Source organism: Bubalus kerabau, chromosome 2 (genome assembly GCF_029407905.1).
Source record: "Bubalus kerabau isolate K-KA32 ecotype Philippines breed swamp buffalo chromosome 2, PCC_UOA_SB_1v2, whole genome shotgun sequence".
Lineage (NCBI taxonomy): Eukaryota > Metazoa > Chordata > Mammalia > Artiodactyla > Bovidae > Bubalus > Bubalus kerabau.
This window is the reverse complement of record NC_073625.1, coordinates 181046995-181191173: the sequence shown is the minus strand read 5'-3', so window position 1 is coordinate 181191173 and position 144179 is coordinate 181046995. Positions and strand designations below refer to the sequence as shown.

The window sequence follows — 144179 nt, the reverse complement described above, 5'->3', positions numbered from 1 at the left end:
GGGGAAGGATGGTGGCAAGTCCTGGGTTCAAATCTCTGATAGTTACTTGCTGAGCGACCTTGAGCATCATTTCACTTCTCTGATACCAAACTTCCTTGCTCTGAGAATGAGGATCTATTTTTTTTAATGGTGTGGTACAGACTAGATGAAATAATGTTCATGCCTAAGACAGCTATGGCACCATGGAAAGAAGTTAGAAGACTTGGGTTCAATTTCCTGATTTGCTATTTGTCTGAACTTGGGCAAAGTTGTAGCTTCCCTGACCTCAGCATATTGATCTCTAAAATGGGAATAATACTTCCTCTCAAAAACAATTGTTATGATGATGATTTTATTCATCCACTCATTGAGCAAATATTTATTAAACTATGAACTACTATGTGCCAAATTCCATTCTAGATGCTAGGAAAGAAGCTGTGATTAAGATCTACAGAACTTTTCAATGAATTTGTATTCTATTGGGAGACACAAATAATAAGCAAGTGAATAGATGCACACATAATCTAATATTCTGAAGTGAAAAGTACTATGAAAAATGAGTGTGAGAGAGAGATTGTAGGAAGGCAGTTGGTAAATTGCTGTTGTTTAGTCACTGAGTCATGTCCAACTCTTTGTGACCCCACGACTGTAGCCCATCAGGTCCCTCTGACCATGGGATTTCCCAGGCAAAAATACTGGAGTGGGTTGCCATTTCCTTCTCCAGGGGATCTTCCCAACCCAGAGATTGAACCCAGGTCTCCTGCATTAGCAGGCATATTCTTTACCACTGAGCCACCAGAGAAGCCCTATTTGATAAATTACGGATCACCTGATAATTGCCTGGCATTTAATAAGTGCTCAATAAATGCTAAATTCCCTCTTGTCTTCATTTCTGATTTCCACCTTCCATAGTCATTTCCACACCCACTGTTACTCTCAGGATGCCCACAATCCCACTTTGAGCATCCTCACCATTTCTATCAACCATCCTCCCAGCCACGTTATGTTTCTTCTCACACTCCACCCCTTGCAGCCCCTGGACCAGGCACTGGGCACTCAGTGACCGCAGGGCATCAGTGACATAGGAAGTCTGGTGCACAGCCGCAGAAAGGCAAGGAACCAGAGGCACAGGATGTAGCCCGGAGCATTCCCCTCTGTGCTGCACAGCTGCTTATGCCCTGGGGACTTGCCCTTTTAGGACTGGGAGATCTTTATGAACAAATTTTCAGTTTAGTAATGAAGAGATTCTCTGAAAATACCACAGTGATTATCAAGGATCAAGACTGTCTCTTCTAAATTTATTTGTAATAGTGAACTTTAACATCATTAATTAATTGATCTTATTCACTAAAGAGTGTAAAAAGCAATTCCAAAATATAGAGCAAAAACAAGGGAAAAAACTTAAAATAATTTTTTATGTGAAAAAGGCAAAGCATGTTTTTTTTTTTTTTTTATTTGTAAATACATACTCTGTCCCCTTTCACTCTCTGCCTTTGTTATGATTAGCTCCAGGTGTGAGGTGCTTGTCTATTCTGCGGGGAGTTCAAGGTCAGGAAGGTTCTTGATTAATTCTGTTCGGGGTTTCAGAGGGACAGTTCACCTTTTTTGGGAGACAAGAGTTTAAATTAATCTTCCTTCAGTGGCAAAGCCTCCCTTTCACCCTTCTCTTCCTCCTAGAGCCCCCATCTGAAGCCCCTTCTCTGAGGCAGGCACCTACATTTCATCTCTGAGCAAGGCTAGGTGCCAGCACTGGAGGCCACGTAGGAGTGAGGACCCAGAGATCCTCTCTCAGGGAGACATAGTCTTAGATGCAGCTCAGGCTTTCACCACTAATATGACTGGTATGACCAGGCCTCAGTTTCCCCACATATAAAATGACGGAACAAGCATATATCAGCCTCCCCCAACTGTTATCCACTAACAGCAGGCTCATGAGATGCTCTGGGGACAGCAGCACATTGGACCACAAGCTGTTGAGCCACTCCCGCCTGCAGGAGCCCCTGGGGAGGCCTGCAGCTGAAGGTCAGCTCTCACTGCAACCAGCCCAGCCACCCACACACTTGGCTGGGACCAGAGCCCTTTCCTGCCAGGTGCCTGCAGGCTGCTCTCTGGGAAAAGCCAGCAGTGGGTTTCTAGAGGCCTTTCCCAGTCAGAGCACAGGGCTGTGAGGCTCTGGGTTCCCTCCCTGACCTGTGGCCTGTGGTCATGTCCTGCCTCCTGGAGCTGCTTCGGCTGCAGTGGGCCTGATTCTCCGCAGGCTGGTGGTTATGGGCAGGACCCACTGGGTGCACAGCCGCAGCCGTGAGCAAACGGGGCTTCATTGCTGCAGCCCCAGACAGGCTGCCTCATCCTGCCCCTCCTCACACCCTCCCTCAGCTTTTCCCAGATTCCCTGGGGCAAGTGAGACTCATGGTGATGCTCAGGATAAACTGTGGAAGGGCAGGTCAGCTTTGCCGGGTGGGGCCCACATCAGGGTCACCAGCAGGCTTGGAGAAATGGAAGGGAGGCACAGCTGGCAGAGCAGCCGAGTTAGTTTGGTTCCCTTCCCATTCTTTTTGGCTCCAGAAAGAGGTGACAAATGAAACATCCTTGGTGAAGGAGAGGAAAGGCAGTGCACAAAGACCCTGGGATTGAGGCCGAGGTGGCCAAGGTCAGGCAGGGGGAGCTGGTGACTTCAGCCTGTGCGGGGTCGACCAGGAGTCCAGCTGGCACAGCCGCAGGAGCTGGTGGGAGGTCTGGCTGGAGTGTAAGCCTGAGTCATCCTGAGATGGCGGAATCCAGGGGAGTCACCCCTGTGAGTGATGATCACCTTGAGGAAGGATGTCACGGATGTATGTGTCTGGAAGGTGAGTCAGGGACCCACAGAACAGAGGTCTCAGCAGTCCTGGGAATGGCTTCCTCTGTTGCCTTGTTCTGATGTGTTTTCTCTCCTGAGTGACTTCAAAGGAATGAAAGCTTCACAAATGACGTTTCTACAGCAAAATGAGCGGGTGTGCATCAGCGCTCGGAAATTGTGCAATTAGAGGTTGATAACGCTCCTCTCCCTCCCTCTCTCCTTGCTTCCATCATATCTGTATGCATCTTTCAGATATTTACTAAACAACTACCACATGCAGGCATGTGACTGGGAACAGAGAGATGATCGAGACACGAATGGTCCCTGCTCTCACATCCCCTGTGCCTAGAGCAGGAGAAGGACACGAAACAATCCCAGATAATCACCAACAACCTGGACCTAGTCTGGGGGGCTCTGAATGCCTCTAACAGGGGCCTTGGCAGAACTGGAGGGCCGGGGAGGACAGCACGCTGAAGAGGAGACAGAAAGGGAGGAACGTTCCCGGGAAGTGCGCTCCAAGCAGAGGGGCAGAGGAAGTGGAGGCTTTGAGAAGCAGTGTGGTCAGTGGACCTGAGAGAGGGGAGTGACGGCAGGGGCAGGAATCAGGCCAGGCAGGGCCTGGGGCTGCGCTGAGGATGCTGGGATTTATCCTAAGAGCAATTCTCAGGCAGGGGAGGGCGGAGGATGGCTCTGCAGGGTGGCTGTGAGATCCTGCTGGTGGACTCTTCTGACCCCACCATCAGTCACACCCGTGGAAGGGTGCGAGCTTATAATCAGGGAGAGGCTCAGGACTGGGTGTTCTGCTCCAGGAGGCTGGCTTCCAGGTGTCATCCTGCCCAGACCCACGGTGGGTGACTGTGGGCAGATGCTTCAGTCCCCCTTACTGTAAAGTGGCTTGAGTATGACTTGGATCAGTGTGTTGAATTTCTACGGATAAATGATTGTAGGAGGCAGGGGGAAGCCTTGTGCTGTTTCAGTGGAGAGTCTAGGCCCAAACAGAGGATACTGACAGCCCTGCTCCAGCCAGCAAACTCTGGGGTCATAGAACATGCTGTCTCTTCCTCGTGAGGTGGTACCTTACTCCAGGAATTGGAGAAATCCCAAGGAAGAACCAAGTAGTTCCCAGATACTTTGATATAGGAAGGAGTCCAAGCTTTGGGGTCAGAAAGGACTTGGACTTGCTTTCTGGATCTGCCTCTAGCCGTGTGGCCTTGAGCAGATCACTTAATGTCTCTTAGCCACACGTCCTCATCTGTGACATGGAGACAGTTACAACAAGTTGCAATGCTTACCAGTTGTTTCAAGGCTTATAGATGGTGTTTGTAAGTAGTGGAGGTGGGGAATATTCTGAGAGAGGGGGCTTCTCACCTGCACTCCTAGAAAGGAGATGCTTCCTCTGTCATCAGAGCCCTGCAACAGTCCTTCATCCATCAGCCATCACTGCCAGGAAGTCCCGACCTGTCTCTCTCTGCATGGTAGCTGGAGCTCATCTCCCTTGATGTATCCTAAGTCGAGCCTGGCAGAATCTGGGCTCCATCCCCAGAGAGAGGCACCTAGACTGCCGGCCACCTACAGGACCACTCTCCTCCTTGCCCCCTCAGAGTTCATGGAGACAGGGAGTGCTGGTCCCACTGAATCCAGTGCAGGAAAGCTGCCTTGATTGAACCCTGTCAATGCAGGCACAGAAACTAACCCCTCATCCTTACCTTTGGGCCACACGCCAACACCTACGCCTGCAGCTCTAAGCCTTCCCAGGACCAGCACAGGAGAGACCCACCCTGAGATGAGCAGGGGGCCAGGATGAGAATATGGGGTTTCTGGGGCTGCAAACACATACAGACATATGCACCAACATGGACACACATAATTGTGTAACACATACAAAGTTGTGTCAGGGGACCCAGGACCTAGAGACCCCCCAGATAATTCAGTCCATGAACTGAACACATAATTGTGTAACACACACAAAGATGTGTCAGGGGACCCAGAACCTAGAGACCCCCCAAATAATTCAGTCCATGAAAATGTTACCTAACTTTTCCAGATCTCAGATCTCCTGTCTGTGAACAGGGATGGTAGTAAGAGGGTAATGTGGTTAAGGTCACACATAAGGTACATAGAACCTGGCAGGGCTCAGAGTGGATGCTCAAGTGTTCCTTAGCTGTGATTCATTACAGCTAGAAACCCTCCTAGGACACAGACAGACATGGGAACACCAGGACACCAGGTCTGTGGGATCAGATCACAGTTCAGTTCAGTTCAGTCGCTCAGTCATGTCCGACTCTTTGGGACCCCATGAATCGCAGCACGCCAGGCCTCCCTGTCCATCACCAACTCCCGGAGTTCACTCAGACTCACGTCCATCGAGTCAGTGATGCCATCCAGCCATCTCATCCTCTGTCGTCCCCTTCTCCTCCTGCCCTCAATCTTTCCCAGCATCAGGGTCTTTTCCAATGAGTCAAGTCTTCTCATGAGGTGGCCAAAGTATTGGAGTTTCAGCTTCAGCATCGGTCCTTCCAATGAACACCCAGGACTGATCTCCTTTAGGATGGACTGGTTGGATCTCCTTGCAGTCCAAGGGACTCTCAAGAGTCGTCTCCAACACCACAGTTCAAAAGCATCAATTCTTCGGTGCTCAGCTTTCTTCACAGACAAAATCTCACATCCATACATGACTACTGGAAAAACCATAGCCTTGACTAGACGGACCTTTGTTGACAAAGTAATGTCTCTGCTTTTTAATATGCTATCTAGGTTGGTCATAACTTTCCTTCCAAAGAATAAGTGTCTTTTAATTTCATGGCTGCAATCACCATCTGCAGTGATTTTGGAGCCCCCCAAAATAAAGTCAGCCACTGTTTCCTCATCTATTTCCCATGAAGTGATGGGACCAGTTGCCATGATCTTAGTTTTCTGAACTAAGTTTTCTGTTGAGCTTTAAGCCAAATTTTTCACTCTCCTTCTTCACTTTCATCAAGAGGCTTTTGAGTTCCTCTTCACTTTCTGCCATAAGGGTGGTGTCATCCGTATATCTGAAGTTATTGATATTTCTCCAGGCAATCTTGATTCCAGCTTGTGCTTCTTCCAGCTGATCACAGGTATACACATTTCCCAGGTCTGGCCACAGACACAGGTGCAGGGGCCCATCCGAGAGAAGCCCACTGGTGGCCAGTGTGGTGGGGCCCATCTGGTTTGGCTTCGGCCCAGTGAGGCCCACTCTGTCTCAGTCAGACTGCAGTAAGAAAATAGAATGAGAAAAGAATTTGCCTGGCAACTTCTAATGAGCAGAATTTTGAGACAGGGTGTGGAGGGAGACCAGGGAGAGAATGGCGTGAGGAGGGTCCGAGGGCTGGGCCTGAGACATCAAAGCTTCTTTCAAGAGGTCAGTTAGTCAGTTAGGTTGCTTTTAGCTCACAGCTGGGCCTGCTGTGTAGCCCCCACCCCACCCTCTGCCCCTTCAGTGGAAGGTGTATTGCCAGCAGCATCTGACATGACAGGTGTTTCGAGATAATCCAAGACAGCGGGTTGTGTCCCCATCTGAGTTACTGCAGGATAGGCCACTCTTCAAGATTGAGATGAGGAAATTAGAACCTGATGACCAGTACAAAGGGAAGGGGCCTGAGGCCACTTGAAGATGGGGATTGGAGTCATTTCTATGGCTGGAGGGCTATTTAGGTGACCAACTTTTGAATCATAAACACAGCAGAAATGTAAGCACATAGGTCCAACTCTTGCAAAAACAATATCCCCAGCTGCTAAGGGTGGAGGCGGGGTGTGGGGATTGTGAGGGTTTAATAAGAGGAAGCTCTGTGAAAGGTGACTGTGGAACAGAGGGGACACTGCATTGAGGTCAGTCAACCTGAAAGAGGGTTAGACATGAAGGGCTCCTCTAGGAACCTTCTCTCAGTTGACTAAAAGATTTACCATGATCCCACACTACTTACATTTAAAAGGAGTCTGTGAGTGAATAATTAGTCCCTATCATTTTTTTCTTTCAAGGATGAAGTCCTCCCCCCTCCCCCTCCCCCGTAATCTGTGATTAACGCGCACTGACTCTGGATGTCAGGGGGGGATTAAAGGATCGGTTAGGCACTTTTGAACAAAAGGTGGCCATCTGGCTGCTGCAGGTGCAAGGGCTGGGGTGGAAGGTGGCAGATGGTTTGGTTTTCTGAAGACAAATTAGGGAATACGGAAGATGACAGATGGGCAGGTGTTGTGAAAGAGTTTTGCCCAGGTGAAACAAAGATTTTTTTTTTCCATTTAAATTCGGGCTAAGCACAAGGATTTCATCACTCTTTACTAACTGCCTTTCAAACTTTGCCCACAAATGCAGGAGGAATCTCTCTATGGCAAATTAATTTGGGAAAGAACACAATAAAAAGAAGAGAAAGGAGAAACTAGGCAGGCCTAGCATCCCTTATCTGCAATTTCAAAATGTAAAACAGTTCTGAAAACTGTAAGTTTTTAAAAACTCATTTGGCAGCATGACCTGACCTGAATTGACCTGCAGCTCTTCATTGTCTTTATTCCATGTAGTGCGAACATTTGGTGCTGAAATACTGATGCATTTGACTACTGAGTCCTGCCAAGCTTCCACTGGGGTTTTACGTAATACAAGTAAAGTATGCTATATTAACTTTCTAAAATTCCCAAAGTTCTGGATTCTGAAACACATTTGGACCCAGGGGTTTGTGGATGGGTCCCAGCCACTTCCAGGGACAGCTGAGAATGAGTGCTGGGTGGTCTGCCTAGTGGTGGGTCTCAGCATGGGACGCCCAGGTGAAAGACAGTGGAGGAGAGGCTTCAAGAAAAGGCTGCATCTCTTTGTATGGGTGCACTTGTGAGGGAGTGGGGGACACTTGGGGAGGGGATGGGGACACTTGAGGAGGGGTTGGGGGACACTTATGAAGGTGTGGGGGACAGGGAGGTGTGGGGGACACTCGGGGAGGGGGTATGGGACACTTTGGAGAAGGCAATGGCACCCCACTCCAGTACTCTTTCCTGGAAAATCCCATGGACGGAGGAGCCTGGTAGGCTACAGTCCATGGAGTCTCGAAGAGTCGGATACGACTGAGAGACTTCACTTTCACTTTTCCCTTTCATGCATTGGAGAAGGAAATGGCAACCCACTCCAGTGTTCTTGCCTGGAGAATCCCAGGGATGGGGGAGCCTGGTGGGCTGCGGTCTATGGGGTTGCACAGAGTCAGACATGACTGAAGCGACTTAGCAGCAGCAGCAGCATGGGACACTTGGGGAGAGGGTGGGGACATGCGGAAGAGGTGGGGAACACTTGGGGAAGGGTGGGGGATACTTGGGAGGGGGTAGAGGGATACTCAGAGAAGGCAATGGCACCCCTCTCCAGTACTCTTGCTTGGAAAGTCCCATGGACGGAGGAGCCTGGTAGGCTGCAGTCCATGGGGTTGCAAAGAGTCAGACACGACTGCAGTGACTTAGCAGCAGGAGGGATACTTGGGAAGGGGGAGCAGGGATATACTTGGGGTGGGAAATGGGCATACATTTGGGTTGGGGGAACTGGGGGTTGGTGCATGCCCAGGCTGGTTCTGCTGACTCAAGGATGTGACATTAAGAAAGGAGAGAAGCCCTTAGGAAAGCTGTCTCCCTGTCTGAAGTGATAGTACACTTTGAAATAGTTCTAGCGAAGTATTTTGATGGCAGTTTTCTTTTTAACAGACTCTTGAACAAATGTCCACCTGCCAAGCCATTCCCACTCCTTTTACAACACCTTTCAGCAGTCTAGGGTGTGGTTTTGCTATTCCCTGACTTGCCTTTTTGTCTCCATCAGGTGGGTCCCAGTCCTGTGTCCCTGCAGTGTCCCTTCCAGGGCAGTGAGGAGGTGGGAGGGAGCAAGCGGAGCCAAGGGATCATAAATAGATTCCACCTTTCCCATTCTTCTCACTGAGGCATCCTGATCTGCCCCAACAATAGCAGAAGCTGCAGCCACGGCCACGGAAGTGTTGTGTTACCCAGGACCCAGCATCAGGTAAGAGCGGGTGGCTGCAAAGGAGGGCGGAGTCAGAGGGGTCCTGCTGGCTGGAAGCTCCAGAGCAACTGATGAGAAAGGCTAAACAAGTAAACAAGTGAACACCCAGAGAGCTTTCATAATAAAGGAGAAAGCTTACCCATTTCTTGGACAACTTTTAAAACACAGAGTGTAACTCAAAAAGGAATATCCTGTGTGGTGTTTCTGCAGAGAACCCTGAGTGACTTGCATCTTTAAGAGAGGTTCTGCCATTGATACAAAGGTAAATTCTTAATGATTTCTTGTTGACATGATCAGCAATGGAAGACCTGAATGAGGCTCCAGACCAGTAGTTCTTCGGGGGTCACTGTAAACATGCAGCATAAACACTCCTGTTACAAAGGATGCAGGGCAGCCTCTGGGAGGTCCCCTGCACAGGGCGCAGGAAGAGACGCTCTTGGGCAGGGCTTATCGCCAGGAGAGGATAAGGCTCTGGGTGGGAACCTGGAGTCCTCTTCACAGACTGAAGAACTTCCTAAAGGAGGAGGAATCAGGGAACCAGGACCAATGGAAGGAGTCTCCATAGTCACCTTCTGTCTGCCTCTGTTGAAGGAAGAGTCCTTTGATGGGGTGGGCTCTGGGGAGAAGAGATGGGCTTCTCATCATCGGAGGTGGTGAAGCAGAGGTTTGCAACTCCTGGACAGATGGGCTGCAGAGGAGATTCACGTGTCAGATCAGGGATTAAAATATACAAGTTATTGAAAGACAGAGGATTTCTGAATCCATGGGTGTTATCTCTGGAGCCACTGATTGGCTCCTCCTCAAATCTCAGATTGTGAGTTTCTGAAGCTAGTGGGTAGACATTGTGTCCCTCAAGCTGCTGGGGAGGAGAGGTTGAGGACCTCTGGGCTGCTGATCTTCCCTGAGGGACTTGGAACAACAAGTACCTGGATAACTAAAGACAAATACTGAGTAAGAGCTTCCTAGGAGGCAATGGCACCCCACTCCAGTACTCTTGCCTGGAAAATCTCATGGATGGAGGAGCCTGGTAGGGTGCAGTCCATCGGGTTGCTAAGAGTCAGACACGACTGAGCAACTTCACTTTCACTTTTCCCTTTCATGCATTGGAGAAGGAAATGGCAACCCACTCCAGTGTTCTTGCCTGGAGAATCCCAGGGATGGGGGAGCCTGGTGGGCCGCCGTCTATGGGGTCGCACAGAGTCGGACACGACTGAAGTGACTTAGTAGTAGTAGGAGTAGGAGTATTTCAGTCCAGGAAGGGAAGCTCATCTCACATTTGACAACAAGCAGACTTTCTAGGGAGTGGCTTCTTCCACATGTAAGCAGGGACCCCCAAACCCCACTGCACCCATTGGCCTGGCAAGGGGCTGCTTCTGGTTTGTGGGTGATTGAATACAAAAGATGGGTATCTGCTAATACTTAAAAGCAGGGGAAATGTGGAGCTATCTAATTTATGTCTAGTACCCACTGCCTGTCCCCACTCTAAGCACCATCCAATGGAACTCTTCGCAATAATGGAAATGTTTTCTGATCCAGTATGACAGCCACCACCACAGGTGGCCACTGAGCACTTGGAATGTGGCTAGTGTGAATGAGGAACTGAAATTTTAGTTTCTTTAATCTTCATAGATGTAATTTAAATGCTGCCTAAGTCATTCGGATGGTAAAGAATATGCCTGCAATGCAGCAGACCCAGGTGCAATCCCTGGGTCAGGAGGATTCCCTGGAGACGGAAACGGCTACCTACTCCAGTAGGCGGGCAACAGTCCATGGGGTTGCAAAGAGTTGGACATGACTAATCAACTAATACTTTCACTTTCATTGTCTATTATATCAGACAGCACATTGCTGGACTATCTTATCTGCGGGTTCTTTGTCCATAGATTCAACCAACCTCAGATCAAAAATATTCAGAAACAAAAATTCCAGAAAGTTCCCAAAAGCAGAACTTGAAATTGCAACTATTCATATACATTTACATTGTGTTAGGCATTAAGATAATTTAAAGTATATGGGAGGATGTGCATAGGTTACATGCAATTAGCATGCCATTTTATATAAGAGACTTGAGTATCCTTGGATTTTAGTATCCCAGGAGGTCCTTGAACCAGGATGGATAGCAAGGGACAATTATATTTATTCTCTGAGAGCAGAATTTCTGTTTTTAAAAAATCTTCCTATCTCCAACTCCTTGGATAATACCAGTAAGTAAGTATTCAATAAACAGATAGTAAATGAAAATGAGGACCTTCTGGGAATTTTCTGTAGAGGGCATGGTTAAAATCTGAAAGCCCAAGAACTGCATTTAGTAGATTAATGTAGAAAGAAAATCAATGGAGATTGTTGGCTGGTTTGTCTGCAGTTTTGTTCTCATCACTGGCTTTGGAAATTGCTGCCATTTAAACCCTACTTCAGTATGCTTTGACAAATGAATACAAATGTATCGGTTCAGTTCAGTTCATTCGCTCAGTCACATCTGACTCTTTGCGACTCCATGGACTGCAGCACGACAGGCTTCCCTGTCCATCATCAACTCCCGGAGTTTACTCAAACTCATGTCCATTGAGTCGGTGATGCCATCCAACTATCTTTTCCTTTGTTGTCTCCTCCTCCTGCCTTCATTCTTTCCCAGCATCAGGGTCTTTTCAAATGAGTCAGTTCTTCGCATCAGGTGGCCAAAGTATTGGAGTTTCAGCTTCAACATCAGTCCTTCCAATGAATATTCAGGACTGAGTTCCTTTAGGATGAACTGGTTGGATCTCCTTGCAGTCCAAGGAGTCTTCTCTGACACCACAGTTCTAAAGCATCAATTCTTTGGCACTCAGCTTTCTTTATAGTCCAACTCTCACATCCATACATGTATGACTACTGAAAAAACCATAGCTTTGACTAGATGAAACTTTGCTGGCAAGGTAATGTCTCTGCTTTTTAATATGCTTTCCAGGTTGGTCACAACTTTTCTTCCAAGGAGCAAACATCTTTTAATTTCATGGCTGCAATCATCATCTGCAGTGATTTTGGAGCCCCTCAAAATAAAGTCTGTCTCTGTTTCCATTGTTTCCCCATCTATTTGCCATGAAGTGATGGGACTGGATGCCATGATCTTAATTTTCTGAATGTTGAGCTTTAAGCCAACTTTTTCACTCTCCTCTTTCACTTTCATCAAGAGGCTCTTTAGTTCTTCTTCACTTTCTGCCATAAGGGTGGTGTCATCTGCATATCTGAGGTTATTGATATTTCTTATCTCTCCTTGGTGTTCTTTGGAACTCTGCATTCAGATGGGTATATCTTTCCTTTTCTCCTTTGCCTTTCACTTCTCTTCTTTTCACAGATATTTGTAAGGCCTCTTCAGACAACCATGTTGTACACAAATGTATAATCACCACCAAAATCAAGATATAGAGCATTTCATCCCCACAAAAGCCCTCTTGTACTCAGGGTTAGTTTCCTGGGTGTGTGACTTTTGTCTTTATATGGGGGCTCATGTTCAGAAGGGCCACACACTTGGTTTAATGCTCTGCTGCCCCTGCCTTGACATTCTTAATAATTTTTTAATAGGGGGCCCCATGTTTTCATTTTACACTGGGCTGCACAGATTATGTAGCCATTACTGTTAGTCCCCCTTCAAAACTGATCCCCTTCAACCACCCCAGCCTCAGGTAATCGCTGATCAGTTTTTGTTGCTCTGGGTCAAATTTGTCTTTTTTAGAGTTTTGCTACTGAACCAAATCTTGGGTTTGCTCATCTGGTGTGCAGCAAAGCCAAGGTACTGATACCAGATGTGGTAAAGGAAAGTACAGTGTGTATTGTGGGACCAAGCAGGGAGAATGGGCAGTTCATGCTCAAAAGACCAGAACTCCCCAGGGACTTTTAGGGAAGGATTTTTAAAGACAGTGTGATGGAGAGGGTCACAGGGTATGTGATCAGCTCATGCACAATTTTCTGATTGGTGGGTGGTGAGGTAATTGGGAAGGTCACAGAGGTCAGTGTTATCAGTTTTCAGGCTTCAACCAGCTCATGGGGGTTCAGTTCAGTTCAGTTTAGTTCAGATCGGTTGCTCAGTCGTGTCTGACTCTTTGTGATCCCATGGACTGCATGCAGCACACCAGGCTTACCTGTCCATCACCAACTCTGGAGCCTGCTCAAACTCATGTCCATAGAGTTGGTGGTGCCATCCAACCATCTCATCCTCTGTCATCCCCTTCTCCTCCTGTCTTCAATCTTTCACAGCATCAGGGTCTTTTCCAGTGAGTTAGTTCTTCACATCAGGTGGCCAAAGTGGGGGTTCATCTGGGGGTCATTATGCAGTTAGCTTCATCCACTTGGTGGTGGTTTTAGTATCTGCAGAACAACTCAAGGGTATGGCTCAGGATATTATCTACTGCTTGAGGAGGAAATAAATGTCCTTGATTTTGTTTTATGGCTAAATTATTGTTATTTTGTCTTACTCAAGTGTTTTCCTTTGTTTTTGTATCTTCTCACTTCTCTGATTAAATTTGCTTTTTGGAACTTGGAGAAGTCCTAGGAAGCTAAATTAGCTTTTCTCTAAATTAGAGCTGTGGGTCATGGAGTGTGTATCTGGGAAGGCCTCCCAGAATCCCACTCAGTTTCAGTTTCGTATAAATGGACTTATAGATTATGCACTTTGTGTCAGGCTTCTTTTACTCAAAGCTCTTGAGGTTTATCCTTTTTTGTGATTAGCAGTAGTTTGTTCCTTTTTTATTGTTGACTCTTGCGTCCTATTTTATGGATATGCCATAATGAGCCTATCCTTTCTCTTGTAGGATGTTTACAGTTTGCATATTATGAATAAAGCCTTTGTGTGGACATAGGTTTTAATTTCTTTTGAGCAAATATCTGGGCATGGGACTGCTGTTGTAGGATAAGTGTACCCCTTCATGGATCGCAGCCTTGTCATGACAAAGGGGCTTAAGTAACTCAGTAAAGCTATAAGCCATTCTGTGCAGGGCCACCCAAGACAGACGGGTCATAGTGGAGAGTTCTGACAAAATGTGGTCCACTGGAGGAGGGAATGGCAAACCTGATTCTGGGAAAGATTGAAGGCAAAAGGAGAAGAGGGCAGCAGAGGATAAGAGGGTTTGATAGCATCACCAACTCAGTGGATGTGAACTTGAGCAAACTCCAGGAGATAGAGGAGGTCAGGGAAGCCCAGCGTGCTGCAGTCCACAGGGTTGCAAAGAGTCAGATACAATTTAGGAACTCAACAACAACAACAACAAGGATAAGTGTATGACTAACTTTTCAAAAAGTGCCAAATTATTCCCCAAAGTGTTCGTACCATTTGGTAAGCTCACCAGAGATATGTGAGAGTTCTGGCTGCTCCACATTTTTGCTAGTACTTTGCCCATCTTTTTAATTTTAGCCATTCTAATGGGTAGGTTATACCTCTTATTACGGTTTTACTGGAGAAGGCAATGGCAGCCCACTCCAGTACTCTTGCCTGGAAAATCCCATGGGCGGAGGAGCCTGGTAGGCTGCAGTCCATGGGGTCGCTAAGAGTCGGACTCGACCAAGCAACTTCACTTTCACTTTTCACTTTCATGCACTGGAGAAGGCAATGGCAGCCCACTCCATTACTCTTGCCTGGAAAATCCCACGGACGGAGGAGCCTGGTAGGCTGCAGTCCATGGGGTCGCTAAGAGTCGGACTTGACCGAGCAACTTCACTTTCACTTTTCACTTTCATGCACTGGAGAAGGAAATGGCAGCCCACTCCAGTGTTCTTGCCTGGAGAATCCCAGGGACGGGGGAGCCTGGCGGGCTGCCGTCTGTGGGGCCGCACAGAGTCGGACACGACTGAAGTGACTTAGCAGTATGGTTTTACTTTGCATCTACTTGGTAATTAATGATGTTAAGCATCATTTCACCTGCTTTTGATAATTTGTACATCTCCTTTTGTGGTTTCTGTCCAAATCTTTTGTCCTTATTTGTTTTCTTATTATTGAGTTCTTTATATATTTTAGATCTACATTTTTTGTCAAATGTGTGTGTTTATCAGATATATTTTCTGCCACGTTGTGTATTACCTTGTTGTATTCTTAATAGTATCTTTAAAAAGTAGAAGTATTTTTAACTTTGATGGACTCCAATTTAGTAATCTTATCTTTTATGGTTTGTGCTTTTTGGTATCCTAAGAAATTTTGCCTACCCCAAGATTACACAAATTTGCTCTAAGTTTTCTCTTAGAAATTTTATGGTTTATTCTTTATTTCAGTGATGCTTTTTTTTTGAGTAAATTTTTGTGTATGGTATGAAATAAGAGTGAAAGCTCTTTTTCTTCTTCTTCTGAAGTGAAGTGAAGTGAACTCGGTTAGTCATGTCCGACTTTTTGCGACCCCGTGGACTGTAGCCGGCCAGGCTCCTCTGTCCATGGGATTCTCCAGGCAAGAATACTGGAGTGGGTTGCCATTTCCTTCTCCAGGGGATCTTCCCAACCCAGGGACCGAACCTGGTCTCCAGCATGGCAGGCAGATGCTTTATCCTCTGAGCCACCGGGGAATTCTTCTTCTACTTCTTTTAAAATATTCTATATTCAGTTGTTCCAGCACTGTTTTCCCAAAAACTTCTCTCTCATCATTAAATTACCTTTGCACTTGTGTCAGAAAAGCAATAGCCACACATGGGTCCATTTCTGGATTCCCTGTTTTGTGCCACTGATTGATATGCATCCTTAATACGATATGTTAATACCATATTGTCTTGATAATTATAGTATTTAGCAAGTATTGAAATCAGGTAGGTAAATACTCCAAATTTGTTGTTCATAAAAATATTTTTAACTTGTCTGGATCCTTTGTACTTCCTTATAAATTTTAGATTCAACCCATGAACATCACATTGAATCTGTATATCAGTTTGGGGAGATTCGATTTCTTAATCATATGGAGTCTTCCAATTCCTGTACTCTCTCTCCATTTATTTAGTTCTTCTTTAACTTGCTTTAGTGATGTTTTATAGTTTTGAATACATGTATGCACATTTTTTGTTAAATTTATTCTTAAACACATCATGCTTTTTCATGGTATTTTATAAATGGAATTATAACATTTATTTTCTAATTTGTATTGATACTATATAGAAATACTTTTGATTGAGTTTTGTATATTGACTTTGTATTCTGAGATCTAGAACTTATTAATTCTAGTAACATTTTTGTAGACTCATTAGATTTTTCTATGTATGCATGCATGCTTAGTCACTCAGTTGTGTCTGTCTCTTTTCAACCCTATAGACTGTAGCCAGGCTTCTCTGTCCATGGGATTTTCCATCAGGGATGCTATCTAGGACTGCAGTTTTCCTTATGGAAAGATTTATTTACAAATTAACTATTTTTTAGTAAGCATATGACTATTTAGACTATTTCTTTTTCTGTTTGGTAAATTGTATTTTTCAAATAATTTGCCTCTTTAAGTTGTGAGATTTATTGGCATAGGGTTGTTCTTAATATTTCCTTTCATCCTTTAATATCTATACCATCTGTAATGATGTGTCCTCTTTCAGTCCTGATATTAGCAATTTTTGTCTTCTCTCTTTTTGGTCAATCTAGTTTGTCAATTTTATTGATCTTTTAAAAAAAAAAAAACTAGAGGTTAAAAATTGATGTTCTTATTGTTTGTCCATTTTCATTGATTTTCACTCTTTTGACTTTGGGTTTAATTTGATCTTCATTTTTTAGCTTCTCAAAGTGGAAGCTTAGATAATTGATTTTAGACTTTTTCAAATATAAGCATATAAAGCTATTAATTTTTCTTCAACTACTGCTCCAGCTACACTGTGCTAATTTTGGTATGTTGTATATTCATTTTCATTCACTCTAAAATATTTTCATGGTTTCTTCTTTGACCCATAGTGTATTAAAAAGTTTATTTTTTAATTTCCAAATATTTGGGGAATTTTTCTCCTAGATATATTTGTTACTGATTTCTAATTTAATTCTGAGTGGGCAGAGACTACATACTTCAATATATTTATATTTATTGAGACTTGTTTTGTGGCCCAGAATATGGTCTATCCGAGTGAATATTTCATGTGCACTTGAAAAGAATGTGTGTTCTGTTGATTTTGGTGTGAGTGTTCTACAAATGTTATTACATCAAATTGGTTAATTACTGTTCATATCTTCTAAATACTAGCTGGTTTTCTGTCTACTTGTTCTATAAATTAATAGAGAAATGTTGAAATACCCAACTGTAATTAAAGATAAAGTCTAGTTCTCTCTTCAGTTTTGTTAGTTTTTGCTTCAAGCTGCTTGCAGTTTTATTTTTGGGTACATAAATATTTAGGGTTGTTATGTCTTCTTGGGAAATTGACTGTTTTATCATTGTGAAGTGTCCATTTTTATCTTTGATAATATTCTTTGAACTAAAGCCTACTTCATTTAATATTAATATAATATTGTTAGCTTTCTTATAGTTAGTATTTGCATTTTATATCTTTTTCTCTAAACTATCTTTTCGCCTTTGACTTTTATGTGTCTTTATGATTAAGGTAGGATTCTTACAGACAATATATAATTGGGACTTTTTAAAAAAAAAATCCAGTTGGTATTTCACTTTATCTCCACTTTTAATTTTTAGCTATATGTCTTTGTTTTATTTTTAATCATTACAACAGGATTTACAATGTATTGCTATGTCTTTAACTTATCACAGTTTACATTTAAATAATATTAATCACTTTGGGTATAAAATAGAACTTTACAACAATATATATATTTTAGACCTTAATCCTTTGTACTGTTGTTATCATATATTTCACTTCTTTTACAATATATTATTCTTTCTTTGAACAGCTAACTATCTTTTAAATAAAAGTTTTAATGTGGAAGAAGTATTTTATATTTACCCACTTATTTGCTATTTTGGGAACTTTCATTCATTTGTGTAGGTACAAATTTCCATCAGAGTCATTTTCCTTCCATCTAAAAAGGTTCTATTTATATTTATAAAAAAATTCTATTTCTATTTATAAAAATATTATTTTGCAAAGCAGGTCTGTGGACAATGAATTCCCTTAATTTTTGTTTGAAAATATCTTTATTTCACTTAAAGTTTTTTTTAAATTTATTTTGGCTATACTGTGTCTTCGTTGCTGCACACGGGCTTCCTTTAGTTGCAGAGAGCCGAGCCACCCCTCAGTTGCAGGGCACAGGCTTCCACTGCAGCATCATCTTTTGTTGCAAAGCACAGGTTCTGGAGTACAGGCTCAGTAGCTGAAGCGCACAGGCTTAGTGGCTCTGTCTCATGTGGGATCTTTCCCAACCAAGGATCAAATCCATGCCCCCTGTATTGGCAGGCGAATTCTCAACCACTGAATCACCAGGGAAGTCCTCCACTTTTAGTTTTGAAGTATATTTTCACATCTTATAGAATTCTGGATTGATTTTTTAATTTCAGCAGTTAAAAAATGCCATTTCATTGTCTTCTGGTTTACATTTTTCCTGAAGATAAATTTATGGGAATTCTCTCTCTCTTTTTTTTAATGTTGTATGTGATTTTTTTCCCCTGTCTGCCTTTAAGATTTACTCCTTATCTTTGGTTTTAGCAATATACCTTTGCATTGTTTTATTTGCGTATGCCTTTCTTGGAGGTTAGTTGAGCTAATTAGACCTATGATTTGAAAAAATGTATCAAATTCGGAAATGTTTCAGGTATTATTTATATATATGAAGAAACAGGTTCAACCACTTGACATGTTTTCATGGTTCACAGGCTCTGCTGATTTTTTTTCAGTTTTTTTTTTGTTTTGTTTTAATGTGTTAGTTTTAGAATTTCTATTCCATCTTAGGATTCACTTACATTTTCTTCTGCAGTGTTTTATCTGATGATAATTCCATCCACTAAACTTTTCATTTCAGATATTGTATTTTTTATCCCTAGAGTTTCTATTTGTTCTTTTTAAAATCTTGTATCTTTTTCATGATGCCTATTTATTTTAACATTTATAATATCCATTTTAATATAATTGTTTGCTTATTCCAAAATTTCTTTTCTAGAGATGCTTCTACTATTGATTTTTTTCTAGTTATGGGTCACATTTTCCTGCATCTTGTATGTCTAGTACATTTTTAGGGGATGCTAGGCATTGTTATGGGCTTCCCTGGTGGCTCAGCTGGTAAAGAAACCATCTGCAACGTGGGAGACTTGGGTTCGATCCCTGGGTTGGGAAGATTCCCCTGGAGAAAGGAGTGGCTACCCACTCCAGTATTGTTATAGGGCTTCCCAGGTGGCACTAGTGGTAAAGAACCAGCCTGTCAACGCAAGAGATACAAGAGATGCAGGTTTGAGTCCTGGGTTGGGAAGATTCCCTGGAGGAGGACATAGCAACCCACTCCAGTATTCTTGCCTGGAGAATCCTATGGACAGAGCAGCCTGGTGGGCTAAAATCCATAGCGTCGCAAAGTCGGACATTACTGAAGCAACTTAGCACAACACAGCACATAGACATTGTCATAGTTGCTTTTTGAGTGAATTTTTTTTTTTTCTCTTTAAAGATATTTAATTTTGTTTCAGTATCCACGTGGGGGATTTAGGATCAACTCAATTTTTTGAAGGTTTGCTTTTAAATTTGTTGAGGCAGGTCTAGAGTAGTCTTTACTTTAGGTCTGTTTTAGTTCTGCTACTAAGATAAAACCCTTCTAGGGTCTGTACTAAAGTGCCCTGGGTGTCCGGTGAAATCAACTCCCCGGCTGGATCTATACTATCTCGTATCTCTGTGTAAGCTCTGGGACTGTTCACCACTGATTCCCAGTACTTCTTTGCATAGCCTCTTGGTGTTTCACCCGAAGTATTCATAGCTTGGTTTTCAGCAATTGACTCAAGGAGCCACTCTGTAAATCCAGGAGCTCCTTCTTCACATAGTTCTTTCCTCTCTCAGCCCCATAAATTCCAGTCATTTCTGCCTCTCTGAACTCTGATCTCTGTTTGCTTGACTTGGCAAAACTGTAAAGCTATTCTGTACCACCATCTGGAAAAGCGGCTCCTGGCAGAAAGCCAGGGCAATCATAAGGCTCACTGAGTTTCCTCGCCCTCCTTGACCATTGTCCTGCACTGCCCATTTTCTGGTATTTGGAAACAGCAGTTTCATATACTTTGTCCAATTTTACAGTTTTTTTTAATAGTGGGAGGACAAGCCTGGTACCAGTTACTCTGTCATGCCTAGAAAAGAAAGATGGAGTTTTTTTAAAAGATCACATCCACAGCAGTGGTGACTCTAAACATTTTTTTTATAGAGTTACATACCAAGGGACTTTGGGAACTGGAAAGGACTTTGGAGAATCTGAGATATGGAGATTTGACCATCGAAGCAGAGGCCAGGATGCCAGGAGAAGGATCCCAGCAGAAAACCTGACAGTTTAGGCTAGAGCAATTATAATTCCTGGTGTGCAGGCTAAGGATATGATAGAAAAAAGATTTGAGTATTTTTTATCTGAATATTATTTGCTTCTTCTTGAAGCAGGGAACCCAATATGAGATGGACTGAAGCCTTTTCTTCTAAGAACTGGATCTCAACATTGGGTACATATTAGAATCATCAGGGGAGCATTTACAAATCCTGCTGCTCAGAAGCACTGAAAAAAACAATTCAGTCTCTAGGTGGGTCTAGTTATCTGCATTTTTTAAAGTGTCTTAGTTAATTCCAGTGTATTGCCAAGGTTGAGGCAACTGCCCTAAGATGCTCCACAGCCAGCATTAGGGCTGTAGATCTTTCTCCTCAAGGAGCTGTGTCAAATGCTCTCTCTGTATCACTGTATCAGATGTGCATTTCACCTACTTAACACCCCCTTCCTTTACTTTGCTGAACATCTTGTCCCTTCCCCTTCTCCCGCTCTCACACTTCTCTGCTCCAGGCCCAAATGAGTTCAGAGCTGGGCAGCTCCATTGGCGATTGTCCAAGGTCTTCTGCCCACATTCCCTGGCCACAATTCTCCTTTTGGAGTGATGAAAGAGCCCTGGAAGTCCCTTCCTATTTACTGAAGAAGTGTGGGCTCGTTTCCTGGGAACAAAGTCCACATACTTCTGTGATGAAAACAGCCCTAGGTCAGAGCTCCTGCTATTGTTGACTCCACGGTGACCTGGCTCATTCACTTCTCCATGCCCTTGTTTCTCCACCTGTAAAATTAGGGGATCATGCTGCCTGTCTTCCATCTCTGACAGTTTGGACACGTGCAGGCAGCCTCTGTTCCATTAGGAAGGCTCCAGAACTTCTCATGAGATGTGTGGTGTCCGGTGGGTGTGGTTCTGACCTCCCCTCCTGAACATGCCCGGCTCTAAGAAACAGGTTGAAATGGAAATCTTTGGCAGCTGAGAAACTGTCAGGTGGATTATTGGATGTGTGACAAAGTATGCAGTAAAACTGGATCAGAGCATGGTCTTTTCTGTTCCTTTTTTTAACTGAGAAAAATGATTACTTTGAAAGGGTCATATTGGAGACAGACTAAATATTTATTTTTAAAAGAACCACACAGTACTGCCACATGGTTCAGGGAAAGAGAGACCTGCTCTCTCATGGCTGAGCATGTGCAATGGAGATGCCTGGGGATTAGGTGGGCAAGGGTGGAGGGCCATATGGCACATGCCACAAGAGGTCCTCAGAGGATGTCTGGGAGCTGGGAGAAGCCAGCCAGCCATACAAGGGACTGGCCTTCTCTGAGGAGGTGCATGGAGCATCAGGGGAGGAGGGATTTCTGTTCCTGGGTGAGTTGGGTCTCCAGGCTGGCCCCGCAGTAAGGCTCTGGTGGGGCTCAGCCCAGCCACCAGCAGAGACACACCTTCACACGGACATTAGGCAGAAGAAGCAGCAGTTCTGGGGCTGTGGACGAGTGGGGAGACCATCTGGAAGCAAGTCTCCAGAGCGCCCCCCGGGATCAGATTTCAGACAGCCTGGATTCCCTGACCGGGAGGCTAGGGCTGACGTAGAACAAGAAGTTGTCTTTCCTTTACAAGCCGGGGTGTGAGGGATGCTCCTCACAACACTTAGGCTAAATACCCAGAGATCCTCTCAGAACAGGGCAAACAGCTGATTAGGAGACCAGAGAGTGTAGGACCCAGGGCCTTTTGGCGAGTTTACAGACCTGCGGCTGTGGTTGTCATCACAAATGATCTGTCACGGGAAAGTTTTCATGAACGGTGGCCCGATTCATGTGGACCTTTTTGTTGACTTCTGCTCGATGACCAGGGTACCACTGTCCAGGTCTGTTTCTCACATTTGCGGGGCCCAGGCCAAGAGTGTGAATGGAGGTTTACGTACTGAAACATTACAGATTCCACTGATGGCCAAATTTAATAGCAATGGGAATGATGTAATAAAATTGCAAAACGTTCCTTAGCTGCCATACATACACTACTGCCGTGAATGTGGCACTAATTAACGGAGAACATCTAGATGCAAACACTGGAACAGGAAGAGAGCAGGAAATTAAGTGCTCGGTACAACTGAGAAATTATATTCTGTTATACAAGGATCTATTGTGTTCATACTCTCAGGGGAAGGATCAGTTCAGTTCACTTCAGTCACTCAGTCGTGTCCGACTCTTTTTGACCCCAAGGACTGCAGCACACCAGGCTCCCCTGTCCATCACCAACTCCTGGAGCTTTCTCAAACTCATGTCCATGGAGTCAGTGATGCCATCCAACCATCTCATCCTCTGTCGTCCCCTTCTTATCCCGCCTTCATTCTTTCCCAGCATCAGTGTCTTTTCCAATGAGGTAGTTCTTCACATCAGGTGGCCAAAGTATTGGCACTTCAGCTTCAGCATCAGTTCTTCTAATGAACATTCCTGATTTCCTTTAGGACTTACTGGTTGGATTTCCTTGTAGTCCAAGGGACTCTCGAGTCTTCTCCAACACCACAGTTCAAAAGCATCAATTCTTCTATGCTCAGCTTTCCTTATGGTCCAGCTTTCACATCCATACATGACCACTGGAAAAACCATAGCTTTGACTAGACAGACCTTTGTTGGCAAAATGATGTCTCTGCATTTTAATATGTGGTCTAGATTGGTCACAACTTTTCTTCCAAGGAGCAAGCGTCTTTTAATTTCATGGCTGTAGTCAGCATCTGCAATGATTTTGGAGTCTAAGAAAATAAAGTGTCACTGTTTCCATTGTTTCCCCATCTATTTGCCATGAAGAGATGGACTGGATGTCATGATCTTAGTTTTTTGAATGTTGAGTTTTAAGCCAGTTTTTTCACTCTCCTCTTTCATTTTCATCAAGAGGCTCTTTAGTTCTTTTTTGCTTTCTGCCATAAGGGTGGTGTCATCTGCATATCTGAGGTTATTGATATTTTGATATATCTTGATTCCATCTTGTGCTTCATCTAGCCCGGCATTTTACGTGATGTACTCTGCAGGGGTACATCTGCAGGGTGACATAATAATAATAAGCAGGGTGACAATATACAGCCTTGATGTACTCCTTTCCCAATTTGGAACCAGTCTGTTGTTCTATGTCCGGTTCTAACTGTTGCTTTCTGACCTGCATACAGATTTCTCAGGAGGCAGGTAATGTGGTCAGGTATTCCTATCTCTTTAAGAAATTTTCACAGTTTGTTGTGATCCACACAGTCAAAGGCTTTAGTGTAGTCAATGAAGCAGAAGTAGATGTTTTTCAGGAATTCTCTTGCTTTTTCTATGATCCAATGGATGTTGGCAGTTTGATCTCTGGTTCCTCTGCCTTTTCTAATTCCAATTTGAACATCTGGAAGTTCTCAGTTCATGTACTGTTGAAGCCTGGCTAGGAGAATTTTCAGCATTACTTTGCTAGCGTGTGAGATGAGTGCAATTGTGCAGTAGTTTAAACATTCTTTGGCATTGCCTTTCTTTGGGATTGGAATGAAAAATGATCTTTTCCAGGGAAGGATCAGGCAGGTTAATTTGTCTTTCTTGATCTGAGCACCCCATCTCCACTTAAGTACACTGTATCTCTCTGAGGCTGCACGTTCACAACGATCAGTCACTTTATTTTGAGGATTGAGGACAAAAGGGTTTCTCGGGATCTCGGTGGTGCTCATCGTGAGGATGGATGTTTAGGTTTTGTGTTTGTAATATGTGGGGTGCTCAAACGCACGGGGCCCCCCCTTGCTGGATCAACGCTGTTTTATTTCATCTTATTTTCTCATTGGAGCTTAGCCACAGAGATTTTAGCCTGGTGTACTCACTATTTCACAATACAATATAATCCTTGGTATGTCCAAGGGCCTCTTAATGTTGGATGTAATATTCAGGATGAGTTTTTTTCAGAGAATTATTAAATTAGACTACATGTACTGCTAAGATATTCTATTCTATTTTGAGAAATATGATTTAGAATTTGTTTAATATAAATTTGGCTTAATTCTTGGATTTTTTTTTTATCAGAACAATTTTCAAGGGTTTTCTATGATATCAGTTACTAAGTTCCTGGAGCTTCCCAAGTGGTGTGGTGGTAAATAATCTGCCTGCCAACTCAGGAGATGCAGGAGGCATGGGTTCTAAGTCTGAGAAGGGAAGACCCCCTGTAAAAGGGAATGGCAACCCACTCCAGTATTCTTGTCTGGAAAACTGCATGGGCAAGGAAGCCTGGTGGGCTACAGTCCATGTGGTCCCAAAGAGTTGAACACAACTCAATGACTGAGCATGCACACACTAAGCTCCTGAGAATCAGAGGGTGAACCCCATTGGGTGTAGATGGATGTTTACAGAGGTAGATGTTTAGATTTGCCCTGAGGAGAATATAGGGAACCAAGGAAGAGGTGCTAAACTTGGGGACTGGGCTGCCTGCCTGTGAGGGTCGTGTCCTGCATCGCCATTACTGGTTAGTCCATCTTAGTACACTCCTGGCGATCAGCCACTTCCTGTTGCCCTGGCTATCCCTGGCTGGCTTTCCCATTCTTGTGACCACCCACAACTATCATTCAGCCATTTCAGCCGGCACTGTTGGAGCCTTGGCAATACTTCTGGTGTCTCCTTTAATCCCAGGAACTGTGTCCTCTGTGCCCACCACCCCCATCTTACTGCTATTGTCTGCCCTGGAGGACAAAGGCTCTGCTATGGAAAGACTTCCTTGGTATCCATGACGGCAGTGGAGACCGGAACTGTGGTGAGGCAGCTACAGGAGTGAGCCACGCTGCTCTCCCTTCAAGAGAGAACCTGTCCAGAGGAGCTCACAGGCTCCACTACCATGCCTCCAGGATCCGTTGCCGTGTTAGAGCCGAGGCCACACTCTCCTGGGCAGCGACAGGAGATGACCACATACAGCAGGGGTGTCAGGTCCTGACAGGACCCCTCTCACAGGCAATCCTTGCTCCAGGGCTCCCAGTTGGGCTGACCAAGATTTTCCGGGGGCTGTACTGCTGTGTGCTGTACTGACAGGGAAGCCTGGCGTGTTGCAGTCCATGGGGTCACAAAGAGTTGGACACAACTGGACAACTGAACTGAACTGTACTGCTCTGAGGTTCTTCCTATTTAATTCTATTTCCTTCCCACTCTCCTTTCATGGGATTAGAACGGTGTTGTGATCTAAAGGCTCTCCCTGCCTCCCATTGCTTCTTCCTCTCCGCCTTCTTCTCAGTCATTTCTTAAGGAAATCCCTCACTCTCCTAACTCCATCTTGGTTTCTGCCACCTGGAGGACCTGAACTGATGCAACTTGTGAGGAAGTCTGTGTGAGAAATACCACATGTGACTGTTCAGCTGTTGGCAGAGAGGGGAATATGGTTGAGGGCAGGGCAGGTCAACAACACCCTGCCCAGAGCCACTTGCCCCTGAGAGCATAGCTTGAGCAGCAAGTGAAGTGGGGAAAGCTGCTGGCTCTTGGTTTCTGTGCCTCCCGAGATCTCCCCTTTCCTAGGGTCCAGGGTGCTGCTCACCGTCTGCTGCTGACTGTTATTTGCTCCCATTCCTCCCCCAACTCCTTGCAGGGTTTGGTTTTGTTTTGTTTTTTTTTTAACAGTCGGAGTGTGACAGGGAAGAAACTGGCTGCAAGATCATCTTTTCATCTGGCAAACTTACTTCCATATGAAGTCCTATCTGTATTAATTACTGGTGCAAATATCTCTTAAATGTCCATCTTCCCCTCTACCGTGTCAGCACTATTAGCAAAGGGGCCCTGTCTGTCCTGTTCAGAGCTGATTTCTTAGAACCAAAAGTGGTCTCTGAAATGTAACAGTGACTCAATAATGACTGATGGATATAAATGGGTGAATGCAGGATGGACAATATTGCACTTTCAGCAGCTACAAAAGTGAATCAAGAAATAAAAGGCTTCCCAATGGTTTAGTATTCTAGCCAAAAATAATGCACCCCGTGGCCACCTTTCTAATGGACATGGTCCCTGTGGTATGTCTAGTTTCCCTCTCACACCATCATGGAGCAATCCTTCCCTCCGGAATATCTGCACCTGCCCTAGAGATGCCATTCCTATATTTCAGATATTGTTTTTTAAAAAAATTCCTTGTGGGAAGCCTGTTCCCCCACCTCCTGTGCCCAGACTTTCCTGAGAGGCTAAAGTCAGCTCTGTGTTGGCCAACGTGTTTAGGGTGCCCAGAAATTACTCCTAACTCAGGAAAGCCTGTGAGACTACATTCCAAAGAGTACTCCTCCCACCTTCTTTGATTTTAATAATTACAAGTCTCTTCCTCCCAAGGTCCTGGAAGAAGTTCCCTGTGGGGTAAAATCCTAGGAAGGTGATCCAAGTGGCTTTGTTGATGTACACCCATGCTTTACAGGCCATCCGCTGTCAACCGTCTCAGGCATTGGGCAACATTATCTGTCTCTACTGAGAGGAAAAACAATGGCTACACTTGAGAGTTGAACTCAAGACTCTGGGCTTTCACAGCAGAGGAGAGAGGGCTCTGTTCATGTTTCTCTTCACGGAGAACCAGAGGAGACCTGATGGGTGGAAAAGGCAGCACCTGTCCCTTGGGCTGGGTGTTGCTGAGCCATAGCTCCTTTAACAAATAAGGCCAGCTTGCTCCCGCAGACTATGTTAGATGTGCTCTCGTGGAGTATCTTAGATACGCTCACATCCGAGTGTGCTCTGGATAAAGTCTTCTGTTACCTTCCTCCCTGCTCACCTCAGGGCATGAAGCCAATTAAAGGGCAAGTTGCTGTACCAGGGATGAGTCCTTTCAACAAATGAGTCTCTTTTATCTGAATATCAGTCACTTCTCTGTCTTCCAGAAAACATTATATTGTAGAGAAGGAAATTTCTCCAAGATCAGGGTGGGAAAGAGTAGGCTCATTTAATCATTTACTCATTCAACAAATGTTCATGACATGGGTACCATGGGCTGGGAATTGTTCTAAGAGCTGTGGATGTTGCAGTGACCAAGCAGGGTTCCTGCTCCCACAGACCTTATGCTTTCATGGAGAGGTAAGACTGAAACAGGCAGAAAATAAGTGGGCAAGACAATTTCCAATAGTAATGAGTTCTTGGGAGACAATGAAATGGATGAAGTGAAGAAGAGAATGGTGCTGTTTGGGCACATGTTGAGGACAGACTTGCTAATTCAAGTTGGTAGTCAGGAAAGAACTCACTAAGGAGGTGCTATTTGAGCTAACATATACACATTCCCCAAAAGCCAGCCATTCAAAGACCTAAAGTAGGGCTGGGCACATGGGAAGAGCATGGATGAAGGCTCTAAAATGGGATTGAGCCAGATGTAACCTGAGGAATCAATATAAAGACCAAGTGACTCAGTGCAATGGACTTGGGGAAAAGGAAGAGGTCAGAGATGTGGATTATGGGGTGAAAAAAGCCAACCTGCCATGCTAAGGAAAACATTAACTGTTCCATGCTCATCTCAGTCTCCAGGTGCCAGTGGTATAGGGAGCTGACTTTGGTTACTACCACAGTTACATATATATGCAGGTGTATGCAGAATCCTTTGCTCCTACCAAGCTTCTGGCTGGTCTCTTCCATATTTCACTCTCATTTTGATCAAGTCAACAGAAGTGGCTTTGCAAACAAGCATTATAAACCAACTACAGCATTCCCATTTAAACAATTTGTGTTCTTTGAGAAGGAAGTGGTTAGTACTCTATGCTTTCTGGTGATGACTCTGACTTCCACCTTAACTCTCTTACTATGAAGCATCAGGTCACAGACCAAAGCTAATTCAAAGAACTTACACCAAAGCTTCTCACTGATCATGCCTAGACATTGCAGAGTTTTGAGCACCTTCCCTAGAGATTATATCTTCTACTTTATGTTGACTGCTAGGGTCAGAAGAGTCATTTAAATTCACCTTTCCCACCCAGTGAAGGGATCTCAGTGCCAACATCTTTGTCAGGAGGCTATCTATCCTTGACTGGATTGTTCCTCTGCTAAGGAGGTCACCTTCATCTGAAGGAGCTGGTTGTACAACTTTAAATATTAAGAAACTGAGTGGACACAGTAACATCCCTTGATATGGTATCTGAAGAGTTATTGTGTAGTCTTGGAATTTTCTCTTCTCTGGATTATATCACCAGTGCTTCAGCTACTCTCCTTGGTGAAATTTCCAGATCCATCTAAGTACTCAGATACACTTATATCAGTTAGGACATAAGTTTGTTACCCTTTTGGTAACAAATGACTGAAACTTCAAATCAAAAAGATTTAAACTCCAAAGATAAGTTATTGGCTCAAGTAACTGAAAGGTCTAGGAAATGCTTCAGGACTGTCAACGTCCAGGGCCTGGTTTCTCCCTGTCTAACTGACAGACAGTTCCTTTGTGTTTGGTTCATTCTAGCACCCGATGTCGGAGAAGGCAATGGCACCCCATTCCAGTACTCTTGCCTGGAGAATCCCAGGGACGGGGGATCCTGGTGGGCTGCCATCTATGGGGTCGCACAGAGTCAGACACGACTGAAGCGACTTAGCAGCAGCAGCACCTGATGTGATGGCCCTCAGAGCTCCAGACTCCAGAGTTTACCAGTGATACTCTGACTGGCTGGTCCTGATCACATTCTAGTGGGTATAGAAGGGGTAGGAATCCATGGCACCAGGAATAGATACATTGACCATGAAGGAGATGTGGTTCCCACAGAAAGGAAGTAAGGTACAGATACCTGGAGAAAGGAATAAATAGATGATTTAGACCACTGATTTAAAAGTAACCAATATGTTCACTTTATCTGCTTGGGATACAATTGAGGTTGTCTCTCTTTGCAATATTCCAGTTAAAGATCTCAAGGTCCCAATCTGAACTCACCTTCCCTTTCTTCCTGGGGTCTACCTTGCCAGATAAACCAAGAAGCATGCAAGTTGTTAACTTGTATTTACTTGTTTTATCCTGCCTCATGGTGGAGAAGAACTCATACTTATCCCAGAAGCCAAGAAGCAAGCATGACAGTGGATGTCTCTATTGTCCCTGGAGACCTCTGCTGCCACTGGGGTCCTCCTGAGAGAAGGATGTCACACCACTGGTCACAGGTGAAAATCAGTGGTCAGCTGGGACTGAGTCTTCTCTTCAGGCGAAGCTTCAGCAGAGGGTCTGCAGGTTAGGATGGAGGCTGACTTCCCACTTCTCCCCTTCCCAAATCCTCATGCTGAGGCTCATACTTTGGGGTCCTCAACAAAGAATGGCCCAAGCTTTAAGCATGCACATAAACAATTCTTGAGAGTTTTTGAGGATGGAGAAGGATTACTACTCCTGCATTTTGTTTAATGGTTCACTCACTGATGTTTCAAGTTTAATCAAATGATAAGCATTCTATTAATTTTAAATGTTCCATATTTCTCTACATATTCACACAGTACTTACACAGTTGTAAATCAAAACTCATTGTCTTACAAATTAAATTTTCCCAGTCATTTTCCCACTGATGGGAAAATAATTGTCTAAGTATTTATCATACTCTAAATCATATTCTAAAATTATAAATCCATTATATTAGACTTTCTTAATGCTTCAAATACCTTAAGAAATAAACAAACTTCAAATATCACAGTCATTATAAAACTGATTATTAGATTTCTATTAAAACCATTTACTAAAATGCTAGTACCTGAATTTATTTATTTTGCTAGTGTTTACCCTAATTCTTTATTCTAATATCTCACTGAAACTTTCTTCCTAGGATTTGCAATGATTGCAAAGGTTTAGGTTTTTTGTTTTTTTTTTTTTTAATAAAAACCATCTGTGTTTCTAGTTTTCTCAGTGTAGACTGCTTGTAACAAAAGATGCTTCTAGCAAATTCAGCTGCAAACTTGGTAAAGTCTCATTTACTTCACAGTGTTAATATAGGTTATGTCTGGGGAGTGTCAGTGAGAAGAAAAAGAGGAGAAACTTTAAATTTTACTGTATATATTTATGTATTGTTGGAGTTTTTAATCAAGCGTTTACTACCTTTGTAGTAATAAATATGATTTTACCCACTGGAGTTTATTTAACAGAGAACTGGCTAAAAGGAATGGACTATTGAGCTTTTATTCAATTAATAAATACAATTTTAAGTGCTCTGAATAGTAAAAACTAAAGCACCCATGGTAAACAATGTTAATTTTTTTTGTGCGGTTCCTTCTAGTCTTTTATTTCTCTGTAGTATCTATTCCATTTTGCTCAATTAGAACCATAATCTATATTTAATTTTCTCATCCTACTTTTAATTTTAGCTTACCATCATGTCACAAGCACTTTCTCACTTTAAATATTCTTGGGAAACAAAGGGCTTGTAACAGCTGCACGATTCCCTATCATGAAGACACACCATTATTCTCTGAGTCATCTTCCTTTTGTTGGCAAAGAATTGATTCAAATCTGGGAAGTACAGGAAAGATCACCCCATTGAGTTTCTTGTTTTCCAGATGGGAAAACTGCATTCCCTGAAGCTAGTAACTTGTCCAAGGATGGCCAGCTGGTCCAGGGCTCGGCTGGGACACGGCACTCCCAGGCCCAGGCCTCTGCTCTTGCTCTCACCACACGCTGCCTTCCTGGGCCTCTGCAAGGCACTTTCTGCAACCTAACTGCCGGGCACTGCCTACATTCTTTCTAAATGACATTTTGTCATTTGGGGCCCATTATTCCTGCCTGTCAAGCTCATTTTTTATCTTCTGTCATATAAACCATTAGCTAATGAGGGACACTGTGAGCCAACATTGGAAATTGTGGTTTTTCCCTCTATCGAGATGTGCTTCCTGAATCATCTCTGTGCCAACGAAGAGGAAATATTGTCATAACTTTTATCAGATAATTCTGACAGTCACCAGCAATTAGAGGGTAGGGTGCTAGTTACCATGTTTCTTGGGGGTCCCATGGGTTATGACCTTCTGTGATCAACATGCAAGTGCTGGGCTTTGCCCAAGGGCTAGTGCTCACAAGATGAAGAAGAGTAATAACTGGGTGAAGAGCAGAGGAAGAAGAGAGGAGGAGGGAACTAATATCCATGACCAACTCTGTGCCCATGCCCAGCTCCGGGCACCAGAGTGTGAACGACAGAGCATTACACGAGGGTATCCTGGAGAATAGGATTGGTGGTTTGTGGGGAAAGCAGGTGGACCAGAGGTGGCTCCTTGTACTCAAACAGTCTCATCTTGAGGCTGTATTTGTTCAGTTCTGTGGAGGAGCTCAGCATGACAGAGGAGATTGTTCTAGGGGGGTTTGGGCTTATTCTGCTTGTTCCTTCACATTTTATAAAATGCACTTTATCCAAACTTTACAAATGAGTCTTTGACATCAGTGTCTGTCATCTCTATAGTCACTTTTTGAGTCATCTAATACAGCTTTATTCTGAATTCCATGTTCTCTCCCACCTAAGTAAGAGATACAGTCCCTTTAAAAATCTGTCTTTGGAAACATTGTGGCTTGGATTTATCTTGCATTAACATTTTTTGTGTGTATTGCTTTTCAGAAAATGCTTAATTCATATGAATGTAATTGGCAGGCACCACAGAATGTGATGGTTTCTATTTATGACTGATGTTAATCCACTGACCATATGGTAGTTTAAATTTCTGGTACAAATTCCTTTTCCATGATGTTGTAGCTCATTCCTGGACTGCTATAATTATGTAATTTATCAATGTGAAAAATGGACTTTGAAATGTAATAGTCCAGAGCTAATAGGGAGAGCAGCAAAGGAATTTAGTATGCTTTGAGAAGAGCTGTTTCCATAGAAACTAATTCCTCTGAGCAAGGTCCCTGGTTCCCCTGGCTGCCCTGTGATTTGTGCATCCAGGTGATACAATCTGGATTCCAGGCTCAGCTCTGACATGAATCACCAAGTGATGGGCAAGTCCCTTAACCTCTTTGGGATTTAATGTGCTTATCTCTGACTTGAAGACGTCAGACAAGTGCAGTGTTTACTAGACTTTGGAGTATTAGCGACTGGTAATATATATTTTTAAAGCTTTTATTTTGGAAAAATTCTAGATGTTTCTAGATAGAGAAGTTGTAAAGCTAATAGAAAGAGATTCCATATACCTTTTACTCAGCTTCCCCTAATGTTAACGCATACCGCAGCACATTTGTGAAAACTAAGAAATTAACATAGACGCAATATAATGGACTAAGCTACAGACTTTACTTGGATTTTCCTAGTTTCTTTCACTAATATCCTTTCTCTGGTCCAGGATCCAATCCAGGATCCCACTTTGTATTTAGTTTTCAGGCTTCCTTAGTCTCCTGCAATCTGAGACCATTGCTCAGTCTTTGTTTATTATGTCTTGTCAGTTTTATTGAGTACTGGCCAGCTATATGTAAGACACCTCAATGTTTTCAGGAAGCAAAACAAAATTGGAGGACCAGTGTAGGGTTGGAAAAGTTACATAAATGAGGTCTCTGTGTTGCAAGTGACAGAAAACCAACCCTGAACCATCCTGTCAAACAAGGAATTTATTGGCTCAAGAAGCTAAACGGCCAAGGGCATATGTGGCTTCAGAATGGCATTTGTATCCATTTCTGCCTCTTGGCTTGATTCTTCTCTGAACAGTCAGATCATTCTCAGATGTGCACTTACCACATAGTTATAAGACAGCTGCCAGCAGTGCATATGGCTGTATCCATCCAGTGTGTGTGTGTGATACTCACCTCTGTTCCACCTTCCCAGCTATGCTCTTATTGGCTCTGATTCTGCCACCTGCTATCCTTGAACCAGGTGGGAAATATAGATGGTTTTCTGCTTCTGGAGTGAGGATATGTTGCCCAGAGTTGTGACCACCATCTTGTGACCATGACAGGTGAGGAAGACACAAGAACCTTAAAAATGGACAGGAACTTGAGTTCTGGATGGTGTCATTTGGCTGCAGAATTAACCAACCCTGGATCTGGCCTGGTTATATGAAATAATAAATCCCCTTGTTTTAGCTTCTGTTAGTTGAGTCTCGTATTACTTGCAACCAAAAGCATCCTAATTGACACATACATAGTGCTTGTTTCCTTGTTGGATATAGGATATTACCTTGTGTGATACAGGCTTGTTTTGGGGCTTACATTTGACAGCACGATACAAACTGGAGTTCAAAATATTCTGATTCATGGTTTTTTTTTAATCAAAGTTATTGTTGAAAAATCCAGTTTCACATCGATGTTTTGGCAAAAACAGAAGTGGTGCTCCTCAACTTCACACAACGTAGAAAGAACATCTAAGTGATAGCGCCAGTGTTCCTGGTTACTTCTGCCCGTGAAGGCCAGGAGCACATATTGGTAATAGGCCAGGGGGAGGGGACAGGAAAGGGTCTGCAGGGTGTCCTCAGTCAGAGCACATCCACTACTTAGGCTTCTGCTCATCCAATGGGTACGGTCTGGAGTTGGTCAGAAAGAGCCAACTTGCCTGGAGAACACATTCTCATGACAAATAACTGAGCACCCTGGGCTCAGATGATCTCGTCTAAGGCCCCTTCAAATCTAGTGCTGCATGCTATAATGGTGTGCAGGCCACCATGCCGACAGCAGGGGGGTCCTTTCAGTGTAAATATAGCTGAGATAATGAAAAGTTGGGCGATAAAGATTTTTTAATAAGATTTTTATGAAAGGATCAAAGGCTTTTTATAAAAGAATAAAAAAAGTGATTGTTTAAATCCTATTTAAACTCCCTTCTTAGAGTCACTGAGATTAAAAAACAACAACAGTGCAATTATCACTGAGAAAATAAACACTAGTCCATGGTTTCCCCAAAAGGAGTCATCTTCTCAAGGGCTAAAGGGATGACAATTTGGAAACGCATTGGCTTCTCCCATCTTTATGTCCTATACACTCACTTCCTTAATGATGTATATAAATAGGTTTTGCTTGCCCCTCTAGCTTTGAAAAATTAAAACAGTTTCTACCCCTTCCCTCCCTCCCACACACACTTTCTCACGAGCAGACACATACTTACATGAATACATTCAGACCTCTTGTGGATCCACATATTTTGGGCATGTACATGAAGCAATTTATGGGGGTTTAATCCATGAATCATAAACAGAAGTTTCTCATTAAGAATGGGCAGTGGCCTCTTTAAGCTTGCATAGTGCTTACAGTATTATGTACTCTCAACACTTTGTGGGAGGCTCAGAGATTCACAACAGACACTGCATTTTAATATTAAAAACTCAGATATGGTGTGAAACCCAAGAGGCAATAATCTGATACCATAGCCCCACTTTCTTCAGAGCCTGGCATAGAGTATGTGGTTAAAAATATTTGCTGAGGGACTTCCCTGGTGGTCCATTGGTTGGGACTTCGCCTTCCCCTTAAAGGGGTGTGGGTTCCATCTTTGGTGGGGGAACTAGGATCCTGCATGTCCTACAGCCAAAAACACAAACCATAAACAACAGAAGCAATGTTGTAGCAAATTCAATGATGACTTTGAAAATGGTCCACATCAAAAAAAAAAAAAACCTTCAAAAAAAGACTTGCTGAGAAAATGAATGACACGTTCCCCCATTTTTAACAACAAAATAAAGGAAATGGGGGTTTCAGGATTAAAAAGTATAGGGCAGAGCTTTTGGGAAAAACCAGTGACTTCAGGATAAATAGCAGCTATTCCTGAATTACAAACTAAAACAATTTTTAAGTTTCTGTATAAATTTCAACATGGCCGCAGACACTCTCAGGCAGATTTGTTATTTTTCTGTAAATGAAATTTCACCTTTAGTGTAACTGGCTCTGTTCTGGAGCCCTTTTTTCGGGGAAAGCTGATGCTCTCCACAGCCCACACAGACCTGCTATGGCCTGGGCACTCACACTGCTAAGCGGCCAACACTTTCCCTCTTGGGCTCAAATTAGTTTCACTGAAACCCTATCTTTATGTGGGTCAGGGCTTCCTTTTTCCTTAAAAACTTTTTTCCCCACTTCGAAAACAAACAAAAGAAAACATCCTCTTATTTCCAAAAATTCCTTGCAATTCTTTATTTCCTGTTGGCTTCTTCAGGAGCATTTTTTTACTAATGAAGTTTCAAGATGATTTCTTGAAACTGTTATAAAGTTATGTAACTCTGGTGATTTAAAGCTATCTTCTTTCCTAAAGAACTTAGCAAAGAATTGAGTCTCTTTTTTTCAGAACAGACACACCGTCTTAACTATCGATGGTCATAACAGTGAAACTAGGAAGGATTGTACCCATATTGATCTCAGTTGTAAAGAATGTAAAGCTAAGCATTTTTTCCACCTTCTCTGTAACCATCCTCTGCTCTGTAATGGTTCTATGACCTCCTATTTTAACCTTGCTGATTCATCTGTTTCATCAAAACCCATTTTGGACTCCAAGGTCAACTATGGGCTTGTTTCCAGAGGTTCTGGGGACATGCTGTCCAGAAGAGAACCTTGGACCTGGACCTAGGACGTGGGGTCCAGCCCAATTCTACATTGGTTTCCCCATGTGCAAAGCACCAAACCCCCAGTGACTGCCTAAAATTAATGGTACCTAGGCCTGCTTCTGTCCAGGTACTCTGCCAGGCATTCTATTTCTAAAGGGTTCAAGAGAAGAAAATTCTAGGGTCCATAGGTTGTTTTTTGTTTTGTTTTGTTTTTGTTTTTTTTTAAAGTATAGTTGATTTACAATGTTTCAGGTGTACAGCAAAATCATTCAGGTAAATATATATATGTATATATTTATATATACATCTTTTCCAGATTCTTTTCCATTGTAGGTTATTACAGGGACTATAGTCCCTGTGCTATACAGTAGGACCTTGTTGTTTATCTATTTCATGAGTTCTTTTTCTGCCTATTAACTCTAAAAATTTCTATCACATAGATCTTTTCCCATTCAATCAAGACCCACATCTTTAGCCACAAGGATAGCTGGCATATGTATGCTGATCCAAGCAATATAGCCTCTCTCCTTCTTGAATGTTGACTACCATAATTATTCATTCATTTCAGAATAAAGATTACGGGTGGGATAGTCTGGTGCGAAGAGGATGGGCCAGGGTTGGGCAGACCACCCTCGAATTTTGGCTTTCTGATTTTCCTTCGCCCACGTGTAAAGTGGGGACCTGGCCACCCTGGTCATTGTGGGTTATTGTGAGGCTGAATTGAGACGACGTGTTCTTGCCTGGAGAATCCCAGGAACAGGGGACCTGGTGGGCTGCCGTCTATGGGGTCGCACAGAGTCGGACACGACTGAAGCGACTTAGCAGCAGCAGCAACAGCAGAGTGGGGCGTCCTCGGGATCTGTGATTTTCCTGCTGCTGGGCAAGGACAGGGATCCGACTGTGCACCGACACCCCTCAGGAGCGGCTTTAGACCTGGTGGAATGCTTGGTGGAATGCGGCGGGCTATAAATAAGGAAGAGAATAAGGTGAAAATGGAGACTTCGAGAGTCTGGCTCCCTGTGATTCCGCTGCGGTACCGGCAGGGAGCGTTTATTCGGAGCACTGTGGCTATCCTCCAGTGCTTCCCTCCCCGCCCCCTCCCCATCCTCGGATTAAAAACAAACAGAAAAACTTTCCCGAATTTTCCCATTCCTCCGTGGCCTGGCTGCGAATGCTGAAATTCCAGCCCGTGTTTGTTGTCACCCGCGGGCCCGTTTCCACGGTTACCCAGATTCCAGATTCCTGCGCTGGCCCCGGGCCCGCCACAATGCATCCCTCAAAGTCTCCTTGGCAGAGGAGAGACATTCCTCCTCTCTGCCGCACGCCAGGGCCAAGAAAGGCGCTCTCCTCCTCCCCTCAGCTCTGCCTCACCCCCATCGTGTGTGATGTGCGTGTTCTAGGTGATTCTGCTCAGAGTCAGTTTTGAGGGGTAAGCACCATGTAATAGTTTCCTCCACTTCTCTTTTCCTCATTTAAACTAGGAATTACTTTCTTAGACCAAACATTACACCCTTGGCAAGCACTCCAGATGGTTCTCATTAAAATTCCAATTCCTTTTTTTATTTTTGCAATTCCTTTACCCCCATTCTCCTCACCCTTCTATCCCAAAAATAAACACCAGGTGGAGAACAGATGAAGGATCCTGTGGCAATGAAGGAGTCCCCAGGTCCTCTTCCTACCAGTGGCCACCTCTGCCCTTCCTGGGGTTGACTGGCATAAATAGGCACTGGGGTGGGATATATTTCAAGTTAAATACAGGGTCTCTAGGGCTTCTCTCGGAGAAGGCAATGGCACCCCACTCCAGTACTCTTGCCTGGAAAATCCCATGGATGGAGGAGCCTGGTAGGCTGCAGTCCATGGGGTCGCTGAGAGTCAGACACTACTGAGCGACTCCACTTTCACTTTTCACTTTCATGCATTGGAGAAGGAAATGGCAACCCACTCCAGTGTTCTTGCCTGGAGAATCCCAGGGACGGGGGAGCCTGGTAGGCTGCAGTCCGTGGGGTCACACAGAGTCGGACACTACTGAAGTGACTTAGCAGCAGCAGCAGGGCTTCTCTGGTAGCTCAGCTGGTAAAGAATCTGCCTGCAATGGAAGAGACCCCAGTTTGATTCCTGGGTGGGGAAGATGCCCTGGAGAAGGGATAGGCTACCCACTCCAGTATTCTTGGGCTTTCCTGGTGGCTCAGACAGTAAAGAATCTGCCTACAATGCAGGAGACCTGGGTTTGATTCCTGGGTTGAGAGGATCCCCTGGAGGAGGACATGGCAACCCACTCCAGTATTCTTGCCTGGAGAATCCCCATGGACAGAGGAGCCTGGCAGGCTACAGTCCACGGGGTCGCAGAGAGTCGGACAGGACTGAAGCGGCTAAACAGAACACTGCACGTGGACACTGCTCTCCAGGAAGGGGGACAGAGACTCAGCTAGGTCTCTGCTCCCCAGAAGGGACTGACCTGGATTCTGCCTGCAGGAAGACTGGGGAAGGGGCTTCTGACCTCTCCATTAGCACACACTGAGGTCTCTGCAGGCTACTCAGGACACAGGAGTGAGATGCACTGGTCCTAAGAAGCCAGAGGGAAGGATGGCCAATGCTTTTTGGCCCTAACTGCATCTGGGCGAGCCACAGGCTTTGCTCCCACATCTGGAAAAATTTGCTTGCACAGGAAAAGTGTGTGTGTGTTTTGGATGTGTTTTGGATGTGTTTTTATTTCCGACTTTATGAGACAAATTTTAAAATACAGAAAAGTTGAAAAAATAATACAATGAAAACCCATATCCCTCCACCTAGGTTCAACAAATTTTGACATATTTGCTTTCTCTCTCCTTGTCCTAGATAGATGGAGGGATGATAGATAGATCCATCTCTGCATCTAATGTCTAGGCATTTGGAAGTTGGGATCTTGCCCCTGTAGTATTTTATAAACTTTCAATTCATGTATTATAATAATGTAATATATATGAGTGCATTCTTATTGTAAAATATTCATATGTTCAAATAATACAGAAGATTAGAGAGTGAAAGCAAAACCCTGCACTGGTCCCTCCTCAGCCTTCAGGGTAGTTTGATTTGTGTTCTTCTTGACCTTTGTCTAAAGGAAATCAATCCTGAATATTCATTGGAAGGACTGATGCTGAAGCTGAAGCTCCAATACTTTGGCCACCTGATGCGAAGAACTGACTCATTGGAAAAGACCCTAATGCTGGGAATGATTGAAGGCAGGAGGATAAGGGGATGACAAAGGATGAGATGGTTGGATGGCATCACTGACTCAATGGACATGGGTTTGAGCAAGATCCGGGAGTTGGTGATGGACAGGGAAGCCTGAGGTGCTGTAGTCCATGGGGTTGCAAAGAGTCGGACACGACTGAGTGACTGAACTGAACTGACCTTTGTCTGATTTTTTGCAGACATGAGCATATTCAAATAGAAACTTACACTTCTGTTATATGTATTTTTAAACATAGATGAGATTATACTACACATGCTCTTTTGCAATCTGTTCTTCATTTGAAAATATGTCTAAGACTTTCTATATCAGTACTTGGAACTCTGTCTCATTCTTTAACTACTGTGGAGAAGGTCCAAAGTATAGTTGTACATTAATTTTCTTAACTATTTCCTCTTGATAGATGTTTCAGCTATTGTTATTTTTCCATTTCTCACAATGCTGCAATTAATATCCTTGGAAGATGTTTCCTTCAGGATAGGTGGTAGTATTTCTCTTTGGCAGATGCTTAGAGGTGGAATGCTGGGTTGAATGTGATGCATATTTTACATTTGGATAAACACTGCCTAACTGCTTTTCAAAAGGCTGCTCCAACAGCCACCAAGAGAGCACCCATTTCTTCTCACCCTTACCAATGATGAATTTTACCAATGTTTTTAAGTGTTCATGGGCTTCCCTTGTGGCTCAGCTGGTAAAAAATCTGCCTGCCATGTGGGAGACCAGAGTTCGATCCCTGGGTTGGGAAGATCCCCTGGAGAAGGGAAAGACCACCCACTCCAGTATTCTGGCCTGGAGAATTCCATGGATTGTATATAGTCCATGGGGGCAAAAAGAGGTGGACACGACTGAGTGACTTTCATTTTCACTTTAAGTGTTCACATTCTGATGAATGAGAAATTATTTCATTTTTGGTGTAATTTGCGTTTCTTTGATTATTTGTAAGGTTGATCATTGTATCAAAGTTCAACTATAGATATCAGAAACCACTCTACCAGTTTATGTAGAAAGATAGTGGGGTAGGGTAACTACTTAAATTAAAATAGGGAATTGGGTGCTTATAGTTTTGTCAGATTAGCTGGAAAAGCAGGTTCTAGTTTGGTCTTAGAGGACTGATTCCCGGAACTCCAGCTCAAAACAGATCTAGCAAAGGAGTCTCTCCTTCTGCCATGACCAGGAAACTTGGGGGTTGGGAAAGCTGTGTACAAACTGCTGACTCAGCAATCTGGAAACCAGGAAACCTCAGCCACGCCTGGTTTCCAGGACCACACTGCCTCAGCTGCCTAATAAATGCCCTGCACCCTGTCCACAACACCCATGAAGCTGGAGATTGCGTCTAGACACAGATCTCTACTATATTGATGAACGAAAAAAAAAAAATCAAACTAGTCATGAAAAATAAGAAACTCTGTGTATCCTTAACTCTGTTAAGGGAAGGAAAAAAAAAAAAAAGAAATCCTTAACTCTGTGTACCTGTAGAGTCAGTAGATCTCCTGGAGGGTGCATCTGCCCAGGGAAAGCCAGGTCACATGCAGAAGCTCAGCTCTAAAGAAACTGGAAAATTGTCGGCATGAACTTTTCAAGCTCCAGCATGTGGCAAGGCAAGCTACAGAGTGGTAAGCACAGAGCTGAGTGACTCAATCTGAAGAGCTTGCCATAATCGTATTTTCATGTTATGTACTTTTTTTTTTTTTTTTTCTGTGAATAGCCTGACTAGACCTATTGCCTATTTTTCTATTTGTGTTATTTTTTTATTAATTTATAGAAGCCTTATGGGTTATCTGGATAATGATCTTTGTTATATATGTTAAAACCAAGTTCCATTCTTTCAATGTTATACCTTTTGCATGTAGAAATCTTAAGCTCACCTATTTTTGTACTTTCTGGTTCCTGGGGTTTGTAGATTTAAAAAGGCCTCTCCTATTTTAAGTTTCCTAAAGTATTCAACTACATTTTCTCCCAACATCTTTAAAATATTTTATGCTGAATTCTTTAAGCCATCTTGAATATGTGGTGTGAGGTAGGGATCTAATCTAGGCTTTGTTTTCCTTGTTGAATGAATTTACTTTATTATACTTCAAAGTTGTAGAAGTTTAAAAAATATAGGAAGACTGCTTAGCATAGGCTGATGCAGACCCAAGGTAACGCTGAAAAAAAATTAACTTATCATTTCATATTCTGGTTCTCTTTAAGATAGAGATTTGGCATTTCTTAAAGTGGAGGTATGACAAGATCATTCCTCTAATCAGAGACCTTGATTGTGCCCCCTTTTCTTCAAGACCTAGTCCAAGACCTGTGGACTAGCCATCTGCCTGCTCAACACCCACCATGGTACTTTCCAATCTTATTTCCTTCTCCTTTGCCTGGAAGAAAGGTCACAACATTTGATTTGGCTGACGAAAGCAGAAAATGTGTATGTATCTGTCAGCACTTTCTTTATGACACTGTAAAAATCTATTTATGATGCTTCTCTCACTAACTGGTATTTCTCAGTGTGGTCACCATTAATATTTTAGAACAATTCTTTACTGTAGTATATTTAACAACTCTGGCCAACATACCACTAAATGCAGTAGTAACTTTTGACATCTCCCTTCCCCACCATCCCAGTTACTAACAACCAAAATAGCTTATGTTTCCAAACACACTAGCTCTGTCTCTTAATTGGAAGGAAGTGAGAGAGGAAAGGAAAAGCTGGGACTGAATCAGAAATGACAGGATATCATCACTAAGGGACTTTCCCATCTTCCTAACTCCCCTTCTAATCTCTAGATGTCCAAATCTAGCCTGTGTTTCAAAGGCTATCTTTCCTACAAAGCTTTTCTAAATTCTCTCAACTCCAGATCTATTTCTCTTCTGATTTCCTTCTTTCATGGCATTATCTTCATCTATTCATCCATCCACTCATCCATCCATTTATCCACCCATCCATCCACCTCTGTGTCCATCTATCCAGTAAGTATTTACAGTACCCCAGGCACACTGACCACTTTATTCTTAGATTATGACCCTTTGCCTCAGTGTCTTATCTGATCTAACATGTTGTAATCTCAGGTAAAATCCCACATCTGATCTACTTTTGCATCCCCCAGAGTGCTTCACACCAAGCTGGTGTTCTGCTGAATGTCAGTAGAGTGAGTTATCAAAAGCTGACACAAGTTTTAATGTACTTTCCAAATCTTTATTCAAAGGCAGCAGGAACACTTTTTAAAAAGCAATGCCATTCTGACTTTCACAATATCTATATTCTTATTTTCAAAAGTTACCCATAACCTCAGCACTATTCTTTTCTAGAAGGAGCTAGAGTTAAGAGGTGCCAATTTCTTTCTTGGCTGGTCTAACTTTGTCCCTAGAGGCAACAATTATCAAGAATTTGTTGTCTTTCCTTCCAGATTTATAAAAGTATGTTTACCTACATACATAATTTGTATATAGATTTGCCTACATGTATATTTTCTATGTTTAAATTAGCACATATGTTAAGAGCTATGAAATATGAATTTTAGAATAAATTTCAACTTATGAAGCAAATAAATTATGTTTAACACAAGTGTATACAGTTCTTTATAATTACAAAACGGTTTTGAATTTATTGTACACATTTTATTCACTAAGTCCATGACGTAGGCTCAGAGAGGTTGACAGGCAGGTTCCTGGTCACATAGCTGGTAAGTGGTGGTCTAGGACTTGAACCCAGATGTTTTGCCTTCTAATTCATTGCTGTTTCTACTATATAAAATAATCCCCAAGGATTATTTAGAAATGATTATTTATGTAAGAAAATTAATTATCCTTTGTTTGACTTCAGATGATCAGTGTAGAAAATTTTTGGAAATGCTTATTTGATTATAGTGAAAACATATAAGAGCTAATATTTATCAAGTGCTTCCCATGTGCCAGAAACAGTTCTAAGTGCTTCACTTGCATTGTCTCATTCAATCTTCCAGTAAGCCATCATGTAAGCAGTATTGTCAACTCAATTATCAATGTGGAAACTCAGGCTCAGAAAGGTAAATAACTTGTTTGGGGACGGGCACCTGATGTGCTGGAAGTGGAAGTGGAAGTGAAGTAGCTCAGTCGTGTCCGACTCTTTGCGACCCCATGGACTGTAGCCTACCAGGCTCCTCCCTCCGTGGGATTCTCCAGGCAAGAATACTGGAGTGGGTTGCCATTTCCTTGTGCTACACTGGCTTTTTTTTTTTTCTGTGCTGGGTTTTGAACCTAGGTCTTTCTGCCTCCAAAGTCTGTACTTTTAGCTGCTATACTTTGCAGCAGCCTATATATGTTTTGCATGTATGCATGCTAAATCACTTCAGTTGTGTCCGACTTTGTGACCCTGTGGAATGTAGCCTGCCAGGCTCCTTTGTCTACGGGATTCTCCAGGCGAAAATAATGGAGTGGATTGTATATATTTTACTTATATGTAATTTCACATAAGTAACTTTTATGTAAAATAAAACAAGATGTAAAGGTGATGTGAGTTCTATTAAAGGAATTTACAACATGAAAGAAGAAAGATAAGTCTAATGTATAGAGAAAGATATTTAGGTAAATAAGTGAAAGGGAGATAAGCAAGAAACAGAAACAGAGAAAGACTGATTCCTTGATTGATTTTAGAGAGAGTAGTTGGGTGGAAGAGGCAGGAAGCAGTCAATAGGAGGAGGGGGACCAGAGGCACAGCCCTTCCACTGCTGTCTCGAGTCCAGTCTACCTGGAATCCTCCAGCTTGGCCTGGGGTTCATTTCTCTTATACTCCTGGAGCCACTACTGCCTGTCCTCCCGGGCTAAGAACTTGGACTTGTGAGCACTGAATCTCCTAGAGGGCAGCCCTGGGTGAGCAGGAGCTGTGAGTGGAGCAGAAAGAGTATCTTTCAACACCCACAGACCCGTGAGAGTTGAGAGCCTGGGCTGGGAGGAGAGCAGCTGGAAAAGCAAAGCCAGGAAGATGGGCAAGTGTACAATATGTATCTTTCTCTTTGTGACTTATATGGAACCTAGAAAGATGGTACTGATGAAATTATTTGCAGGGCAGCAATGGAGACACTGGAGAAGGCAATGGCACCCCACTCCAGTACTCTTGCCTGGAAAATCCCATGGGCAGAGAAGCCTGGTAGGCTGCAGTCCATGGGGTCGCGAAGAGTTGGATACAACTGAGCGACTTCACTTTCACTTTTCACTTTCATGCATTGGAGAAGGAAATGGCAACCCACTCCAGTGTTCTTGCCTGGAGAATCCCAGGGACGGGGGAGCCTGGTGGGCTGCCGTCCATTGAGTTGCACAGAGTCGGACATGACTGAAGCGACTTAGCAGCAATGGAGACACAGACATAGAGAACAGAATTATGGACGTGGGTAGCAGAGAGGTAGGAGAGGGTGGAATGCATGGAAAGGGAGTAACAGGGAAACTTATATTACCATATGTAAAATAGATAGCCAATGGGAATTTGCTGTGTGACTCAGGGAACTGAAGTCTGACAATCTGAAGGGGAGGGATGGGGTGGGCGATGGGAGGGAATTTTAAAAGGGAGGGGATATATGTATACCTATGGTTGTTGATTCTTGTTGCTTTTTGGCAGAAACCAACAAAATTCTGTAAAGCAATTATCTTCAATTAAAAAAATAAAAGATGGGCCAGGAGAAAAGGGCCTCACAGGCAGGCCCATTCCCATCTGTCTGGGCTGCGCTGAGGGAGGCTGGGGTGGGAGGTCTTATTGGATGACAGATACAAGGGTGTTCCCACTGGCCATCTCCCTCTTCCTCAAGAAGTTTGGACAGTTAGACTGCCTGCCAGTTAAAGTGGATACCAATCTGTGAGCATGGCAAGGGGGCTGGAGGGAGGGCTTGAGACTGAGCTGACACATGAGGAGGTGGCACTGGGAGAGGCGCCTGGAGAGTGGTGGCAAGATCATGGCATGGGAGGAGGAAAACCCCCTTGTCCTTGGGTGGTGGCCACGATAAAGGGGAGCTGAGTCACAGGCTAGGCGTGGAATCACGGGGATGGGTTTACACATCAACCTCCCTCACTTCCTTTCCAGTCATTAGGCTGTTTTCAAATTCTCCACCCTCTGCCAGATCCTTGCCTCCCCCATCAAGTCTGGTTTGTGTGCCTTATGTGTCTTTGGGTGTATTCATGCACAGTTGGCTCTAGGAAAGAATAATATTAGCTAAAAACAGAGGAAACGGTGACTATTTTGACCTATAAAAATAGCTTTTTCATATGGCCCAGTACAGAAGGTAAACTAAAGAAAAACCGAGGTAGAACCCGTCCTGAAGGAATGCATGGCCTGAAGTTCCCAGCTCTGCAGCTGTGCCTCTCCTCTTAGTCAGAGGCCCTTTTCTGAGCCAGCTGCACTGCTGAACTCAGGGCCACAGGGTACACATCCGTGTAGCAGTTGGCTGAGCTCCAGATGAAATTTGGGCAAAAACATACCTAGGACTGGGTGAACACCTCTCTTGAGGTTTGCTTAGCCGTCCACAAAACCGCCTTGTGGCACTTCCAGCGTTTCTCTACATGCCCCTCACCCCAAGGGCTGCTTTCAGGCAACAAGAATGACATAGGAGCTCAGGAAACACTTTCAGTAACTGCATTGTACGATTTTGTGAGGAACCGGAATAACTTTCAGGACTCCATAGGAAGCCTGAAGGTTGGCCTCAGGTTTTCTCTTGCCTTTCCTGCCTGCTTGCCTATCACCCCTAATGCCAACGCTCATGGTGTCTTAAATGGTCACTCCCAAGGTGAGGGCACCGTCCATCATGGAACCCCATAGATGGGTGCCAAGAACCAGCTACATAATTTGGGGAACCTAGAACAAAATGAAAACGTGAGCCACTTGTTCAAAAATGATTAAAGTTTTTAAGATGGCCACAGTGGGGGCCTTCTGCATGTGGGGCCTGTGCGTCTGCACAGGTGGTGTGCCCACAACCAGTCCTGGTTGGTACAGGTGCAGAGGTCAAGGCCAGGAAGACCACAGATGGGTGTCTTCTCATGTGACCATGCAGTTGCCCTCACCTGCCAGTCCCTAACTGCCCACCCCCCGCCACTTTCCTGAGGAGCCCACAGATGGGGTGAAGCGTGGCAAGGGACTGGGGGATGAATTTAACTGGGGGGAAACAGGGTTGAATCAAGAAAGGAAACTTTGGGAAATAGTCTTTCTAGAGCCTAATGGTTCAATTCATGATGGTGAATAACATCTCCAAATAACACAAAGAGCTGGAGAACAGCATAGTAAGGAGTCTCCAGGCCTGACTGTGAGTATGAGCTTGAGTCTCAGGTGGGCAAAACCCTGATTCTGGCTCTCTTTCACTGTAACCCAAATTCTAAACTGCCCACAATTTCCACGTGCCTTCTTGGATCCTTACAAAATAGGAGTGAGGAGCCCACTAGGTGAGCTGCCCAGGCCGCCTGTGGCTGGCCGAAATTCCAGGGATTCACAGAAACCCATACCCAGCACACTGGAACCCAGATATGCAGAATCACTCCCAAGCAAAACACATTTATTCAGGACCTTGAGTTTAGAGTTTAAAGGTCCAGCAATTCGGACTTTCTTAAAGAAACTGAGTGCCCCCTGCTGGGTACCAGGTAGCATTACATGAAGCTGTCAAAGCACCAAAATCTAACGCATCTGAGGGGTCTGAACCAGTGAAGTTGCTTAGTTGTGTCCGACTCTTTGGGACCCCATGGACTGTAGCCCGTCAGGTTCCTCCATCCATGGAATATTCCAGGCAAGAGTACTGGAGTGGGTTGCCATTTCCTTCTCCAAGGGATTTGACCTTGTATACAAAACGGTGATAACAATATAAGTCATAATGGTAAAATTAAGAGTTACATGAATTATATATGGGTTTGGTAATACGCTGTATTTATAGATGTTTCATGACTCCTGTGCTTAGTCGCTCACTTGTGTCCAACCCTTTGCAACCCCATAAACTGTAGCCTGCCAGGCTCCTCTGTCCATGCGGGATTCTCCAGACAAGAATATTGGAGTGGGTCGTCATGCTCTCCTCCAGGGGATCCACCCAACCCAGGGATTGAACCCAGGTCTCCCACACTGCAGATGGATTCTTAACCAGCTGAGCCACCAGGGAAGCCCATGAATACTGAAGTGGGTAGCCTATCCCTTCTCCAGGGGATCTTCCCAACCCAGGGGTCAACCCGGGGTCTCCTGTTTCATGACTCCTAGGATCTTAATAAAAATTATTTTTTCAGTTCTTTCTCTCAATTATAAAAGAAGGCAAACATTTGGAAGTTCTAAATGATTGGATAGGATTTTCTTCCCAGTTCAGAACAGAGTGGTCAAACGTTTTTCAGGGGACATAACATGGTCCAGGGAGAGGATGTGGGTTTTAGGATCAGTAAACTTAGGTTGGAACCCATTTACTATTTAAGTGACTTTATCTTGGAAGAAGCTGTTCAATGTTAAGCCTCCACCTCTTGGTCATGTGTCTAGAACATGAATAAGTGCTCAGTTAACAGTATTATTTTTACTATATTATTAAGAATTGGGTTTAAGTTGGACTTCAAAGGATGGGTAACTCCTGGACTAGATCCTCCATTTCTAGAGGACAGAGGCTGCATCCGGAGCCCTGGGTCTGGCTCAGAGAATTGCCTCTTGGTCACAGGTTAGTGCTCACACTGGACACCCAAGTCTCTTTTGAACCACACAGCCACCACCTAGGGTGCTGGCTGCCTGACACACACCTCTCACTTGGCATGTGAAGCCAAGTCCCTCTACTGCCAGCCTCCGTCTTGCTGCTTCAAGCCATCACCATTCCTCACTCGAGCCAAGGCAAAACCTCTTCTGTCTTTCTGCTTCTGTTCTTAACAACTTAAACCCAGAGTGATCTATGTTAAAAAAAAGAAGATAAAATCTGGTCAGGCCCTCCCCCACCTCCTCCTGCCTCCCCACCCACCTTGCTTGTGATGCCAGTTTCACCTCTGGGCTTTACGCAGTTTGCTCTCGGCCATCAACCCTCACCCTTCAATTCTTCCCCTGGCTACTCCTACCCATCCGTCACGTGTTGGCTCACAAACTCAAGGAGGGTACAAGAAATACCACGTTTTCTAATTTTTTCAGAGCAAATTAAGTATTTTTGCCTCCATTCTGCTGTGCTGCAGCAGAAATTAGATCTCTGGTCACTGAGGCATCATTTCCTCTCTGAGGGTCTCACAAGCATTTACGATGCTCGAAAATGGGCAAGGACCTCCAGTCCATCTGCATGCCTGCTGCTATCCTCACTGCCAACTCTGAGGGGCCTTGAAGGAGGTGGTTCCAGTGCTTAGGGGTCTTTGCTCAGGCTGGGAGACTCAGGTTGACTTCAGATTTCCTTTGGAGGACCCCCAAACCTCAAGCCTCTGAAGATCACCATCTCACTGGGTACCACCAGCCACTGGGGCACAGACTTCCACTGCTCCTAAGAGGCTCCTCCTCTCCATCCCTTCCCTGCTCCTCAAACAAGGATTAGGGTTGGTTTTGAGCATGTGCTCTCTGCTACGAATAGGAAGCACTAAGGACCTGGCCACTTCACTGGAGAAGGGGAAAAATTCAGAAAAAAAATACGTGCTATAAAATCTACTTACCAAAAGGGTTTCACTGTGATCATCTAATCTAAATCAGGTTCCCAGTCATACTCTCTACTTTCTATCCCCTGCAATTGTCACTGTTGGGGCCCAGATCCCCTCTGCCTGGTCTGTCTGGGCACCCACTCCCTCACTGTTGACTGCCAAGAGCTACACTATTCCTTGGAAGGTCCTGTCCCCTAGCAATGCCTGGTTATGCCCTCCATGGTTAGTCCCTCAGTCATGTCGGACTCTTTGTGACCCCATGGACTGCAGCCTGACAGGCTCCTCTGACCATGAAATTCTCCAGCCAAGAATACTGGAGTGAGTTGCCATTCCCTTTTCCAGGGGATCTTCCCTACCCAGGGATCGAACCTGGGTCTCCTGCATCACAGGCAGATTCTTTACCATCTGAGCTGCCAGGGAGGCCCAAGAGGGCAGAGCCGATGACTGACCACCAGGTACTGGGCACAAAGGCCCAGGACCCTGCCTCAAGGTGGGGAGACTCTTGTGACGTCACGCTCTGTAGCTCCAAGGAATGAGGCAGAGGCCAGACTCCAGCTGAAGCCCTTCTTTGCTCAGGTTCTTCTCCAACCCTACCCTGCTTCCCTCACAGGCTTCTCCAGGAAGCTTAATCTCCATAAACTCCTTGCAGAAGAAACTGCTTCTGATTTTGCTTCTAGGAACCTAAGGGACATCCGTTTTCTTCCTAGTATGTGTCACAATTTAAAACCATAGATTCGTATGCCTACTGGTTTAATACTGTTCCCCCACTAAATGAAGGCAGAAGCCATGCTTTTGTTCACTGCCATCACCAGTACTTGGTGAGGGGCCTCCCACAGAGAGCAGCACACATGCGCTGAACTGGAAAGCACAGCAGCCAGGCACAGGAACCACAGAAGAGCTACGTGGACACAGCCCTTCAGCCCCTCTGCAGACACCTTCCTCCATGGGTATTTCAGCTCCTATGGTTAGGGAGGCACCCTACAAGGGCAGCCCAGCATCTCTTGTGCCCATCATCCAGCCAGGCCTAGGTGGGCAGATTCTAAAGCTGCAGCTGACAATTTGGCCCAGAATTGGTCACCTAATTCCTTACAGTGAGCCACTGTTCTGCCACCCTATCATGGGTCACAAATGTGTTGTGGGAGCAGTTCTCAGATGAGGGTCACAGCCAAGCAGATAAACCAACGGTCTAGTTTACAAGTCTTATACTGTGCAACTGGTCTACCAATACTCCTGGGAAAGGTGGGGCCCACAAGCAAGGCTGGATTTCCAGATGTTAGTATCTTGGGTATTATATACCACAAGTAAAGCTGTAGTAAAGCTCTCAGTTAACTAGACTGTGGAAGAACTGTGGAATTTTAGGTACTTTTTTGAAAAACTTTGTTTTCTCTTGGTATGTTTTTTCTGAACATTGTAATTTTCTTTTTTACTGAGCTGTCTTTGGTTATTGAGGGACTGGTGAATTGAGGCCTTTATTCTGAGATGAATGACTTCTAGGCAAGTCACTGATACCCAGGGACCCCATCAGCCTGGGTGTGTCTGGATGACAGATGAGTTGTTACAACCATGTTTCTGATCGAAACCCTAAAATCAGCTCATTTGTTTGTGGTATACTTCTTATTCCTAAAAGGTATGTAAATAAAATGACCCGTTAAAAATGATGAGAAGAGAGATTTCAATTATTCACTGTTTCCAGTTTTATGATGAGGGGTACAGATGTTAAAACCAGGGCCTCTCCCCGCAGAGTTTACAATCTGGGGAGAGAACAAGAGTGATACCACATAACAGAGGCAAATAATTCTGGGAAATAAATGTCCATCAATGTGTTATTCAAAATACAAGTTCTTACTCAAATGTGTAACCAAATACTGACTCCACGGTGCTTCAGTTATACCTTAAAGGGCTTTGGGAACATAAAGAATCCTGTTACTGGGTAAAACTATTGGTCCATCTCACCTTTCCTGAGGCACCGGAGAAAGTTGTAGGGAGAAGAGAAATTAATTGTCAAGATAGCTTTTAATTTGTAAATTTATCCGAAGTTTTGAAAATTTCATGGGGAATTTTAGGAATCCCAGTAGTCAGTGACCAGGCTATGTATCCACAACATCTACAGACTCCACACAAACCCACTCAGATGATTCTCAGAATGGGAGTTCATTCTCAGGTCTGACTTCGTCTTTCTTCACCTTTCCCTCTCATATCCCCCATCACCTGTGTCACAGGACACATGTAAGTAGCTGGGAGGTGATAAACTCTGACAGTAAAGCAAAATCAGAATTAAAGGCAAATGTTTAATGAATCATGTTCAAACACAAGCTAGTCAGTGAAGAACTTTAGGTTCAAAGGGCCAGATGTTCTACATCCCTAAGAAACCGCAATCAGCTTCTCAACCTGATTGAGTATTTTCACACTGTATCTTGCTGCCACAAAATTAGTTGCGCATTTTTGAGTGTTGATCTATCACTAAAAGATTTAAGTTAGGAGACAGAAAGAAAATGTTTTGTATCTGTATTTTTTAAAAAAAATCTGTTGAACAAGGAGCCAGGTGTCAGTTTCCTATGGGGGGAACGTTCTCGTGGAGGTATTGTAAGGCCAAGTCGGTCCACTTCATCTCTTGTTCTTTAACAGATTCTGTGGTGCCTCCGTTGTCCTGTTCAGGCTCAGGAAGCTCATTCTGAAAAGGTACAAAGGACATTCAGAACGATGGCTTCCTTTGCATTAACAAACCCCTTAAAACTCAAGAACACTTAGAAGGAAAACCTGTGAGTTCCTGAAACAGGTAGTATAGATATCCTACAGAAAGAGCGAGAATCAAAAAAGTGAGGAAAAAAAGTCACAAGTTTTGATCAAACGTGCCCCATCCGCCTCCAGCCAGAACAACGGCATCATGACTCTGGGGCTTGTATGGGAGGCACTGTGGCAGAAGGCTAAAGACACAGGATTCCTGGAGCCACCGGGATCCTAGCCCATGACTCCACCATTTCCTGGGGTACTCGGGCGAGGTATTCAGACCTTCGGAGGCTCTGATTCCTTTTCAGCAATGAGAGAAAACAGTAGTCATCGCCTCACAGGACTGCTGTGAGGGCCAAGTGAGGTAACGCAGGTCAGCACTGCATGGGGTGTCCAGGGCATGAACTACTTGCCATCTTCACCAGTGGCTAGGAACAATGAAAACAGCTAGCACTAAATCTTTTGGAGCGGGTGGAGGGGGGAGGCTGCTTTATAGAATGCCGCATCTGCTGGCATATTCCTTACGCACGAGAAAAGTATTCAAAACAATCCAATTCAAAACAATTCAAAGGTATCCAATGTGCCTCTGTTACATAATGGAGGTGAGTGGGGAGCACGGAAACATAAGACAATAGAAGAGACTTCCCTTTAGTGGTGGAGCAGGGCAGCAGAAAGCAACGCAGCTTACCCACAATTGTCTGAAAATGGTAAGCCATGGGCCACACTTAGTGTAGAATCTGGGGTAGTGTCCTTATGTATTTCCAGGTTTACTGAGATTTAATTTACATATAACACTGTGTAAGTTTAAGGTGTACAACATGATGATACACGTATATACAGTGAAATGATTATTGCAGTAAGGCTAGGTAACACGTCCATCACCTCGCATAGTTCACCAGTTTTTTGTGCTGTGGTGAGAATTTTTTGATAGTTTCCTTGTATTTAAATTTGTTACTATCAGAACTCTGCTTAGTACTAGAATTCTCTGGTACCAATATATTTCTTTTCATTTATCAACTTGCAGTATATGAATATAATAACTTTTTCCTTCAAAATGACGTTCAATATGAATAAAATGATTTAATTGTAAGATGTACAAGTATATCTGAATCACATACATTTTGTTCTACAAAGGTAAAACTCAGATTCAAACATACTTGTACAAATTGAAAGGAACTATCATTTACTGTAAAGCAATAATGCACTCAAAGAGAAAATTTGGTTTCAATAACTACTTCTAGCTGACAAAGCATAAACAAGTCCTTGGTTAATCAGTTATTTAATTTCATCTCATTCTAAAATAAGCATGTCTTTAATTTGGTCACTATTGTCTCTTGCAACAAATGCCAACATATAAAATTGCCTATGTGCCTGGAAAACAAACACAAAGTCTCAAAAAATGGCCACAATTCTTTGCAGCTACTCCTATGAAAAGTCAGAGTTTATTTCCCCAACCCTCGGTTGGGGTTGCTCATGTGACTTCTGGGTCTAGGCTCTAGGCTCCAGGAAGGCTTGCAGTTTCCTCTCACCCTGCTCTTAGAATCTGAAAATGACTATGTGAAGTCTGGGCTAAGCTGCTGGATAATGAGACTGTGGCCTAGTTAGCTCATCATTCCAGCTGACAGCCTGCTCATTGTGAGACATATCAAAGCCTTCAGAACTACTTAGCCACCAGCCAGTCTGCTGGCCCACTGCAAAACACCAAGTCCAGCAGGGATCAACCATGCTAGCAAAGACAAGAAGACTCAGCTGAGTGACAAAATCATGACATAAACAGCTATTGTTTTAAGCGACCATATTTTGGGGTATTTGTTAGGCAGCAGCAAAAGCTAACTGACACAAACATTGCCTTAGAATCGCAAACCCTGGGGAAAAGACATGGATTAGCAACAGGGCCAGGCTACAGCTTGGAAGTCAGCATTGAAATTTCCCTTTCCCTCAACCCTATCCACACAAATCATCCCCAAATCCTGCTGTCAGCATGTCCAGAATTCAGCGATTCCTCTGCACTTTCTTGCCTTTGTTTAGGCCCTCCTCCTTTGTCTAGGCACTGCATTAGCTTCCTAACTGGCCTCTCTGTTCTGTCACTGGCTCCTTTCTCCTTGGCAGACATTCTCTAATAATGCTGCTGAACTGATCTTCTAGTATTTTGAACACAGCAGATCTCTACTTTGAGGATCCTCACTCCTCAGGATGAGGGGTAAGCTTGGTATCAAATGCTCCTTTCAAAATAAGGTCCAAGACCAACTTTTCTTCTTACTTACAACAGTTATATTCTCCATCCACACTGAATACCTTACCATCTCCCAAAGCCATTCAAAACTTTTGCACATCTGTTCCCACTGCTTGCCCATCCTCACTAACCCTCTGTTCCTCTCCTACGACAAGCTTAAATGTGATTTTCCTCTTGAAGCCCTTTCTAATGCCCACCAGGCAAGCAGTCACTTTCTAGACTACATAGCTGTTCATGACCTCCACTCAGAACACTTACTATTACAATTATTTTTTGATATATGTTGCCTTTCTAGACTCAGAGGGGCAGGAAATGTCCTTATGTTTACCTAGTCTTAAGGCACACAATAGGTTTCAAAGAACTGCTTGTGGAACGAAAGAACCAACAGAAGTCCACAGGGCAGGATTTGGAGCCTCACAGACCTCAGTGTGAAGTCCAGCTTATTAGCTACCAACCTTTGGGCAAGATCCCCTCTTTGATCCTATTTTCTTCCTGTACAGTGGGGACATCATCAGCACCCCCAAAGGTTCTTTTAAGGATACAGATAAAATATGTCAGGTTTCAACTTCAGTCCATGGCACAAAACAGGTATTCAATGAAAGTGGAGCTATAATTCTTATTATGCTCTTTTGATTATTTTTCTAAACTTGAACTAAGCTGTCATTTATTACCTGTTATGTGTATTATTCCTTGAACACAGTACCTCTTATTCTTAAATGAAAACATATATGGCTGCAGCAGACCACCTGCTCGCAAGCTCTATTTAATCAACAACTCTTGGCAGGCTCTAAAGAAAAACAGTCCTGGTTCTTCTTGTTAGGCTTCTATGACATAAACAGAATTTTTAGTAAGCATTTATTCGAGTAAAACGTTTAGATCTTATGACATGAAGCTTAACAAACTCCCTGCAGAAGAATTTTCCAGAGATTAGGAAAGAAAAAAGCCTGATGATCTAAATGTAAAAGAAGAAAAGCCAGGTCTCTTCTGAATATTTTCCAGGGAACCTAGAATAGATATGTGCTCCAAAACTGTGAGTTTCTAAAAATGACAGGCCACAGGTAGAGAAATTAAGTGCATATACCACTGCTTCTTGTTCCTCCTCATGGTATGCGTTAAGTTCTTTACTACCTTTGGTGTGGTGGACAGAACATGGCTCAGAGGACCTCAGTTCTAGTTCTCATATGACCTCTAATTGAGCTGGTCACCTCAGCAATCTGAACCACATTTCTCTTCAAATACGAAGTTGAGCTTAATACTCTCCAGAGGTTTCCAGAGTCAGAGGACTCCATAGTTTTGATTTCTTTGACTTTAGTTTATTTGTCCATTGATAACCTATAGCTACTAGGGTCTACCAGATCAGACCTTTAACTCATCACCCTCAGCACACATTACAGCCTACCAGTGGTATTGCAACATCCTCATAAGGCAGCTTGTCTTCTCGCCAAGCATCGTCAATCAAATCCAAGATTCTTCCATCTCTCTGTACCTCACTGTCCATTCTCTTGAAGCTTTGATCTTGTCAGATGGGACCTGTAAACCAAAGAGGTTATTTCTTAAACATGAAGAATGAAAAGATGATGTAATCCAGCACTAGGGTTCTCTAGGCTTTCTAGTGTGGATGTTTTGGCATTGGATCATCCCGGGAAAGACTCATCTCACCTGGATTAGATTACAGTTTCTTTATAACATCACAGTACCTCCCAGCTGATCTTCCTAGTCACACATAGATTCCATCTTTTGGTCAAGTTTTCTCGGATCACTCAGAGTCAGCATGCATTCTGCCCTTGAATGGTTCCTTGTTTTTATGATTCACTAGGCAAGTTAAGTTGGCTTTATGACTGATCGTTCAAGCATTATTGTTTCCAATTGCTGTGCGTAAATTTCTTATTAATGATTCAGCATGTTTCTCCCCAATTTGGCCTCAAATTGTTTTTCACCTATTCTTTAGAATACATCTAACTTGTCACACTTTCCAGCTTTTGCACCTAAAAAGGTCTCTTTGCCCCATCACGAACACCTATTTTTCCTTCCAAACTCAAAGTTGGGTGTCAGCTCATCGGGGCTAATGTCTCATTTCCAGAGTTAGGCGCTAAGGTGCCTTCACTCTTCAGGGGCTGGAAGCGTGGAAAGTACAAGGCGGGCACTGACCAGGCCACAGCCACCGTCCCAGGCACTTGCCAGTCCCCATAATGAACTGTTACCACTTTCCTGAACAAAATCTTTCTTGACTGTCCCAAAGCTTGGAATGCTCTCTTCTTCCTTTTTTCCTCAGCTAACCCCCAGTCACTCTAAACAACTTAGCTCCCAGGTTGCCTCCTGCAGGAAGCTTTCTCTAAGCCCCAAGAAGAACGCGGTACCCGCCCCTCCGCAGGTTCCATATTTCCCTGGGCGCCGAAAATGGGCCCCATCAGGAGCTTGTTACATTGCCCGTTACAGGGTCTTCCCAGACATGCGGTGCGTACGTTTCTCCAGGATAGGGGCAGTTTTATTCACCTCTGTTTTAGAGCTCCGTAAGCTTGTAGTTAAAAGAGCAAACCTGGAATGCCTTTTCCCCCGCTAAATATGACCCTCTCGGGCCACCACCGTCCGTACAGGCGTGGGATCCCGCCCCACAGCCTCGGCTTCCGGCCCGAGGCGGGCTATACCAAATGCGGAAGCGGGGGACGTCCAGGACCGCCGTGTAAGTCCCTTTCTACCCTCCCGACGTGCGGTAAGGGAGGTAGTTATGAGGATGAGGTGAGGACAACGACCTCGGCCGATCTGACTCCTACACTACCTAAGCTAGGGCGCGGGAAACCTTTACCAGCACTGGCCCAGTGCGGCCAGAACCACGCCCCCAGCGGTCATGTGACAGACGCGCCCTGCTCGCCGATCCCCGGATGTCGGTCAGCCCATTTGGCGAGGCGGAGGGGGAGTCAGGAGGACGTTGCTTCAATCAAAAGTGAAGGAGCAGTAGGCGGAACGAACGTTCCGAAGACCGTGACTGGACGTCAGGTTGGCGGTGACGCGCGTGCGCGCCTCCATCCGGAGGTAACGGCGGGAAGACTCGGGGGCGCGCTCGTGGCAGGCCTGTAACCGCATGTGTGAAAGTCCAACAGGCAACGGGTGCCCGTGTCCGGAACCGGAGGCAGCCCTGGCTGCAGTGGGGCCGCAGACTGAGCGGCCGAATGGCCGGGGGCCGACTTCCTCAGCCACCCGCTGGCCTCCAGGCTCGCCTCCGCCGGCCCGGCTCCGCCCCGGCGCCCCGCCCCTCCTCGCCGCAAACGCTTCGCAGACACGCGAAGCAAGATATGGCTTCCCACGGCGCGCAGTCCGGGCCAGCCAGGTGGTCAGCCCTTCCCCTGAGGCCGGCCGGCGGGAGGGCGGCGGGGTGGGCGAGCTGCTCCCCTTCTCCCAGCGGAGTCGGCAGCGAGTCAGTCTGCCACTTCTAGGGAGGTATCCCCTGCCCAGCCCTCCCGCCTGGGCTGCTTCATCTGGCTAGCTTCCTAGCCTTGTTGCGACTTAGGTTACTGACGGCAGGTGATAGCGGTTCGTTTATGGGTGGGAATTTTAGCAAGTTTTGAAAATAATTGACTTAAAAACCTTAATGTTAGTTCCAGAGGTATGGTAATGTGGCAGAAATCATGAAGGACAGAATTTGGGGAACCCTGAACTTATTGCTCCATAGAAATCAGGGATGCGAAATAAATAGAAAAAAAGGGATGGGTCCATAGAACACTACAATCATGAACATATTTGAAAGTAGTAAACTTTAGGCTCATAATGTAGTTTTTACAACATCAGAGTAAAAGTGAGCTTGCTGTCAGCGACTCGTGTTCATTTACAGCGACTAGTTAAAAGCACACGTATTGCGCAGAGTAGTTTTCCTTAAGCGTTACAAACGGTTCCTTAAACCAGTGTTAACATTTTTTTTCTTCCTTTAATAAAACAGTACTGTAGGATTTGTGCCTTGTAGTTATACAGTTCCCCACATGCTTGCATTTAACTATTTTCTAGATACGAAGAGGAAACCATAAGGATCATTACACCTTACCTTCAAATATTTCTATACTGATCATAGCTGTAGCTTAATGATATAATAAAGGATATGTATTTTCTTATTTGAAATGTAGTATCATTAGGTTTTTATCTTGAGCTTCTTGCCTCTTGACTATATCGTCAGGGATCAGTATAGTAAGAACCACTGAAATTAAAATGGGCTAAATGTTTATAAACATTCAGTTACACTACTCTTTAAAATGGATGTATATTCAGGTTTTAACAATTATTGTAGTTGTTGTATGTATTAACTGTATTGATGCTACTTGTCTCGCGTTAAAATGTAGAACAACTTTGCTTGGCCCTTCCCATTGTCAATTAACGTAGTAGTGGTATTAGATGGTAACAGCATCAGTAGTCAACTTTATTAGAGCTTCCTACTTTTAAACGTATGTCAGCTTGTTTGAAATTCAGCTAAAACTGACACTGACCTGGGTTTCAGGAAATGAATTTTTGGTTTCTGTGTTACTTTAAATTTTTTTCTCTAAGAACTCAGATTGTGTTTTCAGCTTTACAAAACCACAGTTTTGTCATCACATCTATGAAAATTAGTAAAAATCCTATAGACCCTGATGCTGGGAAAGATTGAGGGCAGGAAGAGAAGGGGTCAATGGAAGAGGATGAGATGGTTGGATGGCATCACTGACTCATTGGATGTAAGTTTGAGCAAACTCCAGTAGATAGTGAAGGATAGGGAAGCCTAGAGTGCTGTAGTCCATGGGGTTGGAAAGAGTTGGACATGACTTAGCGACTGAACAACATTGTCAGTATGCAGTCCGGGTTCAGATTTTCCCACCTGTCCCATATATGTGTTTTTAAAATCAGCTTGTTTGGATTAAAATCCCATAGAGATCCATGTGTTGCATTGAGTTGATACACTTTTTCAATCTTTTTCTGTTTTTTTTTTTTTTTTAAGATTTTTTTGCTTTGTTTTGATGAAGATCATTTTTAAAGTCTTTTATTTAATTTATTACAACATTGCTTCTATTTTATGTTTTGTTTTTTTGGCCACTTGGCATGTGGGGTTTTAGCTTTCTGACCAGGAATGGAACCAGCAACCTCCTGCACTAGAAGGACCTCCAGGGAAGCCCCTCAATCTTTTTTAATGTTACAATTTTGTTGCCTCCCTTTTTTCCCTTAACGTTCTAGATTTAGTTGATTGCATCCAGATGCCATCTTTTAACTTGTACACCTATTCCCTTTATTTCCTTTAAAGGGAATAAACTGGTAGTGAAATCTAGACTTGCACAGCCCATATAGTAGGTGTCAACCACCTGTGGCTATTTAAATGAATTAAATAAAACTAAAAATTTCAGTTTTGTAGTTGCACTGGGCACATTTCAAGTGTCTAATCTGTCTATGGGGTCACACAGAGTTGGACACGACTGAAGCGACTTAGCAGCAGCAGCAGTAGCAGCAGCAGCAGCAATACACATATGCCAAATAGCTACTCTTCAAATGCTGCATATATAAAGTGTCTTCATAATTTCATAAAATTCTGTTGAACAGCACTGATCTAGAAGCTTGATCAGAGTCAACCTTGACTTTTTTGGGGGAGGGAGGCAGAAGAAGATTCCATTGTTGGTGCAGAATCCTTCAGTGAGGCACGTTATTTCTGAGTTTCTCTCTTTCTTAATGTTAAGATTGAGCAGCATGGGTTCAGGTATTGTCAGCCCAATCCATTCATCATGAAATTATCCATGAACCATTCACTTAATGGTGAGATCCTTTCATGGATTTAGGTTGCTTATATCCATTATTGCATTAGGGCCTGCAATATAGTGATTTTCTGATTCCATCATTCCTTAGTATTTATTAGCTGGAAATTTTTTATGAAGAACTTTTTAACTCACCAGCTGTTTGATAACCCCACCAGCTATTTGAAATACAGTTTGTACAAGAAAAGCAAGAAAAATGCTTAATTCTTTCCCTCTATTTTCAGAGCACAGTAATGAGTTGGTGGCCTAGCAACCTTCAAAGGTAACCATGAGGATTTTCTTTTTTTTTTAATCATCATGAACTTATAGATTTGAATATATTTAAAGTTTCTCAACCTATTGCAGTCTCTTTTTTTTTTTTTTGCGTACTCAAGTTGTTGGCAAGTGGCAGTCTGTTTAAGTTGGCTCCTGTCCACTTTGATATGACCAGTGGTAGTCTTTGAGAGTTTCTTTATTTTCTTTTAAAACATGTTCCTGGCTCACTTATACATTCTGGCCACCAAGCAGCCCTGGTTTGTTGAGGTGATTTGAGAGACAAGTCTGGGTGCTAGAGGTGCTCTTGCTACTAGGTTGGTCATTGGTTTTAGGATTTACAGTAGCCAAAGTTAGGAAATAGATACATTTTAAAAACAAGAAACATACAGAATTCACATTGATATTGCCAATTTAATTTCATAGCTTTTTAAAAACACTTGATTTTATATTTTTTATATCTTTTTCTCTTTTGCTTATTAACATAGTTACTTTTTTCCTGTATGTAATTCTTTCAAATTAAGAATACCAAATTTACTGTTAACTGTTTCCTGAATGGTGTTTAGGATTTCTTTGTAGTACTTTTTTTGTCCTTAGTACCTACCCCACTTGAAATATGTACAGTAAAGTTGTTGTGTTTTCAAAGCATATGAAGCAATTTGTTACATGGTAAGGCTGTCAACTTGGTATCTAGTTGATAGTTTATTTCGTTTCCAGTAATTTTCAATACTGCTTTTTTCCCCCCTTCATTTGGATTTGTTTCATTATAAGTAAAACATTGGCATAGTGCCTATAAAACAAGTATCCGTTAAGGTCCATCCTGACAAGTTTAGCTTCCTGTTTTGTCTACCCTATTTCCCTTTCTTATAGGTATCATATTTACCAGTTTGGGGCTTGTCCTTACATAAGAACAAATGCACTATATATTATATATCTATATATAATTTTATATGCTTAATGTATTTTGACAATTATGCATAACATGTAGTTTATATTTCTCTACTGTGAACAGGGTTAAGCATCTTTTCATATGTTTATTTGGATTTCTCTTTCTGTGAACTCTTTGTTCTTATCTTCTGCCCATTTTTCTATAGATTTCTTTTTTCCCTTCAGTTTTTAGTAGTTTTAGTCTTTATGCATTTGGATAATTAACCCCTTGTGATAAAACTTTAAGTATTGTTGTCATTTATCTTTCAGTTTTGCTTACAGCATTTTTACCATGTAAGATTGTATTTTTGTCTACTAAAGATTTCTTAGTCTTTGCCCTTATTCTTTCTGAATTTGGAGTCATAATTTAGACCATGTTTTAAAATTTCACTTTTATTTTGGGAGGTTTCTTTGATCTTTTATCTGATAATTTTGTCCCTTAAGTTTCAGTAGGAACCCTTTTGGGCATTTGTAAATGATACTGATTATTTATTGGAGCAGGTACAGTTTTTCAGTCATAGTATATCTGACACAGCCGTAGATCTTTGTAATCACAGTAACACCAAGGCAGGTAAGGGACAAAACATTGTAATCCTCCTTTAAAATGAGACTTGATGAATAGACATATTCTTTCTCTTAGGATTAATTCATAATTCCAACTAGATTTATTTTCTTTCTGTGTCCCATTTTGTGAATAATTTGATCTCAGGCACATACTTCTGGGTATTTTTCCTGATCTATAAAGTGAAGAAGCTAAATTGGAGGCCTTCTGGTCCTTTCTAGCTCTTAAATTCCAATATGTTAATGAATTTCAAAGATTTGTCCATTATTAGATACCTTCTTTGGATTCTGTTTCTCTAAGATTTAAAGTATGTTTTCCCAGCTTTCCAGACTTGATGAAAAAGCCTGTATTTCCTTTAACCACCTTATTCTAGATTTCACTGATTTAAAACAGTCTTCATTCCAATGCAGATTTTTAATTATAACTTTTGATTGTTGATGTCTTGGTCTAAATGCTGAAATGACTAAGCATGTCCTGTGCCAATTATAGAGCTGCAAAGTTTCCATTTAACTACTTTAACACTTTATGTTAATGGCAAGGAATAACAGATTATGACACTAATTATTAGGTTGGTGCAAACATAATTGTGGTTTCAGACTGAATTTTAGATCATTATAACTAGGCTCAAGTGCATCTTTAGTAATCAAAATAGTGTGTTAAGTTGCTCAGTCATGTTTGAGTCTTTGCGACCCCATGGACTGCAGCCTGCCACGCTCCTCTGTCCTTGGGATTCTCCAGTCCATTGGAGTGGATTGCCATTCCCTTTTCCAGAGGACCTTCCCCACCCTAGGATCAAACCCATGTCTCTTATGTCTCCTCTATTGGCGGACGGTTTCTTTACCACTAGCGCCACCTGGGAAGCCCAATCAAAATAGGAACTATTACAGTCAACATATTTTTGCAAACAACAAATAAGTTTGTTTATTCCTGTAGCATAAAAATTCATGCCTTGGGATTCCATGAACTCATGGAAAGCATTTTCTGCCACTGTGCTGGTTGTGGAAGCATTTTCCCTGCAAAAAGTTTTTAAGATGCTTGAAGATGTGGTAGTTGGTTGAGTCAGGTGAATATGGCAGATGAAGCAAAACTTTGTAGCCCAATTAGTTAAACTTTTGAAGTGTTGGTTGTGTGACATGTGATCAGGCGTTGTCGTGGAGAGGAATTGGGCCCTTTCTGCTGACTAGTGCCAGCTGCAGGCATTGCAGTTTTTGGTGCATCTCATCAATTTGCTGGGCATTCTTCTCACACGTAATGGTTTCACTGGGATTCAGAAAGCTGTAGTGGATCAGACAGGCAGCGGACCACCAAACAGTGATCATGACCTGTTTTTGGTGCATATTTGGCTTTGGGAAGTGCTTTGGAGCTTCTTTGCAGTACAACCGCTGAGGTGGTGGTTGCCATTTGTCCTATAACATCCACTTTTCATCGCACATCACAGTCCAATAGAGAAATGATTCATTGTTGTTGTGTACAATAAGGGAAGATGACATTTCAGGATGATGATTTTTTTTTTTTTTTTTGATTTGCAGTCAGCTCATGTGGCACCCACTTACTGAGGTTTTTCACCTTTCCAATTTGCTTCAAATGCCAAACGACTATAGAATGATTGATGCTGAGTTCTTCAGCAACTTCTTCTGTAGCTGTAAGAGGATCAGCTTCAGTGATCCTTTCACTTGATTGTTGTCAGCTTCCGATGGCGGGCCACTACGCTTCTCATTTTCAGGCCTCTTGTCTCCTTTGCAAAACTTCTTGAACCACCATTGCACTGTACATTCATTAGCAGTTCCTGGGCCAAATGCATTGTTGATGTTGTGAGTTGTCTCTGCTACTTTATTACCCATTTTGAACTCAAGAAAATTGTTCAAATTTACTTTTTGTCTAACATCATTTCCCTAGTCTAAAATAAATATAAAATAAATAGCAAGTAATAAGTCATTAGCAAAAAAAATAAAGCTAGAAATGTGCATTAAAATGATGTATAACATAACCACATTTCTATAAAAATGTATTCCAACATCAAACGGCAAAGTTTGACAATGCAAACCCATAATTACTTTTGCACCAACGTAATACTTAAAATTGTATTTATTTTGGACAAAGAATAAACTTTACATAATTATTGCATGGAACAGGCCAGAAAGGAAAGCAGAGTAATGTACTGCATGCAGCTGAATGAGGGTCAGATTGTTAGGAAAGGAGTCCGTGATATAGCTGCGAGAGAAACTCAGAAAAGTCCATAGAAATCTGAGTTCTTACTTTTTACCTGATCCTCAGGAAGAAGGGATGGTGTTTGTTAGCTGCTCAAGAAGATGGTGAAAGTATTTTTTAAAAAACATTATATATTAGATTATTTTCTGTAGCAAATGTTACTTATCTTCCCTACATCACCCGCACCTTTTGTTTAAAACAGATCTCAATGTCTTAGACCATGATTTTAATGTCTGAAATGGGCTATTTTCACTGTTGTGCTGCTGCCCTCTGGTGTCCATGGCGGTGGTGTCATGGTTCAGTCTGTATTTCTTCCTGTGTCCAGACTTTTCAATTTGGTTTCATTTTGTTTATATCAGGAAGATATTATTAAATCAAAAAAAGATATGCTGATGTATTTTAAGACCTGGAATACTGTAAAATATATAAAGATCACATATTGGCTGGAGCCTAGGAGTCACCCTGCCTCGGTTGGAGTCCTGGGACTGTGGTTTGTAGTTTACCATAGTCAAGTTAACCTTTCAAGCCTCAGTTTCCTCAAAATGATAGTATGTATCTTTTACGATTGTAATGAAGATTGAATTAGACAGTATAGACAAGGCAGAACAGTTGAGCATTCAGTGACTTTTAGCTTCTCACTGGACATGAATTCGAGTAACTCCTGAAACTAACAGAGGACAGAGGAGCTTGGCGTGCTATAGTCCATGGTGTCAGACACAACTTAGCAACTGAACAACAACAAAATAAATATTGCTAATTATTAAATAATGTCATCCAGAAAATATATTGTGTATTATGTTACTAAATCTAAATATCCACATAGAGTTGTCAAGAGCATGGTACTTACAGTATATATGTGTTTGACCATTAGAATCCCTTTAAAAACTGGAAAAAATTTTGGAGACTATATAGGTCATGCCCCTTCATAAAGAAAGAAAGTGAAGTCCAAGGACACAAAGCTAGTTAGTTGCAGAGTAAGACTCTGTTCTGGATCTTCATCTGCCTAGTACTGTCTGAACTGTGTGCTGCCTTTCAGTTTCCTGCAGTGGAGCAAAGCAGAATCTTTGTCTTGTTGTAATTGACTGTATCATTGTTTGAAAGACAGTGGAATAGAACATGAAAACCTTTAACTTTTTATTTTGTCTAATTTTGGTATAATAAAAATGATAAACCAACTAGAAAGAAATCCTCTCTGCCATATTTATGCATGAATAGTTATTTAATACTCCTGATAGTAACTTTAGAAATAAGTGCAGATAATGTGCCGTGGTTGTATTTTCCAGTCTTCTTATTCTCCTGTGTTTGCAGGATACCTTATGCATGTCTGTGTCACTGTATTTATCACTTTAGGGGAACATTTTAGTAAATTTTTTTCTTTCCCATACTGGACTATTAATTCCTTGAAAAGGGCTATTTCAGTTTCAGTACTGTATATCTAGTGGTTAGTTCAGTTCCATTCAGTTCAGTTGCTCAGTCGTGTCTGACTTTTTGCGACCCCTTGAACCGCAGCACGCCAGGCCTCCCTGTCCATCACCAACTTCTGGAGTCTACCCAAACCCATGTCCGTTGTGTCAGTGATGCCATCCAACCATATCATCCTCTGTCGTCCCCTTCTCCTCCTGCCCTCAATCTTTCCCAGCATCAGGGTCTTTTCCGATGAGTCAGCTTTCCGCATCAGGTGGCCAAAGTATTGGAGTTTCAGCTTCAACATTAGTCCCTCCAATGAACACCCAGGACTAATCTCCTTTAGAATGGACTGGTTGGATCTCCTTGCAGTCCAAGGGACTCTCAAGAGTCTTCTCCAACACCACAGTTCAAAAGCATCAATTCTGCATTCAGCTTTCTTTATAGTCCAGCTCTCACATCCATAACATGACTACTGGAAAAACCATAGCCTTGACTAGATGGACCTTTGTTGGCAAAGTAATGTCTCTGCTTTTTAATATGCTGTCTAGGTTGGTCATAACTTTCCTTCCAAGGAGCAAGCGTCTTTTAATTTCATGGCTGCAATCACCATCCGCAGTGATTTTGGAGCCCAGAAAAATAAAAGTCAGCGACTGTTTGCACTGTTTCCCCATCTATACTGTGATGGGACCAGATGCCATACTCTTAGTTTTCTGAATGTTGAGCTTTAAGCCAACTTTTTCACTCTCTTCTTTCACTTTCATCAAGAGCCTCTTTAGTTCTTCTTCACTTTCTGCCATAAGGGTGGTGTCATCTGCATATCTGAGGTTATTGATATTTCTCCCAGCAATCTTGATTCCAGCTTGTGCTTCTTCCAACCCAGCATTTCTCAGGATGTACTCTGCATATAAGTTAAATAAGCAGGGTGACAATATACAGCCTTGACGTACTCCTTTTCCTATTTGGAACCAGTCTGTTGTTCCATGTCCAGTTCTAACTGTTGCTTCCTGACCTGCATACAGGTTTCTCAAGAGGCAGGTCAAGTCCTCTTAGAGCAATATAATTTGAAGAGGATTCAGAGTTGAGCCTCTGAATGTTGAAGGAAGAAAGCAGTTCCTCAGGAATGAGTAGTGGTTTGACACATGAACATTCTGAAGATTTGTGATAAGTGAGAAACCTACAGCAGTTACTGTTCTTTGGCATATCCAGATTTAAGGGCGGTCCTTCTCGTCTCATCTGCCTTTCTTTATGGTGTGTCTTTCTCTTTCTGTGATAGTCTGTTCTGTCTCCCTTCCCTTCTTCCTCTGCTAGATTCTTTGCAGTTCTCCAGCTATAGACCAGTTTTTACAGGGGGCTAGGTAAAAAAGGGAGGGGAATTGAGATAAGCCAGCCGAAAGCATTCAGCGCAGATCAGGTTGAAATGCCATACTAAGCCCTGGAGCTGCAGATGTAAATAAAACTGGGTTTCTGCCCTTGAGGGTGGAATAGTAAGGGAAAAAGGTGGGAAAAAAGACATTTCCAGTGTGATGTAACTCCAGTGAAATGACCTGTTAAGGACTAAGAACAATGAAGTGCAGAGGAAGGTCAGTAGTCGCCTCTTAGGGGATGGAAGCTGTTCTAGGAGCTTCATGGGCCTGTCATCTAGAGTTGAATAGGAGCTCCCATGATGGACCAATAAGTTCAAGCACAGAACATTTACCTTTTAACACTGTCTCTTTAAAGAAGCTCATTTTTCGTCTGACCTCCTGATTTGTTAGTGTCTGTGTCCCTCTGCTGCTAGCACCCACTTCCACCCAGACCTGCTCTTACGTGAGAAAGTAGGGGTGCCACAGTAAGGCATTTGATTTTAGTCATGCGGGGAAGTGTCACTGGCAGCGCAGATCATTGGAAGTTATTTTGAAGTGTGTTTGTTTCTGCTATTTCTTGAAGGGATATTCCTTGACTCTTCTACAGTTATCCTAAGGAGTGCTACATTTTCTCATTGTTAATTTGTATGCTTTCATTCACATTCTTAAGTTTGTAAGTTGGAATGTTGCAACATAAAAAATGAGTTTTCTCCTGACTGACTTTTTTGCTTTCCCAGTTGCCAACACAAAGGAGATTTGGCGATGGAGGCTTTGTTGGAAGGAATACAAAATCGGGGGCATGATGGGTAAGTTTGCTTTTGACCCTAAGTTTCTCACTGAGTTTAAAAAGCATGTCTGAGTTACGCCTCTGACCATTTTGTGCTTTGGGTACAGAAGCAGAAATGTGAACAAAATCTAGGCTGATCGTGTCATGTTTGTGGACAGCATGTCTCCTTGGGGTGAGCATGTCCCTCATCTCAGCAGTGTGAAGCTGGATACTTTCTGTCAACCCACTTTAAATTTTCGACTGTTAAAAAACAAGGATTTTGTGACACTAAGAGCAAATGATTTTTTTTTTTTAATATTTAAGCCTTAGTAGTTATTTCTCTGTGGCCATTCCTGGAAACCTCTTTGAATCCAATACATTTGTGTCCACTTGTGTTTTTACCTTTGTAATATCTGACATCTCCTGAAATATTGAAGGACATCAGTAAGTTTACAGGAAGATAGATTGTAGTAAGTTGCTTATAATAAGTTGGAAAGAAGTAGTTGGAATAAATTTGGCTCAAGGAAGAATTTCTTAAGACAGTTCTTAAAGTTGTATTGTCATTTTCCTACTTGTTTCCAAAGCTTTTTATTTGCTTGGCTAGCTGAGAATATGACATATGCTTTCCTGGATTCTTCAGAAAGCTTCCCTGAAATGTTAAAGATGAGATAGTTGTTGGTTGTGGAAGTCTCACTCCCAAACCAGACTTCCATCAGTCTGTGTTTGGCCACATGTTGTAGGCTTTAGGTTGGCTGCTGGAGGAAGACTGTTCTGTGGAATAGCTGATCACCTTATGTGCCTTAAAGGGAAAAGCTCGGAGATCCTGTTTTTTACTCTGATTATTTGTTGACATTGTTCCACCTTAGGTAGGTTTACATTTGCTCTGTTTTTACATGTGAAAGATGAAAAGCCACTTGGAGATATGTTCTGTGTTCTTAAGGGTCTGTTCTTATTTATAGGGGATTTTTGACATCCTGTGAAGCAGAACTGCAGGAGCTCATGAAACAGATTGACATAATGGTAGCTCATAAAAAATCTGAATGGGAAGGACAGACACACGCTCTAGAAACTTGCTTGGACATCCGTGAACGGGAACTTAAGGCTCTCAGGAGTCAGTTGGATTTGAAACACAAAGAGGTAATGCAGACGATTTGCTGCTCTTATTGATATTTTCACTTTGCCTTTTATTAGGTTGGTGCGAACGTAATTGTGGTTTCAGACCGTGAATTTTAAATCATTATTCAGTTCAGTTCAGTCACTCAGTCGTGTTTGACTCTTTGCGACCCCATGAACCGCAGCATGCCAGGCCTCCCTATCCATCACCAACTCCTGGAGTTCACCCAAACCCATGTCCGTCGAGTCCGTGATGCCATCCAACCGTCTCATCCTCTGTCGTCCCCTTCTCCTCCTGCCTTCAATCTTTCCCAGCATCAGGGTCTTTTCAAATGAGTCAGCTCTTCGCATTGGTGGCCAAAGTATTGGAGTTTCAGCTTCAACATCAGTCCCTCCAATGAACACCCAGGACTGATCTCCTTTAGGATGGACTGGTTGGATCTCCTTGTAGTCCAAGGGACTTTCAAGAGTCTTCTCCAACACCACAGTTCAAAAGCATCAATTCTGCATTCAGCTTTCTTTATAGTCCAACTCTCACATCCATACATGACCACTGGAAAAACCATAGCCTTGACTAGATGGACCTTTGTTGGCAAAGTAATGTCTCTGCTTTTTATCATAATTATGCTCAAACACATCTTTATTAATCAAAATGGGAACCATTATATTCAGCACATTTTTGCCAGTAAGAAAGAAGTTTATTCCTGTAGCATAAAAATCCACGCCTTGGGATTCCATGCACTCTTGGAAAGCACTTTCTGCCTCCTGCTAGTCGTGAAAGTGTGTTCACTGAAGAAAGTTGTTGAGATGCTTGAAAAAGTGGTAGTTGGTGAGAGGTCGGCTAAATATCACAGATGAGACAAGACTTTGTAGCCCAATTCATTCAACTTTTGAAGTGTTGGTTGTGTGCTGTGCGGTGGGGCATTGTCGTGGAGAAAAATTGGGGCCTTGCTGTTGACCAGTGTTGGCTGCAGATGTGGCAGTTTTTGGTGCATCTCCTCAATTTGCAGAGCATACTTGTAGATGGAATGGTTTTGCCAGGATTCAGAAAGCTGTAGTGGATCAGATGGGCCGCAGACCAACATACAGTGACCACGACCCTTTTTTTTGGTGTGTTTGGCCTTGAAAGTGCTTTGGGGCTTCTTTGTGGTCCAGTCACTCAGCTGGTTGTCTCTGGTTGTCATGTGAAATCCACTTTTTGTTGCATGTCACAATCAGGTCAAGAAATAGTTCATTGTTGTTGGGATTTTTTTGATTTGTGGTCAGCTCACGAGGTACCCACTTATCAAACTTTTTCACCTTTCCAATTTGCTTCAAATGCCAGATGACTGTAGGGTGGTCAACACTGAGTTCTTTGGCAGCTTCTCATCTAGTTCTAAGAGGATCAGCTTCAACGATCCTCTCAGTTGGTCGTTGTTAGCTTCTTATTGCTGGTCACTGTGCTCCTCATCTTTATAGTTCTTATCTTCTTTGCAAAACTTCTTGAACTGCCACTGCATTGTAAGTACATTAGCAATTTCTGGACCAAATGTGTTGTTGATGTTGCAAATTGTCTCCACGGCTTTACAACCTATTTGGAACTCAAATAAGAAAATTGTTCAAATTTGCTTTTTGTCTAGCATTATTTACATAGACTAAAGATAAAATAAATAGCAAGTAATAAGTCATTAGCAAAGAAATATAAAGTGAAAAATGTGCATTAAAATGATGTATAACAATCACACTTAAGAATGCATTCCAATATCAAATGGCAGAGTTCAACAATTCAAAACTGCAATTACTTTTGCACCAACCTAATATGTTTCTTATATATTTGTTGAAGAAAGCATTTAAGTTTTTTTTTAAACTCAGTTTATTAAAACAAAACACTGATCACTCATTTCTTCCACCCTCTGATCCAAGTTTTGCCTCTTGTAGCCACCAATGTGTTTTCTTTATCTATGAGCTCATTTTTTGTTTGTTTTTGTAGATTCTACATGTAAGAGAGATCAGACAGTATTTGAGTATCTGTCTTTCTTTGTCTGAATTACTTCATTTAGTGTAATGCCCTCAAGGTCCACCCATGCTGTGGCAAGTGGCAACTTTTTTGTTTTTTATGGCTGAATAATATTCTTTATATATACACATATCCCATGATTTCTTTATCTATTCATTCATCAGTAAATACTGAGATTGTTTCCACATCTTTGTATTATAAATAATTCTACAGTGAACACGAGGATGCATGTGTCTTTTTGAATTAGTGTTTTTTAATTTTCTTCAGATAAATACTCAGAAGTGAAATTACTAGATTGTATGGAAGAGTTGACTCATTGGAAAAGACTCTGATGCTGGGAGGGATTGGAGGCAGGAGGAGAAGGGGACGACAGAGGATGAGATGGCTGGATGGCATCACTGACTCGATGGACGTGAGTTTGAGTGAACTCCGGGAGTTGGTGATGGACAGGGAGGCCTGGCGTGCTGCGATTCATGGGGTCACAAAGAGTCGGACACGACTGAGAGACTGATCTGATCTGATCTGATCTGATGGTAGTTCTATTTTTAATTTTTTGAGGAATCTCTATCATTTTCCATAATGGTTGTGTGAATGTACGTGTTTGCAAACAGTGCACAAGGCTTCCCTTTTTGTCTGCATCCTTGCCAATACTTGTTATTTGTTGTCTTTTTGATACTAGCCATTCTGCAAGGTTTGAGTTGCTCTTTCATTGTGGTTTTGATTTTCATTTCCCTGATGATTAGTGATGTTGACCATCTTTTCATGTCCCTGTTAGTTATCTGTATGTCTCCTTTGGGAAAATGTCTATTTGGATCTTTTGCCCATTTTTTCATTGGATGTTTTTTTTTGTTTTTGAATTTTTTCATTGGATGTGTTTATTTGCTTTTGAATTGTGTAAGTTCATTGTGTGTTTTGGGTGTCAACCCTCGGTCAGTTACTAATGTGCAAATATTTTCTCCCATTCAGTAGGTTGCCTTTTTCATGTTGTTGATGGTTTCCTTTGCTATGCAGAAGCTTTTTAGTTTGATGCAGTCACACTTGTGTATTTTCCCTTTTGCTGCTTTTACTTTTTTTACTTTTGCTTTTGGTACAGATTCAAAATATTATCACTAAGACCTATATCAAGGAGCTTACTGCCTATGTTTTCTTCTAGGAGTTTTATGGTTTCAGGTCTTAATGTTCAAGTGTTTAATCCATCTTGAGTTAACTTTGTGAATGGTGTAAGATAGTGGTTTAGCTTCATTCTCTTGCATGTGACTGTCTAGTTTACCCAACATTATTTATTGAAACTGTTTTTCCCCATTGTATATTCTTGGTTTGTTTGTCATAAATTAATTGACCATATATATGTGGGTTTATTTCTGGGCTCTTTATTCTGTTCTATGGATCCAAGTCTCTGATTTTATGCCCATAAAACTTTACTGTTTGCATGTAATAATAGCCTTATAAAATACTTGGAAGTTAGGGACCATGGTGCCTCCAGCTTAGTTCTTTCTCAAGATTGCTTTGACTGTTCAGTTCCATACAAATGTTAGGATTTTTTTGTTTGTTTTATTTATGTGAAAAATGCCATTAGAATTTTGATATCTACTGCACTGAAGTTGTAGATTGCTTTGGATAGTATTGCCATTTTAACAATAGTGATTCTTTCAGTCTTTCATCTTTCCATTTATTTGTGTCTTTTTCAATTTCTTTTGCTAACATTTTGTAGTTTTCAGTATACACGTATTTTACCTTGTTGGTTAAATTTACTCCTAGGTAGTTTACTATTTTTATGCAGTTGTAAATGGGATTATTGTCTTCAATTTCTCTTTCTGATAGCTTGTTATTAAACACAATAGATTTTTAAATTGATGTTGTACCTGTAGTATTACTGAAATCATTTATTAGTTCTATTAGTTTGTGATGGAGTCTGCGGTTTCCTAGCTACGTTCATGTCCTCTGCGAACAGTGACAGTATTGCTTCTTCCTTTCCAATTTGAATGCCTCTTATTTCTTTTCCTTGCCTAACTATTCTGGCTGCAGCTTCCAGTACTGTGTTGAAGAAAAGTGGTGAAGTGAGCATCCTTGTATTATACCTGATCTTAGAGGAAAAGCTTCAGGATTTTCAACATTGAGTATGTTAGCTGCATGCTTGTCATGTGTGCCATTATGTTAAGGTATGTTTCCTCTATGCTAGCTTTGTTGAGAGATTTTAGATTTTTATCGTAAATGAGTGTATTTGAGTTTTGTCAAATATTTTTTATGCATCTATTGAGATGATCATAGCATTTTTGTCTTCATTTTGTTATATAGTGTATCACATTGACTGATTTACAGTTGTTGGACCATTCCTGCATCTCTGAAATAAATCTCACTTGATAATGGTATGTGATCCTTTTAATGTATTGCTGAATATTTTGTTGAGAATTTTTGCATCTATGTTCCTCAGGGATATTAGTCTGTAAAAAAAATTTTTTTTTTGTAGTACTCTTGTCTGGTTTTGGTGCAGGGTAATACCACCCTCATAAACTGTGTTTTGAAATGATCCCCCTCTTATATTTTTTGGAAGAGTTTGAAGAAGATTGATATTGATTCTTCTTTGAATGTTTCATAGAATTCACCAGTGAAGCCATTTGGTCCTGGACTTTGGTTTGTTGAGAGTTTTTGATTACTGATTCAATCTGCTTGCTAGTGATTGGTCTATTCAGACTTTCTTTTTCATCATCCTTTAGTCTTTGAGCATATATATTTGTAGGAGTTTATCCATTTCTTCTGGTTTGTCTAATTTGTATGCATATTATTGTTCATAGTAGTCTGTATGATCCTTTGCATTTCTGTGATCACTTGTAATATCTCCTCTTTCATTTTTGACTTATTTGAGTCCTTTCTCTTATTTTTCTTAGTCTAGCTAAGGTTTTGTCAATTTTATTTGTCTTCTAAAAACTAGCTCTTAAAGTTTCACTGATCTTTGTTGTCTTTTTAGTCTCTATTTCATTTATTTCTATTCTAAAGGACGACAGAGGATGAGGTGGTTGAATGGCATTACCACCTCAATGGACATAAGTTTGAGTAAACTCCTGGAGTTGGTGATAGACAGGGAGGCCTGGCGTGCTGCAGTCCATGGGTCGCAAAGAGTTGGACACAACTGAGTGACTGAACTGAACTGAATCTTTATTTCCTCTCTTGTACTAACTTTGGACTTTGTATTTTCTTTTTCCAATTCATTAAGGTGAAGTTAGATTGTGTGTGAGATTTTTCTTGCTTCTTGAAGTGGGTATTTATCACTGTAAACTTCCCTCACAGAACTGTTTTTACTGTATTTTATAAATTTTAGCATGTTAATGTTTACATGTTTGTTTTTCTTAAGGTATTTTTGATTTCTCTTTTGATTTCTTCTTTGGCCAATTGGTTATTCAGTAGCATGTTGTATATTTTCCGTTTTTCGTCATGTAATTTCTCATTTCATGCCATTGTGATTGGAAAAGATGCTTGATGCAATTTAAATATTCTTAAATTTATTAGGACTTGGTCTCTGTCCTAACATATGGTTTATCTATCTATTAAAGATGTTCAATATATACTTGAGAAAAATGTGTATTCTGTTGTTTTTGGATGGAATGTTCTATAAATATCTGTTAAGTCCATATAGTATAATATGTTGTTTAAGGCTGGTATCTCCTTACTGACTTTCTGTCTGGGTGATCTTTTCATTGATGTAAGTGGGGTATGAAAGTCCCCTATTATTATTGTATTGCTGCCTATGTCTCCATTTAGGTCTGTTAATAAATGTGAGACATATTTAGGTGCTCCTATTTTGGGTACATAAATATTTATAAATGTCAAATCCTCTCATTGGATTGACCCCTTTATGTAATGCCCTTCTTTGTCTCTTATTAAAAAGTATGTTTTAAAAGTTTGTTTTTTGTTTGTTTTTAATATAAATATAGCTAATCCATCTTTATTTTTTGGTTTTCATTTGCATGGAATCTTTTTCCACCCCTTTACTTTCAGTGTGTCCTTATATCTAAAGTGTATCTCTTGTAGGCAGCATATATAGGAGTGTGTTGCTTTTTATTTCTTTAGCCTTTCTATGGCTTTTGGTTGGATAATTTAGTCCATTTACAGATAAGGTAATTATTGATAAGTATGTGCTTATTGCCATTGTGTTAATTGTCTCCTAGCAGCTTTTGTAGTTTTTCTCTGTTCCTTTCTTTTGCTCTCTTCCTTTTTGGTTTGATGACTTTCTTTAGTGGTATTCTTATACCTGTTTCTCTTTTGTTTATTTATTGTAGGTTTTTGCTTTGTGGTTACCATGAGACTTACATTTAACAACTTATATCTGTAACAGTCTATTTTAAGTTGATAACATCTGAAGTTTGATCCCATTCTGAAACTCAACATTTATTCTCATGTTGTATGTCTTAATGTCACATTTTATATATTTTTATCTTGTGCATTTTTTAGCTAATTATTGTAATCATAGTTTTTTCATTTAACCTTTATATTAGCTTTATTAGTAATTAACCCACTACCTTCACTATATATTCACTTTTCCAATGATAATTATCCTTTCATTTGTGTTCTTGTTACTAATTATAATTAACATCCTTTCTGTCAGCTTAAAGGAGTCCCTTTAAAATTTCTTATAAGGCCAATTTAGTGGTGGTGATCTCCTTTCACTTTTGCTTGTCTGAAAACCTTTATCTCTCCTTTGATTCTGAATGAAAACTTTGCCGGGCAGAGTATTCTTGAGTGGACGTTGTCTTCTTCCGGTACTTTGAATGAATCATGCTTTCTGGCTTACAATGTTTGTGCTGAAAGATCAGCTGATAGCTTTATGAGAGTTCCCTTGTACAGAGCTAGTTTTTCTCTCACAGCTTTTAAGATTATCTCCTTGTCTTTAACTTTTGACATTTTAGTTACAATGTGTCTTGGTGTGGGTCTCTTGGATAGCTTCTTTTTAAATATAATTTGATTTATTTATCATTTTTGGCTGTGCTGGGTCTTTGTTGCCATGTGAGCTTTTCTCTAGTTGTGGCGAGCAGGGGCTGCTCTCTAGTTGTGGTGTGCAGGCTTCTCGTCACAGTGGGTTCTCTTGTTGCAGAGCGCAGGCTCTAGGGCATGCAGGCTTCAGTAGATGCAGCACCAGGGCTCAGTAGTTGCGGCTCCTGGGCTCTAGAGCACAGGCTGAATAGAACAGTTGTGGCCCACGGGCTTAGTTGCCCTGAGGCATGTGGGATCTTCCCAGATCAGGGACTGAACCCATGTTTCCTGCATTGGCAGGCAGATTCTTTACCACTGAGCCACCAGGGAAGCCCTGGTAGCATCTTGTTTGCAATTCTCAGGACTTCCTGGATCTGGATGCTTGTTTTCTTGCCCAAGTTAGGGAAGTTTTCAGCCATAATTTTTTCAAATAAGATTTCTACTCCTTTCTCTCGTCCTCTTTTAGGAGCCTATAAAGTGAAAGTCTGTTTGGTGTTGTCCCATAAGCTCCTGAAGCCATCTTCACAGTATTCATTCTTTTTTTCATTTTGCTGCTCTAATTGGGCGTATTCCATTGCCTTGTCTGTGAGTTGACTGCATGTAGTTTGCCATTGCGGAGAAGGCAGTGGCACCCCACTCCAGTACTCTTGCCTGGAAAATCCCATGGATGGAGGAGCGTGCTGGGCTGCCGTCTATGGGGTCGCACAGAGTCGGACACGACTGAGGTGACTTAGCAGCAGCAGCAGTCTGCTGTTGAACCCCTTTAGTGTGTCCTTCAGTTCAGCTATTGTATTCTTTGGTTCTCTGATTTCTACTTGGTACTTTCTTATCTTTTTCTTGTCTCTTTGTTGAAGTTCTCATTGTGTTCATCCATTCTTCTTCACAGTTCAGTGAGCATTTTTGTAAACTCTAATCAGGTAGTCCTAAATTACTTACCTCCATTTCATTAAGGTTTCTTCTGAGGTTTATTTTATGTTCATTTGGAACATATTCCTCTGTTCCTTGACTCTCCATTTGTTTCTGTACAGTAAATGAAATAACCACCTCTTCCAGTGTTGAAGGAGTGGCCTTGTGTAAGAGATGAACCTTGTAATTCAACCCTGCCTCAGCTTCTGGGTGTTTCTCAAACGTCTGTACTTGTCTAGGCAGCCTATTGTATTTTTAGTAGCACCTAGTAGTTGAGGATGTGCCAAGACCTGTCATTGTCCCAAAGTGGAGAATCTCAGCACCTAGATTCAGACTGACTGGAAGCTGGGGCAGCAGCGTTTAAAGTATGCAAGTATATACAGTTCTGAAGGGCTGCAGGAGTAAGCCACATTGGTCCTCAGAGCCAGGTGATTTGGAGGTCAACATGTGGGCTCCATGTGAGCTGTTTTCTGGGTAATACTTCTGGGCTGGAGCAAGGCAGAGGGAGAATGCCAAGAAGGTATCCACAGCCTACGTTCTTTGAGAGCAACTCCATAGGCCACTAAATGTGAGCCAAACCTGAAACTCCTTAGGACAAAGGTCCAAGACAAGTAAAGGGGACTCTTTCACAGAAAGCCTGGGGAGTGTGCCTCATTCTACTTTCTGTACAGTGCCTTAAGGGTAGTAGCCTGCTAAGAACTATCCCTCTGATTGCCATAGTTCTGTGGGATCCAGGAATGCAAGTCCTTCCAGTCACCTAGAGCTAGGTAATCAAAGGGAGGCCCCTGGGCACAAGCCATGTGTACAGCCATGCCATCTGTGCACTGGAGGCAGCAGAGTGTGAAAGCAAAGGTAGTGCCCTCCAAGGTCTCTGGAAAGGACTGCAGTCAACGCCAAGATGCATGCCTAATCAGAAGCTTGTCCCTTAGCAGTCATGATGATCCATTAGTAATCTCCCTTCACAGAAAGAATGCAACTCCAGGGTCTGTTGCCTTTTGCTGTGCCTTTGTGATAGTAGCTGTTTAAGAACTCTTTCTCCTTGGGTTGCAGTCCTGTAGGACCCACGAGTATAAGCCCCACTGACCTCCTTTGCTTAGTCGCTCAGTCATGTCTGACTCTTTGTGACCCCATGGACTGTAGCCCACCAGTGGGGATTCTCTGGGGATACTGGAGTGGGTAGCCATGCCCTCCTCCAGGGGATCTTCCCAACCCAGAGATTGAACTTAGGTCTTTCCCGCGTTGCAGGCAGATTCTTTACCGTCTGAACCACCAGGGAAGCCCAAGAATACTGGAGAGGGTAACCTATCCCTTTTCCAGGGGATTTTCCCAACCCAGGAATTGAACCAGGGTCTCCCGCATTGCAGGTGGATTCTTGCAGATCCACCAGGGAAGCCCCCACTTACCGCCAGAGCCAGTTAATGTAGAGGTGTTCTCTAGCAGTAGTCACAAAAATCCAGGCACCCGACTAGGGCATGAGCTCCTTTCTGGGTGACACTGATTATAACAGTTCCTTAGGACCCAGAACACGAAGCTCCCTTGGTCTCTAGAGCCAGGTAATCTAGAATCATATCCTGGGCAGGAGCTGTAAAGATCAGGACATCAGAGAAAGTTTCTCTTCCAGGAGATAGTGGTGCTCTGGAGCATGAAAAAGGTGGTACCTTCCAGTCTTTGTTTCCAGAGTGTTCCAACAGGATCCTAGCTGTGTGTGTTGAATAAGACCCCTGTCCCTTTAGCTGAGGTTTTAATGGTGGGCCTTACTCACTTTAAGTCTAGCCCCAGTTGGCTGCCTCTGAGCTGGACTCTGGAATGGGTGAGTCCAAGCACATGAGCCCTCTAAGAGGTGTTTCTCAGGTTGCTATCATTTTGTGGATCTTGGGACACAAGACCCATTGGTTTTCAAAAATTAGATGTTTGGGGGCTCACCTCTCAAGTGCATGTCTTAAAAGTTGGGATGCCCAAGGTGAGGTTTGAACCCTTTGCTCCTCAAGGAGAAGCTCTGAGTTTTGAGTTCCCTTCTGGTTATGGTTGCTACACTAGGGGTGAGATTTATGGTGAGATTGTGTCTCCATGTCCTCTACAGGTTTTTGTATGGTTTTCTTTTCTTTTGTCCAACATGTAGCTGTCCCTCAACCAAGCTTTAAGTTTTTTTCTGAGAAGAAATTGTTCCATGTTTAGCTGTAGATCCAGTGAATCTGAGGAGGGAGGTGAGTTCAGAATCTTCCTACATCGCTATCTTGAATTGTTAATGCTCTTTTTTTATAATGCATAGAAGGCATTTGTATGTCAAATTCTGTTTGTTTGTTTTTTTTTTTTTCAGAAGAAAAATTCATTGGTGAAAGTGCATAAGAATGTTAATGTTTTTAATATTTCAAGGATCATGTTACCTTGGTCACATGTAGTACATATGTAACTTCTTTAAGAAAATGTAAAGGGAGTCACACAATCATTCTATTACATGCCCATGTTAATAATCACTGAGTTAGTGAATGTTGTTTTTGGCCACATTGTATGATTATGTATTATGTATGTGTAAAAAGTTAAGCTCAGATTCAACAATTTGCTTCTTTTGGTTAGGTTTAAAATAAAACTCAGAAAATTAAAAAAAAAAGTATATTTATACTTGTTGAAAAGGGGAAAAGAAAGAAAAGAAGAAAATAAATATTATTTATGATCTTACCACCCAGTGTTATTGATGATTTTTGGGAAAAGTTTAATAACATTTGCTAATTGATTTCTCTTAATTTAGCTGATACAATAAAAAGAACATTGAATATTGGAAGAGAAGCAGAAGACATATATAAGTGCAAGAATGTCCCCTAAATTTCTGGCATAAATACCAATCTCAGAAGGATTGGAAGGACTGTAGGTAAACACTGGTCCCAAGTCCCACTTGGATGGGCTTTCCTACCAGTAGGATCACCACTCATTAGTGCTGTTGTTCTGCTTCTTAAGGGCACTTCTGTGAGGGATGCATTGAGATTTTGATTCTGTTGATGGTACTGCACTTATCAGGAATATCTTAGAACTGTTTCATGTCACAAGGAAAGTGTTAGGCTTCATGAAGTGTTTTTCTCCTTGTCAAGAGAATCTGTCAATGGTTGACCTTTTGCAGTTTGGGTCATAGCAGTACGGTTGACTCTTGTACAATGTGGGGGTTAGATGCATTGACTCCAATGCAATCAAAGATCCACATAGAACTTTATAGTCAGCCTTCTTTATCTGGTGGCTCAAATGATAATGAATCTGGCTGCAGTGCAGTAGATCTGGGTCCGATCCCTGGGTTGGGAAAATCCCCTGGAGAAAGGAAAGGCTACCCACTCCAGTATTATGGCCTGGAGAATTCCAGCCCATGGGGTTGCAAAGAGTCCCACACAATTGAGCTATATAACTTTCACTTTCTTTCTCTTTATCTGAGAGTCCACATTCATGAATTCATGTAGCTCTGTAGTATTTATTGAAAAAAAATCTATATATAAGTGGACCCATGAAGTTCAACCATGTTGTTTAAGGGTCAACTGTACTTAGTTACATTGGCTATGTTAGATTGTGTTCTGAGATGCCACTTGCTAAACTGGAATTTGTTTTAAAATTTGGGTAGACTTTTGAGAATGTATTTTAAAGTTATATCTCATGAAAAGATACTGAAGTTACTGAAAAAGTGCCTGGAATGATTATCATATATATATATATATATATTTTTTTTTTTTTTTTATTTGTAATTTAGGTAGAGTCAGTGCTCCTTGGTAAGTTACTTTAGTTACCACTTCTTTATTTCTCCTGGGGCAAAACACAAGTAGTTCCATTGAGTAAGTTAAGGTGATAGTGGTTTCCTAGTTAAACACTGTACCGTTAACCCTTGAACAACCTGGGAGTCAGGGGGCACCAATCCCCCATGCAGTTGAAAATCTGTGTACAATTTTACAGTTGACTCTTTTATCTTGGGGCTTTCCTGGTGCCTCAGACAGTAAAGAATGTGCCTGCAATGCAGGAGACCCAAGTTCATTCCCTGGGTCAGGATGATTTTCTGGAGAAGGGAATGGCAACCCACTCCAGTATTCTTACATGGAAAATCCCATGGACACAGGAACCTGTCAGGCTACAGTCCATGGGGTCACAAGGAGTCAGGCATGATTGAGTGACTAACATTGTCGCTTGTATCTGTAGTTCTGAATCTGTGGATTCAACCAACTTTGGATAGTGCACTATGTAACACATGTTTATTGAAAAAAATTCCCGTATAGGTGGATCTGTGCAGCTCAGACCTATGTTGTTCAAGGATCATATCTATATATGTAGATACCTAAGTTGTTTATTTTGTTAGAAACTCCCATGTATGTTTCTGTGAATTAAAGAAATTCCCTTGTGTGTAATCGTGAGACTATTTTGTCACTCCAGGGCTGTTTAAATTTATTCCGGTGGCTTAGTTTTGATGTCACAGGCACTACCGCACTACAGACAGACTTCATTTTATTGTGCTTCACTTTATTGCACTTTGGAGATACTGTATTTTTTACAGATTGAAGGTTTGTGGCCACCTTGAGTTGAACTCAAGTGTGTAGGCATCTTTTTTCTAACAGCATTTTCTCACTTCATGTCTCTGTGTCTAATTTTGGTAATTCTTAAATATTGCTTTTTTTAAACAGATTATTTATTTACTTTCGGCTGTGCTAGGTCTTTGTTGCTGTGGAGGCTTTCCTCTAGTTACAGGGAGCAAGGGCTACTCTAGTTGCAGGGCATGGGCTTCTCTTTGTTGTGACTCCTCTTGTTGTAGAGCATGGGCTCTAGAGCACGTGGGCTTCAGAAGTTGTGGCACATGGGCTCAGTAGCTGTGGCTCCTGGTCTCTGGTGGTGGTGGTTGTTCAGTTGCTCAGTCATGTCTGAGTCTTTGCAACATCATGGTCTGCAGCACGCCAGGCTTCCCTGTCCTTCACTATTTCCCTGAGTTTGTTCAAACTCATGTCCATTGAGTCAGTGATGCCATCCAGCCATTTCATCCTCTGTTGCCTCCTTCTCCTCCTGTCTTCAGTCTTTCCCAGCATCAGAGTCTTTTCCAGTGAGTCAGTTGCATCAGGTGGCCAAAGTGTTGGAGCTTCAGCTTCAGCATCAGTCTTTCCAATGAATATTTATGGTTGATTTCCTGTAGGACTGACTGGTTTGATCTCCTTGCTTTCCAAGGGACCCTCAAGTGTCTTGTCCAGCACCACAGTACAAAAGCATCAATTCTTTAGTTGGACCATCTTTACGGTCCAACTCTCACAACTATACATGACTACTGGAAAAGCCATAGCTTTGTTAGCAAAGTGATGTCTCTGCTTTTTATTTGTTGTCTGGGTTTGTCATAGCTTTTCTTCCAAGGAGCAAGCATCTTTTAATTTCATGGCTGCAGTTACCACCTGCAGTAATTTTTGAGCCCAAGAGAATGAAATCTGTCACTGTTTCCACTTTTTCTTCATCTATTTACCATGAAGTGATGGGACAAGATGCCATGATCTTAGTTTTTTTAATGTTGAGTTTTAAGCCAGGTTTTTCACTGTTTTCTTTCACTTTCATTAAGAGGCTCTTTAATTCTTTGCTTTCTGCCATAAGGGTGGTGTAATTTGTGTATCTGAGGTTGTTGATATTTATCCCGGCAATCTTGATTCCAGCTTGTGATTCATTTCTTATGAGTCACCCAGCATTTCTCATGATGTACTCTGCATATAAGTTAAATAAAGCAGGGTGACAATATACAGCCTTGATGTACTCCTTTCCCAATTTTGAACCCTCTGTTGTTCCATATCCAGTTTTAACTGTTACTTCTTGACCTGTACACAGGTTTCTTAGGGGACAGGTCAGGTGGTCTGGTATTCTCATCTTTAAGAATTTTCCAGTTTGTTGTGATCCATACAGTCAAAGGCTTCAGCGTAGTCAATGAAGCAGAAGTAGATGTTTTTTGAAATTCCCTTGCTTTTTCTATAATCTAGCATATGTTGGCAGTTTTATCTCTGGTTCTGCCTTTTCTAAATCCAGCTTGAACATCTGGAAGTTCTTGGTTCACATACTGCTGAAGTCTAACTTGAAGAATTTTGAGTGTAATCTTGCTAGCGTGTGAAATAAGTGCAATTGTACAGTAATTTGAACATTCTTTGGCATTGCCTTTCTTTGGAATTGGAATGAAAACTAATGTTTTCCAGTCCTGTGGCCACTGCTGAGTTTTCTAAATTTGCTGACATATTGAGTGCAGCACTTAACAGTATCATCTTTTAGGATTTGAAATAGCTTTGCTGTAATTCCATCACCTCCACTAACTCTGTAGTGATGCTTCCTAAGGCCCACTTGACTTCACACTCCAGGATGTCTGGCTCTAAGTGAGTGACCATACCATTGTGGTTATCTGGGTCATTAAGACCTTTTTGGTACAGTTCTTATGTGTAGTCTTAATAGTTGTGGCCCATGGGTTTAGTTGTACCGTGCATAGGATCTGGGATCTTCCCAGATCAGGGATTAAACCTGTGTTTCCTGCATTGGCAGGAGGATTCTTTACCACTGAGGCCCCAGGGAAACTCGATTCTTGCAATATTTTAAATCCTCTACCAGCATAAAGATTATGACTTATTGAAGGTTCTGATGATGGTTAGCATTTTTTTTTAGCAATACAATGTTTTTAAATTAAGATAGATATATGCACTGCTTTTTAGACATAATGTTCTTGCACATTTAGTTGACTGTAGGACAGTGCAAACATAACATTTATTTGTGCTGGGAAACCGAAAATATTTGTATGACTCATTTTATCACAAAATTTGCTTTATTGTGGTGATCTGGTAGGAATCTGCAGTATTTCTGAGGTATTCCCATACTTAACACTTGAAAAGAAATTGATGGGATTGAGCAGATGGGCTCCTTTGTAAGGATTTGAAGATTACAAGTTTGGGCATCAAGACGTAAAGATATTTAGAAATGTAGCTGTCAGTGATTTGCTGCTTCATTGATTGGGTTGCTGGAAGTTGATTAAGTTTCTAGAGGTAAAGTGCATTTACCAAATACTAATGATAAGAATCTGTTCCATAGAGTTGATCTGTGAAATTGTAATTTCACTGTTATTGGTAGTAATATATTTATTAATCTACTTGAACAGCATATGATAGAAGAACTAGAATATAGGCCTTTAAGTTTTTGTCATTTTTGTTTGCAAGTTTCAGGCCTAGGAGCAGTTAGTCCCATGGTATAAACCAATGCTACTCAAATGACGGGTTCACGGTGAGGTAACGCTTGCATCAGAATGTAAATCAGTGTATTGCATCCTTCACATCACAGAAAGTTTTGCTGTATAAAAATGTCAGTTGCACCAAGCAGTGTTTTTTGTAACATAATTGATTTACATTCTACTTCAAGGTTCTTAGCTCCTGTTGGATTGCTGTTGTGACCAGGTCCAGCCCATCTGTAGCTCATACTTGGAGGAGTACTAGTATAAACAACTCATTTCATAAGTGAATGCTTTATATGTTTTCTGATTACACTGTTTGGATTGGATTGGTTTTAATGGACCTTGCTGCTGCTGTTACCTTCTAATGCCCTACAAAGCAGGTAGACCTAATGAAACAAGTAAGGGATTTGGAGTCCTGGCTGTGCATTTTTTCACCTGAATGGTGGTGGACAAAATAACGTCTCTGAACCTGTTTCATCCTGTGCAAAATGAGGATATAATTCCTATGTTCCCATGTTGTGAAGATTGAGTTACGGTTTAAGAAACCACTTTAAAAATTCTAAATTGTAGTTAACATGATATCATCCATACTGACAGTTTTCAAAATTTGACCTCTTTTTCTCTGCCTAATGCCTATTTCTGAGAGTGAGGGAGTTGTTTGTACTAGTAAGAAATATACTTTCTTTAAGAAATTTAAATATTGTTGCTTGACTATTATGAACCAGACCCTGGTAAATAAATAAAATTTAACAATTGTTTCTTCACATTTTATTCTAATGCTTGACTCTTATAATAAATGAAAAGAAAAATAGTTCTATAAGTCTCATAAGAAAAAACAATGATCATCTGCCCTATTCCTCTGAACCTAGGATTCTTGCTTCTCTAAGACCGTTCTTTCAGTATCTTTAACTCCTTTTTTTTTTTCTTTTGGCATTCTCCTTTTATGTCTAAATAACATTTTATGGCATATTCTTAAGTTTTAGTCTTAGCTATTTATCTAATAGGGCTTCCCAGGTGGCTCAGTGGTAAAGAATCCACCTGCTAATGCAGGAGATATGTGGGGAAGATCCCCTGGATTAGGAAATGGCAACCCACTTGCCTGGAGAATCCCATGCACAGAGGAGCTTGATGGGCTGCAGTCCATAGAGTCACAGAGAGTCAGACACTACTGAAGGACTTAGCACAACACTAAATTTGTGGGTAAATCTAAATGAATGTTGACTGTATATAACAAGAGCTTTCAGCCTCCTGGTGTCTTTCTGTCTAATGTTAGTATTCTGTGCTTTGCTTTATAGAATTTATTCTTGAACTCGCATAGATTTTTGCTCAATATTTTTAGATTCCAAGGTTCTTGTAACTTGTTAATTTTTTATGAGGTTTTTTTTTTTTTTTTCCTGGTAAAAAGGGTTAGGAAGAATAAGTGAGATAGAGCAAATTTTCATCTAAACCTCGAAATTTTAGAACAATTTCTTATTTTTATTTTTTTGGAAGTGTTATAAATTATTAAATAATTAGGTATTTGACTTCCTGAGAAGTTGTATAGTTGAGAACGTGTCTTTACAGATAAGTACAAAGGTTATTTTCTATTTTTATGTTTCAGGGCAATTGTTTCAATGCTAATAATGAAAAATACTACCACCTCTCTGCTTTTAGATTGGAATGTTGCGTCAGCAGGTAGAAAAACATGAAAAAGTCAAGCAAGAGATGGCCATGGAGTATAAGCAAGAGTTAAAGAAACTACATGAAGAAGTAAGATTTTAATTCTATTATATATTGTATAATTCTGTCTCTTCAGCCTTGAGAATTTTGTTAATGAGCTGGTTTCTACTTTATAAAGTGGATGTATATATTCCATGGAAGATATTGGGGTAGAAATCTTTCTCTATTCTTAAACCCAGAATTTTGCCTTTTATATATTTGATATTACCTACAACAGTGATTCTAAAATATGTTTCTTGGTTGAGTATCTGAAAGAAATAGAGCTATTTTTGTATAATACCATGAAATGCTGATACCAAAAGCTTATGTTAAATGTTTTATTTTTGAGTTGAGTCAGTAGATTTTAAATAATGGAAGATTCAAAGGTTTCAGAAGCATTTTGGGATAGATTAGAAAGGTAAGAAAATTCTACCAGTTAACTGAATTGTATTCTTCAGATTGGCGAAAAAATACTTTTTATTCAATTCCGAAGCATTCCTTTCCTGCATAGTGAATATCAGTGTTCCACTGGGGAACGCTTCAAGAACCACAGGCCTGGAGAAAAGAAAAAGAGTGTTTATTTGCTGCTTTTATTGTGAGGATGGGTTGTGGGGCCCCTAAGTGCAGGGCTATTGTATATTATAATAAAAAAATTAGACCTTTGTTTTATTTATTTGTTAAACTTTTCTCTTTATTTTTTATTTGACTTTTTTTTTCTTCTGGTGTTTATGTAGTTTTGAGTTTTGTATTTTATCTAACGTGCTCTCTATTTTCAGGGATGGTAGTTAGCTCTACTTGTGCTTTCATAATGCCAGTTTGTTTTATCAGCACTGTTTACACATTCGTAAATTTTAAGTCTAGAAATAACTGTGTTTACAGTTAAGCAGACTGAAGAGAAGCTATGAAAAGCTACAGAAAAAACATGTAAGAGACTTCAGAGGAAATGCCAAAAATCACAGGGAAGATCGGTCTGAAATTGAGAGGTTAACTGGAAAAATAGAGGTATGTTCATAGTCCTGACTGGCTTGTAGTGATTGTCAGCCTTCATGTAGGAAAACTCTGTTTCTAATAGTGCTATTTCATGAAGCCAGTTTTCTCTCACCTGCAGGACTACCACTGAGCTATTTCAAAGGTGGGAGGCTGTCCTGTCATCATCTGGTTCCCTGTGATTACTAGCTGTCAGTAGTTCTCAAGAGGGTGGTGCCATCCTTTGAGGGCATTGGAAATATTTGAGACATTATTTTGGTTGTCAGATGACTGGGAGTGAAACTGGAGAGTGGGGCAGAGGAACCAGGGACACCAAACATGACTGGGCCTATTCCACACAGGAAAGAATTTGTACCCCGAATGCCAGCACTAAGGAACACTGATACCAGCTACTGGCTGTCCTCTGTGGGTGTTGTCTTTGTTTTATTTATCACCTAACAGAGGGGCTTAGTAAGTGTTGAAGGTATGTGGCTTTTTTATACACAGTACTTTGCATATCAGATTATTTATTCTTAGTTCCCATTTAGATATAATAAGTCACTTGCCTCCGTCTTTGCTAAGTTTTTGTTAAGTTTGAGTAACTCCATGATTATTGTATATCTTGATTCCCCAGAGGAGTTAAGGAAGTTGAGACACCACCACCAAGAACAGCATGGGCCTGTCACTTTTTCCCCGTTGAATCCACCACTCCTCTCCTCTGTCTATGCTCTTGGTTCTCAAATGTACCTAAGTGTCAACCAGGGTCCTCTTTAGTCTCCCAGAGATTCTGATCCAGTAGTATAGCATGTGAGCTAGGACTCTGCATTTTATCTAGCTTCCCCAGCTGATGTTAATTTGAGAAACATTGTTTAGCATCTTTGTATGATTATTTACAATGTTTCTACTCAGGGTGACCTGTCACCCACTAATACTGTTATAGTATTTCTACCTAGAATTTTAATTTCTACTTTTAATATTTTTTTACATCTCAATATTTTTCTATGTTTAAAGAGCTTAGAATCAGATTTTGCTTTCTCTCCAGCCTTCTTCACTGGTACCTGGGTTTTTGTACAAAACCCCTCATGTTCTTATTCCCCATTACTGCTTCCAGACCATTCTGTTTTCTTTATACCTCAGAGTCTCCATCTTTGATTTTCATGTCATCAGCATATACCACCATCCCTGGTGGCTCAGCAGTAAAGAATCTGCCAGTCAACATAGGAGACTCAGGTTCCATCCCTGGGTTGGGAAGATCCTTTGGAGAAGGAAATGGCAATCCATTCCAGTATTCTTGCCTGGGAAATCCCATGGACAGAGGAGACTGGCGGGCTGCAGTCCATGGCGTCTCAGGAGTCAGGCACAACATAGTGACTAAACGACAACAACAACAATGTACATACCGGCAAATTAGGCATCTTCTGATCCTTGATTGCTCCCATGGTTGACTGTCATTCTCTCCAACATTGCTCTTACCATAATTCTTGAGGATTTTGGTATCCACAAGGATGATCCTTATAATACTGTGGTCTTTGGTTCATTGGTGTTCTTTCCTCCAGAGATATTTTGATCTCCTGTCTGTCTCTTTTCCCTTTTCCCATTGTGGTTCCTTAAGTGTTGTCACTAGCAATACTTGCAACCCTCCAAGAATCACATTTTTAAGCATCCCGTTCTTTCTGACTACCATCCCCGTCTTTTCAGCTTGCTCCCTCTTATTCCTAATGCTCGATAATCACCTGATTCCCCATTCCTTAAAGTGCTTGGATCCGGCCACTTGTCACTGCTCCATACCTACCTCATGTCCGCACTCACCACTCCTTACCCAGCTTCTATCCCATGGTTATACTCCTTATATTCCCCTTCCATTCCTGTGCCCTCTCTTTTTGTTGTTGTTGTTGTTGTTCAGTGGCTCAGTTGTGTCCAACTCTTTGTGACCCCATGCACTGCAGGGCTTCCCTGTCCTTCACCATCTCGCTGAGTTTGCTCAATCTCATGTCCATTGAGTCAGTGATACCATCCAACCATCTCATCCTCTGTTGCCCCCTTCTCCTATCCTCAATCTTTCCCAGTATCAGGGTCTTTTCCAGTGAATCGGTTCCATCAGGTGGCCAATGTATTGGAGCTTCAGCTTCAGCATCAGTCCTTCCAACGAATATTCAGGGTTCATTTCCTTTAGGATTGACTGGTTTGATCTCCTTGCAATCCAAGGAATTCTCAAGAGTCTTCTCCAGCACCACAGTTCAAAAGCATCAGTTCTTCAGTGCTCAACCTTCTTTATGGTTCAGGTCTCACATCCGTACACGACTACTATGGAAACCAGAGCTTTGACTATAAGGAGCTTTGTTGGCAAAATAATGTTTCTGGTTTTTAATATGCTGTCTAGGTTTGTCATAGCTTAGTTAGTCGCTTCACTTCAGTCGTGTCCGACTCTTTGCGACCCCATTGACTATGGTCCACTAGCCTCCTCCTTTAACTCTCATTAAATCCAGCTTTCTCCCCACTGTCTACCTGTCATTTGTGGCAGATCATGGCTGGAGAAAAATACGATCTTGCTGACTGGTCTGACTTTCAATTTGTGTTCACTCACCTCAGATGGGTCCTCATGCTGTCCAGAATCATATTTCTCTTCACTCTCCCCTTATTTTTCCATAATGACTGTTTCATACTTTGTCTTTTCTTGAATTTTTAACACTTTGCCCCACATCCTCACTTCTGGGTGATGACCTTTATATTTCATTGAGAAAACTGAAACAATGAAAAGATAATTTTCACAGCTTCCAGCCTTTCTGCCTTCCTATTTGCAACTGTTTCCATATATACTTTGCCTTCCTCCTGAAGGATCTGTCCATGCTCTCCCTGTTCCCTTTCCACAACACCACTCCAGAAATGCTCCTCTATTCTGTATCCTCAGGTTCTTCCTCCCTACTGGGTATTTTCCACCAACATGCAAATTTCCCCCCTCTTAAATATCCTTTGTTGACCTCTATTTTTGTTCTTTGGATACAGTCTCCTTTTTCTCCTTCATTTTATAAAAAATAAAGTTGTTTAAAGTTGTTTGAATAGTCATTTAACTAAATGACTTTCAGTTCAGTTCAGTTGCTCAGTCGTGTCCGACTCTTTGCGACCCCATGAATCGCAGCACGCCAGGCCTCCCTGTCCATCACCAACTCCCGGAGTTCACTCAGACTCACGTCCATCAAGTCAGTGATGCCATCCAGCCATCTCATCCTCTGTCGTCCCCTTCTCCTCCTGCCCCCAATTCCTCCCAGCATCAGAGTCTTTTCCAATGAGTCAACTCTTCGCATGAGGTGGCCAAAGTACTGGAGTTTCAGCTTTAGCATCAGTCCTTCCAAAGAAATCCCAGGGCTGATCTCCTTCAGAATGGACTGGTTGGGTCTCCTTGCAGTCCAAGGGACTCTCAAGAGTCTTCTCCAACACCACAGTTCAAAAGCATCAATTCTTCGGCGCTCAGCCTTCTTCACAGTCCCAACTCTCACATCCATACATGACCACAGGAAAAACCATAGCCTTGACTAGACGGACCTTTGTTGGCAAAGTAATGTCTCTGCTTTTGAATATGCTATCTAGGTTGGTCATAACTTTCCTTCCAAGGAGTAAGCGTCTTTTAATTGCATGGCTGCAGTCACCATCTGCAGTGGTTTTGGAGCCCAAAAAAATAAAGTCTGACACTGTTTCCACTGTTTCCCCATCTATTTGCCATGAAGTGATGGGACCAGATGCCATGATCTTCGTTTTCTGAATGTTGAGTTTTAAGCCAACTTTTTCCTCTCCTCTTTCACCTTCATCAAGAGGCTTTTGAGTTCCTCTTCACTTTCTGCCATAAGGGTGGTGTCATCTGCATATCTGAGGTTATTGATATTTCTCCCGGCAATCTTGATTCTAGCTTGTGCTTCTTCCAGCTCAGCGTTTCTCATTATGTACTCTGCATATAAGTTAAATAAGCAGGGTGACAATATACAGCCTTGACGTACTCCTTTTCCTATTTGGAACCAGTCTGTTGTTCCATGTCCAGTTCTAACTGTTGCTTCCTGACCTGCATACAGGTTTCTCAAGAGGCAGGTCAGGTGGTCCACTATTCCCATCTCTTTCAGAATTTTCCACAGTTTATTGTGATCCACACAGTCAAAGGCTTTGGCATAGTCAATAAAGCAGAAATAGATGTTTTCCTGGAATTCTCTTGCTTTTACCATGATCCAGCGGATGTTGGCAATTTGATCTCTGGTTCCTCTGCCTTTTCTAAAACCATCTAGAACATCAGGAAGTTCACAGTTCACGTATTGCTGAAGCCTGGCTTGGAGAATTTTGAGCATTACTTGACTAGCATATGAGGTGAGTGCAATTGTGCGGTAGTTTGAGCATTCTTTGGCATTGCCTTTCTTTGGGATTGGAATGAAAACTGATCTTTTCCAGTCCTGTGGCCACTGCTGAGTTTTCCAAATTTGCTGGCATATTAAGTGTAGCACTTTCACAGCATCATCATTCAGGATTTGAAATAGCTCAACTGGCATTCCATCACCTCCACTAGCTTTGTTTGTAATGATGCTTTCTAAGGCCCACTATTTTGTCTCTAGTTCCTTTCCTTCCATTTTTCTTACACTCACTCAGTAAGCCTTTCTCTCCTCTGAAGAAGCTATTGGCATGGAGGTCACCAGTGAATTTGCATTACTGAAGCCTATGTCCACCCTCATCTTCCATATCCTGTCTGCAGCATTGGACTCAGCTGGATTTGGCTTTCTGGATTTGGCTTGGAGAACAATTGCACTTTGCTGGGTTTTCTCCTACCTTGTTTGCCACTCCTTCTCAATTATTTTTTCTCCCCAACCTTTTATCATTGGAACACCCTACAGCTGTGTTGTTGTACCTCTTCTTTTTTCTGTCGAGGCCACTCCCTTGGTGATACATTCAGTCTCATAGTTTTAAGCACTGTGTTGCTGCTGCTGCTGCTAAGTCGCCTCAGTCGTGTCCAACTCTGTGCGACCCCATAGACGGCAGCCCACCAGGCTCCCCCATCCCTGGGATTCTCCAGGCAAGAACACTGGAGTGGGTTGCCATTTCCTTCTCCAATGCATGAGAGTGAAAAGTGAAAGTGAAGTCACCCAGTCGTGTCCAATTCAGCGACCCCATGGACTGCATCCTACCAGACTCCTCCGTCTATGGGATTTTCCAGGCAAGAGTACTGGAGTGGGGCGCCATTGCCTGCTCTGTAAGCACTGTGTATATGTTGATAATTCCTATATTCCTATATCTAGTCTTGACTTTTGGCTACAGAACAATTTCCAACTTCCCATTTCACATCTCCATACGGTATCTAAAGCTGTCTCAAACTTGACATGTCTGAAATAAAGGCCCTGACTTTTTTCTACCTCATCTTCCAGCACCATTTCTGTTTTAGTTAATGTAATTCCATTCGTCAGATTGCTGAAGCCTAAAAGCCTTGGAGTCACCCATGATTTCTCTCTTCTCAGCACAGCATCCAGAATGATTCTGTTTGGTTTAAGTTAAATCATGTTCTCTCCTGTACATAAATTTACAGTAGTTTCTCCTAAAAGGTGAAGTTATCATAATGACCTGCAGAGTCTCACTGCCTATTAACTCTGACCTTTCCCTTCCTTTTTTTTCCCTTTTACTCACTCCCCTGCAGCCACACCAAGCTTCTTGCTCATCCTTGAACATGACAAGATGCTTCCACATCAAGGCCTTGTACCTCTCAGAATAGTATAACTTCATCTCCATCTCCCTGGTGTTTACTTTCATGTTACTCAATCTAACCACTCCTTTTGCAAACTGCAACCACCAACTCTGAGTACTCCATGCTCGATTTTCCCCAGAATGGGTACAGTTGGCTCTCTGTATCTATAGTTTTGCATCGTGGATTTAACCAACTGTGGATCTAAAATATTCTGGGAAAAGCAAAGTCCAGAAAGTTCCAAAAAGCAGACCTTGAATTTGTTATGCACAAGCATTTACATTGTATTTATAGCTATTTACACAGTGTTTACATTGTGTTAGGCATTGTAAGTAACTTAGAAATGATTTCAAGTCTGTGGGAGGATGCACATTAGTTACATGTGAATAACATACCATTTCTTATAAGGGAGGTGATCATCTGTGGATTAGTAACCACAGAGGTCTAGAACCAGTCCTCCACAGATACTGACAGATGACCGTATTGCTATCTAATTACTGTACAATAATGTGTTGCCTGTCTCCCTCCAAGTGAGTGGGGCTAGAATTTTTTTGTTGTTGTTGTTAAATATTGTATCCCTAGCACTAGAACAGTACCTGGAATATATGTGGTAGAAACAATGAGTAAGTGAATATCAGCTGGTGAACAGTAATTACCTTAAGCTTCAAGTTGCACGATCAAGAAAATGAGCCCAATATTCATGAAAACGAGGCAAATCAAAGGGAAAGGAAACTGGGGTTGAGACTCTTGGAGGACAGTGATAGAAAGACTGAGTTTCCTTTCCCTTTGATTTGCCTCGTTTTCATGAATATTGGGCTCATTTTCTTGATCATGCAACTTGAAGTTATTATTGATCCATCATTAATTTTGAACTCTTTGGCTTTGGGTTATAGATATCTGTTAAAATTTAATACAGATATTTTTTATTATTCATGTCTTTATAGATCTGTTGAAATAATAAAAATTTGGATATCAAAGGATACTGTGTTAACTGAATCTGTCTGGTTCCTGAATTTTAGACTCTGATGAGAATTGGGCTCCCCAGGGATTTCTCTGACCATTTGTTTGAATCTGTTCAGTTCCTGGGTTTGGATATCAAGAATTTGGGTAGTGAGTGATAAGTATAATCATATTTTGAAATTTTCATTATCTTAACATCAGTTTTCTGAAAAATCACTAAAAAATTATAACAACCCTTAGGTGGCAGCAGATCTTAGAAAATCATCTTGAACCCAGTGTTTAGTATCTGTGTTTCGTACTCTTCACCATTAGTGTGTTAAATTTAGAAAGGCAGATATCCAGAGGCACAGTATGTAAGGAATTTAGTATTACTCTACAGTTCTATCAGTTAAGTGAGTAATGGGGCTCCTGCTGTGGAGAAAGGTGCATGTGTACCCAGGGACCTGGGGAAAAATTAAAGTAAAAGTGAATCTGGAAGGTGGTGACAGCGAGGGGAAGCACTTAGAAGTTAAGTACCTTAATTGCCTCTTCAGGAATTTCGTCAGAAATCACTGGACTGGGAGAAGCAGCGCTTGCTTTATCAGCAACAGGTGTCTTCTCTGGAGGCACAAAGAAAGGCTCTAGCTGAACAATCGGAGATAATTCAGGTAAGTTTAAGACATTTTTTGGAATAATGAGAGGCAGAGAGGTTTCGATTAAATTTGAACCAGCTTAAAAAATGCAGCGCCGTGTGCTCACCGTGCTCACCCCTGTCCTCACGCCCACTGCTCTTTGCTTGCTGCTTTCCTTCGCTGGTTCCTTCCTCCCTCACTTGGGCTCTTTCTTGTTCTCTCAGTCTGTCACTGACTTGCTTTCTCCTGCTCACTCCATACTTTGATTTCACTCTCTCTTCCTTTCTCTCTCTACCTCTGCTCTCTGTCTCCTTTTCCATTTCTTTCTGGCTCTGACTTACTTATTCAGGCTGTTTCTGGCTCTTGCCTTGGCCCCACTTCTGTCTGTGTCTTGTTCCATCTCTGATAGTTGGGGGTGCCTTAGCTGAGGTCCTCAGCCAGGGAGCTTCGGCCAGTCAGCCTGTTTGAACACAAATGCTGAAAGATTCACGCTAACAAAAAGCAGTATCTTTGTGGGAACAGAAACACTTTTTACAACATTACTAGAAACTTTTTAAATGAAGAACTGATGGCTTAAGCAAAACAAAAAATTAGCTACCTAATTTAGGAGTTTTCTTCTTGGAATATATTCAGTTTGTTTGCTTTTTCAATTAAAAACCAAGATCAAAAGGGAAGTGAACATAAAAGGTAATGAATATTTATGACTGTGGGGTTAGAGAGAGTCAGATAGGACTTAGTGACTGAACAACAACAACTGCAATGTGCTAGACACTGTCTTAACACGTCTTCTGAATGTAGTTATCCAGAATATGTTATTATATGTTGTCTGTTTAATATCATGATAATTTGTCAAGGTTGGTAGAAATCTCAGTTTTATAGAAGAGGGAATTACCAGAGAAATTAAGAAGAGCTAGAGGGACGAATTAAAAAAGGTAAAAAACAGTCTGCATTATTTGCTGCTCCAAATCTTAGTAATATATTGGCTTTTAATCATCTACCCTCAGATATCAGTGGGCTAGTAAACTGCCATGAATGGCTCTGCTGTTAGTGACTCCACTCAGAATGGCACAAGGGGCCCACAGCAATCTAAAGGATCAAAATTATTTACCAGGCTGCAGCAAGCTATGCAGCCAAAGTGGGCCAATAAAATCCTGAAAGTGTAGACCAGAGGTTTTTTTATTTTTACCTGAATGCTAAAGCACTGTACAAACATAAATAGCTATAAGATATTATAGGCTTCAGGTGGGCAAAAAAGAAAATTGAGTCCTAGTTTTTAAGTTCTCAATTATTCTTCTATGTAGTATGCTTATTGTTGATCGTAGATCCTTTTTTTTAATTTGCTATTGTGATTACTCAACATAATTAAAGCTTCATTGTTAGAAAAAATGAGATTTTTATTTACCATAATTCAGCTAGAGCTAGAGTAAGAAGGCTTTAAAAAGCCAACATTTGTTTTCTGTATTTGAACTCTTCTGATAGTTTTGTTTAAACTAAAACTGCTCTGATTAAGGAAAAACTGTTACTTTTATGTCTTTCTCCCTTAGCAGTACTCGCTGGTCCTCATTTAAAAAAAAAGTTCTTAAAAGAAATTTCTATATACCCATTACCCAGCATTAATAGTTGTCATTTTGCCAATCTTAAAAATTGGTGGTTGCTGCTGCTGCTGCTGCTGCTAAGTTGCTTCAGTCGTGTCCGACACTGTGCGACCCCATAGACGGCAGCCCACCAGGCTTCCCCGTCCCTGGGATTCTCCAGGCAAGAACACTGGAGTGGGTTGCCATTTCCTTCTCCAGTGCATGAAAGTGAAAAGTGAAAGTGAAGTTGCTCAGTCGTGTCCGACTCTAGCGACCCCATGGACTGCAGCCTACCAGGCTCCTCCATCCATGGGGTTTTCCGGGCAAAAGTACTGGAGTGGGGTGCCATTGCCTTCTCTGAAAAATTGGTGGTAAAAAATATTAAAACATAGTTTTAACCATTTTAAAGAGTACAGTAGAGTATTAACTATATGTCCATTTTTGTGTAACAAATCTCTAAAACTTTTCAACTTACAAGAGTAAGGCTCTATATTCATTGAACAGCAACTCATTTTGCCAATTTTATTTCATTCTTCTCTACTTTTTTTTGGCTGAAATATTGCAAAGCAAATTATAGATATTATCTTATTTCCCAGCAGGTTAGGACTTAAAAAAATTAAACATACCACTGTTATGTTAACAGACTAAAACACTTCTTAAATAATTTAATATCTAATCTTTTCAAATTTCCCAAGTTGTGTGAAATAATGTTTTGAATTCCACTTAAGGTTGAAACATTGTATTTTGTTGATAAGTGAATCATCATTGAACAATAAGAGTAGAAAACTTTGTAGATTGGATAAATGGATATCAATAGCCAAATGCACGCTAAGTGGCTTTAGTCATGTCTGACTCATTGGGACTGTATGGACTGTAGCCCGCTGGGATGCTCTGCCCATGGGATTCTCCAGGCAAGAATACTGGAGTGGATTGCCATGCGCTTCTCCAGGGGATCTTCCTGACCTAGGGATTGAACCCATGTTTCTAATGTCTCCTGTCTTGGCAGGCAGGTTCTCTACCACTAGTGCCACCTGGGAAGCCCTTAACAGCCACTGCTGCTGCTAAGTTGCTTCAGTCGTGTCCGACTCTGTGCGACCCCATAGATGGTAGCTCACCAGGCTCCCCCATCCCTGGGATTCTCCAGGCAAGAACACTGGAGTGGGTTGCCATTTCCTTCTCCAATGCATGAAAGTGAAAAGTGAAAGGGAAGTCGCTCAGTCGTGTCCGACTCTTCGCGACCCCATGGACTGCAGCCCATCAGGCTCCTCCATCCATGGGATTTTCCAGGCAAGAGTACTGGAGTGGGGTGCCATGCCTTCTCCATTAACAGCCACACTTATACCCCAAATTTAAAAAAAAAAAAATGATAAAAAATTTTTTCTTTTATATTTTTTAACATCTAAAAGTGGAGTTCAGGGAATTCCCTGGCAGTCCAATGGCTAGTACTCAGTGTTTTTATTGCTGTGGGCCTGGGTTCAACCCTGGTTCGATAACTAAGATCCCACAAGCTGCATGGTGAAAAAAAGAAAAAGAAAAGTGGAGTTCCGACGAACTTTTCACCCTTTGAGTCATATATTTGCTTGAGTTTTTTTGTTTTGGTCAGCTATTAAAATGACATAAAACATGTTCATTTTAGAAAACTGAGAAAATGAGAATTAAATAAAATCATTCATAATTCCATCCTTTTAGAGATTTACCATAATTAGCATTTGCATGTAAATTTCCTCTGCCTTTTTCTGTGCTTGTCTGCAGTGTACATTGCATTCATGTACATTTGGTAGGAAAAACTGTATATGTGTGTATGGGAATGGAGGAATAGTTGCGAACTTAAAAAATTACTGAAAATAGCAAAAAGTTGATAATTGTTGAAGCTAGGTGATGAATGTTTAAGGGTTCATCATCTTTTTCCATATTTATATACATTTGAAATTTTTCATGAAACATTATGTAAAAGTGCAAATTATTTGCTTACAATGTGACAGGCAGTATGCTAAACATTTTACAATATTTTATTTAATTTTCACCAGTTAAAAATTTTCCTCTTTAAATAAGACATGTCAGCATATATGAGTCATAATGATTGTATAGAAGCTTAGTCTACCATTAAATGCCTTAATTCATATAACCAGTATTTTATTGTAGAATTTTTAGGTTTTTATTTTTTTCACTCTTAAGTAGAGCTTGGGTGAACATCCTTATTTAAATATTTAGGTGTTTATGTCCATTTATTTTCTTAGGAAATGGCCCTAGAAATAAGATTACTGCATCAAAGTAGTCATACATTCTTAAAGATTCTAATGCATATTGTCAAAGTAATCTTCAAAGAGGTACTGATGCACACTTTCACCAGCAGTGTTTGAGAATGTATGTTTCCTCACACTTTGTCATTATTGAGCACTATTATTTATTTAAATATTTCTTTTAATTTCCCCTACTTTTAGGCTTGTCTTTGCCAATCTGATAGGTGGAAAAAAATGGTATCTGATTATTTGTTTTAATTTGCATCTTTAATTATGAATGAGGCTGAGCATTTTTTATCTACTTATGACTTTCCATTCTTCTGTAAATTATTTCTGTCCCTTGCTTATTTTTAAAGCATATTTATATTATACTATGAAAGAGGTCTTAATATATACATTGAATATATTAACTCTTTGCTGTTTTGTTGCAATTGTGTGTGTTTTCCCAGTTTACCTTAATTTTGCCTAGTAATTTTTATGAAAATACAGTTGTTTTACAGACAGTTTTTAGAATGGCTTAACTCTGTTAATTTTTCTTTAAGGTTTTTATCTTTGTTGTCATACCATAAAGACTTACATAAGCCAAGATTTCTTCTAATGCTTTATAACTTCTTGTTAATATATTTGATCTGAAAATTCTTTTGGTACAAGGAATTTGATAGAGATCTATATTTTTTTCCAAATGGTTATCCACATAATTTGTTGTCTGTTACATTTTGAAAACTTTGCAGGATGATTCTAAAATTCATGTGGAAGGATTTTGAATGGTACCAGGCAACATTTTTTATGAGGGTGATGTTTGTTCTATCAAATATTAAAATATATTAAATTTAAAAGTACAGTTGTTAAACAGTTGTAAGTACTTTATTAGATGCAAAGACAGAGTGATGGTTGTATAAGCATAGGAAAACATCAGAATAATCACTAAAACATAAGGTCATTTCTGTGTAGAGGGAAAATAATCACTTGCTACTTTCCCTCCTGTCCAAATAATACAGTGAGCGAAAAGGAAACATTCAGGGAAGTCTTAGAGAACATTAAGAACATTTGAAAAAAATTAAAATTTTAAGCCAGCTCAGAATGTAGAATATTTAGCTTATACATTGTATGCGAGAAAAGTAAAGCCTGCATTGTATATGTTTTCCTCTTGAAGTATTTAGATGGGCTGTGTGATATTGTTCAGATTTGAATATATATTATATTTTTAAAGGCACCATTTTCCTTATGAAAAAAAGATGATCCTAACACAAATGTTAACCTACTGTCTTGGTAGAATTATCATATACTTAATTGAATTGGCTCAGATTTACTGTTTAAAAGTTTATGATGACAGAGACACAGTAGTGATAAGGTCTTACTGGGAGCTATACCACTGATGGGCTGTCTTTCAAGATGTTTCTTTAGTGTAAATGCTGCAGAGCTGTTGTCTGCACTGACATATTTGGAGTTTACTCTAATGGAGAGTGTGGTAAAAATTGATGCATACAGTGGCATAACTTCATTTTGGGGTTCTTTGGAAAATTAAAAAAAGAACACTTGTTGCTTTGTATCATATTCTTCTCAGTAATCTCACTATATAGAAAAGTTATTTTCTTGAAGCCCAAGGATTATATACCACAAAGCCAAAGGAGGATTTGAATTTAGTCCCCAGTCCCCAGCCTTTTCCCTATTCTCACACATTAGCTGCCCACCCTTGGCTTTTATTTTTATCTCCATGACATAAATTACTTTCTTAATTATTTCTTTACTTTTAACCACCTTGTTGTGATTTGTATTGTTGAAATAATTCCACCCACTCTACTAGAATGGTAAAGAATCTGCCTACAATGCAGGAGACCCATATTTGATCTCTGGGTCGAGAAGATTCCCCTGGAGACGGGAATGGCTACCCATTCCAGTGTTCTTGCCTGGAGAATTCCATGACTAAAAGAGCCTGGTGGGTTGCAAAGAGTCAGATATGACTGAGCAAATAATGCACACACATGCTCCACCAGAATAGTTAAAATGCTATATGTTATATTAATAAGAGAAAGCTCTGGTTTTCAAAAAAAAAATAGTGACAGTGGCTAGTGGGGGAAAAAAAGGCTTAAAAATAATTGGCTTTAAGATACCTCTGCTACTGCTGCTGCTAAGTCACTTCAGTCATGCCCGACTCTGTGCGACCCCAGAGACGGCAGCCCACCAGGCTTCCCCGTCCCTGGGGTTCTCCAGGCAAGAACACTGGAGTGGGTTGCCATTTCCTTCTCCAATGCATGAAAGTGAAAAGTGAAAGGGAAGTCGCTCAGTCGTTCCCGACTCTTAGCGACCCCATGGACTGCAACTTACCAGGCTCCTCTGTCCATGGATTTTCTAGGCAAGAGTACTGAAGTGGGGTGCCATTATACTTCTAACACTAGATATTTAAGAGAAGTAATCATTTTATGAAAGTTTGTATTTTTCTTTCTGACTTTTCATATTGGAAGAGATAGGCCTGAGATATTCTAGTGTAGCTCTGTCCAATAGAAATATAATATGAACCACCTATGTGTAAAATTTTCTGGAAGTCACATTAATAAAGTAAAAAGAAACAGATAAAATTAATATATTCTATTTATCTCTTTTTTGTTGTTCATTTGCTCAGTCATGCCTGACTCTGAGGCCCCGTGGACTGCAGCACACCAGGCTTCCCTGTCCTCCTACAGCTTCCCACTATCTCCCATAACTTGCTCAAACTCATGTCCATTGAGTCGATGATGCCATCCAACCATCTCATCCTCTCTCGTCCCCTTCTCCTCCTGCCTTCAATCTTTCCCGGCATCAGAGTCTTTTCCAAAGAGTCGGATCTTTGCATGAGGTGACCAAAGGATTGGAGTTTCAGCTTCAGCATCAGTCCTTCCAGTGAATATTTAGGATTGATTTCCTTTAGGATTGACTGGTTTGATCTCCTTGCAATCCAAGGAATTCTCAAGAGTCTTCTCCAACATTACAGTTCAAAAGCATCGATTCTTCATCACTCAGCCTTCTTTATGGTACAGCTCTCACATCCAGCATAAATAACTACTGGAAAACCATAGCTTTGACTATATGGATCTTTGTCAGCAAACTGATGTTTCTGCTCTTTATTATGCTATCAAGGTTAGTTATAGCTTTTCTTCCAAGGAGCAAGCATCTTTTAATTTCATGATTGCATTTGCCATCTGTAGTGACTTTGGAGGGCAAGAAAATCAGTTTCCATTGTTTCCATTGAAGTTATTGGACTGGATGCCATGGTCTTGGTTTTTTGAATGTTGAGTTTTACGCCAGCTTTTTCACTCGCCTCTTTCGCTTTTACCAAGAGGCTCTTTGGTTATTCTTTGCTTTCTGCCATAAGGGTGGTGTCATCTGCATCTCTAAAGTTATTGATACTTCTGGTAATCTTCATTCCAGCTTTTGCTTCATCCAGCCCAGGATTTCACATGATGCACTCTGCATATCAGTTAAATAAGCAGGGTGACAATATACAGCCTTGATGTACTCCTTCTCAATTTTGAACCAGTCCATTTTTCCATGTCTAGTTTTAACTGTTGCTTCTTGACGTGCATATAGGTTTCACAGGAGGTAGATAGGTGGTCTGGTATTCCCATCTCTTGAAGAATTTTCCACAGTTTGTTGTGATCCACACAGTATAGTCAATGAAGCAGAAGTAGATGTTTTTCTGGAATTCTTTTGATTTTTCTGTGATCCAGCGGATGTTGGCAATTTGATCTCCAACTCCTTTGACTTTTCTAAATCCAGCTTGAACATCTGGAAGTTCATGGTTCAAGTACTGTTGAAGTCTAGCTTGGAGAATTTTGAGCATTACTTTGCCAACATGTGAAATGAGTGCAAGTGTGCGGTGGTTTGAACATTCTTTGGCATTGGAATGAAATCTGACCTTTTCCAGCCCTGTGGCCACTGCTGTTTTCCAAATTTGCTTATTGAGTGCAATGCTATAATAGCATCATCTTTTAGGATTTGAAATAGCTCACCTGGATTTCCATCACCTCCACTACCTTTGTTCATAGTGATGCTTCCTAAAGACCCATTTGACTTTGCAGTCTAAGATGTCTGGCTCTAGGTGAGTGATCACACCATTGTAGTTATCTGAGTCATGAAGATCTTTTTTGTATAGTTCTTCTGTATGTTCTTGCCATGTCTTCTTAATATCTTCTGCTTCTGTTAGGTCCATACAGTTTCTGTCCTTTATTGTGCCCATCTTTGCATGAAATGTTCCCTTGGTATCTCTGATTTTCTTGAAGAGATCTCTAGTCTTTCCCATTCTATTTTTTTCCTCTATTTCTTTGCACTGTTCACTTAGAAAGGCCTTCTTATCTCTTCTTGCTATTCTTTGGAACTCTGCAGTTGGTATGATGGGTATATTTTTCCTTTTCTCCTTTGCCTTCAGCGTCTCTTCTTTTCTCAGCTATTTGTAAGGCCTCCTCAGACAGCCGTTTTGCCTTTTTGCATTTCTTTTTCTTGGGGATGGTTTTGATCACTGCCTTAATGTTCACCTGTGCAGTGTTACAAACCTCCGTTCATAGTTCTTCAGGCACGCTGTCTATCAGATCTAATCCCTTGAATCTATTTGTCACTTCCACTGTATAATTATAAGGGATTTGATTTAGGTCATACCTGAATGGCCTTTTTTTGGTGGAATCCAACATTGTCCTGTCAATGGTTTTTCAGCAGCTAGTTGCAATTTTGGTGTTCTCGCAGGAGAAGATGAGCATACATCCTTCTACTCTGCCATCTTGAGTGCATTATCTCACTTGATGAAAATATTATTATAGCATTCACAGTTTTAAAAAAATTGAATCTTTGACCCATTATGCTTTGAGTACATCTCAATTTGGACTAGCCATAATTCAGGTGCTCAGTGGCCCCACGTGGCTGTGAGTGCTGTATTGGTCAGTGTATTTATTCTGGTTTGGGCTTCCCTGATGGCTCAGCTGGTAACAAATCTGCCAGCAATGTAGAAGACCTGGGTTCGATTCCTAGGTTAGGAAGATCCCCTGGAGAAGGGAATCACTACCCACTTCAGTATTCTGGCCCGGAGAATTCCATGGACTACATATACATAGTCCATGGGGTCACAAAGAGTCAGACACGACTGAATGACTTTCACTAAGACTAATTAATTCTGGTTAATGAAAATTTAGAATATGTTCTTGCAGTGACTATGTGATTTTCACTGGGCTTAAAAACTGTATTTGTATGTGATGGAAATACTGAATCAATTAAAGATAGGCTATGCCTGCCCACAGCAGTCATAGCCGAGCTTTACAGCCAACTGGCTTGGGGACCAGTCCCACCTACCAATGTGCCTGCAGTAATCATGGCTCAATAAAAGCAGGAGAGTACCCATACCCACATGGGGGATACCCCTGGAGCACTTGGCTGGAGATGTAGCTAATATACCTCATACATAGAAACAAACAATGAGAGTTAAGCAATACGAGGAGACAAAGAAATAGCTTCCAAATGAAAACTAAGACCAAACCTCAGGAAAAAGAAAAAAAAGGTATATATAAAGCAGAGATACTGCAATTTACCAGATAAAGAATTCAAAGTAATAGTCATAGAGATTCTCCAAACTTGGCATAAGAATGGATGAACTCAGAACTCAAAGTGATAAATATATATATATATATATTTATACAATAACTGAAATGAAAATGCACTAGAGGGAATCAACAGCAGATTAAAGGAGGTAAAAGAATCGATCAGCAATCTGGAAGACAGGGTAGTGGAAATTACTCCAGCAAAACAGCACAAAGAAAAAGATTTTTAAAAAGTGAGGATAGTTTAAGGGTTTCCTGAGTCGGGGCTTCCCAGGTGGCTCAGTAGTAAATAACCCACCTGCCAATGCAGGGGATGCAGGTTTGATCCATGGGTCAGGGAGAGCCCCTTGAGTAGGAAGTGGCAACCCACTCCAGTTTTCTTGCCAGGCCAATCCCATGGACAGAGAAGTTTGGCATGCTACAGTCCATTGGGTTGCAAAGAGTTGGACACAACTGAGCGACTGGGCAGGCACGCACAGGATAACATCAAGCATGCTATCATTGGCATTATAGGGTTCCTGGAAGAAGGAGAAAGAGGAAGGGACAGAAAACCTATTTGAAGAAATAATGGCCGAAAATCTCTGTAATCTGGCAAAGGAAATGGGCATGCAAGTTCAGGAAGCACAGAAAGAGTTCCAAACAAGATGAATGCAAAGAGACACACATATATGAACCCATAAAGACACAATATAATTAAATGTTAAAAGTTAAAGAGAATCTTAAAAATATACACCAAGCACGCACAAACGCATGCACACACACAGAGAAACTAGTTGCGTAAAAAGGAATTCCCATAGATCTCTCTGCAGATTTATCAGCAGAAACTACAGGCCACTGGCATGATATATTCAAAGTGCTAAAAGAAAAAAAAATACATAAAACCAAGAGTAGTCTAACTGGCGGCATTATCATTTAGAATTGAAGGAGGGAAAGAGAATTTTCTAGAGAGCAAAAGCTAAAGTTCACCACCCCTAAACTAGCCTTGAAAGAAAGTTAAAGGAACTCCTATAAATGGAAAAGAAAAGCCAATTTCTAGAAACAAGAAAATTATGAAAAAAAAAAAAAGAAACTTACTGGTAAAGGCAAACATATAGTAAAGGTAGCAGATCATCCATCTATAAAACTAGTATAAAGGTTAAAAAATAAAAGTAGTAAAAATATATCTAAAATAATTAAGATGGAGAGATCAAGGTGGCAGAAATAGAAGGATATGGAGCTCACCTAGTCCCATAAATACATCACAAATACATTTACGTGTGAAACAGTTCTCATAGAATACCTACTGAATGGTGACAGAGGATCTCATACAACCACAGTTGCAAGAATGATCACCATGTACTTGGTAGGGTGGAAAAAGTGAGGGGGAAGTATCTGAAGTGCCCCTGGGAGGGAGCTGTGAAAGGGGAAAGATTCCCTCATCCCGGGAACTCCCATTCATCAGCTAGGAGATCAGGCAGGACAGAAAGGGAGCTTCAAAGGCTCAGAGGGAGGGGAGAAGATACTTTGCGGCAGGCAGAACAAAGCCAAAAACACAGATGATCTGGGCCACCTCACTGCACTCCCCAGCCTGTGATACATATCTGATGGTGCATGTAGGGGCTGGGTGCTAAAACTCAGGCTTCAGAGGTCAAACCATAGGACTGGAGTTGGCTGCATGGAGACACCCTGAAGGAGTTGGGAGTGGGCCAGAACTGGGAGTGTATGCAGGACAGAGCTGAGGTCCACATAGAAGCTGCATGGTTAACAAGCATGCAGAGGAGGAGGTGGGGCCTCACTGTAGGAGCCTCATTTTTGGCATGCTTGCAGTGGGTATGGCTCTGCCTCCGTGAGCTTTGGGAGCATGCAAACACAGAAGGGTTGTCCAACACAGAAGCAGGGCTGAAATCAGAGCAGATCCCCAGGGGCCACATGACTTTGGAAGCAGGGCTGAAATCTGAACTTTATCTGGTGGCTTTGCAACTTCAGCAAATTTACACCTGGAGTGCCTTTGTAAGCTCAGTGGTGGTGGGACATCTGAGCAGATTACTGGTACTCCTGTGGTTGAGGTGGGTCTGGAGGTAGTAGCTGTGGGCATTGTGGGTAGGGACATGTGGAGCCAGGGCCAGGATGATACTGTATCTCCCATAGTGGGTACAGTTGTGCAACTAATCATGACTATGGTGGGTCCCAGTGCCTGACATAAGTAGATCTGTGCCAGTGGATCTCTGTTGATGACTTGTGAGCACAGCGCCGGAGGGACATCCAGTTCCTACATTTTCACAGCTGAAAGCAGTGCCAGCAGCAATGTAACACAGTGTACTTTGTGAGCTTGCACATTGGGTAAAAGCTGACACCGAAGAGTGTACTTTCTGGTGGATAGCTCCTGCGGAGGAATAATCAGTGACTCCTCTCCCAGTGGAAGCGCACCAGTTACACCTACCCCACATTGTAGCTCATAAACAGATCTAGGGGCATCTGCTCCAACAACTGGGGAGCAGATCCTGCTCCTGACAGAGCTTTGACAGCCACAGCACAAAGAGGAGGCCCTGCTCAACATGCAGTGCAGGCTCTGGTTACAACGCCATTCACGCCCTGTATCAAGGGGCTAACAGCCAGCAAATTCTGAGGAAAGACATGGGAGGCTTCTATACTAAAAGCCCTTGCACCAAAAATATTAGACACATGCAGGCCACACACAGATGCTCCTACACAAAAACAGCCACAAGTAGGTAACTGTTTCTCCTAAATTTAGAGTTAGAAATATAAGTATAAAGAAGCAGAGGAACCACTCCTAATTAAAAGAACAAGAGAAGTCTCCTGAAAGAATAAACAATGAAACAGATATCTCCAGTCTACCACATCCTGAGTTCAAAAAGGAGGTAATAAAAATACTAAACAGCACAAAACTCCTAGAGGAGAACATAGGCAAAACATGGTGTGACATGAATTGTAGCAATGTTTTCTTAGGTCAGCATCCCAAAGTAATAAAATTTTTAAAAAATCAAATGGGACTTAATCAAACTTAGATGCTTTTAAGGAAACCGTAAACAAAATGAATGGTGTAGTTGCTATGGAAAGTAGTATGGAGGTTTCTTTAAAAACTAAAAAGAGAGTTACCATATGACTCAGCTTTATCCTATTCCTGGGCATATATCAACAGTTAGCTGTAATTCTAAAAGATACATGCCCCCAACCCAACGTTCATAACAGCACTGATTACAATAGCCAAGACATGGAAGCAATGTAAATGTCCGTTGGCAGATGAACGGATGGATAAAGAAGATGTGGCATATATATATATATAAAGGAAACTATAAGCAAGGTGAAAAGACAACCTTCAGCATGGGAGAAAATAATAGCAAATGAAACAACTGACAAAGGATTAATTTCCAAAATATACAAGCAGCTCATACAACTCAATAACAGAAAAACAACAAAAGTGGGAAAAAGACCTAAACAGACATTTCTCCAGTTAAGACATACAGATGGCTAACAAACACATTAAAAGATGCTCAACATCGCTCGTTATTAGATAAATGCAAATCAGAACTACAATGAGATATCACCTCACACTGGTCAGAATGGCCATCATCAAAAAGTCTACAAATAATAAATGCTGGAGAGGATGTGGAGAAAAGGGAACCCTCTTGCTCTGTTGGTGTGAATGTAAATTGATACAGCCACTATGGAAGACAGTATGGAGATTCCTTAAAAAACTAGAAATAAAACCACCATATGACCCAGCAATCCCACTCCTAGGCATATACCCTGAAGAAACCAAAATTGAAAAAGACAGTGTACCCCAATGTTCATTGCAGCATTATTTACAATAGCTAGAACATGGAAGCAAACTAGATGTCCATCAACAGATGAATGAATAAAAGTTGTGGTACATATATACAATGGAATATTACTCAGCCATAAAAAGGAACACATTTGAATCAGTTCTAATGAGGTGGATGACCCTAGAGCCTATTAAACAGAACGAAATAAGTCAGAAAGAGAAAGATAAATATCCTATACTAATGCATATATACGGAATCTAAAAAGATGGTACCAAAGATTTTATTTGCAGGGCAACAGCGGAGAAACAGACAACAGATTTTTGGACACGGGGAGAGGGGAAGAGAGGAGGAGGGGGAGGAGAGGGTGAGATGTATGGAGAGAGTAACATGGAAACTTATATTATCATATGTAAAATAGAGAGCCAATGGGAATTTGCTGTATGTCTCAGGGAACCCATACAGGAGTTCTGTATCAACCTAGAGGGTTGGGATGGGGAGGGAGATGGGAGGGAGATGAAAGAGGGAGGGGACATACATATATCTATGGTTGAGTCTTGTTGATGTTTGGCAGAAACCAACAAAATTCTGTAAAGCAATTATCCTTCAGTTAAAAATATAAATAAATTTAAAAATTAAAAAAATATGTGGCATACACACACACACACACACACACACACACCAGAATGCCTAAGAGAGACAGAGACAGTGTGCCTGAAGATGAAGAGACAGCGATAATGCCTGAAGAACTATGGATGAAGGTTCATAACATTGTACAGGACCAAAACCAACCCAGGTACAGGTAGTGACCAAAACCATCCCAAAGAAAAAGAAATGCAGTAAGGCAAAATGGTTCTCTGAGGAGGCCGTTCTGATAGCTGAGAAAAGAAGAGACACAAAAGGCAAAGGAGAAAGGAAAAGGTAAACCCAACTGAATACAGAGTTCAAAGAATAGCAAGGAGAGAAAAGAAAGCCTTCTTAAGTGAACAATGCAAATAAATAGAGGAAAATAATAGAATGGTAAAGACTAGAGGTCTCTTTAAGAAATTTAGGGACACCAAGGGAACATTTCCTGCAAAGGTGGACACAACAAAGGGCAGAAATGGTATGGACCTAACAGAAACAGAAGAGATTAAGAAGAGGTGGCAAGAATACACAAGAAATGTACAAAAAGGTCTTAATGACCTGGATAACTATGATGATGTTATCACTCTCTAGAGCCAGACATCCTGGAGTGTGAAGTCAAGTGGGCCTTAGGAAGCATCACTATGAACAAAACTAGTGGAGGTGATGGAATTCTTCTAGCTCAGCTCTTCACAGTCCTTAAAGATGATGCTGTTAAAGTGATGCACTCAATATGCCAGCAAATTTGGAAAACTCAGCAGTGGCCACAGGACTGAAAAAGGTCGGTTTTCATTACAATCCGAAAGAAGGACAAGGCCAAAGAATGTTCAGACTACCATACACTTGTTCTCATTCCACATGTTAGCAAGATAATGCTCAAAATCCTTCAAGATAGGCTTCAATAGTACACGAGCCAAGAACTTCCAGATGTACAAGCTGGGTTTAGAAAAGGCAATGGAACTAGAGATCCAATTGCCAACATCTGTTGGATTGTAGAGAAAGCAAGGGAATTCCCCCAAACATCTGCTTCTGCTTCATTGACTATACTGAAGTCTTTGGTGGCGTGGATAACAACAAACTGTGGAAGATTCTTAAAAAGATGAGCATACTAGACCACCTTACCTGCCTCCTGAGAAACCTGTATGCAGGTCAAGAAGCAACAGAACCTGACGTGAAACAATGGGCTGGTTCAAAATTGGGGGAGAAAGTACGTCAAGGCTGTATATTGTCACCTGCTTATTTAACTTACATGCAGAGTACATCATGTGAAGTGCCAGGCTGGATGAATCACAAGCTGGAATCAAGATTGCCAGGAGAAACATAAGCAACCTCAGATATGCAGATGACACCATCTAATGGCAGAAAGTGAAGAGGAACTAAAAAACCTTATCACGAAGGTGGAAGAGGAGAGTGAAAAATCTGACTTAAAACTCAACATTCAAAAAATTAAGATCATGGTATCCAGTCCCATCACTTCAGGGCAAATAGAAGGGGAAAAAGTGAAAGCAGTGACATTTTGTTTTCTTGGACCCCCAAAATCACTGAAGATGGTGACTACAGCCATGAAATTAAAAGATGCTCCTTGGAAGAAAAGCTATGACAAACCTAGACAGCGTATAAATGAAGCACACACATCATTTTGCTGACAGAGGTTCAATATTTTGGCCACCTGATGCAAAGAGCTAACTCATTGGAAAAGACCCCGATGCTGGAGAAAATTGAGGGCAACAGGAGAAGGGGGTGACAGAGGATGAGATGGTTGGATGGCATCACTGACTCAATGGACATGGGTTTGAAGAAACTCGGGGATATAGTAATGGACAGAGAAACTTGGCATTGCTGCAGTTCATGGGGTTGCAAAGAGCAGGACATGACTTAGCGACTGAACAACAACAATATATGAGAAACCCACGGCTAGAAAAATATTCAACTATGAAAGGCTGAAAGCTTTTCTACTAAGATTAGGAAACACACAAGGATGCCCATCTCACCAGTTTTATTCAACATAGTATTAGGAATCCTAACCATTGCAGTCAGGCAAGAAGAAGATAAAAGGCACCCAGACTGCAGAGGAAGAAGTAAAACTGTTTGCAGGTGATATGTTACTACATACAGAAAACCCTAAAGCCTCCACAATAATAAAAACAGAAATGGCTGCTAATGAATTCAGTAAAGTTGATGTCTAAAAAAATCAATACACAGAAATTTGTTGCTTTTTTGTACACTAATCATGTACTGTCAGAGAAATTAAGATTTCAGGCCCATTTACAACTGCATCAAAAAGTTTAAAAGTTTAAAATACCAAAAAAATGTGAAACACCTGTACTTTGAAAACTAAGACGTTGAGAGAAATTGCAGATGGAGATGACACAAATAAATTGAAAGATATACCATGCCTCATGGATTAGAAGAATTAATACTGTTAAAATGTCCATACTGCGTAAAGCAGTTTATACATTCAGTGCAGTCCCTATCAAAATTCCAATGATATTTTGCACAGAACTGGAACAGATAAATCTAAAGTTTGTATAGAATCACACACACACAAAACCAAACCCCAAAGAGCTAAAGAGATCTTAAGAAAGAAGAAGAAAGTTGTAATTATCATATTCCCTGATTTCAAACTATTGTACAAATCTGTAGTAATCAAAAGTGTAAGGTGCTGGCATAAAAACAGACACAGATCAATGGACCAAATAGCCCAGAAATAAATTTACATTTATATGGTCATTAATTTATATGGTCATTAACTTATGACCATATAAATTGGGAAAAGAGTACATCAGGGCTGTATCTTGTCACCCTGTTTATTTAACTTAGATGCAAAGTACATCATGCGAAAAGATGGGCTTGATGAAGCACAAGCTAGAATCAAGATTGACAGGAGGAATATTAATAACCTCAGATATGCAGATGACCCCACCCTTATGTCATAAAGTGAAGAGGAACTAAAGAGCCTCTTAATGAAAGTAAAAGAGGAGAGTGAAAAAGTTGCCTTAAAACTCAACATTCAGAAATCTAAGATCATGGCATCTGGTCCCATCACTTCATGGGAAATAGATGGAGAAACAATGGAAACAGTGACAGACTTCATTTTCTTGGGCTCCAAAATCACTGCAGATGGTAATTGCAGCCATGAAATTAAAAGATGCTTGCTCCTTGGAAGAAAAGCTATGACCAACCTAGACAGCATATTATAAAGCAGAGACATTACTTTGCTGACAAAGGTCAGTTTAGTCAGAGCTATGGTTTTTCCAGTAGTTATGTATGGATGATAAAGCTGAGCACCGAAGAATTGATGCTTTTGAACTGTGGTGTTGGAGAAGACTCTTTGAGAGTCCCTTGAGCTGCAAGGAGATCCAACCAGTCCATCCTAAAGGAAATCAGTCCTGAATATTCATTGGAAGGACTGATGCTAAAGCTGAAGCTCCAATCCTTTGGCCACCTGATGCAAAGAACTGACTCATTAAAAAGACCCTGATGCTAGGAAAGATTGACGGCAGGAAGAGAAGGGGACGATAGAGGATAAGATGGTTGGATGCATCACTAACACAATGGACATGAGTTTGAGCAAGCTCCAAGAGTTGGTGGTAGACAGGGAAGCCTGGTGTGCTGCAGTCCATGGGGTTGCAAAGAGTTGGACATGACTGAGCGGCTGAACTGAACTGAACTAATTTATGACAAGGAAGCCAAGAATATAAATGGGGGAGAAGACAGTCTCTTCAAAAAATGGTGCTGGGAAAAAAGAATGAAACGACAGCTTTTTATACCTTGTATAAAAATAAACTCAAAATAGATGACACGAAATGTGAAACCTGAAAGCATAAAACTCCTAGAAGAAAACATAGGCAATATGTTCTTTGGCGTTGTTCTTAGCTATATATATATATATATATATATATATATATATATTTGGATCTGTGTCTTCAGGCAAGGAAAACAAAAGCAAAAATAAACAAGTGGAACTATATCAAACTAAAAAGCCTTGCACAGGAACTGATGGCAGAGGAACTGTCAACAAAATGAAAAGGTATACTGCTGAATCAGTTACGTTCAGTTGCTCAGTCGTGTCCAACTCTGCGACCCCATGGACTGCAGCACACCAGGCTTCCCTGTCCATCACTAGCTTCTGGAGCTTGCTCAGACTCATGTCCATTGAGTCGGTGATGCCATCCAACCATCTCATCTTCTGTCGTCCATTTCTCCTCCTGCCTTCAGTCTTTCCCAGTGTCAGAAGAAGAGTCAGTTCTTTGCATCAGGTGGCCGAAGTATTGGAGTTTCAGCTTCACCATCAGTCCTTCCAGTGAATATTCATGATTGATTTCCTTTATGATTGACTGGTTTGATTTCCTTGCAGTCCAAGGGACTCTCAAGAGTCTTCTCCAACACCACAGTTCAAAAACATAATTTCTTTGGCGCTCAGCTTTCTTTATGGTCCAGCTCTCACATCCATACATGACTACTGGAAAAACCATAGCTTTGACTAGATGAGCCTTTGTCAGCAAAATAATGTGTCTGCTTTTTAATATGCTGTCTACGTTTGTCATAGCTTTCCTTCCAAGGAGTAAGCGTCTTTTAATTTCATGGCTGCAGTCATCATCTGCAATGATTTTGTTGTCCAAGAAAATTGAATTGGAGGACATATTTGCAAGTGATTTATTTTGTAAGGAGTTTAATATCTAAAATATACAAAGAACTTAAAGTGGTCAAGGTCAAAAAACAACCTGATTTTTAAAAATTGGCAGAGGACTTGAATAGACATTTTTCCAAAGGAGACATACAAACTTGAGAAAAAATATTCAGCATCACTAATCACCAGGAAAATGCAATTCAAAACCACAGTGAGATACCATCTCACACCTGTCAGAATGACTATTATCCAAAGGTAACAAGTAAGTGTTGAAGACGATGAAGAGAGGGGAACCCTCACTCACTGTTGTGTGTATGTACTCTGTCGTGTCCAACTCTTGCAACCCCATGGATTGTAATCCACCAGGCTCCTCTGTCTGTGGAATTTTCCAGGCAACAATACTGGAGTGGGTTGCCATTTCCTACTCTGGGAGATCTTCCTGACCCAGGAATTGAACCCAAGTCTCTTGCGTCTCCTGCATTGGCAGACGGATTCTTTATCATTGTGCCATCTGGGAAGCCCCCATGCAATGTTGGTGGGAATATAAATTGGGAGCACAGCATAGAGATTCCTTAAAAATTAAAAAAAGAACTATCATATGATCTACCAATTACAATTCTGTCCATTTTTCCAAAAAAAAAAAAAGACTAATTCAGAAGGATATGTGCACCCCTATGTTCTTTGCATCTTTATTCACAGTAATAAAGATAACAGAGGCAACCCAAGTGCCCATTGATAGATGAATGGATAAAGAAAATGTGGTATATGAGTCATAAAAAAGAATGAAATTTTACCATTTGCAGCAATCTGGATGTCCCTAGAGGATATTATGCTAAGTGAAATAAGACAGAGAAAAACAAATTCCATATGACTTCACTTACATGTGGAATCTAAGTGATGAAACAAAACAGAAACAGACTCAGAGATCCAGAGAACAAACTGGCAGTTGTCATGGAGGAGACGATGAGGGGAGTTGGGCAAAATAGGTGAAGGAAATTAATTTAAATTTCCAGTTATAAAATTAAAGTCATGGGATGTGTTGTGCAGCATAGGAAATATAGTTTATAATATTGTAATAGCTTTGTATAGTGACAGATGGCTATTAGACTTATCATGGTGATCAGTAATAATGTATATGTGTTGAATCACTATGTTTTACACCTGAAACTAACATACTGTATGTCATCTGTACTTCAGTGTAAAAAAAAGGGGGGGAAAAGGCTGTATTTTTGATGCAATAGTACTAAGATATTGGTTAGTTTTTATGTATCAAATCTAGACTCGCTGGTTAAACTATAGCTTAGTTAAACTATTAATTTCAACACCAGTTTACTTTAAGATCACAGATTTGAACTGAATGTTAAATAGCTATTACAGTGTTAAAAAGACAATGCTAATGTTTTGCAATCACATATTGTCTTTCATCCTGAGCATCCGGTTGAGCAGTGGTTTTCTAGCTGTGTTCTGCCAAGCCCCAGGGCTACTGTGCAATTTAAAATAGGGTTGGGAGGTTCAGTAAGTTGGGCTCTTTCTCTTACCACCATCATCCAATATCTTCAGTGTTTTATTCTGTGCAGAATTCTGTGTAAGGTTTCCCCTTGTTGAGGTGGGTAGTTTATGTGGTATTTTAAAAGTTTGGAGGCAGTTGCATCCTGGCAGTTATTCCTGTGCATCTAAACCTGTTTGATGTTCTTTTTTCACACTGGTAATAAGTTTTTGATTCTTTATGCTGGAATCTTGGTCTGTAATTTATATAAACACTGTTTTTTTGCCTCTTTGCCTTTCTCCTCCCACCCTCTCTCTGGCTTATGGGCATCATTGAGTATCTACTTTATGTGACCATAGTAGGATTTTGGCCCTGTACTATATACAATAAAAATCTTTACACAGCAGATTTCCCAGAGACTTAAATTTCTAAAATAAAATTGTGTGCTTTACCTTTTAAAAATACTTAGAATATGGGAAGTTTTACTTACACAAATGCTTTATGTCTGTCTTCAGTGTGAAGATGAAGTACCTTTCAGGATGCTGGAATTAAACTTGTGAAAAACTAGAAAGTTGGGAGCTAAAAACCAGTATTAAAAAAAAACAAAACAAAACCAGTATAGCTGGGATACAAAGCCTAAAAAATCACCCAAATCTACAGGAATTGGGTCCTACAGGTCCATGAGACAGTTGCTAAAGTGGCTTGTCTTCTCATTCTCTTGACATTGTCTTTTACAGAGCAAAAGTTTTAAATTTTAATGAATTTCAGCTTATCAGTTATTTCTTTCAGGGATCATGTCTTTGGTGTTGCATTTACAAAGATACCACTATACCCAAAGTTAGCTACATTTTCTCCTATATTATCTTCCAAGAGTTTTGTAAGTTTTGCATTTTACATTTAGGTCTATGATCCATTTTAATTAATTTTTGTGGAGAGTGTAAAGCCTTTGTCAGACATGTCATTTTTTTTTTCTTGCTTATGGATGTCCAGTTATTCCAGCACCATTTGTTGAAAAGACTATCTTTGCTCCATCTTATTACCTTTGCTCTTTTATCGAAGATCAGTTGACTATATTTATAAGGGTCAATTTCTGGGCTCTGTATTCTGTTCCCTTAATCTCTTTGTCTGTTCTCTTGCTGATACTACACTGTTGATGACTATAGCTTTATAGTAAATCTTGAAGTTAGGTAACATCAGCCAATTTTGTTCTTCTCTTTTGATATTGTATTAGCTATTCTGACTCTTTGCCTCTCCCTGTAAACTTTAGAATCAGTTTTGTTGATATTCACAAAATATTGATAATTTGCTGATATTTTGATTGGGATTGTATTGAATTCATAGATAATATTGGGAAGAACTGACATTTTGACTGTATTGATTCTTCCTTTCCATGAACATGGAATATCTTGTCATTTATTCTTTGACATCGTTCATCAGAAATCTGTAGTTCTTCTCTTATAGATCTTGTACATATTTTATTAGATTTGTACTTAAGTAATTTCTTTAGGTGTTAATATAAATAGTGATGTGTTTTTTTGTTTTTTAATTTTTATTTTATTCATTTGGCTGCAATGGATCTTAGTTGCAGCAGCATATCCACTTCTGTAGTTGTGGTGCGCAGGCTTAGTTACTCCAAGGCATGTGGGATCTTGGCTGCCTGATCAGGGATTGAACCCGTGTCCTCTGCATTGCAAGGCAGATTCTTAACCACTGGACTACCGGGAAAGTCCTGTGTTTTGTTTTTAATATAAATTCCACATGTTTACTTTTGGCATATAAGAAAATGGTTGACTTTTATATATTAACCTTATATCTTGCAACCTTCCTATAGTTGCTTATTAACTCAAGGGAATTTTTTTTTTTTTTTTGGTTGATTCTTTCAGAGTTTCTACATAGATGATCACATCATCTGTGGATAAAGGTAGTTTTATGACTTCTTTCCTGATCTGTATACCTTTTATCTCCTTTTCTTACTGCATTAACTAGGACATCCACTATGATGTTGAAAAGGAGTGATGTAAGAATAGATTGTTGCCTTATATCTGATCTTTGTGGGAAAGTGTCAAGTTTCCCAACATTAAGTATAATGTTAGCTGTATGGTTTCTGTAACAAGTCTTTGTCAAGTTGAGAAAGTTCCTCTCTATTCCTAGTTTTTATCATGGAGTGTTTTTTTTTTCTATCATGAATATATTATATATACACATATATATGTATGTATATGTATTTTTAAAATTGGAGAACAATTGCTTTACAATGTTGTGGTGGTCTCTGTAGTACATCAGTGTGAATCAGTCATAATTATATATATATCACCTCTCTCTTGAGCCTCCCTACCTGCCACATTCCACCCCTCTAAGTTGTCGTAGAATGCCAGACTGGGCTTCCTGTGTTATACAGCAGCTTCCCACTAGGAAGGTTACCTATTTTATACATGATTGTGTATATATGTCAGTGCTACTTTCTTAGTATGTCCTACCCTCTCCTTCCCACGCCATGTCTACCAGTTTGTTCTTTACATCTGCATTTCCATTTCTCTGTAAATAGGTTCATCAGTACTATTTTTCTAGATTCCATATATATGCATTAATATATGATATTTGTTTTTCTCTTTCTGGCTTACTTCACTCAGTATAATAGACTCTAGGTTCATCCACCTCACTAAAACTACTCAAATTCATTCCTTTTTATGGCTGAGTAATATTCCATTGTATATATGTACCACAACTACTTTATTTTTATTTCTAGCTTTATAAATTTTTTTTTAAATTGGTGAAAATTACTTTACAATGTTGCATCAGTTTCTGCCATACAACGTGAATCAGTCATAATTTTATATATATCCCTTCTGTGTTGAGCCTTCCTCCCCTCCCCCCATCCCACCCCTCTAGGTCATGACAGAGCACCAGACTGGGCTCCCTGTATTATACAGCAACTTTCCACTGACTGTCTGTTTTACACATGATGGTCTATGTATGTCAGTGGTACTTGCTCAATTCATCTCACTCTCACCTCCCCTGCTGTGTCAAGTCTGTTCTCTACTAGGTTCATCAGTACCATTTTTCTAGATTCCATATATATGTGTTAATATATTAATACTTGTTTTTTTCTTTCTGACTTACTTCACTCTGTATAAGAGGCTCTAGGTTCATCTACCTCACTACAACTGACTCAGATTTATTCCTTTTTATGACTGAGTATATTCCAGTGTACCACAACTTCTTTATCCATTCATTTGTTGATGGACATCTAGGTTCCTTCCATGTCCTAGCTATTGTAAATAGTGCTGTGATGAACACTGGGGTACATGTGTCATTTTGAATTGTGGCTTTCTCAGGGTATATGCCCAGTAGTAGGATTGCTGGGTCATATGGTAGTTTGGGGGCTTCCCTAGTAGGTAAGTGATAAAGAATATGCCTGTAATTCAGGAGCCCACCTTCTACACAAGGGATGTGGGTTCAATCCCTGGATTGGGAATATCGCCTGTAGAAGAAAATGGCAACCCGCTCTAATATTCTTGCCTGGGAAATCCCATGGACAAAGGAGCTTGGAGGGCTACAGTCCACGGGGGTCACAAGAGCCAGACATGACTTAGCGGCTAAACCGCCACCACATGGTGGTTGTATCCCTAGTTTGTTGTGAGTCTCCACACTGGAGTGGCAGTGCCAGTTCACCCTCCCACCAGCAGTGCAGCAGGGTTCTAGTTTCTCTACGTGCTCTCTAGCATTTATTGTTTGCAGTTCTTTTTCTGATGACCATTCTGATTGGTATGAGGTGATACCTCATGGTAGTTTTGATTTGTATTTCTCTAATAATGAGTGATGTGAACATCTTTTCATGTGTTTATTGGCCATCTGTATGTCTTCTTTTGAGAAATGTCTGCTTAAATTTTTGTTCAGTTTTTGATTGGAGTGGTGAATGAATTATATATTATTTAATGATCTATTGCTGTATGTTTTTATGGAGGTAAAATTCAGTTTCATTTTCATTCTTCCTTGTTCATTGATTATTCTTTTACTTTTACCAATTGGTAATTTGTGTATTTTTAGGCTCAGCTTGCCAATCGGAAACAAAAATTAGAGTCTGTGGAACTGTCCAGCCAGTCGGAAATTCAGCACCTGAGCAGTAAGCTGGAGCGGGCCAATGATACTATCTGTGCCAATGAGTTGGAAATAGAGCGCCTCACCATGAGAGTCAATGACTTGGTCGGAACCAATATGACTATTATGCAAGAGCAGCGGCAGAAAGAAGAAAAATTGAGGGAATCTGAAAAACTGCTAGAGGTATATTTTTAAATTTTTATATACTATAACTGAGGAAATGTGTGTGTGTCTGTTTTAAGAGAAACTAATTAACCTAGAACCAGGTTCCAAAATCTGCAGTTTCTTACCGACTCTATAGCCAATGGATCAGATATTGACATTGGGCCTATTAATACTGTATCTGTTATATAGTTTACAGTTTGACTCCTGGCTTCCTTTTCTCGTGAAATAGAAAAACTGTAATAACATCTGACTTTTTTTCTGAGTATTTTTACAGGTTCTGCAAGAAGAAAAGAGAGGATTGAAGGCAGCTCTTCAGACTCAAGAAAATTTTATCCATGATGCAAGAATACAAAAGGAGAAGCTGCAAGCAAAATTAAAGGCAGTTGATACTCAACACACAGTAGAGACCATAAGGTATAACCTTAAATATTATTAGTCTTAGCCACAGGGTGGTTTGGCATTTGCATGGTTTTTAATATTACATATTCATAATTTTGTGCTTGATCATATTATAGGTTTTCTTAGTTTTAATTTTGGAGTTAAATTTTTAGGGTATTAGATAATAATGTATGGTTATTTTTTTCTACCTTCAGTTTGGGTCCCCTAAACAAGAAACTCTGATGTTTAGAAAGTTAGAAACCCTTTTGTCAATCTGTATGGGCTTCCCAGGTGATGCAGTGGTAAAGAATCCACCTACCAATGGAAGAGATGTGGGTTCAATCCCCTGGGTTGGGAGATCCTCGGGAGGAGGAAATGATAACCCATGCCATTATTCTTGCCAGGATGATCCAGTGGACAGAGGAGCCTCACAGGCTACAGTTCACGGGGCTACAAAGAGTCAGACATGACTTAGCAACTATTCTTTCTCTGTCTCCTGTAAATTTGTACCCTTGCTGAAACTCCAAACATGAAAGGAATTATAGTCTTTTGTCTCCTGGGAGGCCTACCTTCTTTGGTAAAATAGATCATGATTAGTAGCTGATAAGGACATGTGCTTATCTTCTATGAGAACTCCAAAATTACAACTTGCTGCTGAACAACCATCAACAGAAATATGTTGGCTTCCACCAAAAAGATACCCCACGTCCAAAGGCAAAGGAGGAGCCCTGGCAAGATGGTAGGAGGGGCACAAGCACGTTTAGAATCAACCCCATACTGGCCAGAGATGCTCAGAGGGCTCAAACAAACCTTGTGCCACTGGGACCCAGGGATCCCACAGAGACTCAGCCAGAACTGTGTTTGAGTATCTCCTGTAGAAGTATGGGTCAACAGTGGCCTGCCGCAGAGGCAGGGGCTCTGGGTGCAGTAGACCTGGGTATGGCATAAGCCCTCTTGGAGGAGGTCACCATTAACCCCACCATAGGGCAGCCAGAACTTAGAGAAACAGACTCTTGGAGGGCACAAACAAAACCTTGTGTGCACCAGGACCCAGGAGAAAGAAGCAGTGATCCCACAATAGACTGAGCCAGACTTGCCTGTGAGTGTCCAGGAGTCTCGGGCAGAGGCGTGGGTCTGCGGTGGCCAGCTGTAGGGTCAGAGGCACTGATTGCGGCAGTGTGTGCATGGAACCTTTTGAAGGAGGTCTCTATTATCTTCATTACCTCCACCATAGTTTGCCCTCAGGTCAAACTCCTCCAACAGGGAGGAAACAGGACCCCCCTCCCTATCAACAGAAAATTGGATTAAAGATTTACTGAACATGACCCCACCCATCAGACCAAGACCCAGTTTCCCCCTTAGTCAGTCTCTCCCATCAGGGAGCTTCCTTATCCTTATCCATCAGAGGGCAGACAGACTGAAAACCACAATCACAGAAAACTAACCAAACTGATCACATGGACCACAGCCTTGACTATGAGCCATGCCATGTAGGGCCACCCAAGATGGATGGGTAATGATGGAGAGTTCTAACAAAACGTGTTCCACTGGAGAAGGGAATGGCAAACCACTTCAGTATTCTTGCCTTGAGAACCCCATGAAAAGGCAAAAAGATAGGACACTGAAAGATGAACTCCCCAGGTCGGTAGGTGTCCAGTATACTACTGGAGATCAGTGGAGAAATAACTCCAGAAAGAATGAAGAGATGGAACCAAAGCAAAAACAGCACCCAATTGTGGCTGTGGCTGGTGATGGAAGTTAAGTCTGATGCTGTAAAGAGCAATATTGCATAGGAACCTGGAATGTTAAGTCCATGAATCAAGGCAAATTTAAAGCGATCAAACAGGAGGGGGCAAGAGTGAACATCGACATTTTAGGAATCAATGAAGTAAAATAGACTGGAATGTGTGAATTTAACTCAGATGACCATTATATCTACTACTATGGGCAAGAATCCCTAAGAAGAAATGGAGTAGCCATCAAGGTCAACGAAGAGTCTGAAATGCAGTACTTGGATGCAATCTCAAAAACAATAGAATGATCTCTGTTCGTTTCTAAGGCAAACCATTCACTCTCACAGTAATCCAAGTCTATGCCCCGACCAGTAATGCTGAAGAAGCTGAACGGTTCTGTGAAGACCTACAAGACCTTCTAGAAGTAACACCCAAAAAAGAAGTCCTTTTCATTATAGGGGACTGGAATGCAAAAGTAGGATGTCAAGAGACACCTGGAGTAACAGACAAATTTGGCCTTGGAGTACAAAAAGCAGGTCACAGGCTAACAGTTTTGTCAAGAGAATGCACTGGTCATAGCAAACACCCTCTTCCAATAACATAAGAGAAGACTCTACACATGGACATCACCAGTTGGTCAATATAGAAATCAGAATGATTATATTCTTTGCAGCCAAAGATGAGGAAGCTCTATACAGTCAGCTAACTTTTTTTTTTTGGTAAACCAGGAAACAGACTAAAGAATTCCGAAGAGTTTCATTACTAAAAAGAATTGGGAAAATATGAACTGCTTCTGTGTTGTTTTTGTTTGCAAAGATGCAGGCCTTTAACAATCCTTCTATGTCTTCCCGTAGATCACTGGAGGAACCTCTGGCAGAAAGGAGGTATGCCTCTCAAGGGCAGGGGGATTTGCAGAACGTGCTCTGCCAACTGGATTTTACCCACACTAGTGAAGAGCTTCTGCAGGCAGAGGTGACGCGTCTGGAAGGCAGGTAGATAATTACATGCATTTCAGCAATGTTCAAATTGTTAGAAACTATTTCAATCATTGTATTGATAAAGTAAGCTAATATAACAAATGAAAACATGTTTTTTCCTCCAGCTTTCACAAATTGGCCTAACTTCTGATTTTACTGAGATTAAAGGAGAACTTTGATCTCAAGTAAAGTAGAACTTCCTAATCTTTTTACCACCAAACCTACCAGTCAGCCTGCACCTGTCTATGCCCTTAATCTGTGAAGAGTGGATGAATCAATGGATTACATGTCTGTGCTTCTAAGATTCCACTTATATATAGTTTCTACAGTTTTTTCTTTTCTTTTTTACATTGTCAATTCTTAATCTCTGCTAAATCATTTCCCCTGGTATAAAATTTGTTTTAATATTCCTCATCTTGGGAAAAAGATGAAAACCCTCCTTTAATTCTACATCCCTGTCAAGTTACTTCCATATTTCTCTGCTCTTCTTCAAAACCCAGTTCTTCAAGAGGTGTCTATATTGACTCTCTGTATGTCTTCACATTTCTCCCATGCAGAAGGCCTTCGGTTAGACTGGCTTTCCCCTCTACCAGCCACCTCACTGGGGAGGTCTCGCTGGACATGTGGTGCTCCTTCCTTCTGTTCTGAAATGCTGTTGATATGTCCTTGTGTGTTGATTGAATTCTTATTTATGCTGTACTATGCCCAGCTCACTTGTATTACAATACAGTGAAGTTTTTTTTTTTGTCATACTGCAGAACTTTTTGATTGGGAGCAGTTTGATATTTTATTTTAAACGTAAATCACAGTCATTTGTACTCTAATGTTTTCTGCATGTAGAAGATAAAAATATATAAACTGTTAGCCTGCAGGGAAACAAACAACCAAAAAATTTCCATTTTGCCTTTTTAAGTAACAAATTTTTGTCCCTACTCTAACTAATATATCTTTTATTACTGTTTTTGGAAACTACTAAATATTTTCTTTGCATAGTAAATATACATGCATCCACAGAATTTTTGCTTTATTTCTCACCTTGAAATACTTAAGATATTCTTAATTCTCATTACTGAAGTATATTTGCACACTGTAGATTGAATAAAATAAAGTTTAGTATTCTTATTGACGGGCTTCCCTGGTGGCTCAGACAGTAAAGAATCCACCTGCAATGCAGCAGACCTGGGTTCAGTCCCTGGGTTGAGAAGATCCCCTGGAGGAGGGCTTGGCAACCCACTCAAGTGTTCTTGCCTGGAGAATCCTCATAGACAGAGGAGCCTGGTGGGCTACAATCCATGGGTTGCAAAGAGTTGGACACAACTAAGCACAGCACAGCACATTCTTCTTGACATTGCTTCCCTGGTGGCTCTGCAGGTAAAGAATCCATTTGTATCAGTGAAGGAGACACAGGTTAAATCCTTGAGTTGGGAAGATCCCCTGGAGAAGGTATGGCAACCCACTCCAGAATTCTTGCCTGGGAAGTCCCATGGACAGAGGAGCCTGGTGGGGATCCATGGGATCACAAAAGAGGTGGACACGACTTAGCAGCTAAACAACAATGACAAATTGTTATTGATATTAGAGCTGATACTTATATTTTTTATCATAGATTTTCCATTGATTAACTTTTTAGTGGTCTTTTACATGTTTTGCTATGCTTTCGGCAGACTCTGAAGACTTGTGTCTTGCTTCTGACACACTGCCAACCTGGAACACCTTATTCTCTTTAGGCCTCGATTTTCCCATCTTTAGATAGGACAAGATTATTTCTGATTTTTCTTTTCTCTCTACCTCAGTGTTCTATTTGACATATTGTAGTCATGTCGCTAAGAGTTGGACATGACTGAGCGGCTTCACTTTCCCTTTTCACTTTCATGCGTTGGAGAAGAAAATGGCAACCCACTCCAGTGTTCTTGCCTGGAGAATCCCAGGGACAGCGGAGCCTGGTGGGCTGCCGTCTATGGGATCGCACAGAGTCGGACACGACTGAAGTGACTTAGCAGCAGCAGTCATGTACTAAGTACCACATAATAAGCATTCTAGGATTTTTAGAAATAAGGTTGGATTAAATGGATACAAATACCTCTGTTCAGTAATAAAACTGAATGACTTAAAGATTATTTTTCTATAGCAAAAGACAGGTAGAAAAAGGAACCGTTTTAGACGGCTTATTTGTATTGTTCAGTTTGAACAGAATACTCCGTGAAACAGGAACTGGAGGAATGTACATGATTGTTTTATGTTGTATTGCCAAGGTGATATTTTGAACGATAGCTTATCTGGTAAATTGGCTGTGTGTGGGAACAGTCGAACAGTTATTAAGCCTTTATTGAACAGTCTGGAGCCAAATGATGAAGGGCCCGAGAGTATGGTGGACAAGGTTAAAGGGAGGTGAGAAGTTAAAGATATTATTTTAATTATAGAATTTGTAGTTTGAGAGACAGAATATGTACATTAAAAGACCTAAGAGCAATTTAAAGTGAAAGTTCTAGAAAGTGTCTACATTCAAACTCTAACAATTGAAAGTAGACTGTTTTTAAGATGATTTAGGGGAATGAGGGTCGGGGTGGCTCTATCCAGGTAAATGCTGATTAGATTCTTGAAAGGGTGTTGACTGTCCATTGTCAGGTGGTAGGGGGAGGTGCTGTGTGGCCAGGGAGGTGGTATGTGAAAATAAAAGAAATCAGGCTTAGCACATGTCTCAAGGCAGACTGTAAAGCCTAGCAATTTAGAAGCAAAACGACTTTATAGTGGATATAAGCTGTGAGATAAGACAAGTATGGTGTCCCTGAGGTTCTTATATCTGATGAGGGATAAATAAAGGTGACAGGTTGGAAACTCATGATTATTTTGGCAGCTGTGTGATGGATGGGATTGTAATTAAGCGTGGTGAAGAATGACAGTATGATGGCAGCTCGTGTATGACTAGAGAGAAAAAATTGCCTAAGTTGCTATAACATTTAGAGTTTTGTAACCAGTAGTATTTTAAGCAGATAGAAGGTATATAGGTGAACACAGAAGTCAAAAGTATCTCCCCAGAAGTGTGGATTGGATTTTGCTGACTCCACTGATATGGAAATTGGAAATGAGTTTTATTTTGGGGTACAAAGTGATGTTTATTTCTTGGACATTAAGAGGGTAGTTAGATAACTCAACTTGTGGGATTCAGGGTTTTGTTTTGTTTTAAATATGTGACTTTATTTTTGTCATAAAGCTTAGAATCTGTGAGTGCAACATGTAAACAGCTGAGCCAAGAGCTACTGGAAAAATATGGAGAGCTGAAGAAGATGGAAGTGCACAACAATGAGTACAGGGCTGAGATCAAGAAGGTGAGAGGTGCAGACCCCTCCGTGTTTGTAGACTGAGCAGTGGGTTGGGAGGTTATAGTAGTTAATTTTAATGAGAGAAAAATGTCATCCAGAGGCCATGTGATGCTCATGAGTAGAGTGCCTGTAAGGTGCTTAGGAGAATGTCTGTGTCATCCTCAGGGATGCCGTTTAAGTATTTTCAAGATAATTGAAGCCTGCCTCCTTTGAACTTTACAATTTTATTTTAAATATGTCTTGATGAAAAATTTTCTAAAAGATAATACACCTTCTTGCTTGCATGAACACATGAACATATTAATTGAGCTGACATTTAGTATTTTCTTACTGGCTGAAGGTGGTGATGGATGTGTGTTCTCTTCTGTATTGTGGGTAGTTATATCCTCATTGGCATTTGAAGTTTGTGGAATTTGTCTCTGTGTTAGTGGCCCTAACTGTCCTGTTTGTTGAGTCATTTCTTTTTATTACTTCTTTGAGATTACTTCTAGCTCCTTTCTTTTTCTCTTTCTGTTATCTTCTGTGGACCAGGAAACCATATAAGCAAATTTTTAGATTTGCAACCAGAAAGAGTGAAGGTAACAAACGCTGTCCTCTAGACTATGTGTGCTTCAGCTCGTTGATGCTGGTTCTCAGCATCTGAGTCAGCCATCTCTCACTGTTTGGAGATCTAATAAATAATTGTGGGCATAACCACCTGACCTTCAGTACAGATATATAGCTTGGTAAATTGCTAATCTTTTGCAGATTTAATTAGGGAAAAATTTATGACTTGAGGCAAGGTAAAAATTACTCTATTATTAATATTATATTTTTCTATCTAACATGTCTTCTCTCAATTTGTCATGCTTTCTATTTTTTTGCAGTTGAAAGAACAGATTTTACAGGCTGAACAGAGTTACAGTTCTGTACTAGAAGGAATGAAGATGGAGATCTCCCAGCTAACTCGAGAGTTACATCAGCGAGATATCACTATTGCTTCCACCAAAAGTTCTTCCTCTGACATGGAAAAGCGACTCAAAGCAGAGATGCAAAAGGCAGAAGAAAAAGCAGTCGAGCATAAGGTGAAACGAACAAAAATTTTCTTTATTTGAAGTTTGTTTTTGAAGGTTCAATTTATTAAAGGTATAATTTCCATAGTGTTTAATTCAGTACATTTTTATTAACCCCCTTCTTTAGGCTGGTTAACAAGTAGTCTTGTGAAGATTGGCAGGAGTTAAGAGTAGTTCAGACAAGTGAAAGGACTATTTCTATGGTGAGTGGTGAAGGTTACCCTGTTCACTGTGGCAGGTGGGACAAGTGGTGAGGGATGAAATGGGAAAGCAGGGATTAGCTCCTGAAAAGCCCGCCTGCCCTGTGCAGGAGTTTTCATGTTATCTTGGGGTCTGTAGAGAATGGGTTAAACAGGAGTAAAAAGTATCTGTGGTTGTATGGAGAATAAGAAAGGAGGCAGAGAGACCACTCAGATGCTGTCACAGTATTGAGATGGTGGCCTGAGCACTGTGCAGGGGAGACCCAGGGAAGTGGATCATTCTGGAGATACTTGCCTGGTAAGACTGACTAGACTTTGTATTTGACTGGACAGGGAGAGTGAGTTAGACAGAGTTAGGGAAGGATGTCACTAGGATTCCAGCTTGGGCAACTGATTAGAGAGTGATGCTCTTTAATGAAATACAGAAAAGATAAGGAGCAGGTTTGGGGAGGATAATGAATTTGTATGAATATTACACAAAATGGGGAAGCTGGCAGAAGGGACACTGGTTTGAGATAAAAGCTGGACTTTCATATGGAAATATCTAAGTTCCATAGAAGGCCTGGAGTGCAAGATTCAAATCAAGGTAAGACATTTAGCCGTGGAAGTTTTTACATGAAGTTGGCATTTGAAACCCCAAGACACTTAGATATTGTAAGGAGAAGGCATAGAGTGTGAAGAGGAGAGACTTGAACCCAACTTAGGAAACTACTCATTTAGAGTAAAAAGGTGCCAGAATGATGCTAAAAAGGAAAGAGACAATAAGGAAGAAAACCAGATAGTTTTCAGAAAAGAAGCAGGAAGCCAAGGAAGGCAGGAATCTTCAAGTAGGAATAAGCTACTTGAAAGGAGTGCAGATTACAAGATGCTGGAGGCAGAGGCCAGGAAGAGGAGTGCCAGGGAGTCACCAGTGCCTGGATTGATCTGTTTAGAATAATACTCTTAATTGCATGCGTACAAATTCATGTTGAAACACCTCTTCAAAAAATGTTTTAGAAAGTATTTGTATATATGAATGAAGAATGTAACTTCACCTAATGAAAATTATATATAGAAAAAATTTTTAAGATGGATTTGATTTATTCATTACATTTATTTCTTTTTTTCTACTTTTCCCTTCTCAGGAGATGTTGGGTCAGCTGGAATCACTCAAGTTAGAAAATCGTCATCTTTCTGAAATGGTGATGAAATTGGAATTGGGTTTACATGAGGTACATATATAGAAACTTGCTTTTCTGCTATACAAGCCTTAAAAGAAATTCATTTGTTAATACTGATATTGTAGAGAAAGCTAAGATCAAACTATGAAATAATCCTTCTGCAAAAACTTTCTCAAAAAGAAGACAGTGATAGGAGTGGCAAAATATGACTCTTCACTCCAGCAACTGGAAGATTTAAAAAAATACTATATGTGGTAAAAATACATGTAAAATAGAGAGAATATATATAAAGGGTTTAGCATAGTGTCTGGCATTTAGTAGGTATATAATAAATATTTAACGCTGTTATTATTACTGTAATTACTATTTTCACACTCTTTTCATTATAAAGTATGTCATCTTTTAAGTATTTTTGTTTTAAATATATTTCTACAAGGTAAAAGTGTTAAGTGAAATTGTTAGTCGCTTGGTTGTATCTGACTCTGCGACCCCATGGACTATAGCCCTCCAGGCTCCTCTGTCTATGGGATTCTCCAGGCAAAAATACTGGAATGGGTAGCCATTCCCTTCTCCCGGGGATCTTCCCAACTCAGAGATCAAACCCATATCTCCTGCATTGCAGGCAGATTCTTTACCATCTGAGCCACTAGAGAAAATACACTTCATTTAATCAAATATTCTAGAATCTTTTATGCTCAAAGTATTTAGTAGATGATGTAATAGATACAAGGATGGATAAGATTCTTGTCTTTACAAGACTGAGGGTAATCCAGTAGGGGAGGATAAGAAGTGTAAGCAAGCTTCTATGAAACCAGAGAACAGGATTAGCTAACAGAGTTACCAACTGTGTGGGTGCTCTTTTAACTGTTTTGTTATAAAATTGTTATTTTTGCAAAATGACCCGTCTGTTTCTTACCCCTCTTTTCTTGATATAGGTCAAATGCCCAGAGATTTTAGAAATTCTTTTTTTCTGTTTTTCTGGAGAGTCTATGCCTCCAAAAATTCGTGGTTGTACAATGCCCCTTTTGGCTCCTAGGTAGTTTTAGTTTCACTCTCAAGGATTGTGGAGGCTGGGGTGGAAGAACACGCAAAACACTACACGAATACTTTATTTCAGCTAAAAGAAAATACAGGGAATCATTTTTATAATCTTTTGAGAGGGTGAGACTCTCTTAGCATCTTGAAACCACAAATAATTTTACAACATAAAGAATTCTACAACATAAAAATATGAAATTTCTGGATTACAAAAGGCCCCATTTAAAAGACTGATTGACTAGAGGAAAACAATCAGTTAACAGACAAAAGGTTAATGTATTAATATAAAGGCCTTATAAAGATAATACAATCATTGAATCTAGTAGGAAAATAGGTTCAGTTCAGTACAGTTCAGTCACTCAGTGGTGTCCGACTCTTTGAGACCCCATGGACTGCAGCAGGCCAGGCTTCCCTGTCTATTACCAATTCCCAGAGCTTGTTCAAGCTAATGTGCATCGAGTCAGTGATGCCATCCAACCATTTCATCCTCTGTCGTCCCCTTCTCTTCCTGCCTTCAATTTTTTCCAGCATCAGGGTCTTTTCAAATGAGTCAGTTCTTCGCATCAGGTGGCCAAAGTATTGGAATTTCAGCTTCAGCATCAATCCTGCCAATGAGTATTCAGGACTGATTTCCTTTAGGGTTAACTGGTTGGATCTCCTTGCAGTCGAAGGGACTCTCAAGAGTCTTCTCCAACACCACAGTTCAAAAGCATCAATTCTTTGGCACTCAGCTTTCTTTATAGTCCAACTCTCACATCCATATACAACTATTGGTAAAACCATAGCTTTGACTACATGGACCTTTGTCAGCAAAGTAATGTCTCTGCTTTTTAATATGCTATTTAGGCTGGTCATAGCTTTTCTTCCAGGGAGCAAGTGTATTTTAATTTCATGGCTGCAGTCACCATCTGCAGTGATTTTGGAGCCCAAGAAAATAAAGTGTGTCACTGTTTCCATTGTTTCCCCATCTATTTGCCATGAAGTGATGGGACCGGATGCCATGATCTTAGTTTTTTGAATGTTGAATTTTAAGCCTGCATATCTGAGATTATTGATATTTCTCCCAGCAATCTTGATTTCAGCTTGTGCTTCCCCAGCCCAGCATTTCTCATGACGTACTCTGCATATAAGTTAAATAAGCAGGGTGACAATATATAGCCTTGACATACTCCTTTCCCAATTTGGAATCAGTTTGTTGTTCCATGTCTGGTTCTAACTGTTGCTTCTTGACCTGCATACAGGTTTCTCAGGGGGCAGGTAAGGTGATCTGGTATTCCCATCTCTTGAAGAATTTTCCACAGTTTGTTGTGATCTACATAGTCCATAAATAGATAATCATAGAAGTAATGCAGAAATTCAACAAAGAAGAAAAGCAGTTACATCCCTTAATAAACAAAAGAAATAAATATTCTTTTGTTTATTGGCTTGACAATGATTTTTTAAAAACTGATACAACCAGTGTTGGCAGGGATATAGAGCAACAGGCCCTTTAGTGCTCTGTTAATGAGAAAGTAAATTGACACAGCTATTCTGGAGGGCAGTTAAGCAATGTCCATTAAACCGAATGTTAATACATGCAGTCTATAAAGTCCTGAGTCATGTGCATTTCTGATTTTGGTTGTCATTGCTGAATTGTTCTCCTTTTGTCATCAGTTTGCATTCCCAAAGAACCCATCCTGGAGAAGCAAATGCATGAAAACGGTCATTTCAGTGTTGTTTGCAGTATCCAAAATTTTGAAAAAATGTAAATGTTAGTCTGTAGAGGGATGGTTTCATGATTTTCTTTACTAGGAAATGTTATGCCGTCATTTAATGTGGCAGATGAACATATGCTCCCTCGTCAAATCCCTCTAAAACCAAAGTGAAAGGACTTTGTTTTTTAAAGCAAACCTACAAGGATGAAAAATGTAGGAGAGGAGACAACGGCTAAGTATTTTGTAAGGGGGAAGGTGGATGGAAGGAAGGAGAGAAGAAAGGAAGGAAGGAAAACGACTTTATACACCTTGATAAGCAATACTAAGCTAGTGGTGGAGAAAACCAAGAACCTAATTTGCACCACAGAGTCTTCAAAAGGCTCAGAATTTCAGTTCAATTCAGTTGTGGCTGATTCTATGTGACCCCATGCACTGCAGCATGCCAGTCTTCCCTGTCCATCACCAATTCCCAGAGCTTGCTCAAAGTCATGTCCATCTAGTCGGTGATGCCATCCAACCGTCTCATCCTCTGTCATCGCCTTCTCTTCCTGCCTTCAGTCTTTCCCAGCATCTTTCCCAGGGTCTTTTCCAGTGAGTCAGTTCTTCACATCAGGTGGTCAAATTATTGGAGCTTCAGCTTCAGCAACAGTCCTTCCAGTGAATATTCAGGACTGATTTCCTTTAGGGTTGACTGGTTGAATCTCCTTGCAGTCCAGGGGACTCTCAAGAGTCTCCAACACCACAGTTCAAAAGCATCATTTCTTCGGTGCTCAGCTTTCTTTATGGTCCAACTCTCACGTCGGTGCATGACTTCTGGAAAAACCATAGCTTTGACTAGATGAACATTTGTTGGCAAAATAATGTCTCTGCTTTTTGATATGCTGTCTTGGTTGGTCATAACTTTTCTTCCAAAGAGCAAGCATCTTTTAATTTCATGGCTGTAGTCACCATCTGCAGTGATTTTGGAGCCCAAGAAAATAGAGTCTGTCACTGCTCAGGATTTGGAAACAGCTAATTGAGACTTTTATCTTATGTAGTGTGATTACCTGTTCATATTTAAGAGTTGGGAACTCTCAGAAGTGCTTAACCCAGACTATGGCCAGAGATTCTGTTCAGCTTGCTGCTGCTGCTGCTTAGTCACTTCAGTTGTGTCCGACTCTGTGCGACCCCATAGACGGCAGCCTACCAGGCTCCTCTGTCCCTGGGATTCTCCAGGCAAGAACACTGGAGTGGGTTGCCATTTCCTTCTCCAGTGCATGAAAGTGAAAAGTGAAAGTGAAGTCGCTCATTTGTGTTTGACTCTTTGTGACCCCACAGACCGCAGCCCACCAGGCTGCTCCGTCCATGGGATCCTCCAGGCAAGAATACTGGAGTGGGTGCCATTGCCTTAATTTCTTCTGAAACCTCTAACAGTGGTAGGGATGTTCTTTCTTCACACAGTTGTGTGCTTGCTATGCACTTTTTATATTACCTTTCACATTCATTTGTTTGTAATTATTGTTAATAAAATAGTAAATTTGAGAAAAATTTAAATGATGCCTGCCTGGAAAAAGCAAACATTATCTTCTTCTAAAAGATATCTTTAATGACATCAGATACCAAACTCTGGCTGTTGAGGATCATGTCAGCAGTTAAGTTACAGTATAAACATGATGTATGTATTAAGAACAATTATTAGAAAGTTCCATTTTGCATTTACTATCCTAGGAAGGTGATATTACTTTTACAAATGAATAATTTTGGCTAAATAACTCTTAATAAAAGTATCTAATGAGCTTTGTAATGAGAGCAATAGCTCTGATAAATTATTTACCACAGTGAAAATAAAAGTTGCCAGTAGTTCATAGTTTAGCTCCTATGTCCTGCAGATTTTTCTTTTTGAGATTTTATCTGTCAACAACTTCCTGAAAGATTTTATAACTTATTGTCACTACTAGTACAGATAATTAAATGGTTGTATTTTAAGCTTTATTTTTTTGTTAGGTAAATTGTGTTTGTAAAACTACTTGACCAGCTTATTTTCAAAAAATTCTTTATGGAAAAGGGCAAGCTAAACATTGTATTAAATTCCAAAGAAGATAACCATAATTTTTCAGAATGCTAATGAAAATATTTTGTCATTAGGAAAAAATGGTCCAGACTTCTGTTTTTTTTAGGTACTATATTACTAGGAAACACCTAGAATTGAAGAGCAGTAGAATTTATAATCACAGAATTCAGACCATATCAGAGTAGTAATTCGTACGTCATCCTTGTTGAATACTGACTTATCATGTCAAAATCAATCTCACATACCAGAATAGGTACAACATTATGTAAAAGTTTCTAAGACCAGAGAGTTATTTATTTAAAAGTTGTCCATGCCAGTCAGAATTCCTTTTCAGAACCTTATGTTCAGATTTCTTTCTTTGAAATAGGTCTCTTGATTGTCTTCCACAGGTATTGTGGGACTATTCAACCTTCTGTCTCTGTCTTTTCCTTTTTTTTTAAGTTAAACTATAGTTGTATAGTTACAATATTAATATCAAAGTGTACAACATAGTTATTCCATATTTTTATAGATTATGCTGTGTAAAGTTATTATAAAATGATGGCTGTGTGGTCTGCTGTGTAATATGTCCTTGTAGCTCATTTATTTGATACATAGTAGTTGTGCCTCTCACTCCGCTCCCGTCTAGCCGCGCCCCTCCGCTCCCCATTGGTCACCATTCTCTGTGTCTCTGAGTCTGCTTCTGTTTTGTAATATCCATCTGTTTTATATTCTGGTTTCCACATATAAGGGATGACATAGTCTTTGTATTTCTCTGTCTGATTTATTTCACTAAGCTCAACTTTCTCTTTTCTTAAAGAATTCATGGTTATTGTTTTCTTTCTTTTTGTCTGTATTTGATTCTCATTTGTAGCTTTTTTCCATCCTAGTTCCAGCCTTCCTCCAGCTCCTTGGATATTCCTTCACACATCAGGGAAGCCCATTGTGCTCCTACCCCATTAACTGTAAGAAATACATCCTTTTTTTTTTTTAAGGTGCCAAAATCAGATCTATACTTTTTCCTAAGTAAAACCATAGATTAACTAGTCACAGCTAAAAGTAATTTTCCACCAGCAGTATCACAGATCACAAGTATTCTTTTACAAATTAAGTGCCTCTGTTCTTTTTTATTAGGCAAAAGAGATTTCACTAGCAGACCTCCAGGAAAATTATATTGAGGCATTAAATAAATTAGTATCTGAAAATCAACAACTACAGAAAGATTTGATGGATACCAAAGGTCAGCTGGAGATTTCTACTCAGATATGCAAAAAAAACCGGGACAGGATCTTTAAACCAACATACAGCAGAGTACCTGAGTTCAAGAATACAGAGTTCAAGTAAATTTTCTTCATAGTTTATTTAAAATATGTATCTTTATTATGTAATGCTCATTTCTTTGAGAATAATTTCCAATTTATAGAAATTAAATCTTTATCAAAGGACCCTTTGTTTAATTCTGAAGTACAGTGTGTACAAGTAAAGCTGTTAGGTTAAAAAATGCAGGGGGTTATATATCACTTTCATGTCTAGATGTAGGTGAGAATAACAGCCTAATTCCCCTGAGTTTTGTTATGCTGCTTCCCACCTTTCTAGCTTCACTTGTCCCATAAGAAGTGGAAGTTAGCTTTTTATAAAAAGCTTCTTTTGTATTTTTGGTGAACTAATAATAGATTGTTGCCTAAAACATCAGCATTCAATGAAAAACCACCCAGCTTCAGCTCTTAACATGTTTTCCTACCAGGAACCTTTGCTGACACTCTCTCTGCCACTCCCACCTCACCCCCAGGTAAAGATAAGGAACTTTTCTCTGCACAGTGCTCCCCTCTGTCCTACCACCAACCCCACTGGGGCACTCAGATAGCTTACTTGTCTTCCTTGCTGTTGTGTAAGTCTGTGGGGGCAGGAACGTGGTCATAGGGATTGGGTATTTGGGGCCAGGGTGATGAAAAGAATGCCTGGTCTGAACTGGCTTCTGATTTTGTAAATTATAGCCTTCTCCTTAGTCTGGTTCTGTATTTTTATTGAACGTCCAACAATAAGTCTGTTTCTTTAAAGGAGGAAAATTGCTACAATGTTTATCTGCTTTATTTTCTAATCTGCTATCCAGGCCAGCCCATGGCCAGCACAGGCATGATGGGATGAAGGCTGAGCCCTACAAAGCAGGTCTTCATTCTCTGCAAGGACAAGCGTCGGATAGCATAGAGCCTGTGTCCCTGTCCCGGGGCTTCAGCCCCCCGAGCCATCAGATCAGCTCTTGCTGCTCCACTGTCTCTCTGCCATCTAACTTTCTGTGCAAAACTAACTCTCTGCCTTCAGTGCTAGATACAAATGAAACCAACTTTTCTGACACTGTCTCTGAGAGTATAAATGACCCAGAAGACTTTACATCTTCGGTATGGACACTTTCTGATCTTACTAGTTTATTAAATGTGTTTAGTTTGATTTTATTTTTTTATTTTAAGGCGTAAGGTTTTTTTTTTTTCTTGTCTCCTTACTGGTTCTTTCTCTTAAGTACCCTTTGTTATTCTCATGTATTTCTGTCCTAAGATTTTGCTTGTGAAGACTTCAGCCACAAGTACTTTTCAAAAGGTGTCTTATTAAATACAAGTTATAGGGATTCATTTATTTTTAGCCAAAATTGAAAATTCCCTTCCTGCCTTTTTCAGAGAGGCTCACCTTTGTATTGGAAATGATTGGTTCAAGGAATATCTCTGCCTGCCAAGATAGTCCTGGGGCATAGATAGTGGTGAAGGAGAAAAGGAATGGCTGGAAAGGGAAAGAGTGGGTCGAGGCAGAGGAAGTAATGGCAGCTGATGTGTCTGTTTATAGACCATAGACTGGGTGCTGCCCTGCGGGGCCCTGGTGGCAGACGCTGCCCTTCGACAGGGCTGGCCCCTTGTTCCTACAGCAGATGTGAGGACTCCTCTCCACCCTTGTTTTTGCCTTCTGTGCTGAAACACTCAGCTCTGGCCGTTCATTCTCATCACCCTGATGGTCCTGTATCTGTGAAAGTTCAGTATTTTTGACTTTTTAATGTGCCAACAAGTCCATAGGAGTCCTCTTTTAGTTGTTGAAGTAAACGTACTATATATGTAATTCTGAAATCCAAGAAAGACCTGATGACTTAACTTTCTTTCTGAGTTTGGCACTAAGATCTGACCTGGCCTGAACTGATATGATGTGGATAAAATGTTGATTGATCCCACTTAACATTTTATGTCAGAAATACCAATGTGTTTGATGATGGGATGTTATCTCAGACTCATCATAGGTCATGTATTCTATATTTGTGAATTCATCTACTTGCTAAACTATTTGTTACCTGTAAGCAGAACTCATAAGCACTTCCACAGTTATCCATGAACATGGCAGAGCTGGACAAAATGTGAGTCACTGGACTTGCACGTTTCCAGCTAAGGTCAGCCAAGGTGGTGTGTTACCCTCTTGTCTCAGCTCTTGTGCTGAGAGGCCCAGAAGATAGAGCCACTCATGAGCAGTACAGTGCACGAAGCTCAGATGCTGGGCTTGAACAGGGTTTGAACCACAGCTTTGGCACCCATTAATGGGGTGGCCTCAGGCAAGTCACCAAACACTGTGAACCTTGTTTTTTGTGAAATAAAGCAAACAGAATCTACCTGGTGAGTTATTTTTAGGAGTTAGGATTATAATCTATGTGAAGTTTGTGTGTATGTGTTTATGTTTCCCATAAGAGCAGTGTTTCAATATTCATTAATTCAGTGTTTGAGATGACATTATAGAAGGTAACTACTGCAGATAAGGGTCAACTAAATATGGTACATCTAAATTCTGAAACCAGTGAATTCAGACAAGGGGCTGTAGACTCAAATTTTGGAGGAAGGGAAATATTGATTTTTACCTGGTATCTAATTTATTACAGGTAGATTTTCTATGCTTTAAAAAGTAACATTCAGATTTTTATAAATAAGTTTGAAATAAATAGACATTAAATATATCTCTTCTAGAGTATAGAAGGCTCTGAAAGTCTTCAAATGAGTAACTAATATATTTATATGACACTTCACACTTACATAACTGTCAGAAAGGAAGAGATCTGTGTTAATTTTTGTGGAACTTTTTTTTTTTTAACTATTATTATCATTAGGATAAAAACAGTATCTTGTCAGAGGAAAACATGCCCCTTTTGATATTGGTAGTTAGAAAATATCATGAATACTGTGTCTTAGAAATATACTGTTCAACTTACATATGTCAAAATGTGTTTCTCTTTTAGTGTCCCTTGCCTCTGTCTCCTCTTGGTTCAATAGCCACAAGATTTTTGGAAGAGGAAGAGCTGAGGTCTCATCACATCCTAGAGCGCCTAGATGCCCACATCGAAGAACTAAAGCGAGAAAGTGAGAAGACAGTGAAACAATTCACAGTCCTAAAGTAGCCTCCTAAAAATCACAAACTTGGAAATAAAAATAAACACTGGAGAGTTACTGTCATCATGAAGTAGCAGCTCTTTGAAAGCCTGAACATGTGACTATATAGAAACCATAAAAATGAGATGTACTAAAGCTGCCGTGACGAATCTGAGAAGCTGATACTTAGCTCTAAGGTGTTTTCTCTGCACTGTCTTGTTTAAAGGACTTTTTCCAGCAATAACATGTAAATAAACCACTTTGCTAGACTTTTTTCTCATATTAATATTTATTATCATAAAGTAATACTTTCTCTTGCTGACTTAAGTGTAATAGCTGTAGACTAATTAAAGATTTTATGATGCATGTTGGAAATAAAGTAACTGTAGGAACTTCCTTTGGGAGCAGTGTGTGTAGTGGAAGCATGGATCTCAGAGGCAGAGTGATCCAGATTTTGCTGGGTTTTATACTGGTTTTGCTCCTCGTTAGTCATTTGGGCTGGTAATGTGTGAGGCTAGGTGGAATTATGTGAAGGGGCTGGAGAAGTTTGACAGGAAGCCCTCTTCTATTCAAAAGACAGATGTGGGAAAGAGGTGGGAGCAGGGCCTGTGGCTGGGTTAGCGTGGGAGCCTGGGGACACTCAGTAGAAATCTCGGCATCTGCATTTCTGAGGAGAGGTTTGAAGGGGAAACAAAGATGTCAAGGTGCAGAGGCATTTGAAGCTGTGGAGATCTGAAGGAGGAGGGCAAGGAGACAGAAGAGCAGGACTTGGGGCCCGAAGGACACCAGCACATGAGCATCATGTGGTTAGATCCAGCAGAGGAGCTGGAATGTGCAACCAGAGACCAGAAGGCGAGGTGGAGGGCTCTTGTCAGAAGATGGGGCTCCTGTGACCAGCCCTCTCTGTGGATCTTTCCCATCAGCAAGCAAACATCCTGTTATTTCTCCTTTCTTTAAAGCAAAACAAAACCTCAGTTGCACATCCTCCCTCCTGCTCCACACACCTGCTCCCCTTCACACACGTCTCTGGCGAGAATTGTCTGCAGTGACTGTTGCCACTGCCGTCTTTTTTTTTTAAATTTATTTTTAATTGGCGGATAATGGCTTCAAAATGTTGTCTGGGTTTCTGTCATACAACAAAGTGAATCAGCCATAAGTACACATGTGTCCCCTCCCTCTTGAACCTCTCTCCCATTCCCCATCTCATCCCACACCTCCAGGCTGTCGCAGAGTACAGAGTTGAGCTCCCTGTGTTACACAGCAACTTCCCATTAGCTGCCTGTTGTATACGTGGTAATGTATTTGTTTCAGTGCTGCTCTATCAATTCATCCCACCCTCTCCTCCCCCAAACTGTGTCCACAAGTCCATTCTCTTCATCTGTGTCTCTGTTCCTGTCCTGCAAGAGTATTCATCAGTACTATTTTTCTAGTTCCATATATATGTGTTAATATACTATATTTGTTTTTCTCTTTCTGACCGACTTCACTCTGTAGAGCAGGCTATAGATTCATCTACCTCACTGCAACTAACTCAAATGTGTTCCTTTTTATGGCTGTGTAATATTCCATTGTTTATATGTACCACAACTTCTTTACCCATTCATCTGTCAGTGGACATCTAGGTTGGCTCCTTATCCTACTTAACTACTGTAAATAGTGCTGCAGTGAACACTGGGGCACGTGTATCTTTTTCAGTTATGGTTTCCTCAGGGTGTATGCCCAGTAGTGGGATTGCTGGGTCATATGGTAGTTTGGGCTTCCCAGGTGGCACTAGTTGTAAAGAACCTGCCTGCCAATGTGGGAGATATAAGAGATGTGGGTTTGATCCCTGGGTAAGGAAGATCCCCTGGAGGAGACCATGGCAACCCACCCCAGGACTCTTGCCTGGAGAATCCCCATGGACAGAGGAGCCTGGCGGGCTGCAGTCCATAGGGTTGCAAAGAGTTGGACACGACTGAAGTGACTTTGCACTCACGTGCATGGTAGTTTTATTCCTAGTTTTTAAAGGAATCTCCATACTGTTCTCCATAGTGGCTGTATCTGTGTGCATTCCCACCAACAGTGCAAGAGTGTTCCTTTTCTCCACACCCTCTCCAGCATTTATTGTTTGTAGACTTTTTTGATGATGTTCATTCTGACCAGTGTGAGGTGATAACTTCATTGTGGTTTTGATTTGCGTTTCTCTAGTAATGAGTGATGCTGGTCATCTTTTCATGTATTTGTTGGCCGTCTGCATGTCTTCTGTAGAGAAATGTCTGTGTGGGTCTTCTGCCCATTTTTTCATTGGGTTGTTTGTTTTTTCTGTTATTGAGCTGCATGAGCTGCTTGTAGATTTTGGAGATTAATCCTCTGTCAGTTGTTTTCATTTGCAATTATTTTCTCCCATTCTGAGGGTTGTTTTTTCATCTTGTTTCTAGTTTCCTTTGCTGTGCAAAAGCTTTTAAGTTTAATTAGGACCCGCTTGTTTATTTTTGTTTTTATTTCTATTACTCTAAGTCAAAAAGGATATTGCTGTGATTTACGTCAAAGAGTGTTCTGCCCATTTTTTCCTCTAAGAGTTTTATAGTTGCTGGCCTTACATCTAGGTCTTGAATCCATTTTGATTTTATTTTTGTGTATGGTATTAGGAAGTGTTCTGTTATTATTGTTCAGTCACTTTTAAGTTGTGTCCAACTTTTTGTGACCCCATAGACTACAGCATGCCAGGCTTCTCTGTTTTTAACTATCTCCCAGAATTTGCTCAGATTCGTGTCCCTTGAGTCAGTGATGCCATCTAACCATCTTATCCTCTGTTTCTCCCTTCTCTTTCTGTCCTCAGTCTTTCCTATCATCGGCGTCTTTTCTAGTGAGTTGGCTGTTCGCATCAGGTGGCCAAAGTATTGGAGCTTCAGCATCAGTGCTTCCAATGAATATTCAGGGTTGATTTCCTTTAGGGTTGACTGGTTTGATCTCTCTGCTGTCCAAGGGACTCTCAAGAGTTCTCCAGCACAACAATTCAAAAGCATCAATTCTTCAGTGCTCAGCCTTCTTTATGGTCCAGTTCTCACATCCATATAGGTTTGACTATATGGACGTTTGTCAGCAAAATGATGTTTCTGCTTTTTAATACACTGTCTAGGTTTGTCATAGCTTTTCTTCCAAGAAGCAAGTATCTCTTAATATCATGACTGCAGTCCTCATCTACAGTGGTTTTGGAGCCTAAGAAAATAAAGTCTGTCACTGTTTCCACATTTCCCCATCTATTCACCATGAAGTGATGGGACTGGATGCCATGAACTTTGGTTTTTGAATGTTGAGTCTTAAGCCAGCTTTTTCACTCCTCTTTGACTCTCATCAGGAAGCTCTTTAGTTCCTCTTTACCTTCTGCCATTAGAGTGGTATCATCTTATATCTGAGGTTGTTGATATTTTTCCTGGAAATTTTGATTCCAGCTTGTGCTTCATCCAGCCCGGCATTTCACATGATGTACTCTGCATATCAGTTAAATAAGCAGGGTGACAATATACAGCCTTGATGTACTCCTTTCCCAGTTTGGAACCAGTCCGTTGTTCCATGTCTGATTCTAACTGTTGCTTCTTGACCTGCATATAGGTTTCTCAGGAGGCAGATAAGGTGATCTGTTAGTCCCGTCTCTTGAAGAATTTTCCACAGTTTGTTGTGATCCAGACATCTAAGGCTTTAGCATAGTCAATTAAGCAAAAGTAGATGTTTTTCTGGAATTCCGTTGCTTTTTCTATGATCCAGCAGATTTTGGCAATTTGATCTCTGATTCCTCTGCCTTTTCTAAATCCAGCTTGTACATCTGGAAGTTCTTGATTCATGTACTGTTGAAGGCTCACTTGAAGAATTTTGAACACGACTTTACTAGCATGTTAAATGAGCGCATCTAATTTCATTCTTTTGCATGTAGCTGTCCAGTTTTCCCAGCACCACTTATTGAAGAGGCTATCTTTTGGGGAAACAGTGGAAACAGTGTCAGACTTTATTTTTTTGGGCTCCAAAATCACTTCAGATGGTGACTGCAGCCATGAAATTAAAAGACGCTTACTCCTTGGAAGGAAAGTTATGACCAACCTAGACAGCATATTCAAAAGCAGAGACATTACTTTGCCAACAAAGGTCCGTCTAGTCAAAGCTATGGTTTTTCCTGTGGTCATGTATGGATGTGAGAGTTGGACTGTGAAGAAGGCTGAGCGCCAAAGAATTGATGCTTTTGAACTGTGGTGTTGGAGAAGACTCTTGAGAGTCCCTTGGGACTGCAAGGAGATCCAACCAGTCCATTCTGAAGGAGATCAGCCCTGGGATTTCTTTGGAAGGACTAATGCTAAAGCTGAAACTCCAGTACTTTGGCCACCTCATGCGAAGAGCTGACTCATTGGAAAAGACTCTGATGCTGGGAGGGATTGGGGGCAGGAGGAGAAGGGGACGACAGAGGATGAGATGGCTGGATGGCATCACTGACTCAATGGACGTGAGTCTGAGTGAACTCCGGGAGTTGGTGATGGACAGGGAGGCCTGGCGTGCTGCGATTCATGGGGTCACAAAGAGTCGGACGCGACTGAGCGACTGATCTGATCTGATCTTTTCTCCATTGTATTTTCTTGCTTCCTTTGTCAAAGATAATAGATGCGTCCCATTATTTTCTTAACTTAATCCTCTCTAACCCCACCTCCCTCCCCGCCATGAAACTGCTCTCCTGGCCTGGAGGTCGCCAGTGACTTTGTCAGTTCTGAGCATCATTTCACACCCTTGGTCTCCCCCCTCACCGACTTTTGGTTTCTCTGACCTGCCACTCCTACTTATTCCGTCTGATTCTACTCTTCTGAATTTTCCTCTACTAAAGGCCTCTGCTAGGACTTCGGTGTGAGTTTTCTCACTCAACATGCTCTTTCCCTAGACGATTGCATTTAACTTTTAAGCTTTTAATTCTATCTGTAGGCCAGTGACCCCTTTGACCTCTCCCCAGAGCTCCTGCCTTAGAATATCTTCACTTCAAAACTAATACAATTATGTAAAGTTTAAAAATAAAATTAAAAAAAAAAAAAAAAAGAATATCTTCACTTGAATGTCTGATAAGAACCTTAGGCTGAAGATTTCCGAGAGCTCTTGAATGTCCCTGTTGCTTAGATTCCATGTCAGAGTGGCATTATGTGTGCCAGTTGCTAGGAGTTATTCCTTAATTCCTTCCTTACCCACACCTCCGTATCCAAGCCTTTGGGAGGTCCTGTCAGTTCCGCCTGCTGTCTCAGACCCAGCCATTTCTCTCCTTGTGCCTGCCACCCAGTCTCTCACCTGGATTCCAGCAGTACCTCCTAATTGCTATTACTCCTACTCCTGACTCAATAATTCATTCTGCATGATGCCTCCTAAGTTATCCTTTAGAAATGTAAATTAAACAGTGTCCCTGCTACCTCCCTTCCAATCCTGCAAAGGCTCCGTATTCCACTAAGTTTAAATGTGAGTTGCTTGTCGTCTCCCATAAGACCCGCAATACTCCATGCCCACCTCCATCGCCCACTGCATCACTGTCCTTCCCTGTGCTCCAGCCTCCCTGGCCTCCTTTCTGTTTTTTGAGAGCTGCCAGCCTTAACCTGTGCGGGTCATTGCACTTGCTGTTTACCTGGACTCCCGTTCTTTCACCCACGATAGGTGCTTTCTCCAAGTCTTCCCCGACTGCCGTCTCCAAAATCCACTTCTCCCGGTTTCTCTTGCTCCCAGCCCAGAGTTATTGCCTTCACAGTACTCAGCACTCTGCAGCCCTTCCATCACTTGATTTGCGTTTTTATTGTCACTTCTGCCTTTAGAATCAAGCTCCTTGAGGGGAAGGACTTTGCTGTCTGGTGGGGCCCTCATCTCTCCACACAAGCCCCGCACTTGGAGCTACTCAAGTAGTTCAGAAACCAGGGAATAAATGTCTTTCCTCAGATGCCACTGTTTTTCCTTCACACATGCTGCCAACACTTTGGCCAGCCCCTCTTCCCACATATCTCCTGGCCTGTGCCCCAGTACCTTGCTTGGCAAAGCTTTCCCACACACATCCTGGGGAAAGGGCCTCCTTGTTTCTCACGGTGCTCTGTGCGTGCATCTCTCAAAGCTCAAAGCGCCCTGTGCTTCCTCCTCAATTTCTGTGTCTCTCCCACTGAACTGAAAACTCCTCAAAAGCAGGGGCCATCCTCAGTCCGCAGGTTGACTAACATAGTACATACTAAGGAAGTACTAGGTGGATGAAGACCACCACCATTCTAGGTTTCATTGTAAAATGGATCATACTTCATGGGGTTTAGTGGATCTACTGAAAAGATGTTTCTGAAAGGGCTTTGTAGACTCTGAAAATACTGTACCAATATGGACTATTATGAGGGGATTCTGAGTCTTAAGACTGTCCCAAGCTTATGGAATGTTCATACTACCTGTTGACTAGGAGAAACAATGGCAGACTGTAGTTGCTGGAAATAAGGAGTCATGAGGTGCTATGTATTTTCTTACATTTATACAGTACTGTGTTGCTTTAAGTTGAAATCGTTAACTGATTGAATTTGTCAGAACATTTAATTGTAATTTAATCTCTTAACTTTATTCTTCAAAAAGATGCCAAATATTAAAATGTGTCAAAATTAAATTTGAGTTAGTTTCTTCATATACATTTTACAAAACCTCCCAGTGAGTGGGGTGCCCGAATTAGCTGAAAAGATAAGGCTGTTGTCGTCTGGTGGTGGGTTTTCAGATGACATTTTCTTGGGTGAGTTATTCTTCTTGGCCTGGATCCTAGTGAAGTTGTGTCTGGATTTCTATGCAGATTTTAGCTGAAGAAGACAAAGATGAATTCCCACTATGGGTTGGACATGACCTTTCCATGGAGCCTCTTTTGATTTCAACAAGTCTAGGAGGCAGTGGGTGTCGTCGTTCCCATATGACAGGAAGGATTTAAGTGGCTTGGCTTTCTAACAGCGCCTGGGGGTAGAGAGTGTGGCCTCTGCAGGTACACAACCCTGTTCCGAATCTTTGCTCTGCCACTTACTAGCCCCGTGACCTTGAGCAGATTAATAACCTCTCAAGGCCTTAGTTTTCTTATCTGTAAAGTGGGGGAGATAAAAATCGTATCTACTTCATAGTGTTTGTGAAGCACTTAGAACAGTGCCTCATCCAGTAAAAATTATGGGAGTATCTTGTGGAATAGAAACAATACCATGCTCTGTATTTCGATTATGTCAGTTTAGCTGCAAAAAATTCTGTCTTCCTTTTCATACACAGACATGTGACACCAGGCAAACTATAGGTGATGGTGGTCTGTTTGCAAAATGCCCTCGAGACCAAAACCTAAAAGTTACAGGTAAGAAAGATAACTACAGAGTCAGCTCTGTCGTTGAGAACATACACCGAGTAAGCAGTTGTCATGCACAGCACTTCATGAAGTGCACAACATAAGGTGCAGAATGGCAAGGTTAGAAAAAGAAACGTGTCAACTTGCTCTAGAAACAGATTGAAATAGTGAGCAAAAATGCATCTAAAAGGAACAAATGGTGGCATTGGGCCAAAGGACAAGTGAGGGCCGTGAACGCTGGTCACAGAGGAGCAGCTATTCCAGCCTGGTTGTTAGAGGCAGGCAGCAGCACTACCTCTGAGCTTCTTAAAGGCCAAAGCAGAGGAGAAAACATTATTATTTATTACTTAAGTACATAATTAAATTATTCTTTGTTAATTATTACAAAATCGAAACACACCATGGGTTCAAGAGAAGTACTCTGTGTGTGCCTGAGCAGTGGGGGTGAGCCACAGCAGGTTTGTAACTGAATAATAAGGGGGTCAGTACGGCTTCCTTACAGGGGGCTTCAGTGCAGGCTGCTGGCATAATGCTGGAGTGCAACTGAAGAACCAGGTTTCAGAAGTCACCAACATGACAGCGTGACGCTCTCGTAGCCTGGCTTAATGAAAAGGGAAAATTTAGAGGCATGATGGACTGCAATCATCTATAAAAGCAATCTCCTATAAGAAGCTGTTTCTCCACTGTGCAGTTTTAATCATTTGAACAACAGTTCACTCTTTCTTTCTGTGGGAACCTAGAATTTGGGAAACTAACATTGCCCATTAAGGCCAAGTTCAAATGATTTGACAACCCAATCAGAAGTGGGTTTATACTCTTCTTATGAAAAGAAACTAGTTAAGGCAAAGCTTGAATAGTGGAAGGTCCAGGAACTCCCTGATATTAAATGCAGGGAGAGGATCCATAATTCCTACCAGACTCTCAGAGATATCTGTGAGCCAAAAAGAGATTAAGAACCACAATTTTAGGGGCTGGAATTCTCCCAGAATGGCGTTCTGTTTCCTGGGGAGAGATACAAAATTGGAGACGTCTAACCAATTCCTATTGGGGCTGAGTTTTAAAGTTCAGTTGAATAGTCATGAAAAATTCAAGCTTTTCAATAATAAAAAGACAACCCAATTTAAAAGTGGGCAAAGGATCTGAAGGACACGTCTCTAAAGACAATATACAAATGGCTAATAAGCACATGAAAGATGCTCTACATCATTAGTTGTCGGGGAAATGCAACTCAAAACTCTTTACACCCACTTGTAATAAATAAAAAGATAAAAAATAAGTGTTGATGAGGATATGGAGAAATTGGAACACTCATACATTGCTGATGGGAATGTGAAATGGTTCAGTTACTTTGGAAAACAATTTGGCAGTTCCTTAAAAAGTTAGATTATTACCCATATTACCCAGCAATATCAAGCCTAGGTATACACCCAGGCTCAGTGAAGACATGTCCACATGAAGAGTTGTACGTGAATGTTCATGGGATTATTCATAAGAGCCCCCAAAATGGAAAAAAACTAAAGGTCCTCTAACTGATAGATGGATAAACAAAACATGGCATATCTATACAATGGAGTATTATTTGGGAATAAAAAGGAGTGAAGTATGATTCTGCAATATGGATGAAACCTGAAAGCATTAAGTGAAAGAAGCCAGTCACAAAAGACCACATATGGGTGGCTTCATTCATTTATATGAAAAATCTATGGTAGGCAATCTATAGAGACAGTAGTTTGTGGTTGCCGAGGGCTGGGGGGTGTGGAGGGGCCGGGGGTGAAGATGAAAGGGTACAGATTTCTTGGGAGTTAAGAAAATGTTCCAAAATTGATTGTGATGGCTGCACAACTCTATAGCACAACTGAAAACCATTGAATCGCACACTTTAAATGGGTAGCTTAAATGGCACGTGAATTATATTTCAGTAAAGCTCTTACGGAAAAAACCCTCTGATGCACAGCAACACCTAAAAAAAGTCAAGTTTATATTCAGAAAACATCACAGCACATATAACACATGCTATTCTAAAATTTCATATTCTCCACTTTCACACTCGGGAGTAACAGTGGTGCCCCTCTTTAGGGGGTGGACATCCAGCTCTGCCTGAACAGTTGCTTGTGGGAGCTGGGGCCGCAAGGTGGAGTCTCACTGA

At 41.2% G+C, this 144179-nt stretch overlaps 2 protein-coding genes across 17 annotated transcripts; one reads left to right on the top strand and one right to left on the bottom strand.

The window, feature by feature from the left end:
• Positions 1–50603: 50603 nt before the first annotated feature.
• Positions 50604–56224, bottom strand: ANAPC13 (anaphase promoting complex subunit 13). Of its 5 annotated transcripts, none has more exons than XM_055569638.1 (3): positions 56088–56224; positions 54684–54814; positions 50604–50995 (listed from the first exon to the last, which is right to left on the bottom strand). In XM_055569638.1, the coding sequence occupies exons 2-3, from the start codon at positions 54780–54782 to the stop codon at positions 50870–50872; spliced, it is 225 nt and encodes a 74-aa protein (XP_055425613.1). In that variant the 5' UTR covers positions 54783–54814; positions 56088–56224; the 3' UTR covers positions 50604–50869. The 5 variants fall into 5 exon arrangements, with proteins under 5 accessions (XP_055425613.1, XP_055425611.1, XP_055425612.1 ...); XM_055569636.1 differs by having other exon boundaries at positions 56061–56202; XM_055569637.1 differs by lacking the exon at positions 56088–56224 and adding an exon at positions 55821–56022.
• On the top strand, positions 55781–135106 carry CEP63 (centrosomal protein 63). Of its 12 annotated transcripts, none has more exons than XM_055569622.1 (16): positions 55781–56314; positions 59265–59302; positions 66477–66545; positions 67465–67642; positions 84325–84420; positions 85249–85371; positions 92533–92646; positions 116531–116764; positions 117021–117160; positions 119712–119849; positions 123046–123160; positions 124021–124218; positions 125531–125617; positions 131462–131667; positions 132438–132723; positions 134583–135106. In XM_055569622.1, the coding sequence occupies exons 1-16, from the start codon at positions 55826–55828 to the stop codon at positions 134739–134741; spliced, it is 2670 nt and encodes an 889-aa protein (XP_055425597.1). In that variant the 5' UTR covers positions 55781–55825; the 3' UTR covers positions 134742–135106. The 12 variants fall into 12 exon arrangements, with proteins under 12 accessions (XP_055425597.1, XP_055425598.1, XP_055425603.1 ...); XM_055569624.1 differs by lacking the exon at positions 55781–56314 and adding an exon at positions 56335–56609; XM_055569627.1 differs by lacking the exon at positions 55781–56314 and adding an exon at positions 57681–57978.
• The last annotated feature ends 9073 nt before the right edge of the window (positions 135107–144179 follow it).

Coding starts and splice junctions, on each gene's coding strand:
- ANAPC13 (XM_055569638.1), bottom strand. CDS start 54,782: ATGGACAGTGAGGTACAGAGAGATGGAAGAATCTTGGATTTGATTGAC. Junction 50,996..54,683: donor AGGATGTTGCAATACCACTG/GTAGGCTGTAAT, acceptor GTACCTTTTCAG/AATGAGCTTCCTGAGCCTGA.
- CEP63 (XM_055569622.1), top strand. CDS start 55,826: ATGCCTTTTCCCCCGCTAAATATGACCCTCTCGGGCCACCACCGTCCG. Junction 92,647..116,530: donor AACAATCGGAGATAATTCAG/GTAAGTTTAAGA, acceptor GTGTATTTTTAG/GCTCAGCTTGCCAATCGGAA. Junction 123,161..124,020: donor ACAGGGCTGAGATCAAGAAG/GTGAGAGGTGCA, acceptor ATTTTTTTGCAG/TTGAAAGAACAGATTTTACA.